Below are 144179 nucleotides of genomic sequence, written 5' to 3' on the forward strand. Positions count from 1 at the left end.
GTCCTCTGAAAGGGGAGTTCTTCTCTTTCCTTCTAATGCTAGTCTATCAGATCGCATCAACAGTCTCTGCATTGTCTTCCTCTATGGCCTGGTAAGACTGCTCCCTCATCAGGGTGTGGTTTTCAGATAGTAGGCCAATCGGTTCATGTCAGAGGCAATTGCTGTTACCATTACCATGGAAGCCCCTTGTACACTGAACTGCCATGGGCTACATCTGTGCAGGTGTTCTAGTTTATCTCTGTGCATGGTATTTCGTTGGAGTATGATCTCAGGAAAGACCATTTTGCTCAGATTTTTTGGGGCCATTGCTCTCCTTGTGGAGATCGAGTCCTCTCCAGATCTTATTTCCCCCTTCTTTCGTTAGAATACACGCACTTTGCCTAACATTTGGCCATAAGTCTCAGCATCTGCTTTGTTGGTCTTCAGGGCAGAGCCTTTCAGAGGCCCCCTGTAGCTCTTAACTTGTTCCCTGCTTTTCCCTACTTCTGATATCCATCCTCTTTGCCCTTCGGGTGGGGACTGAACATTTGAGCCAGAGTCCTCCCTCCTGATTTAAAACTTTAGGTGTATAGATTTTAGTAGGTATGTCCAATATCATACAGCTATATGAGTGAGTATACACTGTGTGTGTCTTTCTGCTTCGGGGATAGATCACTCAGGATGGTCCTTTCCAGGTCCTACCATTTACCTGCAAATTTCATGATTTTGTTGTTCTTTATTGCTGAGTAATATTCCATTGTGCAGATGTACCACAATTTCTGCATCCATTCTTCAGTTGAGGGGCATCTGGGTTGTTTCCAGGTTCCAGCTATTACAAATAAAGGTGCTACAAACAAGTTTGAGCAAATATCCTTGTTGTGTACTTGAGCCTCTTTTCAATATATGCCAAAAGGTGGATAGCTGGATCTTGAGGAAGCGCTATTCCTAGTTGTCTGGAAAAGCACCAGATTGATTTCCAGAGTGGTTGTAGAAGTTTACATTCCCACCAGCAGTGGAGAACAGTTCCACTTTGTCCGCGATCTCTCCATCATGTGTTTTCACTTGAGTTTTTGATCTTGACCATTCTGATGGGTGTAAGGTGAAATCTCACCTTTCATTTCCCTGAGTGCTAATGACACTGAGCATTTCTTTAAGTGTTTCTCTACCATTTGATATTCCTCTATTGAGAATTATCTGTTTAGCTCTGTACCCCATTTTTAAAAATTCTTTATTAATTACACTTTATTCACTTTGTATTCCCCCTGTGGTTCTCCCCCTTCTCCTGTACCAATCCTTCCCTTCTTCCACCCTTTGTATGCATGCCCCTCCCCAAGTCCACTGATAGAGGAGGTCTTTTTTTCCTTACTTCTGACCCTAGTCAATTAAGACTCATCAGGAGTGGCTGCATTGTCTTATGCTGTGCCCTGATAATGTTGCTTCCCCCTCAGGGGAAGGTAATTAAGTAACAGGCCAATCTGTTCATGTCAGAGCCAGTCCCTATTCCTATTACAACGAAACACACTTGGATACTGAACTTCCATGAGCTACATCTGTGCAGGGTTCTTAGGTTATCTCCGTTCATAGTCCTTGGTTGGAGTATCAGTCTAAGGAAAAACCCCTGCTCTCAGAATTTTTGGTTCTATTGCTCTACTTGTGGAGTTCCTGTCCTCTCCAAATCTTGCCGTTTCCCACTTATTTCCCAAGATTACATGCCCTCTGTCCAAAGGTTGCCTATATGTCTCAGCATCTGCATTGATAGTCTGCAGGGCAGAGCCTTTCAGAGGTCTTTTGTGTCAGGCTCCTGACTTGTTCTCTCTTTTTGCTGTCTGATGTCCATCCTCTTTGCCTTTCTGGATAGAAATTGAGCATTTTAGCAAGAGTCCTCCTTCTTGATTAGTTTCTTTAGGTGTATAGATTTTAGTAGGTTTATCTTATATTATATGTCTGTATGAGTGAGTATATACCATGTGCTTCTTTCTGCTTCTGGGATAGCTCACTCAGGATGATATTTTTCAGACCCCACCATTTGCCTGCAAATTTCATAATTTCCTTGTTTTTTATTGTTGAGTAATATTTCATTGCATAGATGCACCACAATTTCTTTATCCATTCTTCCACTGAGGGTGATATGGGCTGTTTCTAGCTTCTGGCTATTACAAATAAAGCTGCTACAAACATGGTTGAGCAAATGTCCTTATTGTGTACCTGAGCCACTTTTGGGTATATGTTTAGAAGTAGTATTTCTGGATCTTGAGGAACAGCTATTTCTAGTTGTCTGAGGAAGCGCCAGATTGCTTTCCAGAGTGGTTGTACAAGTTTACATTCCCACCAACAATGTAGGAGGGTTCCCAGTCTCAATAACCACTCCAGCATGGGTTGTCACTTGAGTTTTTTATCTTAGCCATTCTGATGGGTGTAAGGTGAATTCTTAGGGTAGTTTTGATTTGCATTTCCCTCATAACTAAGGATGTTGAACATTTCTTTAAGTGTTTCTCTGCCATTTGATATTCCTCTATTTAGAATTTTCTGTTTAGTTATATACTCCATTTTTTATTGGATTACTTGATTTGTTGCTGTTTAACTTATTGAGTTCTTTATATAATGGATATTAACCCTCTGTCAGATATAGGGTTGGTGAAGATCCTTTTCAAATCTGTAGGCAGTCTTTTTGTTCTGACAACAGTATCCTATGCTTTACAGAAGCTTTTCAGTTTCATGAAGTCCCACTAATTGATTGTTGCTCTTATAGCCTGTGCTGTTGGTTTTCTGTTCAGGAAGTTGTCTCCTGTGCTAAAGAGTTCAAGGATCTTCCCCACTTTTTCTTCTAAGCGGTTTAGTGTGTCTGGTTTTATATTGAGGTATACTCCATTTTTTTAATTGGATTACTTGATTTGTTGCTTTTCAACTTCTTTAATTCTTTATATATATTGGATATCAGCCCTCTGTCACATAGAGGCTTGGTGAAGATTCCTTCGCAATAAGTAGGCAGCTGTTTTGTTTTGATGACTGTGCCTTTGCTTTACAGAAGATTTTTAGTTTCATGAGGTCCCATTTACTCATTGTTGCTTGTAGAGCCTGTGCTGTTGGTGCTCTGTTCAGGAAGTTGTTTCTTGTGCCAATCAGTACAAGGCTCTTCCCCACTTTTTTTTCTAACATCTTTAATGTGTCTGGTTTTATGTTGAGGTCTTTTTTTGACTTCGTCTATAGTTTTGTGCAAGGTGATAAGTATGGATCTATTTGCATTTTTCTACATGTAAACATACAGTTCAACGGGCACCATTTGTTGAAGATGCTATCTCTTTTACATTTTATGTTTTCAGCATATTTGTCAAAACTCAGGTGTCCATGAATTTGTGGGTTTGTTTTTTGGGTCTTCTACTCAGTTCCATCGAACCACCATTCTGTTTCTATGCCAGTACCATGTAGGTTTTATTTCTGTTGCTCTATAGTATAGCTTGAAATCAGGGATGGAGATACCTCAAGAAGATCTCTTACTATAGAGGATTTTTTGTAAGCTATTTTAGGTTTCTTTTTTTTTTTCATATGAAGTTGACAATTTTTATTTTAAATTCTGTAAAGAATTGTGTTGGTTATTTGATGGAAATTGCAATGAATCTGTAGATTGCTTTTGATAAGCTGGCCATTTATTCAATGTTAAGCCTGCCAAGCCTTGAGTATGGGAGATCTTTCCCTCTTCTGATATCTTCTAATTCTTTCTTTAGAGACTTGAATTTTTTTGTACAACTCTTTGAATTGCTTGGTTAGGGTCACTTTAAGATACTTTATGTCTTTGACCGAATACAAGAACACATCAAAGGTATCATCCCTTATGACCAAACAGGCTTCACCCCAGATATGTATAGGTGGTTCAATACACAGAAATCCATCAATGTGATCTACTACATGGAATCTTAAGTAAGAAGTGGGAAATAGTAAGATCTGGAGAAGACAGAAACCCCACAAGGAGAGCAAGTTCTCAGATCCACAAAGATGCTTCCTCCTGCATCACATGGAATCACATACAGAGACCTACAATCTGATATTATGAAGAGAGAGAAAGAGAAAGTCTTTAAAACACCCATCTCTAAATGGGATTTTCCTATGAAATTTTCCTGCCCCTCAGATCTCTGCTAGGCCTGCAGGAGAGAAGGCAAGAAGAGTGTCATAAATGGGGGAAATTGAGGACACAAGGTGAAAAATGCCCTGAATCAGGCCTGAGAGGAAGATGAAACAGTCAGCCCTCATGACACCTGATTAGCTAGGCTCAGACAGAAGAGTGAGGAGGAACTAGAAAAAGGGCATAGGGATAGAGGAAGGAGGGTGAGTGGCGATGGAACGAGAAGAAGGAGGGGGCAGCAGGGGGATACAAGGTGAACAATTCATAAGAAATGACTACATAAGAAAAACTGTGAACAATGTGATGAATTATAGAGCTCCTCAGGACTGATGGCTTCTTCTTGGAGGTGGTGCCAGTGTGCAGCAAGGATGAACTCATTTTTTTAAGGGACTTGGCACTGAAACTCTGATCATGTTCCAGTGATTATATGAACTACACTTACTTCAATTAATGTATTTTAAAGAAAAAAAAATTTCTTGGGGATGGTGCCAGGGTGCAACAAGGATTAACTCAGTTTTCTTTAAGGGACTTGGCATTGAGACTCTGATCATGTTCTAATGAGTATGTGAACAGTACTTACTTCAATTGATGTCTTTTAAAGATAAAAAATTAATGTGACACATAGGTAGGAATTTGAACCTGGTGCAATGGAAAAGGTGTATAATATATAAATTTAATAAAATTCTCACATAATCAATAAAAATAATATATTGGCAACTTTTTAAAATTATACTCTTTAATTATACTATATTTACTTTGTTTCCCTCCTCTAGTTCCCTCCCTCCTCCCTTCACATACCTCTCTTCCTCCCCCTTCTCCACACTCTCCCCTCCCCCAGTCCACTGGTAGGGGAGGGTTTCTTTTTCTTCCTTCTGATCCATTGTGTAGATGTACCACAATTTCCCTGCAGCAGGACCTAGGCTGCATTGTCTTCCTCTGTGGCCTGGTAAGGCTGCTCTCCCTCAAGGGGAGGTGATCAAAGAGTAGGCCAATCAGTTCATTTCAGAAGCAGTCTCTCTTCCCATTACTATGGAACCCATTTGGACACTGAACTGCCATGGGCTACATCTGTGCAGGGGTTCTAGTTTATCTCCATGCATAGTATTTGGTTGGAGTATGAGTCTCAGGAAAGACCCCTGTGCTCAGATCTTTTGGTTCTGTTGCTCTCCTTCTAGACATCCTGTCCTCTCCAGATGTAACTATTATTTCACACTTCTTTCATAAGTCATGTAGGAATGCTAAGCTTTACTCTTAAGCAGGCTGTCTACTTGGCCCTTTTAATACTGCTTCCTGAAACTCTTCCTGGCTTTTACCTGTTTCATGACATCATTCTTCCTCTCAGCCAATTAGCACCTGAGGAAATCTTGAGAATTCCAAGGAGATGAATAAACAAACTTTACTCAGTGTCCAGTATGTTTGATCCTGTGCACTCTGACTTTTACTTATGAAAGTCAACAAGCCTTTACCTCATCCTGATCCTGAATCTTTACTACTGTTGACCTCTGTGAAAACGTCATGTAGGAACTAAAACTTTAATGTTTATTTAATCAGACAACTTACTAAGTAGGGAAGCTTTAAAGTAGCTTGGCATTAAGGGGAATATGCCTAATGACAATGTGGTCTCCTACTGGTGTCTTGAATGTGACATTTCCTAAGTTGTGACTTTGAACTGAGCAATGTTCACTTACACACTAAATGTACATTCACAATATTATTGATACAATAGGCTGGCAGTGTCCAGGGTTATCTGGGGTATTGAGTCTTTAAGAGCAGAGAAAAGAGAAGGAATCTCAACAATTCCTGGCATTGGTTTGCTGAAACAGAGAAAGATCTATGAGTGTAAAATGAGAAATGAGTGGCAAAAAACTATTTGACAACTGGTACTGTTGCACATTAGGGTTGCCAACCCTTTATGAGCATGGTTGCATTTGCTGACCTGGCTGGATGGGCAGCTGTGTCCTATTCATTGTCACTCAGGAAAACTCTTGTTCCTGGGGTTTATGTTTAAAATGGAGCCTTCAGGACAGAGAAATTGATCCATATTATATGCCTAGGACACAAGATCTACTGTGTTTCCTTCAGTCGTCCTCCAGAAAAAAAAAAAAATCTAATCTTATTTTAGTGCCAGGACTTCTTGTTCAGAAGTGCCACCTGAGCTCATGGGATCTGAAGTAGCTGGATAAGCACTAGTTCATGGCTAGGATTCTCTGCTACATAATGAGTTCCTGGAAAGCATGCCTTACGAAGTCAAACTTTGCCCTCTTTTAGTGGGATCTTTTCTCCATGTTAAATTCACTGTAAAAGTTGTCAACATATTATTTTTATTGATTATGCGGGAATTTCATACACTATACATAACACTCCTTTTCCTTTGCTCCCAGATTCAAATTCTTACTCATTTTTCAAAATTTTTTTCTATAAAATAGTCAATTGAAGTATGTGTTATATATGTACACATTGGAACATGATCAGAGTCTCAATGCCAAATCCCTTAAAGAAAACTGAGTTCATCCTTGTTGCACCCTGGCACCACTCCCAAGAAGAAGCTGCCAGTCCAGAAGAATTCTATACTTCATCACCTTGATCACAATTTTCCTTATGTATTAAGTTTTCATAATTTGTTCACTTTTTATACAGTCTGCTGCCCCCATCTTACCCTCCTTCTTGTCCTACTCACCCTCCTTCTTCAAACCCTATGCCCTTCCTCTACTTCCCTCATAGGGGAGGTCCTCTTCTCCTTTATTTCTGGCCCTAGCTTATCAGGTCTCATCAAGGCTGGCTGAATCAGCTTCCTCTGAGGCCTGATTCTAAGGGCATTGGGCATTGTTCTCTTTGTGTCCTCAATTGCCTCTACTTATGACACTCTTCCTGCTTCCTCTTCTGCAGGCTTAGCAGAGCTCTGAAGGGAGGGATTTTCATAGGAAAATCCCATTTAGTGTTGGGTGTTTTAAGGTCTGTCTGTTCATACTATTAGACTATGGGTCTCTGTATGCAATCCCGTTTGATGCAAAATGAAGCACCTCTTTGGATTCAAGAACATGACAGTGATCGATCATTTGAGGACAGAGAACAACATATTTTAATAACCAGGTCCTGGGTCGCTTGAAAATATCTGTAGGATGCCCTGGCCCAACAACTCAATTAACTGCCACCTAATCACCTCTTTGGAATATTGGTTTGGTCACAGTAGATGGCCTATTGGAACTTTATCCCCCACTATAAGGAGACCTCTTCGTAAGTGAATACATACCATATTTTCTTTCTGCATTTTAGTTGCTTCACTCAGGATTATTTTTTCTGGGTGCATCCAGTTGCCTGAAAATGTCATGATGTCATTTTCTTAGCTGAAGAATACTCTGTTATGGAAATATTCCACATTTTCTCCAAAGCATATTGCCGGTCCTGTTCTTTAAAAGTTGGAAGTTGCTGGGACTTTGTTCATTGTGTTGAATGACAAACTTTCAGGATAAAACTTTTCTTTTAGCCTAGAAGTCTCTTCATCTTCTGCTACTTCCTCATGATTTAAATTGAAATGTCCCCTAAAAGCTCATCTATTTACATGTGAAGTCCTTCGTGAGGAAATGTCTGATTCTAGTTAGGAGGTATGAATTTGTTAGTTAATGTATGTCTTATTGGAGTTATAGTATAGGAGGGTGTACTTTGAGGTTGATATGCAATGAAAGTAACCATCACAATTGAGTCTCTATCTCTTGGTCTATGCCGCTTTACATATTTGTTTCTATTGGTCTCTGTCTCTTGATTTTTGAATCTGTCTCTTTAGGTATTATCTCTCTCTGTCTCAGTCTGCCTCTTTCTGCATGACACTGTGGTTTTGTTTAAAAAGCTCTCAACTCTGCAACAAGTTTACTGCTTGCTGACATGATATCATGAATGGTCTCTGTAAAAATATAAGTAAGGTCCCATTTAAACATTCTTTGTGCAAAGTGTTGCCTTGGACAGTGAGCATTTTCACAGTAAGTAATTCACTGACTGAGGACATATTTGTGCATTTTACAAATAATAATGCAATCTGTGATAATGTGAAACTCACATCAAAGACAAGTGACTTTATTAAAGACCACTTGAAAGAAATATGTGACACTTTTCCCGAACTAAGAATCTTAGACACAGGAACTGTCATCTCTGGGTTGTGTGCTTTCATCTTCCCAGATTGAGGCATGTACGGCAGCTCAACCTTTCTGTCAAGCAGGCTGTCCACTTGGACCTTTTAATAACTGGCTTTCACCTTTTGCATGGCATCATTCTCTCTCTCAGCCAATCAGCACCTGAGAGAATCCTGGGGTTTCCATAGAGATGAATAAACAAACTTTCCTCAGTGTCCAGTATCTCTGTACCAGTAAATACTTGACTTTTTCTTGTGAAACCAATAAGCCTCTATCTCATCCCTTCATCCCATTCCCAAACCTTTACTCCTGTTTACCTCTGTTACAATCTATTATAGAAAATGAAAGTTTTATGTTTGTTTAATTGTAGTTCTTTCTAAGTATGGAAGCTTCCAAGTTATTTTGGATTAAGGGTAGTGTACTGAATGACAAGCTAGACTCCTACTGTGGTATTAGATCTGAAATTTCCTAGTTTGTGACTTTGAACAGAACAGTTACTGGTGTACTGACTAAATGGATCTTCACATTTTTATTGAAACAATAAGCTGGCAGGGTCTAAAGTTCCCTGAGTTGTTGATTCTTTAAGAGCATTGAAAAGAGAAGGTAACCTGAGAGTCCTGTGGACTAGTCTAACAGGGTCCACAGGAAAGAGGTAGTGTAAATGGGGGGACAGCGACAGGAAGAATGGAGAAGACAGATTCCTGATAAAGGCTCAGTTTACTGAACGAGCAAACAATTCTTATAAAGCAAACTTACAAGCAATTTTTTTTCACATTAGCAACACATCTGTGCCACCTGGAAAGGCATCCAGGAATTGACTCAAGGTTACACCAAGTTTGCTCTCTGGTTTTCATGTTTGAAAGAGACCTTGCTATATGCTTCTCAGGCTCAACACCTTGCTTGCAGAGACTGCCAAGGACAGTCTTTGAGACCAGGAACTTAGGTTAGACCAACAGCTGCCATGCCCAAGAGGCAGAATTCCAATTACCAAACTCCTTTTATTCTACCTTCTTTGTTTTATGGAGAGCCTCTCTTAAGTTGGGGTAATGTGCATTTTTCCTTACTTGTCATCTAGGTCTCAGATGCCATTTTCACAAGCCTCTGTCTTAGGATGGAAAAAACAAATTTTTTACTCTTACACATCACTGACTTATCTCCATAACAAATGGGGTTGTTAGAGATCTTTAATTTAAAATCATGCAACTGTACTTGCATGTATTGAAGTTGTTGAAGAAGGAACTGTAACACATGGAATGCAGGCACAGACAAACAAACACATGCCGTCAAGTGTCAGTCCCCAATTTAGCACAGAGTCAAAGGATGGAGAGTGCCTTCTGTGCCAAGTAAAAATATTCCAGGTGATATTGATCAATTCTAACCTAGGTTTCTTGGCAAAATCTAAGTCATCAATTTTATTTCTCATGGTTAACATGTTCAAAGAGATGTTTTTACTAGACCAAATACCAGCAAGGTGATTCTGAACCTAATTCTGATTAAATTCTGTTTCTTTGTACCAAGAATCAGAAATCCTAACAGGAATCATAACAAAAGCAGGTTGCTTGACAACTAATACTAAAATAGTATTATTATTAGCACTACCACAATTAGTACCATTGTAATATACACATTCAATTGAATAGGTATCATTGTTCTTAAATTGTCTTACTACAGTGTTGCCAATTAGCAGTAAATAAGGAGGATTAACATATGCCAAAACAGAAGTATACTTGATTAATTTAGCAAAGCTATTTGCATCCCCACAGAGAATGTCTATATATACCAATACAGACCACAATTTCCATACATACGTTTGCCAATTCTTATTTGAAGTCCTCCAAAATCTAGCACTAACAGGTTTTCCTAAAAAAGAGAAAGTCTGAATGCCTTTACCAGGGCTGAAGTTCTTAATACCCTTAATGATAGACCAGTCCAGTCCATTACTGTAAATGCAGGGTCATTGTCCCAGAAGTAGAATGTTGGGCCTTTCCCAGATGCATCTTGGGAATTCAGGAATATGAGTAATATCCATTTGCCAAGGAACATCAGTAGAGGACAAGTGCATTGATCCCTTTGTCACAGGGTGGGTAACTCATTGGAGATGTAAGACTGTCATTCTTAACTCCTGTAGGAAGGGACAATAATATCCCTCCAATGTTCTACTTTGCCTGGTTACAAAGGGAGGATTGAGCTGCCACCCCAACTTTAAAATAATATGCCTTCTGACCTATGACCTGGACAGGGGAGACTAGTAAGCATTCCTGATGAATACTCTCCCTGGTAAAGCAAAGATGATGACATCTTCCTATTCCCGAAAGTTAAAAGTCTGTTTTACTTGTGTTCCTTCAAAAGCAAGAAAACCCAGCACCAAGTGTTATTGACATAAACAAGGCATTTGGATCATCCCAGGAAACTGGATGTAGTAGAGGTGGATTAGGAACATACACCCAATAAACAGTCACTGTGACTAGATGGGTCTTCATTGATATCATTGTCAGGAAAAAAAAAAAAACTCCTCATCCACTTGTTGCAACAGATGTTCCCTTAGCCACCAACCTGCATAATTTTCCTGTGAAAAAACACAAACAGATCCTCATGCGCATATGAGTTCAGGGTTGGGTCCATGCCATTGATTTGTTAAAGGATCCCTTCATTTTACTTCAGCAAATTTTTTCTTAGTTAATGTATGCTAAAATCTATCTGATGCATATTTAACATGCTTACCAAATTTAAAAACTTCAGAATGAAAAGAACATGATTAAGATGATTCTTAGATGTCCAGGGGAGCAGCTCCCTTTTTTTGTTTTGTTTTGTTTTGCAAATAAATCTTAATTATTTAGTGTGCATGCTCTACCATGCCTTGTCCTTGATAATTGTAAGGTATTTTAGTTATATGAGAAACTTGATACTATTGACAAAATCTTTTAAAAGATTTGCTAGTATATCCTGTTCTATTATCAGTTTTAAATTGCTTCAGGAATGCCTAGAACATTAAAAGCTCTAGACAAGGAGCAATAACATTCTTATCAGCTTTTCCTGGTTGAGGAGTGGCAAAAATAAATCCAGAATAGCTAGCTAGGCAAACCTGTACATATTTTAATTGTTTAAATTCAGGAATATGAGTAATATCCATTTGCCAAATCTGATTCTTTAGGATTCACTCCCAAATGAGGAACAGGCTGAAACTGAGGACAAGTACTGCAAGCCTTGACTATACTATGGGGTTGTTCCTTAGTCAATCCATATTTAAGTCTCTGGATTTGACTATTAAGATGAAGCATATTATGGGCATGATGGGCTCTTTTGAATTCTGAATAATAAACTTTGCTGACTCTGTCTGCCAATGCATTTTCTTTAGACAAGGGTCCTGGCAAATTAGAATGAACCCGCAAACATCCTATAAAAAAGGGAAAGGGATTTTTTTTTTTTTTTTTTGCTACTAAAATTTTACTTTTATTGTGATGTGTTAACTAAATATATTGACAGAAACCAATTAATGATGATGGTCTCAGGACCAGAATTCTGGACAGTAGGCACCATGTACAGTATTTAATGAATGAAGGGCCTAAAACATTTAAAGTGCGTTAATACAGAAATAGTCCTGAGAATTCAACTAAAAGACACGACAAAATATTTATAGTAAGACTCTCTTAATAACAAAGACTTTTGCTTCTTGATAGTTTATTAATGTTTGAAGATTGTTATAAATGTATTCTTTTGCATTTAATATGTTTCAAACAGCAAATTAGTGAATTGTGCGTATGTTGACCTCTGTAGTCTGAAGTTAATGGTTCTTTGCAGTGCTTGTTTATGTTTTCATAACATTAAAACGGTTATTTAAGGGGGAAATCTGCACCCTGTAGTTTGTGATTACAACAAAAAGAAGAGGTTTATTTTGTCCAATCCCCATCCTGAAAGGAAAAGAGGATGGACATCAGAAGAAAAAACAAAACAGGAAACAACCTAGGAACCTGCTACAGAGTGCCTCTGAAAGCCAGAAGAAGAAAAGAGAAAACAACCTCGAAACCTGCCACAGAGGGCCTCTGAAAGCCTCTGCCATGCAGACTGTGAAAGCAGATGCTGAGCCTGATGGCGAACTGATGGGCAGAGTGAATGGAATTTTATGTAAGAAGTGGGAAATAGTAAGAAGCTGGAGAGGAAAGAGATTTTTTTTTGTTTGTTTGTTTCAAAGTTTGAATGTGTAAAAATAAAATTCCAGCAGGAGAAGATGTCTTAATTTGACCTGCAGTCTCTAACCTAGGAAAAGACTGAGCTACATATGCACTCTGTAAAAATGTTCAAAGACTGCTTATTAAAACTTGGAAACACAACCAATACTGTAGATATCTCTGCCATTTTTGGCAGATGTGGTAGTCACTTGAAAAGATATTGTTTTTCTTTTAGAAGTATAGGCAGCCAAACTAGATAATGAACCATCAGTAAATACCATTAAAGTATCAACAATTGTGGTAACTTTTGTTTTAAATTGAAAAACTGTAGCTTGCACCTATAAAAACCGAATTATTTTGTTTTTATTTTTATTTTTGTTCCTGTTTTTGTTTTTGTTTTGTGCCACAACAGTTTGGACTCTGTCATAATAAGCTTATATATGTTAAAATGACTATATCGATCAGATCTCTGGCAAGTCTGTGGACCAGTATATTTGAGTTACTCTGTTGTATATTTGAGTTACTCTGTCTATCTTCATTATCTGCTCAAAACTTCATCCTATATAACAGGATGTTATGATCTCAATTTTGGCATATTTTTAAAATATATGTTTTAGAAAACAAACTTTTTGTAGATGTATATAGGCAAACTTTATGGTTACCAATTTCAGGTTGAACCTTTAAAACAAAACTACAAAAAAAAAGAGACTAAGTAAAACTCTATCTTGTACTCAACTATAATCTTTAGCATAACTTTAAATATGCTCTTTTTAAACTAAAATCAAAGCAAAACTTTTAATTAAACATAATTTATAAAGGGGCTACTAAATCTTATTAATCCTATCATTTTGTATTAAAACTTAACATCAAAAAATTAAAGGCAAAAGTTTTATTTAACATTAAACAGAGAACTAATCTTAGCCTCTAGCCTTCAGCAAAAAATGGACTATTCTGACCAGACCAAGTCAATAGGCCAGAAAGAAACAGCATTAAATCATTTATTTAGGTACTGGCTGCCAGGCATGTATTTTATATAATGGTTAACAATGATCTGAAAATAACCCCGCATAATCCTACACTAACATGGAAATGTAGTCTTTTTTTTCCCTGTAAAAGAGCATAAGCAAACATTTTGCATTGAAGAATATTCAGTCTTTTTAAATGATAAAACATATTTTATAGTTTTTTTACATGAATATATTCTAATAACTGCAGTTTTGTTTTTGTTTTGTTTTGTTTTTAATTGTCTTAAACAGCATGGATTGGTTTTACTTTGTAAACTTAATAAAATAAATGCGAAGTTTTTTTTGTTTTTGTTTTTTTAATTTCTCCCAAAGGGTTAGGAAACTGTTTTAAGTTTTTTGTTAGACTGCCCAAGGGTTACTATTTTAAAATACCTGATACATTTTAAAATGTTTTATAAAATTTATCTCCAAGACCGAACTTAGAAGTGTTGAATCAAATTGTCTCAGGTCTAAAAATGTCCAAGTCTGCAGATAAACATACACACACACAGAGATACATAAGGAACATAGAAATCTGACATTGTCTCCTTGGAATAACCAGAATACCCAATTACCAGGACTAGACCAACCCCTACTGGACACAAGTTCCACAGATTTCAGGAATGGACTCTCATTGGGTCCACTCGACACACATAAATTCCAGGAGCAGAGCAACTAAGGCCCTTTGCACAGCTTCTAGATGGAGAGCGGGCTCCAGCAGCCCTCTTATCACATAGAATAGGGTCACAGGGACTCTCAATTCTGGTCCCAAAGGAGTGGAACATTTAGAGACCCCTTTTCTTGCAATTGGAGCTTCCTCCAGATTCCCTTGACTGGTTTGTCTGAAACAGAAAATCTGTGAGTGTAAAAGGAGAACTGAGGGGTAATAAACTATTTGACAGCTGGTTCTGTTCCACGCTAGTTTTGCCAACCCTCTGTGAGCAGGGTTGCCCTGAAAAACAGGCTGGATTTGCAGCTATGTCTTACTCAGTTGTAAGTGAGGAACCCACCTGTTCCTGGTGGTTACATTTAAAACTGTGTCATCAGAACAGTGAAAGGGGTCAGTGTTATATGCCTAGAACACAAGAGTAACTGTGTTTCTTGCTGTGGTCCTCCAGCCTAACCCTCTACATGTAGTGTTAGTGCTAGGACATATTGTTCAGATGTGCCACATGAGCTATTGGGGTCTGACATAGCTGGGTAACCACTAATTCATGGCTATGATTCTCTTCTACATAATGAGTTCCTGGAAATCAGGCCTTACACAGTTAATCTCTGCCCTCCTTTATTGGAATCATTTCTCCATATTAAAGTCATTGTAAAAGTTGTCAACATATTATATTTTTGATTATGTGGGAATTTCATATACTGTACATTACACTCCTTTTCCATTGCTCCCAGGTTCAAATTCCTACCCATGTGTCACACTATTTTTTTTCTTTAAATTATGTCAGTTCAAGTATGTGTTGTTTACATACTCATGGGAACTTGATCACAGTGTCAATGCTAATTCTCTTAAAGAAAATTGATTTAATCATTGCTACACCTAGGCATCACCCCCAAGAAGAAGCCATCAGTCCTGAAGAGCCCTTGATCAGTTTTTCCTGTCTTTATTAATTACAATTTTTTCACATTGTATTCATTTTGCTGCTGCTCCCTGCCTCTTCTCCTTCCTTTCCTACCCATCCTCCATTTTCTATTCCTATGCCCTTTTCTAGTTCCCTGATAGGGGAGGTCCTATTATATGTCTTATATATCCCTAGTTAATCAGGTCTCATCAAGGATGACTGCATTATCATCTGCTGTGTCCTGATTCTCAGGGCTTTTTTCTCCTTTTGTCCTCAATTTCCTCTACTTATGATAGCTTTCATGCCTCCTCTCTTGCAGGTTTCCCAGACCTCTGAAGGGAGGAAGAATTTCACATTGAAATCCAATTTAGTGCTGGGTGTTTTAAGGTCTCTCTCTCTGCATAATATCATACTGGCGGTGTCTGTATGCAATCCCATTTGATGCAGAAGGAAGCATCTCTGTGGATCTAAGAACTCAGCACTGACCCATCAGTTTAATAACAACAGAATCAGTTGCTTTAACATTTCAGTAGGATTCCCTGGAACCAACTCAATTAACTGCCACTCAATCACCCTAGTAGAAACACAGGTTGTTAAAAATAGATGGACTATTTATTGTAACGTTATCTGTCACTGTTAAAATACCTCAGAAGTAACTTTGTCTGCCACTGTTAGGATACCTCATAGGATACCTCATACCATATTTGTCTTTCTCCATTTAGTTGTTTCACCCAGTTTAATTTTTCTGGTTCTACCCATTTTCCTGAAAATATCATGATGCCATTTTCTTTTCTCGATAATACTTTGTTATAGAAATATTCCAAATTTTCCCCAATGGAGATTGATAGTCCTATTCTTTAGAACTTGGAAGTTGCAGGGACTTTAATCATTGTATTGAATGAAAAACTATCTGAATAACTATGTTCTTTTAGCCTAGAAGTCCCTCCACCTTCTTCCACTTCCTGGTAATTTGAATTGAAATGTCCTTGTGAAGCTTATCTGTTTACATGTTGAGTCTCTGTTGAGGAAATGTTAGGAGGTATGGCCTTGTTAGATAATATAATTCCTATTGGAATTATAATATAGGAGGGTGTGCTTTCATCATTATTGCAATAATGTGACCAGACAGAACAGAATCTCTGTCTCTCAGTAAGTGTAAGTTCCAGGACTTATTGTGCCACCTGAGCTCACTAATCTGTCAGTTGAGGGCAGAGAGCAACATATTACAATAACAACTGCATGCGTTGCTTTACAATTCCTGTACGATGCTCTGGCCCAACAAATCAATTAACTGCCACTCAGTCCCCCTAGTGAAAGTCTTCTGTGGTCACAAACGATGGCCAAAATGTACATTATCCCCCACTATTAGGAGACCTCCTAATAAGAAAATACATACCATATTTGACTTTCTGCTTTTTAGTTATTTCACCCAGAATGATTTTTCTTGGTTCCATGCATTTGCCTGAAAATATCATGATGTCATTTTCTTAGCTGAATAATACTTCGTTATGAACATATTCCACATTTTCCCCAAAGGAGGTTGTCAGTCCTGTTCTTTAGAACATGGAAGTAATTCAGTCTTTAAACATTGTATAGAATGACAAACTATCAGGATAACTACGTTCTTTTAGCCTAGAATTCATTCCATCTTCTCCCACTTCCCTGTGATGTGAATTGCAATGTCCCCTGGAATCTCATCTATTTACATATTTAGTCCCCAGTGAAGAAATGTCTGGGAAGTTTTAGGAAGTATGGCCTTGTTAGGTAATATAATTCATTTAGGAGTGATAATATTAGGAGGGTTTGCTTCCAGATTGATATGCCAATGAAAGTGACCAGACAGAATGTAGTCCCTGTTTCTCCATATCTGTCACTTTATATTTTTGTTTCTGTTAGTCTCTTTCTCTCTATTTCTGAATCTGTATCTCTAGCACTTTTTCTCTCTGACTCTCTCAGTCTCCCTCTATCTACCTGCCACTTGTGGATCAGTATGAAAGCTCTCAGTTCTGCTGAAGGACTACAACTACAATGAGTGATTGCTGAGGTGACATGCTGGATGGTCTTTGAAAAAGTATAAGCAAGGTCCCAATTAAACCCTGTTTGCTCAAAGAGTTGCCTTGGACAGGTAACTTTTTCCCAGTAAGTATTTTCATGACAAAAGACTTATCTGTGCCTTTAATAACTACTAATGGAATCTGTGATAATGTGAAAGTCACATGTCAAGGACATGTGATTTTTTAATGAACATATTGTAAATGCTGGATTAATATTTACTAATAATTATTTTTTTACTAATGCTGCTGTTAGTCCTAAACAGCTCTATACACAATTCACCACACAGAGACTGGGTTTATTTAGTTAACCTAAAGCACAATGATGGGCAATAGTTACTTCATCCTAAACCTCCAAGCCCTAATACTTTCCTAATATTTAGAGTTCCCACATTATACTTGCTTTTTGTGAAATGTTAGGTCTGGTTCATGCTCCAAGTCCTCCAAGATCTCTCACCCAGCTCCTTCTCTAAGCTCTCCTCTAGCCCCTTTTCCTCCCACTCATTTCCTGCCCTCTAGCTCCTCCCCTCTTTCATGTCCTTTGCCTCCTCCCAGCTCAACATTGTGTCTAGTTGCTTTATTTGGAAGTTTACACCAAGTTGAGACAGGATGCTTAGAATGAGTATCACAATGCAATATCCAGATTGATATATCCAGAGAATGGGGGGGTGTAGAAATCAGTATTTGAATGAACAAGGGTAAGGTATATACATTTTAAAAGGACATTATACCAACATGAACAGTTGAAAGAAATATGTGACATTTTTCTTGAATTGAGAGTCTTGGACACAGGAAATGTCTTCTGTGGGTTGGATGCTTTCAGCTGCCCAGTTTGAGGCATGTAGGGCTTCACAGCCTTGTTCTCAAGCAGGTTATCCACTTGGCCCTTTTAATTACTGGCTCCTGAAATTTTTACTGGCTTTCACCTGTTTCATGACATCATTCACCCTCCTAGTCAATTAGCACATAAGAGAATCTTGAGGTTTCCATGGAAATGAGTAAACAAACTTTCCTCAGTGTCCAGAATCTCTGATCCTGTGCATACTTGACTTTTTTTTATGAAACTCAACAAGCCTTTATCTTATCCCTTCATTCAGCTCCCACACCTTAAATGCTGTTTATCACAGTGACAATGTCAGGCATGAAATGAAACTTTAATGATTATTTAATTGAACAGCTTGTTAAGCAAGGAAACTGCAAAGTGATATGGGATTAAAGGAATGTACACAATGACTATGTGGTCTCCTACTGTGGTATTGTATCAGAAATTTCCTTGGTTGTGACTTTGAACTGAGCATTTAGTAGTGTACTCACTAAATGTACCTTCACATTCTTATTTGATATTACAGGCTGGCAGGGTCTATAGTTCTCTGGGGTATTGAGTATATAAGAACAGAGAAAAGTGAAAAACAAAAACAAAAACAAGACAATTCCTGGAACAGTTTGGGTGAAACACAGAAATTTCAGTGTATTTAAAAGGAGAGACAATAAATTCTTTGACAGCTGGTGCTAATCTACACTAGTGTTGGCAACCCTCTATGAGCAGGGTTTCCTTGGCTGAAGTGGCTGTATTGGCAGCTGTGTCCTACTCATGGGTCATTGAGTAATCCACCTGATTCTAGGATTAACAATTAACACTGGTCATTCAGAACACAGAAATGAGTCCATGTTATATGCCCCAGACACAGGAGCAAAAGCATTTCTTGATGTTGTCCTCCAGACAAACCCTTTAAAGGTACTCTTAGAGCCTCAACTGTGCTTTCAGAAGTGCCACCTGAGCTCATGGGGTCTGAAGTAACCTGGTAACCACTAGTTCATGGCTAGGATTCTCTGTTGCATGATAAGTTCCTCAAAAGCATGCCTCACACAGTCAAACCCTGCCCTCCTTTAGCAGAATTGTTTTTTTCATGTTAAAAGTCATTTTAAAAGTTGTCAACATATTATTAGTATTGATTATGCAGGAATTTTATATAATATATTTTATAATCCATTTCCATTGCTCCCAGGTATAAATTCCTACCCATGAGTCCCACTATTTTTTTTCTTAAAATACATCAGTTCTAGTATGTGTTGTTCATATACTCATTGGAACATGATCAGACTCTCAGTCCAAGTCTCTTAAAGAAAATTAGTTCATACTTGCTGCCATACCCTGACACCACCCCCCAAGAAGCCATCATTCCTTAAGAGATCTTTACTTCATCACCTTGATCACAGTTTTTCTTATGTTTTTATTTATCATGATTTGTTTACATTATATCCCCTCTGCAGCCTGGTCTCTCTTCTCATTCCAGTCTAACCCACACTCCTTCCTCTATCCGTATGCCCATTCTCTAGTTCCTTGATAGGGGAGGTCCTCCTCCCCCTTGTATCTGACTATGGCTTATGAGATCTCATGAAGGCTCTCTGCATCATCTTCCTCTGCAGCCTGGTTCTCAGAGCATTGTTCTACTTGAGTTCTCAATTCCTTCTACTAATGACACACTTCCTGCCTCCTCTCCTGCAGGCTTAGCAGAGAACTGAGGGAAGGTAGAATTTCATAGGGAAATCTCATTTAGAGCTGGATATATTAAGGTATCTCTCTGTGTAATATCAGACTGATTTCTGTATGCAAACCCATTTGATGCAGAAGGAAGCATCTTTCTAGGTATAAGAAACTTGGCACTGATCTATTAGTTGAGGGCAGAGAGCAACATATTTAATAACAACTGCCTGGGTTGCTTGACAATTTCCACGGGATGCCCAGGATCAACAATTCAATAACTGCCATCCAATCCCTCTAGTATAAGAGTGATTTGGTCACAATAGAAGGCCTATTAGAACTTAATCCCCCACTATTAGGAGACCTCCTAATAAGTAAACACATAACATATTTGTTTTTCTGCATTTTATTTACTTCACCTAGGATGAGTTTTCCTAGTACCATCAATTAGCCTGAGAATATCTCCTTGTCATTTTCTTAGCTGAATAATACTCTGTAATGGAAATATTCCATGTTTTCCCCAAAGGAGATTGTCAGTTCTTCCTATTCTTTAGTCTTTGGAGGTTGCTGGGACTTTAATCATTGTATTGAATGACAAACTTTCAGGATAAAAATGTTCTTTTAGCCTAGAATTTCCTCTATGTTCTTCTACCTCCCAGTGATTTGAATTGCAATGTGCCCTCAAAGCTCATCTATTTACAGAGAGGGGCAAGATGGCGGCGCCGGGAGGACTCTCATTCTGAGCAGCAGCACAGCAGGATCAGCACAGTGAACAGCAATCAGAACTCTCGGCCATAAAACACAGTCATTGTGTTTCCCAGGTGAGAGGATACCCCACGGTGGGGGATTCAATCAGCTTTTAACTCACCCGGCTAAACCACGGAAGAGATCCCGGTTCCGCCAGACGCTTGGCTGCCGGCCGCCAGCCCCAGCCCCAGCCCAGAGCCACAAGCCAGTGTCTCTGGTCACGGTCCCAGACTGAACCTTGGGCACCACACTATCAGAGACTGGAATTTTCAGTCGAGAGATAACCCCAGGGTACAGGAAACGATTGGGACCGGCCTTAGGTCACCCAGACATCCCCTGGAAAAGACTCGGGCGGGTTCCACGGGCACCCCAGGAGCCAGCCCGGAGCCAGAGCCGGGGACCCAGGTTCCGGCATAGAGCCCTGCCTGCCTGCGCGCCTGATTCGCCGCCAGAGATAGAAACAGCGGGTCTGATCTCAGAGCACTCAGCTCACCCCCAACCTGAAAAGGTCCCCGGAAAATTACCCACCTTAGGGAGCCACTCAGACTCCCAAAAGCCACAAAGGCAGACACAGGCAGTTTCTGCGCACCAGACAGCTGGCAGAGACTGAGCCGCCATCACACAGCTGTGCTCCAGGCACAGGCAAATTTCTGTGGCCAGCCAGCTGGCGGACACTGAGCAGTGTGCGCCAGGGCAAAAAAAGACACTAGGAGTCCGTGTCTCCAGAGAATCCACGGGGAAGGAAGGAAACTGTACTGATCTAAATCACCCAATCCTTCCCTAGAAAAAGTCTAGCAGTCTAGTGGGGCCGAGGCGCCAGCACTCAGCTGTGCTCCAGACACAAGCACAAACAGTTGAGGCGCGCCTGATGTCCAACTGGGTCACAGCAGCTGATCATTAAATTTACAACAAGAAACCCAGAAACAGGGCAGCTGCCCTCAGGACTTCCCTGGGTGAGAGGAGAACCCTCTCGACTAACAAAGACCACAGTTACCACTCAGGTCTATATCCCTGAGGTGAGTAACTCCTGAAAAAACACCAGCCATCCAGGGACTATACCCAAAAAGCTGAGAAGACATCCTTCAGGAAAATCCAGCTTTCTGCAAAGGGGATTCTCTCCCCCACAGGATCCCCAGGAACCACCAGAAAATAACCCCAAACTCCTAAGATAACACAATGGGTAGAGGCCAGCGTAAAAGCTCAAGCAACAAAAGACAGAGCAATATGGCATCTCCAGAACCCAGTTACCCAGGGGCAAGTAGCCCTGGACACCCCACCATAACTGAAATCCAAGAAGATGACCTAACAAGTATGCTCATGAAGATGATAACAGAGGAAACAAATAAGATTCGTAAAGACATAGAGGAAGATAAACTCAAACAGAATATTGCCATCCGTAAAGAAATAGAGGAAGCTGCAGCCAAACAGTTTATGGCCTTTAGAAAGGAAATGCTTAAAACACTGAATGAAATGAAAGAAACAGAGTTGAAGGAACTAAAAGAAAAACAGGAAAGTACAATCAGACAGGTGAAGGAAGTAAACAAAACAACTCAAGACCTGAAGATAGAATTGGAAAAATTAAAGAAAACACAAATGGAAGAAATAATGGAAAGGAAGAATCTAGGGAAGAAAACAGGAACTACAGAGGTAAGCATAACCAACAGACTACAAGAGATGGAAGAAAGAATCTCAGGTGTAGAAGATACAATGGAAGAAATCGATGTATCTGTCAAAGAAAATGTTAAATCTGAAAAATTCCTGACACAGACCGTCCAAGAAATGCAAGACAATATGAAAAGACAAAACCTAAGAATAATAGGTATAGAGGAAAAAGAAGACTCCCTTCTCCAAGGCCCAGAAAATATTTTCAACAAAATCATTGAAGAAAATTTCCCCAAGCTAAAGGAGAGGCCAATTAGAATACATGAGGCCTACAGAACACCCAGCAAATTTGACCAGAAAAGAAAATCCTCCCGCCACATAATAATCAAAACAGTAAGTATACAGACCAAAGAAAAAATACTAAAAGCTGCAAGGGAAAAAGGCCAAGTAACATATAATGGCAAACCCATTAGAATCACACCTGACTTTTCAACAGAGACTATGAAAGCCAGAAGGGCCTGGACAGATATCATGCACTAAGAGAACACAAATGTCAGCCCAGGCTACTATACCCAGCAAAACTCTGAGTCCTCATAGATGGAGAAAACAAGATATTCAATGACAAAAACAAATTTCAACAATACCTACAAACAAATCCAGCATTACAGAAGACACTGGAAGGGAAAATACAACCCAAGAAAGCTAGCTACATTCAAGAAAACACAGGAAATAAATAACCTCACTTCAGTAAAACAAAAAGCAACCAAACACACAACCTGATGACCACAGCCAACATCAAAATCAAGAGATCTAACAGCCACTGGTCATTAATCTCTCTCAACATCAATGGACTCAACTCTCCAATAAAAAGACACAGATTAACAGAATGGATACGTAAACAAAACCCAGCAATCTGTTGCATACAAGAAACACACCTAAGACACAAAGATAGACATTACCTGAGGGTGAAGGGTTGGAAGACGACTTTCCAAGCAAACGGACCCAAGAAGCAAGCAGGAGTAGCCATTCTAATATCTGATAAAATAGACTTTCAACCAAAATTAATCAAAAGAGATGGGGAAGGACACTTCATACTCATCAAGGGAAAATTCCACCAGGAAGACATCACAATCCTGAACATATATGCCCCAAATACAAGGGCACCCACATTTGTGAAAGAAACATTGATAAAATTTGAAGCACATATAGATCCACACACATTAATAGTGGGAGACTTCAACACCCCACTCTCAACAAAGGACAGGTCAACCAAACAGAAATTAAACAAAGAAACAATGTCTCTGACAGAGGTCATGAATCAAATGGACCTAACAGACATTTACAGAACTTTACACCCAAACAAAAAAGAATTTACCTTCTTCTCAGCACCTCATGGAACCTTCTCCAAAATAGACAACATAGTGGGTCACAAAGCAAGCCTCAACAAATACAAGAAGATTGAAATAATCCCATGTATCTTGTCTGATCACCATGGAATAAAGCTGGACCTCAACAATAACAGAAATAACAAAAAGCCTACACACACATGGAAACTGAACAACTTGTTACTAAATGACAGCTGGGTCAGGGAGGAAATAAAGAAAGAAATTAAAGTCTTTCTAGAAATCAATGAAAATGAAGACACAACATACCCGAACGTATGGGACACAATGAAAGCAGTGCTAAGAGGAAAGTTCATAGCACTAAGTGCCTTCAAAAAGAAATTCGAGACAGCTCATTCAAGCACCCTAATGGCTCACTTAAAAACCCTAGAAAAAGAAGAAGCAGACACACCAAGAAGGAGTAGACGGCTGGAAATAATCAAACTCAGGGCTGAAATCAATCAATTGGAAACAAATAAAACAATTCAAAGAATCAATGAAACCAAGAGCTGGTTCTTTGAGAAAATCAACAAGATCGACAAACCCTTAGCTAGGCTAACTAAAAGGCAGAGAGACACCACCCAAATCAACAAAATCAGAAATGAAAAGGGGGATATAACTACAGACAATGAGGAAATCCAAACAATCATTAGGACTTACTTCAAAAGTCTATATGCCACAAAATTTGAAAATCTAAATGAAATGGACAATTTTCTTGATCGATTTGACTTACCAAAGCTGAACCAGGACCAGGTAAATCAACGAAATAGACCTATATCCCCCAAAGAAATAGAGGCGGTCATCAAAAGTCTCCCATCCAAAAAAAGCCCAGGACCAGATGGCTTCAGCGCAGAATTCTATCAGACCTTCAAAGAAGAGCTAACACCAATTCTCTTCAAACTATTCCACAAAATAGAAACAGAAGGAATATTACCAAATTCATTCTATGAAGCCACAGTCACCTTGGTACCTAAACCTCACAAAGACTCAACAAAGAAAGAGAATTTCCGGCCAATCTCCCTTATGAACATTGATGCAAAAATACTTAATAAAATACTTGCAAACCGAATCCAAGAACACATCAAAGATATTATCCACTATGACCAAGTAGGCTTCATCCCAGGTATGCAGGGGTGGTTCAATATACAGAAATCCATCAATGTGATCCACCATATTAACAAACTGAAAGAAAAAAACCACATGATAATCTCCCTAGATGCTGAAAAAGCCTTTGACAAAATCCAACATCCATTCATGTTCAAAGTATTGGAGAGATCAGGGATACAAGGCACATATCTAAACATAGTAAAGGCGATATACAGCAAGCCTATAGCCAACATCAAACTGAATGGAGAGAAACTTGAAGCAATCCCACTGAAATCAGGGACAAGACAAGGCTGCCCACTCTCTCCATATCTCTTCAACATAGTGTTGGAAGTCCTTGCTAGAGCAATAAGACAGTTGAAGGAGATCAAGGGGATACAAATTGGAAAGGAAGAAGTCAAATTATCACTATTTGCAGATGATATGATAGTATACGTGAGTGACCCCAAAAACTCTACCAGGGAACTCCTACAGCTGATAAACACCTTCAGCAAAGTGGCAGGATACAAAATTAACTCAAAAAAATCAGTAGCCCTCCTGTATACAAAAGACAAAAGGGCTGAGAAAGAAATTAAGGAAACAACACCCTTCACAATAGCCACAAATGACATAAGGTACCTCGGAGTAACCCTAACCAAGGAAATCAAAGACTTGTATGAAAAAAATTTCAAATCTCTGAAGAAAGAATTAGAAGAAGATATGAGAAGATGGAAAGATCTCCCATGCTCATGGCTTGGTAGGATTAACATAGTAAAAATGGCCATCTTACCAAAAGCAATCTACAGATTCAATGCAATGCCCATCAAATTACCAACACAATTCTTTACAGACCTGGAAAGGAAAATTCTCAACTTCATATGGAATAACAAGAAACCCAGAATTGCTAAAACAATCCTCTACAATAAAAGATCTTCTGGAGGTATCTCCATCCCTGATCTTAAGTTGTACTATAGAGCAACAGTTTTAAAAACTGCATGGTACTGGCATAGAAACAGAATGGTGGATCAATGGAACCGAACAGAGGACCCAGAAATAAACCCACACACTTATGGACACCTGATCTTTGACAAAGACGCCAAAACCATACAATGGAAAAAAGATAGCATCTTCAACAAATGGTGCTGGTCTAACTGGATGTCTACATGTAGAAAAATGAAAATAGATCCATACTTGTCACCCTGCACAAAACTGAAGTCCAAGTGGATCAAAGACCTCAACATAAAACCAGACACATTAAATCGGCTTGAAAAAAAAGTGGGAAATACCCTAGAACTCATTGGTACAGGGGGAAACTTCCTGAACAGAACACCAACAGCACAGACTCTAAGAGCAACAACCAATAAATGGGACCTCATGAAACTGAAAAGCTTCTGTAAAGCAAAGGACACCGTCATCAAAACAAAGCGACCACCTACAGATTGGGAAAGAATCTTCACCAACCCTTTATCTGACAGAGGACTCATATCCAGTATATATAAAGAACTAAAGAAGCTGAAAAGCAGCAAACCAAGTAATCCACTTAAAAAATGAGGAACAGAGCTAAACAGAGAATTCTCTGTAGAGGAATACCGAATGGCAGAGAAGCACTTAAAAAAATGCTCAACCTCATTAGCCATTAGGGAAATGCAAATCAAAACAACCCTGAGATTTCACCTTACACCCATGAGAATGGCCAAGATCAAAAACTCAAGTGACAACACATGCTGGAGAGGTTGTGGAGAAAGGGGAACCCTTCTCCACTGCTGGTGGGAATGTAAACTTGTACAACCACTCTGGAAATCAATCTGGTGCTTTCTCAGACAACTAGGAATAGCGCTTCCTCAAGATCCAGCCATACCACTACTGGGCATATATCCAAAAGAGGCTCAAGTACACAAAAAGGACATTTGCTCAACCATGTTTGTAGCAGCTTTATTTGTAATAGCCAGAAGCTGGAAACAACCCAGATGCCCCTCAACTGAAGAATGGATGCAGAAATTGTGGTACATCTACACAATGGAATATTACTCAGCAATGAAAAATAAGGAAATCATGAAATTCGCAGGTAAATGGTGGGATCTGGAAAGGATCATCCTGAGTGAGTTGTCCCAGAAGCAAAAAGACACACAAGGTATATACTCACTCATATAGACATACAACATAGGAAAAACCCACTAAAACCTGTGCATCTAAAAAAACTAAGCAAGAGAGAGGACCCTAACTAAAACGTCCAATCCCGATCCAGAAAGGCAAAGAGGATGGACATCAGAAGAAGAAGAAAACAGGAAACAACCTAGGAACCTACCACAGAGGGCCTCTGAAAGCCTCTGCCCTTCAGACTATCAAAGCAGATGCTGAGCCTGACGGGCAACTGTTGGGCAGAGTGAACGGAATTTTATGTAAGAACTGGGAAATAGTAAGAGCTGGAGAGGACAGGGTCTCCACAAGGAGAGCAACAGAACAAGAAAATTTGAACATAGGGAACTTCCCAGTGACTCATACTCCAACCAAGGACTATTCATGGAGATAACCTAGAACCCCTGCACAGATGTAGCCCAGGGCAGTTCAGAGTCCAATTGGGTTACATAGTAATGTGAAGAGGGACTGCCTCTGACATAATCTGATTGGCCTGCTCTTTGATCACCTCCCTCTGGGGGGGGGGGGTTTGCAGCCTTACCAGGCCACAGTAGAGGACAATACAGCCACTTTTGATGTGAACTGACAGACTAAGATCAGAAAGGAGAGGAGAACTTCCCCTATTAGTGGACTTGGGGAGTGGCATGCAAGCAGAGGGAGGAGGGAGGGTGGGATTGGGATGGGAGGAGGGAGGGGCATATAGGGGGATGCAGAATGAATAAAGTGTAATTGATGAAAAATTTAAGAAAAAAAGGGAAAAAAATAATTTAAGAACCTTAAATGACTTTCAAAATGGGAGGAAAACATGGAGTTAGTCAATTGGCATGGAGCACGTCTCGCCCCTGGGGGCAATGGTCTCCTTAACCTACTCAGACCTCGGACACCACCACTGCTAGTTCTAGAACTGACGCAGGATGTTCCAACGAGGGGTTAAGGCTTCTCATAATATTTCCTATAAGCCCACACCTGTTTGTCTATATCCCCCATTTTTATTCATTATTAGCCAGATAGAGCCAAGTAATTGTGGTAATGATACTCGCTTTTTTTTAAACCCCAATGCTAGTAAAGTTAGGTATGCCCTGGTTACTCGCATGCCTCACTGGGTGCCTGTGCCCATTGATGCCCCTCACGCTATGACTCTCTTCAGACAGAAAAGGGATCTTGGAACTACAGCCACCATTGTTACTACCATCTCATTGACGGCTGTTGGAGCTACCACCAGGGCATTAGCCATGAGTCATACTGGGCAGACTGCTCAGACCCTGAATAATTATTTAGCCAATGTAGCTCATGCCTTAGTTGTACATAAAGGAATTTATGCTCAACTAAAAGGAAGCTTGATGGTGTTCAATCAGAGGATTGACCTCTTGCAGGAGCAAATTGATACCCTATGGCAAATCGCTCAACCTGGCTGTCAATGAAAGTATGCTGGACTTTGTGTCACTAGCATACAACATGAGAATTTTTCCTGTGCTGCAAATCTGTCTAAACAATTGTCGAGCTATATTTTAGGTAATTGGACTGGAGAATTCGATACTACGATGGAGCAGCTGAGAGTGGCCATTGTCACAGTAAATTCTACCGGAGTGGACGCAGGACTAGCCACAGGATTATCAACATGGATTGCTGCAGCCATGAATCATCTGAAGGAATGGGCGGGCATGGGAGTGTTAGCAGGCCTTCTGGTGTTGGTCTCCTTGGTTTGCCTGTGGTATATATGCAAGATTAGAGTCTCACAACAGTGTGATGCAGCCATGATCATTCAGGCCTTTACAGCCATTGAAGCAAGACATTCTCCCCAAGCATGGTTGGATACCATAAAAAGCTAAAATGATACGCTCAGGATGCGAGGCTAAGCACTGCACTCAGGGTCAGCCGCTTTGGACCCAGAGAAGAGCATGTCTGATTGCATGCGGGTTGATGCCCCAGGTCCTGCCTCTGAGAAAAAGGTATCGGACGGGTCCGATGCTCTTTGGGTGGATGACACCTAAATGAACATCTGTACAAAGTCCCAATTTATTTCTAATATCAGAGATCAGACCTCTACTCTTGCCTGATGCGTCTAAAACAAAAAGGGGGAACTGTAGAGAGCTGCAGAATGCTATGCCTTAAAGATGGAGCTGGTTTCCGCCTTCCACCTTCCCGATGGTGAGTGCTCTCTGTCAGGAACAACTCCACATTTGGCTAAGGCCGAGGATCTGGCTTGCTTCCATGTATGTGGACCTATCTGCATTGCCCCCGTGGCATGCCTGGGTTGGCTACCCAGAGGCTATTTAAGCTGTGGGCTGGCTTTCCCCGGGGTCCGAGGATTGTTCAATGTTCCTGAATAAACTGCATTGAAAAAAAAAAAAAAAAAAGGCCAAAATACCCTTTGTATAAGCTAAATACCAAAAAAAAAAAAAAAAAAAAAAAAAAAAAAAGCTCATCTATTTACATTACATGTGGAGTCCCAGTGAGGAAATGTCTGCTTATTGTTAGGAGTTATGGCCTTTTTAGATAATATAATTCCTTTTGTTTCCATAATTTTTTTCTCAGTTCTCTTATCTTTTTTTTTTAATTTTAATTTTTTATTTTAGTTACGTTTTATTAACTCTGTGTCCCAGCTGTATCCCACTCCCTCATTCCCTTCCCAACCGCACAGTCCCTCCCTGGTCCTCTTATCTTTTGTATAGAGGAGGGCTACTGATTTTTTTTTAGTTAATCTTGAATCCAGCCACTTTGTTGAAGGTGTTTATCAGCTGTAGGAGTTCCCTAGTATGATTTTTGGTGTCAGTGAGATATACTATCATATCAAATGCAAATAGTGATTGACTTATTCCTTTCCAATTTGTATTCTTTTGATCTCCTTGAATTGTCTTATTGCTCTATCATGGACTTCCAGAACTATATGAAGACATATGGAGAGATTGGGTAGCCTTGCATTGTTCCTGATTTCAATAGGATTACTTTAAGTATCTCTCAGTTTAGTTTGATGTTGTCTATAGGCTTGCTGTATATTGCCTTCCCTATGTTTAGATATTTGCCTTATATCACTGATCGCTCCAATACTTTAAACATGAAGGGATATTGGATTCAGTCAAATGCTTTTTCAGCATCTAAGGAGATTATCAACTTTTTTTTCTGTCTTTTTTTTTAATATGACACATCACATTGATGGATTTCCGTATATTGAACCACCCTTGCATAACTTGGATGAAACCCATTTAGTCATAGTGGATATGATATCTTTGATGTGTTCTTGTATTTGGTCAAAGACATAAAGAACCTTGGTGTGACCCTAACCAAGCAAGTCATAGAATTGTATGAAAAAAAATTACATCTCTGAAGAAAGAATGAGAAGAAGATATCAGAAAATGGAAAGATCTCTCATGCCCATAGCTTGGCAGGCTTGACACTGTAAAAATTGCCATCTTATCAAAAGCAATCTACAGATTCAATGCAGTTCCCATCAAATTACCAACACAATTCTTATGAACTTGAACAAAAAATTCTCATCTTCATATGGAAAAACAGGAATCCCAGAATTGCTAAAACAATTAACACAATAAAATATCTTCCGGAGGTATCTCTGTCCTTGATCTCAACCTGTAGTAAAGAGCAACAGAAATAAAAACTGCATGGTACTGGTATAGAAACAGAATGGTGGAGCAATGGAACAATAGAGAAGACCCAGAAATAAACCCACATAGTTATGTACACCTGAGTTTTGACAAAGATGCCAAAATCATACAATGGAAAATCAAATGGTGCTGGTCTAACTCGATATCTACATGTAGAAAAAGGCAGTTAGATCCATACTTATCACCCTACACAAAACTAAAGTCCAAGTGGATCAAAGACCTCTACACAAAAACAGACGTATTAGATTGGATACAAGAAAAATTGGGTAAGAGCCTTGAACTCATTGTCACAGGAGACAACTTCCTTAACAGAACACCAACAGCACAGGCTCTAAGAGTAACAATCAGTAAATGGGACCTTGTGAAACTGAAAAGCTTCTGTAAAGTAAAGGACACTGTCATCAAAACAAAACGAATGCCTACTCATTGGTAAAGCATCTTCACCAAGTCTCTATGTGACACAGGGCTAATATGCAGCATATATAAAGAACTAAAGAAAGTGAAAAGCAAGAAATCAAGTAATCCAATTAAAAAATGGGGAACAGATCTGAACAGAGAATTCTGGATACAGGAATATCGAATGGCAGGTAAATGTTTAAAGAAATGTTCAACATCATTATTCATCAAGGAAATACAAATCAAAACAACCCAAGGATTTTACCTTCAACAGGCCAAGATCAAAACCTCAAGTGACAACACATGATGGAGACATTGTGGAGAAACATTCCTCCACTGCTGGTGGGAATGTAACCTTGTACCACTGCTGGAAATGTAAATTTGTACAACCCCTCTGGAAATCAGTCTTGCACTTTATCAGACAACTAGGAACAGCACTTCCTCAAGATCCAGTTATACCACTTCTAGGTATATATCCAAAAGAGACTCAAATACACAATAAGGAAATTTTCTCAACCATATTTGTAGAAGCTTTATTTGTAATAGCTAAACCTGAAAACAATCCAGATGCCCCAATGAAGAATGGATACAGAAATTATCATACAGAAATGGATACATCTACACAATGGAATATTACTCAGCAATAAAAAAGAAGGAATTATGAAATGTTCAGGTAAATAGTGGGAACTGGAAGTGAGCTATCCCAGAAGAAGAAAGACACTCAGGGTATATACTCACTCATATTGACATATAGTATAGGATATACCTACTAAAATCTGTACACCTAAAGAAAATAATCAAGAAGGGGGACTCTGGCTAAAATGCTCAATCCCCATACCAAAAGGCAAAGAGGACGGACATCAGAAGAAGGAGAAAACAGGGAACAAGTTAGGTGCCTGCTACAGAGGACTTCTGAAAGGCTCTGCCCTGAAGATTATCAAAGCAGATGCTGAGACTTATGACCAAGTATTGGCATAAAAAAATATGAGCACAAGGGTCTTTCATGAGACTCATACTTCAACCAAGAACCATGCATGGAAATGACCTAGAACCCCTGCACAGATGAAGCCCATGGCATCTCAGTGTCCAAGGGGGTTCATAGTAATCAAAACAGGGACTGCCTCTGACATGAACTAATTGGCCTGCTCTTTGATCACCACACCATGATGGAGGAACAGCCTTAACAGGCCACAAAGAAGGTGTATGCATCCACTCCTGATGAAAGCTGATTGACTAGGATCAAAAGGAAGGAGAGGAAGTCCTAACCATGAGTGTACTTGGGGAGAGGCATGGGTGGACACTTGGGAGAGATGATGGAATTGGGAGCGGAGAAGGTAGGGTTTTATGGATGTATACAATGTGAATAAAGTGCAATTGATAAAAATTAAAATAAAAATATTTAAAAATATAACTCCTTTTGGTATTATATTAGAAGAGGTTGGGCTTAGAGGTTGATATGCCAATAAAAATGAACAGACAGAATGCAGTTTTCTGTCTCTTGGTCTCTGTCAACTTATATCTTTGTTTCTTTCGGTTTTGGTGTTAATATTACTGAATCTGTTTTTCTAGCTTTTTCTCTCTCTGTCACCCTTTCTCTGCCTGCTGCTTGTTGCTAAGTATAAAAAACACTCAATTTTATTGAAGGACTACAACAAGATGACTGCTTGCCAACATAACATCCTGGATGTTCTCTGTAAAAATACGAACAAGGTCCCAGTTAACAGATTTAATGTGTCTGGTTGTATGTTGAGGTCTTTAATCCACCTGGACTTTAGTTTTGTGCAGAGTGATAAGTATGTATCTATTTGCATTTTTCTACATGTAGACTTTCTGTTAGAACACCACCATTTGTTGAAGAGACTATCTTTTTATTGTATGCTTTTGGTATCTTTGTCAAAAGTCAGGTGTCCATAACTGTGTGGGTTTATTGTTGGGTCTTCGTTTGGGTTCCATTGATACACCACTCTGATTCTATGCTAGTATCTTGCAGTTTTTATTTCTGTTTCTCTACAGTACAGCTTGACATCAGGGATGGAGATACCCCCAAAAGATCTTTTATTGTAGAGGATTGTTTAGGAATAATGGATTCTTTGATTTTCCATATGAAGTTGAGAATTTCTCTTTCAAGGTCTGTAAATAATTTTGTTGGTAATTTGATGGGAATTTCATTCTATCTGTAGATTGCTATTGGTAAGATGGACATTTTTATTATGTTTCTCCTGCCAAGCCATGAGCATTGGTGATCTTTCCATTTTCTTATAACTTCTTCCAATTCTTTCTTCAGAGATTTGAAATTATTTATACCAATTTTTGACTTGCTTGCTTAGTGTCACACCAAGTTACTTTATACTTTTGACTGAATACCACAACACATCAATGATATCATCCACTATGACCAACTAGACTTCATTCCATGTATGCTGGTGTGGTTAAATATACAGAAATCCATCAATCTTATCCACCATATTAAAAAAAAATGAAAGAAAAAAACATATAATAATCTCCTTAGATGCTAAAAAAGCATTTTATGAAATCCAATATCCATATCCCTTCATGTTTAAAGTATTGGAGCGATCAGGGATACAAGGCACATATCTAAACATAGTAAAGGCAATATACAACAAGCCTATAGTCAACATCAAACTAAAAGGAGAGAAACTTAAAGCAATAACACTAAAATCAGGGACAAGGCAGGGCTGTCCCTTCTCTCTGTATCTCTTCAACATAGTTTGGGAAATCCTTGCTAGAGCAATAATACAATTGAAGGAGATCAAGGGAATACAAATCAGAAAAGAAGTTAAAGTATCACTATTTGCAGATGATATGATAGTATATCTGAATGACCCCAAAAATTCTACCAGGGAACTCCTACAGATGTACCTTCAGCACATTGGCTTGATACAAAATTAACTAATATATATATATATATATATATTAGTTATATATATATATATATATATATATCCGTAGCTCTCCTGTATATAAAAATCCAAAGGGCTGAGAAAGAAATTACAGAAATTAAAGGAATTATATTATATAATTCCTTTTATATATTATATTATATATTATATAATTCCTATTATATATTATATAATTCTAACATGGCCATACCTACTAACTCTAACCAGCCATTTCCTCATTGGGCACTCCACATGTAAATAGATTGGCTCCAGGGGACATTGCAATTCAAGTCACCAGGAAGTAGAAGAAGAAGGAGGGAATTATAGGTTAAAAGAACATTGTTATCTGATAGTTTGTCATTCAATACAATGATTAATGTCCCAGCAACTTCCATTCGCAATCTCCTTTGCGGAAAACATGTAATATTTCCATAATGGAGTATTATTCAGCTAAGAAAATGACAACACAAGATATTTTCAGGCAAATGGATGGAACCAGAAAAAATCATCCTTGATGAAGTAACTCAATGGTGAAAGACAAATATGGTATGTTTTCACTTAATAGGAGGTCTCCTAATTAATGGTGGGGGATTAAGTTCCAATAGGGCATGTATTGTGTCCAAACCAGTCTTCTACTAGAGGAGTTGGGTGGCAGTTTATTGAGTTGTTGGGCCAGGGCATCCTATGGAAATTGTCAAGCATCCCAGGCTATTGTTACTAAAATATGTTCCTTTCTGTCCTCAAGTAATAGGTCAGTACCATGTTCTTGGAAACACAAAGATGCTTCCTTCTGTATCAAATGGGATTGCATACAGAGAACCACATTCCAATATGCAGAGAGAGACCTTAAAACACCCAGCTCTGAATGGGATTTCCCTATGAAATTCTACCTCCCTTCAGTAATCTGCTAAACCTGCAGGAGAGGAGGGAGGAAGAAAGTCATAAGTAGAGGGAATTGAGCACACAAAGAGATCAATGCCCTGAGAATCAGGCCTCAGAGTAAGATGATGCAGACAACCTTGGTGAGACCTGATGAGCTAGGGCCAGATAGAAGGCAGAGGAGGACCTTCCCTATCAGGGAACTACAAAAAAGGGCATAGGGATAGAAGAAGGGGTGTGGGTGGGACTGGAAGGAAAAAAGGGAGGGGTCAGCAAAGGGGATACAAATTGACCAAATCGTAATAAATAAATACATCAGAAAATCCATGAAGAAGATGATGAATTATAGAGCTCTTCAGGACTGATGGTTTTTTCTTGGGGGTGCTGTCAGTGTGCAGCATGGATATAATCAGTGTTTTATGGGACTTGGCACTGAAACTCTGATCATGTTCCAGTGAGTATATGAACTACACTTACTTCAATTGATGTATTTTAAGGAAAAAAATTAGTGTGACACATAGGTAGGAATTTGAACCTGGGAACAATAGAAAAAGAGTATAATATATATAATGTGAAATTCCAACATAATCAATAAAAATAATATTTTAACTTTTATAATGCATTTTAACATGGAGAAAATATCCTGCTAAAGGAGGGCAGAGTTAGACTTTTGAAGGCATGCCCTCCAGGAACTCATTATGTAGCAGAGTAACCTAGCCATGAACTTGTGTTTAACAAACTACATCAGACCCCATGAGCACAGGTGCCCCTCTCAACAAGCAGTCCTGACACTAAACAGTATGTTTAGATTGTTTTTCTGTAGGTCCCCAGCAGGAAACACAGCTGCTCTTGAGTAATAGTCATAAAACATGGACCCATTTCTCTGTCCTGAAGTCCCAGTACTAATTGTAAAACCCCAGGACCAGGAGGATTGCTCACTGACTACAGAGTAGTAGACAGCTGCAGATCCATCCAAGTCAGCCAAGGCAACCGTGATCATAGAAGTTTGGTTACACTAGTGTGGAACAGGACCAGCTGTCAAATAGTTTATTGTCCCTCAGTTCTCAATTTACATACACAAATCTTTTGCTGTTTCAGCCAAACATGGCCCAGGAATTGTCTGGTTTCCTTCTCTTTTCCTTGCTTCTAAGGACTCAATAACTCAGAGAACCCTAGACCCTCCCAGCTTATTATATTAATAAGAATGTGAAGGTACATTTAGTGATTACATGAGTAAATGCTCAGTTGAAAGAAACAACCTAGGAAATTTCAGATCCAAGAACACAGTAGGAGACCACCTTGTCATTCCACACATTCCCCTTAATCTCTCATCACTTTGAAGCTTCCCTACTGAGGGAGCTGTAAAATAAATAAACATTAAAGTTTCATTTTCTACCTGACATTGTCAGAGACGTAAATAGGAATAAAGGTGTGGGATATGGATAAAAGGATAATGTAAAAGCTTGTTGGTTTTCACAAGAAAAAAGTCAGGTATTCACAGGTTCAGAGATACAGGACACTGAGGAAAGTTTGTTTACTTTCTTGAGTTTGGAAATCTCAAGATTCTCTCTGGTGCTGACTGGCTGAGAGGGAGAATGATGTCATGCAACAGGTCAAAGCCAGTAAGAGTTTTAGGAGCCAGTTACTAAAACAGTCAAGTGGGCAGCCTTCTTGAGAGAAAGGCTGAGAACCTAAATGCCTCTATCTGGGCAGCAGAAAGCACACAACCCAGAGATGTCAGTTCCTGTGTCCAAGACTCTTTTTTTTTTTTTTTTTTTTTAAATTTTTTCAATGCAGTTTATTCAGGAACCTTGAACAATCGTCTGACCCTGGGTAAAGCCAGCCCACAGCTTAAATAGCCTCTGGGTAGCCAACCCCATTGTGCCATGTGGGCAATGCAGATAGGTCCACATACATGGAAGCAAGCCAGATCCTCAGCCTTAGCCAAATGTGGAGTTGTTGTGACAGAGAGCACTCACCATCGGGAAGGTGGAAGGCGGAAACCAGCTCCATCTTTAAGGCGCAGCATTACGCAGCTCTCTACAGTTCTCCCTTTTTGTTTTAGACGCATCAGGCAAGAGTAGAGGTCTGATCTCTGATATTAGAAATAAATTGGGACTTTGTACTGATGTTCATTTAGGTGTAATCCACCCAAAGAGCATCAGACCCGTCTGATACCTTTTTCTCAGAGGCGGGACCTGGGGCATCAAGCCGCATGCAATCAGACGTGCTCTTCTCTGGGTCGAAAGCGGCTGATCCTGAGTGCAGTGCTTAGCCTCGCATCCTGAGCGTAACATTTTAGCTTTTTATGGTAGCCAACCATGCTTAGGGAGACTGTCCTGCTTCAATTAAGACTCTTAACTCAGGAAAAGTGTCACATATTTCTTTCAAGTGGTCATTAATAAAGTCACTTGTCCTTGACATGTGATTTTCACATTATCACAGATTTCATTATTATTTGTTAAATGCACAATATGTCTTCAGTCAGTGAATTAATTACTGTGAAATTGCTCCCTTAAAAAGGCAACTATTTGAACAAAAATGGTTTAATTGGGACCTTGCTTATATTTTTAGGAAGACCATCTCTGATGTCACATCAGCAAGCAACATGTAGCTTTCAGCATTTTCATACTGAACAACAAGTGGCAGAAAGAGAAAGGGAGACTGAGAGAGACATGGAGAGAAAAATCTAGAGGAACAGATTCAGAAATAGAGAGGCCAACACCAACAGGATCAATGGTATAAAGTGAGAGAGACTAAGAGATAGAGACTCCATGCAAAGTGTTCACTATCATTTGTATATTAACCTCAATTAACCCTCCTACAATATAACTACAATAGGAATTATATCATCTAACAAGGCCACTTCCTCACACTTCCCAGCTATTTCCTTACTAGGGACTCCACATGGAAATAGATGAGCTTCAAGGGGACATTATAATTCAAATCACCAGGAAGTAGAAGAAGATGGTGAGACTTCTAGGCTAAAAGAATATAATTTTCATGATAGTCATTCAATACAATGATTAGAGTACCAACAACTTAAACAGCTAAAGAACAGGACTGACAATCTCCATTGGAGAAATTGTGGAATATTTCCATAACGAAGTATTTTTCATCTAAGAAAATGACATCATGATATATTCAGGCAAATGGATGGGACCAGGAAAAATCATCCTTGGTGAAGTAACTAAATTGCGGACAGGTAAATATGGTATGTATTCACTTAAAAGGTATCATAATAGTGGGTTTAAAGTTCCAATAGGCCATCTATTGTGACCAAACCAGGCTTCCAGTAGTATAACTGGGTGGCAGTTAATTGAGTTTTGGCCTAGGGCATTTTATGAAGATTGTCAAGCAACCCAGTCTGTGTTTATTAAAATACATTGCTCTCTGTCCTCATATGATAGATCAGTGCAATGTTCTTGTATTTATTGAGATACTTCCTTTTCCATCAAATGGGATTGCATACAGAGACTGACAGCCCAATAATATGCAGAGAGAGACCTTAAAACATCCAGTTCTAAATGGGATTTCCCTATGAAATTCTCCCTCCACTCATGGTTATGGGAAACATGGAGGAGAGGAGGCAGGCAGAGTGTCATAAGTAGTGGGAATTGAGAACACAAGGGGAACAAAGCCCTGAGAATAAGGCCACAGTGGAAGATGATGCAGCCAGTCATGGTGAAACTTGATGAGGAAGGGTCAGATAGAAGGGTGAGGAGGATCTCTGGAATCAGGGAATTATAGAAAGGGCATAAGGGTATAAAAAGGAGGGTGAGTGGTTCTGGAAGGAAAAGGAGGGGGCAGCAATGTAGATAAGAAGCAAACAAATTATAATAAATATATACATAAAAACTGTGATCAATGTGATGAAGTAGAGAGCTCTTCAGGACTGATGGCTTCTTCTTGGAGCTTGCATCAGGGTGAGGCAAGGATGAACTCAGTTTTTTTTAAGGGACAGGACACTGAGACTGTGCTCATGTTCCAATGAGTCTATGAACAACACATGCTTCAGCTGATGTGTTTTAAAGAAAAAAGAATTTAGTGTGACACATGGGTAGGAATTTGGACCTGGAAGCAATGGAACAGTAGTATAATATATATTGTATGATATTTCAACATAATCAATAAAAATAATATGTTGACAGATTTTACAATGATTTTAACAAGAAGACAAGATTCCACTAAAAGATTCCACACTATTTGACTATATAAGGCATGCTTTCCAGGAACTCATTATGTGGCAGAGAGTCCTAGCCATGAACTAGTGGTTAACCAGCTACCTCAGACCCCATGAGTTCAGGTGGCAACTGTGAAAAAACAGCCTGGCACTATCACTATGATTAGAGTGTTTGTCTGAAGGACCACAGCAGGAAACACAGCTGCTTTTGTGTCCTAGGCATATAACAAGGACCCATTTCACTGTCCCGAAGGCCCAGTTTTAACTGCAACCCCAGGACAGGGAGGGTTCCTCTTTGGCAACTGATTATAACACAGCTGCCAATCCAGCCAAATCAGACAAGGCAGCCCTGCTTTTAGAGGGTTGGCAACACTACTGCGGAACATTACCAGCTATCAAATAATATCTAGCCATTCAGTTCTCCTTTAATTCTCACTGACCTTTTACTGTTTCAACAAACAAGTCCCAGAAACTCTCTGGTTTCCTCTTATCCCTGTTCTTAAAGACTCAATACTCCAGGGAACCCTATCTCTGCCAGCCTATTATATCAATAAGAATGTGAAGGTACATTTAGTGAGTACACATGTAACTGTTCAGTTCAAAGTCACTACCTGGGAAATTTCAGATTCAAGACCACAGGACACTACATTGTCATTCTGTATATTCACCTTATCCCACTTCACTTTGAAGCTTCCCTACTTAGGATGCTGTTCAATTAAATAAACATTAAAGTTTGATTTCTTACCTGACATTGTCACAGATGTAAACATGAGTAAAGGTGTGGGATCTGGATAAATGTATGAGATACAGGCTTGTTTGGATTCACAAGAAAAAGTCACATGTGCCCAGGACCAGAGATACTGGTCACTGATGAAAGTTTGCTTACTCATCACTGTGGAAATCTCAAGATTCTCTCACGGGCTGATTGGCTGAGAGGGAGAATGATGTCACGCCACACATGAATGTCAGTAAGTGTTTCAGGAGCCACTTATTAAAAGGGCCAAATGGACAGTCTGCATGAGAGAAAGGCTGAGAATACCTACATGCCTCTATCTGGGCAGCTGAAAGCATGCATCCCAGAGATGTCAGTTCCTGTGTCCAAGTTCAGGAAAAGTGTCACATATTACTTTCAAGTGGTCATTAATAAAGTCACTTGTCCTTAACATGTAACTTTCACATTATCACATATTCCATTATTATTGGTTAAATTACAGATATGTCTCAGGCAGTGAATTACTTACTGTGAAAACACTCCCTGACTAAGGCAAATATTTGCACAAAAAGCATTTAATTGCAACCAAGCTTTTATTTTCACAGTTTATCCCTGATGTCACGTCAGCAAGCATTCATCTTGTTGGAGTACATCAGCAGAATTGAGAGTTTTTCATACTGACAAGTGGCAGCCTAAGAGAGGGAGACAGAGAGCATGGGAAAGAAAGAGCTAGAGAAACACATTCAGAAATATTGACCCAAGATCAACAGAAACAGGATATAAATTGACAGAGATAGAGACTCAGAGACTCCATTCTGTTTGGTCACTTTCATTGACATAACAACCTCCAAGCATACCCTCCTATAATATAATTCCAAAAAGAATTATTTTTTAAAAAATATTTTTTATGTTTTAATATTTATTAATTATACTTTATTCCCTTAGTATCACTTCATAAAACCCACCCTCCTTCCCTTCTTTTACCACCTTCTGTTCCTGCTATCGACCCATGCTCCTCCCCAAGTCTACTGAAAGGGGAGGTCTTCCTTTTCTTCCTTCTGATCCTAGTATATCAGATATCATCAGGGTTGGTTGCATTGTCTTCCTCTTTTGCCTGTCAAGGCTGCTCCCCCATAAGGGTTTAGGTGATCATAGAGGAGGCTAATTGGTTCATGTCACAGGCAGTCCCTGTTACCCCTATTATGGAAGCCCCTTGGAGACTGAACTGCCATGGGCTTCATCTGTGCAGGGTTCTAGGATGGAGTATGAGTCTCAGGAACAACCCCTTTGCTCAGGTATTTTTGTTCTGTTTCTCTCCTTGTGGAGCTCATGTCTTCTCCAGATCTTACTATTTCTCACTTTTTTTCTTAGATTCCATGAAGTCTGCCCAACAGTTGGCCATAAGTCTCAGTATTTGCTTTGATAGTCTGAAGGCCAGAGCCTTTCAGAGGCCCTCTGTGGCAGGCTCCTAACTTGTTCCCTGTTTTCTCCTATTTCTGATATGCATCCTTTTTTTCCTTTTGGGTGGGGACTGAACACTGGAGCCAGAGTCCTCCCTCCTGATTAAAAACTTTAGGTGTATAGATTTTAGTAGGTATGTCCGATACCATATAGCTGTATGAGTGAATATATACCACGCATGTCTTTCTGTTTCTGGGATAGATCACTCAGGATGGTCCTTTCCAAGGCCTACCATTTACCTGAAAATTTCATTATTTTGTTATTCTTTATTGCTGGGTAATATTCTGTTGTGCAGATGTATCACAATTTCTGGATCCATTCTTCAGTTGGGGTGCATCTGGGTTGTTTCCAGGTTCTGGCTACTAAAAATAAAGGTGCTACAAACATGGTTGAGCAAATGTCCTTGTTGTGTACTTGAGCCTCTTTTGGATATATGCCTAGGAGTGGTATGGCTGGATCTTGGGGAAGCACTATTCCTAGTTGTCTGAGAAAGGCCAGGTTGATTTCCAGAGTGGTTTGACAAGTTTACATTCCCAAAAGCATTGGAGGAGGGTTCACCTTGGTAAACAATCTCTCCATCATGTGTTTTCACTTGAGTTTTTGATCTTGACCATTCTGATGGGTGAAATCTCAGTGTCTTTTTTATTTGCATTTCCCAGATGGCTAATGATGTTGAACATTTCTTTAAGTGCTTCTCTGCCATTGGATATTCTTCTATTGAGACTTCTCTGTTTAGCTCTCTTCCCCATTTTTTAATTGGATTACTTGTTTTTTTGCTTTTCACCTTCTTTTTTTTTCTTTTTTAAATAAATTATTATTTTTTATTTTTTAACTTTTATTAATTACATTTTATTCACTTTGTATCTCCCATAAGCTCCTCCCTCCTCCCTACCAGATACCACACTCCATTTCCCATCATCATGCATGCCCCTGCCCAAGTACACTGATAGGTGATGTCCTCCTCTCCTTTCTTCTGATCCTACTTAATTAGGTCTTAGCAGGAGTGGCTGCATTGTCATCTTCTGTGGCCTGGCAAGGTTGCTCCCCACTCAGGGGGAGTTGATCAAAGAGCAGGCCAAACAGATTATGTCAAAGGCAGTTCCTCTTCCCATTACTATGGAACCCACTTGGACACTAAAATGCCATGGGCTACATCTGTTCAGGGTTTCTAGGTTATCTCCATGCAAGGTACTTGGTTGGAGAATCAGTCTCAGGGAAGACCACTGTGTTCAAATGTTCTGGTTCTGTTGCTCTCCTTGTAGAGTTCCTGTCCTCTCCAGATCTTACTATTTCCCACTTCTAACATAAGATTCCATTCACTCTGCCCAACAGCTGGCCATAAGTCTCAGAGTTTGCTTTGATAGTCTGCATGGCAGAACCTTGCAGAGGCCCTCTGTGGCAGATTCCTAGTTTTTTTTACCTGTTTTCTTCTTCTGATGTCCATCCTCTTTGCCTTTCAGGATGGGGATTGAGAATTTTATTCAGGGTCCTCTCTCTTGATTAGTTTCTTAAGATGTACAAATTTTATTAGGTTTATCCAATATTATATGTCTATATGAGTGAATATACACCATGTGTGTCTTTTTGCCTCTGGGACAGCTCACTCAGGATGATCCTTTCCAATGCCCACCATTTCCCTTTAAATTTCATGATTTCCTTATTTTTCATTGCAGAGTAATATTCCATTATGTAGATGTACCACAATTTCTGCATCCATTCTTCAGTTGAAGGTCATCTGGGCTGTTTCCAGCTTCTGGCTATTACAAATAAAGCTGTTACAAAAATGGTTGAGCAAAAAGTCCTCATTGTGTACTTGAAACTCTTGGATATATGTCTAGCAGTGGTTTGGATGGATGTTGAGGAAGTGCTATTTCTAGTTGTCTGAGAAAGCATGAGATTGATTTCCAGAGTGGTTGTACAATTTTCCATTCCCACCCGCAGTGGAGGAGTGTTCCCCTTTCTCCATAACCTTTCCATCATGTGTTGTCACTTGAGTTTTTAATCTTGACCATTCTGATGAGTGTAAGGTGAAATCTCAGGGTCATTTTGATTTGCATATCCCTAATGAAGTTGAGCATTTCTTTAAGTGTTTCTTTGTCATTCAATATTCCTCTACAGAGAATTCTGTTTAGATTTGTTCCCCATTTTTTAATTGGATTGTTTGGTTTGCTGCTTTTCAGGTTTTTTAGTTCTTTATATGTACTGGATTTTAGCCCTCTCTCAGATAGAGGGTTGGTGAAGATTTTTCCCAATTTGTAGGTAGTCATTTTGTTTTGATGGATGACAGTGTTCTTTGCTCTACAGAAACTTTTCAGTTTCATGAGGTCCTATTTAAGATAAAACAAGACATATTAAATTGGTTAGAAGAAAAAGTGGGAAAAAGCCTTGAACTCATTGGCACAGGAGACAACTTCCTGAACAGAGCATCAAGAGCAATAATCAATAAATGGGACCTCATGAAACTGAAAAGCTTCTGTAAAGCAAAAGACACTCTTCTCAGAATGAAACGACAGCCTATAGACTGGGAAAAAGATCTTCACCAACTATATATCTGATAAGGACTGATATCCAGAATATATAAATAACTAAAGTAGTTTAAAAGCAATAAATCAAGTAATCTAATTTAAAAAAAGGGAGCTAAACAAAGAATTCTCTTATGAGGAATATAGAATGGCCTAGAAACATGTAAAAAGATGCTCAACATCCTTAGCCATCTGGAAGATGTAAATCAAAACGACCCTGAGATTTCATCTTACACCCATCAAAATGGCGAAAATCAAAAACTTAAATGACAACATATGGTGGAGAGGTTGTGGAGAAAGGGGAAACCTATTCCATTACTGGTGGAAATGTAAACTGGTAAAACCACTTTGGAAGTCAATCTGGGCTTTCTCAAAAAATTAGGAAGAGTGCTTCCTCAAAATCCAGCTATATCACTCCTAGTTATATACCGAAAATTTGCTCAAGTACACAACAAGGACATTTGCTCAACCATGTTTGTAGCAGTTTTATTTGTTATAGCCAGGACCTGGAAACAACCCAGATGTCTATCAACAGAGGAATGGATACAAAAATTTATAGTATTTTTACACCATGGAATACTACTCAGCAATCAAAAATGAGGAAATCATGAAATTTGCAGTCAAATGTTGGGATCTAGAAAAGATCATTCTGAGTGAGGTATCCCAGAAGGAGAAAGACACACATGGTATATACTCACTTACATAGACCTATAAAATATGATAAACATAATGAAATCAATAAACCTAAAGAAGATATACAAGAAAGAGGACCTGGGGTAAGAAGATCAATCCTCATTTAGAATGACAAATGGAATGTGCATTGTACTTAGGAGAAAGCAAGTAACTTGACAGGAGCCTACTGCAGAGGGCCTCTGAAAGACTCTGCCTAGCAGTGTATTAAAGCAGATATTAAGACTCATAAACAAACCTTCAGGAGAGTGCAGGGAATCATATGAAAGAATGGGGAGTTAGTATGATGTGGAAAGAATAGGAGCTCCACAAGGACCAAATACATATGGGCACAAGGGTCTTTTTGAGACTGATACTCCACCAAGGACCATGTATGGATATCACCTATAATATAATACGTTGGCAGGGTCTAGGGTTCCAAGGGGTATTGATTTTTTAAGAGCACGGAAAAGAGAGGAGATTATAATTCCTGAGACTGGTTTGGCCTAAACAGAGGAAGAATATTGAGTATAAAAAGAGAACTGAGGGGGAATAAACTATTTGACAGATATTGCTGCTAATAAGTGAATGCATGTCATATTTTCCATCTGCATTTTAGTTTCTTCACCCAGGATGATTATTCTTGATTTCACCCATTTGCCTGAAAATATCATGATATCATTTTCTTAGCTGAATGATACTACTTTATGGAACTATTCTAAATTTTCCTCAAAGAAGATTGTCAGTCCTGTTTTTTTATTATTTTTATTATTAATTACACTTTATTCATTTTGTATCCTACCATAAGCCCCTCCCTCCTCCCCTCCTGACCCCACCCTTCCTCCTCTTTCTGCATACATGCCTCTCCCCAAGTCCACTGATGGGGTAGGTCTTCCTCTCCTTTTTGATCTTAGACTATCAGTTCTCATCAGAAGTAGCTGCATTGTCATCTTCTGTGGCCTGTTAAGGCAGCTCCCCCCTCAGGGGGAGGTGATCAAAGAGCAGACCAATCAGATTATGTCAGAGGCAGTCCCTCTTCCCATTACTATGTAACCCACTTGGACACTGAACTGCCATGGGCTACATCAGTGCAGGGGTTGTAGGTTACCTCCATGAATAGTCCTTGGTTGGAGTATGAGTCTCTGGGAAGCTCCCTGTGTTCAAATTTTCTTGTTCTGTTGCTATCCTTGTGGAGTTCCTATGCTCTCCAGATCTTGCTATTTCCCACTTCTTATAAAAAATTCCATTCACTCTGCCCAACAATTGGCAATCAGGCTCAGCATCTGCTTTGGTAGTCTGCAGGGCAGAGGCTTTCAGAGGCCCTCTGTGGCAGGTTCCTAGGTTGTTTCCTGTTTTCTTCTTCTTCTGATGCCCTTCCTCTTCGCCATTCAGGATGGGGATTGAGCATTTTAGTTAGGGTCCTCTCTTTTGCTTGGTTTGCTTAGATGTACAGATTTTAGTGGGTTTATCCTATATTATATGTCTATATGAGTGAGTATATGCCCTGTGTGTCTTTTTGCTTCTGAGACAACTCACTCAGAATGATCCTTTCCAGGACCCACCATTTACTTGCAAATTTCATGATATCCTTAATTTTCCTTGCTGAGTAATACTCCATTGTATAGATTTACCACAATTTCTGCATCCATTCTTCAGTTGAGGGACATCTGGGTTGTTTCCAGCTTCTGGCCATTACAAATAAAGCTGCTACAAACATGGTTGAGCAAATGTCCTTTTTGTGTACTTGAGCCTCTTTTGGATATATGCCTAGGAGTGGTATGGCTGGATCTTGAGGAAGCATTATTCCTAGTTGTCTAAGAAAGCGCCAGATTGATTTCCAGAGTGGTTGTACAAGTTTACATTCCCACCAGAAAGGTTCCCCTTTCTCCACAAGCTCTCAAACATGTTTTGTTACTTGAGTTTTTGATGTTGGCCATTCTCATGGGTGTAAGGTGAAATCTCAGGGTTGTTTGGATTTGCATTTCCCTAATAGCTAATGAGGTTGAACATTTCTTGAAATGCTTCTCTACCATTCAATATTCCTCTTCAGAGAGTTCTCTGTTTAGTTCTGTTCCCCATTTTTAAATGGATTACTTGCTTTGCTACTTTTCAGCTTCTTTAGTTCTTTATATATACTGGATATGAGTCCTCTGTCAGATAAAGGGTTGGTGACGATCCTTTCCCAATCTGTAGGCAGTTGCTTTGTTTTGATGACAGTGTCCTTTGCTTTACAGAAGCTTTTCAGTTTCATGAGGTCCCATTTATTCATTGTTGCTCTTAGAGCCTGTGCTGTTGGTGTTCTCTTCAGGAAGCTTTCTCCTGTACCAATAAGTTCTAGGGTATTCCCAACTTTTTTTCGAGATGATTTAATGTGTCTGGTTTTATGTTGAGTTCTTTGACCCACTTGGACTTCAATTTTGTGCAAGGTGATAAGTATAGATCTATTTTCATTTTTCTACATGTACACATGTAGTTGGACCAGAACCATTTGTTGAATATGCTATCTTTTTGCCATTGTATGGTTTTAGCATCTTTGTCAAAAATCAGGTGTCCATAAGTGTGTGGGTTTATTTCTGGGTCTTCTGTTCAGTTCCATTGATCCACCATTCTATTTTTATGCCAGTACCATGCAATTTTTACAACTGTTGCTCTATAGTACAGCTTGAGATCAGGGATGGAGATACCTCCGGAAGATCTTTTATTGTAGAGGATTGTTTTAGCAATTCTGGTTTTCTTGTTATTCCATATGAAGTTGAGAATTTTTCTTTCCAGGTCTGTAAGAATTGTGTTGGCAATTTGATGGGAATTGCATTAAATCTGTAGATTGCTTTTGGTAGGATGGCCATTTTTACTATGTCAATCCTGCCAAGCTATGAGCATGGGAGATCTTTCCATCTTCTCATATCTTCTTCTAATTCTTTCTTCAGAGAGGTTGAAATTTTTTTCATATATGTCTTTGACTTGCTTGTTTAGGGTTACACCAAGGTACTTTATGTCATTTGTGGCTATTGTGAAGGGTTTTGTTTTCCTAATTTTTTTCTCAGCCCTTTTGTTGTTTGTATACAGGAGTGCTACTGATTTTTTTGAGTTAATTTTGCATCCGGCCACATTGCTGAAGGTGTTTATAAGCTGTAAGAGTTCCCTGGTAAAGTTTTTGGGGTCACTCATGTACACTATCATATCATCTGCAAATAGTGATAATTTGACTTCTTCCCTTCCAATCTGTATCCCCTTGATCTCCTTCAACTGTCTTATTGCTTTAGCAAGGATTTCCAGCATTATATTGAAGAGATATGGAGAGAGTGGGCAGCCTTGTCTTCTCCCTAATTTCAGTGGGATTTCTTTAAGTTTCTCTCCATTCAGTTTGATGTTGGCTATAGGCTTGCTGTATTCTGCATTTACTATGTTTAGGTATGTGCCTTCTATCCCTGATCTCTCCAATACTTTAAACTTGAATAGATGTTGGATTTTGCCAAATGCTTTTTCAGCATCTAGGAAGATTTTCATATGTTTTTTTTTCTTTCAGTTTGTTAATATGATGGATCACATTGGTGGATTTTCGTATATTGAACCACCCCTGCATACCTGGGATGAAGCCTACTTGGTCATAGTGGATAATACCTTTGATGTGTTCTTTGATTCGGTTTGCAAGTATTTTATTAAGTATTTTTGCATCAATGTTCATAAGAGAGATTGGCCGGAAATTCTCTTTCTTTGTTGAGTCTTTGTGAGGTTTAGGTACCAAGGTGACTGTGGCTTCATAGAATGAGCTTGGTAATAAACCTTCTGTTTCTATTTAGTGGAATAGTTTGAAGAGAATCGGTGTTAGCTCTTCTTTGAAGGTCTGGGAGAATTCTGCACTGAAGCCATCTGGTCCTGATCTTTTTTTGGATGGGAGATTTTTGATGACTGCTTCTATTTCTTTGGCGGATATAGCACTATTTATTTGATTTACTTGGTCTTGGTTTAGCTTTGGTAAGTCAAATTGATCAAGAAAATTGTCCATTTCATTTAGATTTTCAAATTTTGTGGCATGTAGACTTTTTAAGTAAGTCGTAATGATTATTTGGATTTCCTCAGTGTCTGTAGTTATGTCCCCCTTTTCATTTCTGTTTTTGTTGATTTGGGTGGTGTTTCTCTGCCTTTTACTTAGCATATCTAAGGGGTTGTCTATCTTGTTGATTTTCTCAAAGAACTAGCTCTTGGTTTCATGGATTCTCTGAACTGTTTTATTTGTTTCCAATTGATTGATTTCAGCCCTGAGTTAGATTTTTTCCAGCCATCTACTCCTTCTTGGTGGGTCTGCTTCTTCTTTTTCTAGGGTTTTTAAGTGTGCCATTAATTTGCTTGAATGAGTTGTCTTGAATTTCTTCTTGAGGGCACTTAGTGCTATGATCTCCTCTTAGCACTGCTTTTATTGTGTCCCACAAGTTTGGGTATGTTGTGTCTTCATTTTCATTGATTTCTAGGAAGACTTTAATTTTTTTCTTTATTTCTTCCCTGACCCAGCTGTTATTTAGTAAAAATTTGTTCAGTTTCCATATGTGTGTAGGCTTTTTGCTATTTCTGTTATTGTTGAGGTCCAGCTTTATTCCATGGTGTTCAGACAAGATACAACGGATTATTTCAATCTTCTTGTAACTGTTGAGGCTTGCTTTGTGACCAACTATATGGTCTATTTTGGAAAAGGTTCCATGAGGTGCTGAGAAGAAGGTAAATTCTTTTGTGTTTGAGTGTAAGTTTCTGTAAATGTCTATTAAGTCCATTTGATTCATGACCTTTGTTAGAGACATTGTTCCTTTGTGTAATTTCTGCCTTGTTGACCTGTCCTTTGTTGAGAGTGGGGTGTTGAATTCTCCCAGTATTAATGTGTGGGATCTCTATATGGTTTAAATTTTATCAGTGTTTCTTTAACAAATGTGAAAGCTTTTCTATTTGGGGCAGAGCTGTTCAGGATTGTGATGTCTTCCTGATGGAATTTTACTTTGATGAGTATGAAGTGTCCTTCCCCATCTCGTTTTATTAATTTTGATTGACAGTCTATTGTATAAAATGTTAGAATGGCTCTGCTTGCTTCTTGTGTCCATTTGCTTGGAAAGTTGTCTTCCAACCATTTACCCTCAGGTAATGTCTATCTTTGTGACTTAGGTGTGTTTCTTGTATGCAACAGATTGCTGTGTTTTGTTTGAGTATCCATTCTGTTAATCTGTTTCTTTTTATTGGAGAGTTGAGTCCATTGATGTTGAGAGAGATTAATGACCAGTAGCTGTTAGATCCTTTGAATTTGATGTTGGCTGTTGTCATATGGTTGTGTGCTTGGTTGCTTTTTGTTTTACTGTAATAAGGTTAATTATTTCCTGTGTTTTCTTGAAAGAAGCTAGCTTTCTTGGGATGTATTTTCCCTTCTAGTGTCTTCTGTAATGCTGGATTTGTGTGTAGATATTGTTGAAATTTGTTTTTGTCATTGAATATCTTGTTTTCTCTGTCTATGAGTACTGAGAGTTTTGCAGGGTATAGTAGACTGGGCTGACATCTGTGTTCTCTTAGGCTCTACATAATATCCGTCCAGGCACTTCTGGCTTTTCATAGTGTCTGTTGAACAGTTAGGTGTGATTCTAAAGTGTTTGCCATTCTATGTTACTCGGCCTTTTCCCCTTGCAGCTTTTAATATTTTTTCTTTGTTTTGTATATTTACAGTTTTGATTATTATGTGGCAGGAGGATTTTCTTTTCTGATCTAATTTATTGGGTCTTCTATAGGCCTCTTGTATTCTTATTGGCCTCTCCTTTAACTTGGGGAAATTTTCTTCAATAATTTTGTTGAAAATATTTTCTGGGCCTTGATTCAGGGAATCTTCTTTTTCCTCTATTCCTATTATTCTTAGGTTTTGTCTTTTTATGTTGTCTTCAATTTCTTGGACAGTCTGTGTCAGGAATATTTTGGATTCTAAATTTTCTTTGACAGATACATCTATTTCTTCTATTCTATCTTCCACACCTGAGATTCTTTCTTCCATCTCTTGTAGTCTGTTGGTTATGCTTACCTCTGTAGTTCCTGTTTTCTTCCCTAGATTATTCCTCTCCATTATTTCCTCCATTTGTGTTTTTTTTTTTAATTTTTCCAGTTCTATCTTCAGGTCTTGAGTTGATTTGTTTACTTCCTTCACCTGTCTGATTGTACTTTCCTGTTTTTCTTTTAGCTCCTTCAACTCTTTCTTTTATTTCATTCAGTGCTTTAAGCATTTCTTTTCTAAAGGCCATAAAATGTTTGGCTGCAATCTCCTCCTGTTTGAGCTTTTCTTCCTCTATGTCTTTACAAATCTTATTTGTTTCCTCTGTTATCATCTTTATGAACATAGTTGTTATGTCATCTTCTTGGATTTCAGTTATGCTGGGGTGTCCAGGGCTACTTGCCCCTTGGTGACTGGGTTCTGGAGATGCCATATTGCTCTGTCTTTTGTTGCTTGAGCTTTTACACTGGCCTCTACTCATTGGGCTATCTTAGGTGTTTGGGATTATTTTCTGGTGGTTCCTGGGGATCCTGTGGTGGAGAGAATCCCCTTTGCAGAAAGCTGGTTTTTCTTGAAGGAAGTCTTCTCAGCTTTTTGAGTATAGTCCCTGGATGGCTGGCGTTTTTTCAGGAGTTGCTGCTGCTCACCTCAGGGATATAGACCTGAGTGGTAACTGTGGTCTTTGTTAGTCGAGAGGGTTCTCCTCTCACCCAGGGAAGTCCTGAAGACAGCTGCCCTGTTTCTGGGTTTCTTGCTGTAAATTTAGTGATCAGCTGCTGTGACCCGGTTGGACATCTGGCGCGCAGCAACTGTTTATACCTGTGTCTGGAGCACAGCTGAGTGATGGCGGCTAGGCCCTGCTGGTCTGTGAGTCTTTTTCCAAGGAAGGATTGGGTGGTTTAAGTCAGTACATTTTCCTTTCTTCCTTGTGGATTCTCTGGAGACAGGGACTCCCCGTCTCTTTTTGACCTGGGGTGTACCACTCAATCTCTGCTGGCTAGCTGGAGCACAGAAACTGCCTGTGTCTGGAGCACAGCTCAATGATGGCAGCTGGGCCTTGCCGGTCTGAGAGACTTTTTCCAGGGAAGGACTGGGTGATTTAAGTCAGTACAGTTTCCTTCCTTCCCTCTGGATTCTCTGGAGACAGGGACTCCCAGTTTTTTGCCCTGGAGCGCAACGCTCAGTCTCTGCCACCTACCTGGCACACAGAAACTGCCTGAGTCTGCCTTTCTGGCCTTTGGGAGCCTGGGTGTCTGCCTAAACTCGGTAATTTTCCTGAGACTTTTTTGGGGTGGGTGTGTCAGCTGAGTGCTCTGAGATCAGACCAGCTGTTTCCCTCCCTGTGGGTTTGCACCTGCCAGTGAAACTCAGTCCCTCATACCCTGGGGCCCACAGTTCTATCTGAGGCATCGAATCAGGCTCACAGGCAGGGCTCTTTGCTGGAGCCTTGGTCTCTAGCTCTGGCTCTGGGCTTCCTCCAGGCTGACTCCTGGGGTGCTGGCAGACCCCAAGTCTTTTCCAGTGGATGTCTAGGTGACCTAAGGTCAGTCCCAATCCTTTCCTGCACCATGGGGTTATCTCTGGACTGGAAATTTCAGTCTCTGATGTTGTGATGTATAGTCACAACAGTCTGGGAGCATGACCAGAGCACACTGGTGTGGCTCTGGGCTGGCGGCCAAGCGTCTGGTGGAACCGGGATCTCTCCCGAGGTGAGTTAAAAGCTGATTGAATCCACCAAAGTGGGGTATCCTCTCACGTGAGAAATACAATCGCTTGTGGTTAATGGCCATGAGTTCTGATTGCTGGTCACTGTGCCAATCCTGCTGTGCTGCTGCTCAGAATGAGAGTCCTCATGGCGCTGCCATCTTGCCCCTGTCAGTCCTGTTCTTTAGAACTTGGAAGTTTCTTGGACTTTAATCATTGTATTGTATGACAAACTATCAGGATAACAATGTTCTTTTAGCCTAGAAGTCCCTCCATCTTCTTCCACTTCCTGGTGGTTTGAATTGTATTGTCCTCTTGAAGCTCATCTATTTTTACATGTTTAGCCACCAGTGAGGAAAAGTCTGGGAAATGTGAGGAGGTATGGCCTTGTTAGATAGTATAATTCATATTGGAGTTATATTGTAGGAGGGTGTGCTGTGAGGTTGATATGCCAATGAATGTGACCAGACCCAATGGAGTCTCTGTCTCTCAGTCTCTGTTAATTTATATCTTTGTTTTTGTTGGTCTTGGTCTTAATATTTCTGAATCTATTTCTCTAGCTCTTTCTCTCTCTGTCACCCTCTCTCTGCCTGCTGCTTGTGGGGAAGTATGAAAAGCTCTCAGTTCTACTGAGGAATTACAATAAGATGATTGCTTGCCAATGAGATATCCTGGATGGTCTCTGTACAAATATAAGCAAGATTCCAATTAAATGCTTTTTTTTCAAAGAGTTGGTATTTTCAGAGAACATTTTTACAGTAACTAATGCACTGACTGAGGAAAAATCTGTGCATTTAACAAATATTAATGGAATCTGTGATAATGGGAAACTCATATATCAAGAACACATGACTTTATTAATGACCACTTGAAAGAAATATGTGACATTTTCCCAAACTAAGACATCTTGGACACAGGAACTATCATTTATGTGTTGTATGCTTTCATCTGCCCAGATTGAGGCATGTATGGCTGCTCAGCCTGTCTGTCAACCAGGCTGTGCATTTGGCCCTTTTAATAACTGACTCCTGAAACACCTATTGGCTTTCACCTTTTGCAGGGCATCCTTTTCCCTCTCAGCCAGCTAGCACCTGAGAGAGTCTTAAGGTATCCATGTAGGTTGGTAAACAAACTTTCCTCAATTTCTAGTATCTCTGATTCTAGATACACCTGACACTTTCTTGTGATACCCAACAAGCCTTTATCTCATCACTTTATCCAAATCCCACACCTTTACTCCTGTTTGCCTCTGTGACAATGTCAGAAAGGAAATGAATCATTAAGAGGATAAAGGGAAATGTACCAAATGACAAGGTGGTCTCCTACTATGGTCATTGATCTGAAATTTCCTACGCTGTGACTTTAAACTAAGCAGTTACTGACATACTGACTAAATTATCGTTCACATTCTTATTCATATAATAGACTGGCAGGGTCTATAGTTCCCTGCAATATTGAGAGTTTCCCTGCTCTTTAAGAGCATGGAAAAGAAAAGATAACCTTAATATCCTGCAGGCTTGTCTAACAGGATTCCACCTGAAAGAAGTAGTGGAAATGGGGGCAGAAACAGGAAGAATGGAGACAGGACAGATTCCTACTGAAGTCTCAGTTTACTGAATGAGCAAACAAGACGTATAAAGCTAAGGGTACAAGCAAATTTTTTTTTCACAGTAGCAATATGCCTGTGCCACCAGGCAAGGCATCCAGGAATTCACTCGAGGTTACAACAAGTTTTTTCACTGGTTCCCAAGGTTGCAGGGAACTTGCTATCTACTTCTCAGGCTCAAATCACCTATCTTCCTGAGAAAGCCAAGGACAGTCCCTGAAACATGGAACTTGGATAAGTCCCCTATCTTTCATGGTAATAAGGCAGAATGCCAGTTACCAGACTCCTTTATTTCTCCCTTTGTTTCATGGAGAGCCTGTCTTGGGTTGATTAAAGGTACATTTTTTCAATTGTCATCAATGTCTTGGATGTGATTTTTATGAGCCTCTGTCTTAAGTTGGAAAAACCTCAATTTTACTCTTACACATCATTGATTTACCTCAGATAAAATGGGGTTGTTAGAGATCTTGAATTTGAATTCATGCAACTGCACCTGCATGCTCAGTTAAAGTTTTTGAAGAAGGAACTGTTATGTAACACACAAGGAGGGCAGGCAAAGGCCAACAATCCTATACCAGCCATGCTTACAATTGTCAGTCCCCACTTAAGCACAGAGCCAAACAATGGAAAGCAGCTCCTGAGTTTACTAACTCTATACCAGGCTGTACTGGCCAATCATAACCTAGGTATTTTGGCAAATTTTTTTGTCGTGGATCTTATATCTCATCGTTAACATGTCCGATGAGAAGTTTTTGCTAGACCAAATAACAGCAAAGTGATTCTGAACCTGAGTCCAATTGAATCCTGTTTCATCATACCAAGAATCAGAAACCCTAACAGGAATCATAACAAAATCAGGTTGCTTAACAACTAATACTGAAATAGCATTATTATCAGCACTAACACAATTAGTAAGATTGTAAAATTCACATTCAATTGAATAGGTATCATTGTTCTTAAAATATTATACTACAATGTTTCCAATTAACAGTAAATAAGAAGGGTTAACACATGCCAAAACAGAAGTATACCTGATTAATTTAGCAAAGCTACTTGCATTCCCAGAGTGAATCCTTATATATCCCAAGGCAGCCCCAATTTCCATACATAGGTTTTTCAATTTTTATTTGAAGTCCTCCAAAGTCCAGCACTAACAGCTTTTTCTAAAACAAAAGATTTTTAACTCCCTTTACCAGAAGCCAAGTTCCTAATACCCTTAATGATAACCAGTCCAGTCCATGACTTTAAATGCAGGGTCACTATCCCAGGAGTAGGGGTTTTCATAGATGCATATTGTCTGAGGAATCATCAGTAGAGGACAAGTTTGTCCCTTCCTCACAGGGTGGGTAACTCATTAGAGATGTAAGACTGCCATTCTTAACTTCCGAAGGAAGGGACAATAATATTCATCCAATGTTCCACTTTACCTGTTTACAAAGGGAGGCTTGAGCTGCCACCACAACTTAAAATAGTAGGCATTCCGACCTATGACCTGGACAGGGGAGACTGGTAAGCTGTCCTGATGAATACTCTGTCTGGTAAAGCAAAGAGGATGACCTCTTCCTATTCCTAAAAGTTAAGGGTCTGTTTTACTTGTGTTCCTTCAAAACCAAGAAAACCCAGAATCCAAGTGTTGTTGACATAAACAAGGACTTCTGGATCCCAGAAAACTGTATATAGTAGAGGTGAATTAGGAACATACACCCAATAAACAGTCATTTTGACTGGAGGGGTCTTTGTTAACATTATAATCATTGTCAGAAGAAAATTCCTCATCCATGTGTCACACCAGACGTTTCAGTTGCCATGAAGCTGCACCATTTTCTTGCACAAAAACAGAGAGATCTCCTCATCCCCATATGAGTACAGGGTCAGGCCCATGCCATTGATTTTCTAATGGATCCCTCCATTTTACTTTAGCAATTTTTTCTTGGTTTCTGCATGCCAAAATCTATATGCTGAAGATTTACCATGCTTATCCAAATTTAAAATACTCAGAATGAAAAGAACATGATTAAGGTGTTCAGGAATGCAGACCCCTTCTTTGTTTTTTTTTGCAAATAAATCTTAATTGTTTAGTGGGCATGCCCATGCCTTGTCCTTGAGGACTGTAAGGTATTTTAGTTATATGAGAAACTTGAAACTTGAAACTTTTGACAGTCTTTAAAAATAATCTCACTACTAGTGGGAATGTCAACTTGTACCACTGCTGGTAGGAATGTAACCTTATACAACCACTCTGAAAATCCATCTGATACTTTATCAAACAACTAGGATAGTGCTTTCTCAAGATCCACTTCTACCACTCCTTGGCATATATCCAAAAGAAGCTCAAGTTCACAATAAGATTTGCTCAAACATGATGTATAGCAGCTTTATTTGTACTAGCCAGAACCTAGAAACAACCCAGATGCCCCCCACAACTGAAGAATGGATACAGAAATTGAGGAACATCTACTCAATGGAATATTATTCAGCCATAAAAAAGGAAATCATGAAATTTGCAGGTAAATGGTGGGAACAGGAAATGATCATCCTGAGTGAGCAATCCCAGATGGAGAAAGACAAAAATGGTATATACTCACTCATATAGAAATAATATAGGATTAACCTACTAAAATATGTGTACTAAAGAAACTAATCAAGAGGAAGGCCTCTGACTAAAATGCTCAATCCTCATTCTGAAAAGTAAAGAGTATGAACATCAGAAGGAGAAAACAGGGAACAAGTTGCCTGCCACAGAGATATTCTGAAAGATTCTTTTCTGTAGACAATCAAGAAATTATGATATCATCATAATATTGTTGTGTCATTATACCCTTTTGATGTCATAATAGCACTGTGATATATTAAAGCATTATAAAGTAATCACAGTATTATACTGTCATCTTAGTATTGTGATATCATATTATTGTAATGTCTTAATACCATTGTGAAGTCATCTATTTGTGAAATCATAATAGCTTTGTGATATCATTTTAGCATTGTGATGTTATGATAGCATTTTGAAAATATAATAGCATTGGGATGTCATAATACCACTGTGATATATTTATAGCATTGTAATGTCATAATAGCATTGTGATGTCATTATAGCATTGTGATACCATCATTGATTTGTAATTTCATAATGCCATTGTGATGTCATAACAGCATTGTGATGTCAAAATGCCATTGTGATGTCATAATAGCACTGTGATATCAGAATACCTTTTTGATATAAGAATACCATTGTGAACTCATAATACCATTGGGATATCATACAATTGTGATGTCATAATACCACTGAGATATCATAATAGCATTGGAATATCATCATAGTATCGTGATGTCATAATTCCATTATGATATTATACCATATGATGTAATTACTGCATTGTGATGTCAAATAGCATAGTGATATTATAGTACTTTTATGATGTCATAATTCCATTGTGATGGCATTATAATATTTTCATGTCAGAACACCATTGTGAATTCTTAATACCATTGTGTTGTCAAAAGCATTTTGATGATAACATTGTGATGTCATTAAATCATTGTGATGTCATAATTCATTGTGATATTATCTGATACTGTATTTTCATAATAGCATGGTGATATCAAAAAAGCATTGTGATATCCTCATAACATTGAGAGGTCCTAATATTGTAAAGTCATACCATTGTGAAGTCATAATAGCATTGTAATGTCATCATAACATTGTGATGTCATAATATCACTGTGAGTTCTTGACACAGTTTTGAAGTCATTATCTCATTGTGATGTCTTAATATCATTGCTATGTCATAACACCACTGTGATGTCATCATATTATGATTATGAACTAATATTATGAACTAATAATAACATTGTGATGTCATAACATCATGATTGCATATCATTGTGATGTCATAACAGCACTTACATGTCATACCATTTTGATAACATAATCGCATTGTGATGCCATAATAACATTTTGAGGTCAAAATAGCATTATGATGTCATAATAAAATTTTGATGTCATATCATTGTGATATTATCAAAGCATTTAAGTGTCATACCATTGTGATGTCATATTACCTTTTTGAAGTCATAAGAGTATTGTGGTGTCATAATACATTTGTGATGTCACAATAGCCTTGTGATGTTGTAATAGCATTTCTGTGTCATATTGTCATTGGGATGTTAAAATTCCATTGTGATATCTTAACATAATCATATCATAATAGCATTGTGATGTCTCAATAGCATTGGGATATCATGATACCATTTTAATATCATAATATCATTGTGATGTCATCATAACATTGTGATGCCCTAAAATTTTTGTGAGGTCATACAATATGAAGTCATAATAGCATTTTGATGTCATAAATTCATTGTGATACCATACCACAATCATGTTTTAATACCTATGTGATGTCATGGAAGTATGGTAATGTCATAATATTGTGATGTCATCACGGCATTTTTGAGTTTGTAACCCCATTGTTCATGTCATAATAGTATTGTGATGTCATAGCATTGTGATGTCATACTTCGATTGTGAGGTTATAGCACAATCATATCGTAATAGCATTCTGATGTCATCATAACATGGTGTGGTCATCATAGAATTGTGATTTCATAAAAGCATTGTGATGTCACAATAGCATTGCAATTTATATTACAATTGTGATGTCATAATAGCATTGTAATTTCATGATAGCGTTTTGAAGTCATAATAGCATTGAGATATCATATCTTTGTGATGTCATAAAAACATTTTGATGTCATTTCCATTTGATATATAGCATTGTGATTTATTACCATTATGATGTTATAATATGATTGTGATGTCATAATAGTATTGTGATGTCATAAAACCATTGTGATATCATAACATTGTGAGGTCATAAATATCATTTTGGTGACTTGCCATCATGATGTAATTATAGCATTTTTGATGTTATAATACCGCTGTAATGTTATAATACCATTGTGTAATTTTGTCAAAACAGCATTGTGATCTCTTAATAACACTGTGATATGATAATACTCATGTGATGTTTTAATTACATTATGATATCATACTATATGATGTCATAATAGCACTGTGATGTCCTAACAACATTGTGAAGTCAAATTAGCACTGAGATGTCATGACACCATTGAGATGACATAACACCGATATGTCATAAAATATTGTAATGTCATAATACAATCGTGATAGCATAATATAATTGAGATGTCATAAAAGTATTGTAATGTCATACCTTAGTGTTTTCATGGTACCCTTATATGTCATAACATTGTCATGTCATAATAGCATTGTGATATCCTATTATCATTGTGATGTCACATTAGCATTGTGATATTATAATAGCTTTGTGATGTCATACCATTGTGTTGTTAAAATAGCTTTGAAATGTCACAAATGTGAAGTCATAACACCATTATGATGTCAAACCAAAATCATGCTATAATAGCATTGGAATGTCACAATACATTTATTAAGTCATAATAGCAATTTGAGTCATAATGCCATTATGATGTCCAAATTCCATTGTGACGTTATACAACAATCATGTCAGAAAAGTGTTTTGATGTCATACTACTGAAATGTCATAATAGAATTGTGTTGTCATAATAACATTGTAATATCATAATAACATTGTGAAGTCAAAATACCATTGTGATGTCATAAGAGCACAATGAGATACCTTTGTGATGTCATATCATTGTCATGTCATTGTATCATTATGATGTCATAATAGCATTTATATATCATATGAGCATTGTAATGTCATAATACCATTGTTAAATAAAATGCCTTTGTGATGTCATACCATTGTGATGTCATTATATCATTGTTATGCCTAATAGTATTGTTATATCATAATAGCATAAATGCATTGTGATGTTATATGAGCAATACTATTTTTCAGATCATAATGTCATTGTGATATCAAAGTTTCATTGTGATGTTACTCCACAATCCTATGGGAATAACATTATATCATAATACAATTTTGATGTCATACTATCATTGCGATATCAAATTTCCACTGTGATGTCATAATGACAATGTGACATCATGATAGAAGTGTGATGTTATAATACCATTGGATATGATGACACTATTGTGATGTCATAATACCATTGTAATGTCCTAATAGCACTGAGATATCATGACACCATTGTGAGGACATAATACCATTTAGATGTCATAATAAAGTTGTGATGTTACAATAGCATTGTGATGTCCTAATAGCAATGTGATGTCATAATAACATTGTGATCTCATAATATTGTGAAGTCATAATAGCATTGTGAATTAATAATGCCATGCTGATGTAACAATAGCATCTTGAAGTTATAATATCCATGTGATATCATAAACCTTATTGAAGTTATAACCCCATTGTGATGTCATAATATCATTGTGATGTGATCATAGCAGTGTGATTTGTCAAAACATTGTTGGTATAATGTTTTTTTTAAATATATACACCTTACCCTTGTTAATTCAAATACTGATTTCTACCTCCCACTCTATGGTTTCAATCTAGATATTACATTGTGATACTTATTCTAAGCATCCTATCTCAACTGTGTAAACAGGCCAGTATAAAGCAACTAGCCACAATGTTGAGCAATAAGAGGGGCAAAGGGGCAGGAAATGAGTGGGAGGAGAGAGGACAAGGGAGCAGAGTTGGAGAGCAGAGAGGGAGGAGAGATCTTGGAACAGCATGGAGATAATAATGAACCAGATCTAAGACTTCACAAAAATCAGGTGTAATGGGTAAAATCTAAATATTTGCAAACTATGAGGGCTTGAAGGTTTAGGAGGGAGTAACTATTGACCAGCATTGTGTTCTAAGTTAACTGAATAAACCCAGGCTGTGTGTGGTGAATTGGTTATACAGCTATTTGAATTAACAGCAAGCATTAATAAAAGATAAAACAATAGTAAATGTTAATCAACACCTACAACATATAATTGTGAAGCAATTATACCATTGTGATGTCATAACCCTATTGTGATGTCATATCATTGTGAAGATATAATAGCATTGTGATGTCATATTATCATTTTGATGTCATAATAGCATTGGGATTTTATAATACATTAGGATGTCATATACCATTGAGATATCATGACAACATTGTTATGTCATCATACCATGGTGGTGACACAATAGCTTTGGGATGGTACCATAGCATGGTGATGTCATAATATTGTGATGTCATAACACCATTGTGATATCATGATTCATTGTGATGTCATAAAAACATTGTGATGATAAAATGCAATTTTGAGATTATAATGCCACTGTGAAATGAAAATCCATTTTGATGTCATACCACAATGATGTCATAACAGCACTGTGATTTCAAAACATTGTGGTATGATAAAAATAATATGATATCATGATAGCATTGTGATGTCATAATTGCTTTATGTTATATTATTATTGTGATGTTAAAATTACATTGTGATATCATATGATATAAGGTCATAATAGCATTGTGATATCATAATAGCATTCTGATGTCATTATTCCATTGTGATGTCATCATAGTATTGCGATGTATAATAGTGTATAAAGTATAATAGTACTTTAGTGATGGCAAATTCCATTTTGCTGTCATACCATGCGATTATATTAACAACCGCTTGAAAGAAATATATGACACTATTCCTGAAATAAGAGTCTTGAACAGGAACGGTCATCTATGGGTTGTGTGTTATCAGTTGCCCAGATTGACGTATGTAGAGCTGTTCAGTCTTTCTCTAAAGCAAGCTCTGTCCTTCTCAGTGGTCAGTGAGGAACCCTCCTGGTCCTGAGGTTTACAGTTATACCTAGACATTCAGGACAGAGAAATGTGTCTATGCTACATGCCTTGGACACAATAGCAGCTATGTTTCCTTCAGTGCTACTCCAGACAAACCCTCTAAACATAGCTTTAGAGCCAGGACTGCTTCTTCAGCAGAATCTTTTCTCCATTTTCAGTCATTGTATAAGTTGTCGACATATTATTTTTACTGATTAGGTGGGAATTACATATAAATACAATACACTCATTTTCCATTGCTCCCAGGTTCAAATTCATAACCATTTGTCTCACACACACACACACACACACACACAAAGTTTAAAATACACCAATTCAAGTATGTGTTGTTCATATATTCATGGAACATAATCAGAGTCTCAATCTAAGTCCCTTAAAAAACTGAGTTCATCCTTCCTGCTCCCTGCAAACACCACCAAGAAGAAGCCAAAAGTCCTGAAGAGCTCTATACTTCATCACCTTAATTACAGTTTATCTTGTGCATTTATTTATTATGATTCATTCACTTGGTATCACCTGTGCTGCCTGCTCCCTCTTCTCCTTCCAGTCCCACCCATCTTCTGCATTCTAACCCTAAGCCCTTTCTCTACCTCCCTGATGGGAAGGGCCTAGTCCTCTTTCTATATCACCCTAGCTTATCAGGTTTCATTAAGGCTGGCTACATCATCTTCCTCTGTGGCCTGATTCTTCTTGTGTCCTCAATTCCCTCTACTTAGGAAATTTTCCTGCCTCATCTCCTGCAGGCTTCCCAGTGCTCTGAGGGGAGGGAGAATTTCATGGAGAAATTTCACTTAAACCTGGATGTTTTAATGTCTCTCTCTACATAATAGCTGACTGTGGGTCTCTGTATACAATTGCATTTGATGCAGAAGGAAACATCTCTGTGGATGAAAGAACATGAGACTGATCTTTCAGTTGAGGGCAGAGAGCAACATATTTTAATAACAACAGCTTGGGTTGCTTGAAATTTTCCATGTGATTCCCTGGCCCCACAATTCAAGTAACTGCCACCCAATTTCCCTAGTGGAAGACTGGTTTTGTTACAATAGATATCCTATTGGAATTTAATCCCCCACTATTAGGACCCCTCTTAATAAGAGAACACATACTATATTTTTCTTTCAGCATTTTAGTTACTTCACCTAGGATGATTTTTTTCCTGGTTCCATCAATTTGCCTGAAAATATCATGATGTCATATTCTTATCTGAATAATATTCCATTATGGAAATAATACACATTTTTCACAAAGAAGATTGTCAGTCTGGTTATTTAGAACTTTGATTTTGCTGGGATTTTAATCATTGTATTGAATGACAAACTATCAGGATAACTAGGTCCTTTTAGACTAAAAGTCCCTCAATCTTCTTCCACTTCCTGGTGACTTGAATTGCAATGACTCCTTGAAGCTCTTCTATTTACAAGATTAGTCCACAATGAGAAAATGTCTGGGAAAGGTTAGAGGGTGTTGCCTTGTTAAATAATGTAATTCCTATTGGAGTTATAATATGGGATGTTGTGTTTTGAAGTTGATATGGTGATGAAAGTGACCAAACACCATGGAGTCTCTGTCTCTCAGTCTCTGTCACTTTATATCATTTTTTCTGTCTTTCTCAGTCTCTCTATTTCTGAATATGTCTGTCTAGCTATTTCTCTCTCAGTTTCCCTCTCTCTGCCTGCCTCTTATGGTTCAGTATAAAAAGCTCTCAATTCTGTTGAAGGACTACAACCAGATGATTACTTGCTGATATGACATCCTGGCTGGTCTCTATAAAAATGTAAGCATGGTCACAATTTACTGCATTTTGTTTAAAGAGTTGCCTTTATCATGCAGCATTTTCCCAGTAATTAATTCACTGACTGAGGACACATATGTGCATTTAACAAATAATAATGGAATCTGTGATAACAAGAAAGTCACATGTGAAAGACAGGTGATATTATTAATGACCACTTGAAAGAAATATGTGATGTTTTTTCTGAACTAAGAGTCTTGAACACAGAAAATGTCATCTCTGGTTGTGTGCTTTAGCTGTCCAGATTGAGAAGACTGTCCACCCGTTCACTCTAGTACACTGTCCATTCAGTCTCTTTAATAACTGGCTCATGAAACTCTTACTGGCTTTCACCTGTTTCATGACATCATTCTCCCTCTCAGCCAACCAGCACCTGAGAAAACCTTGAGTTTTTCATGTTGACGAGAAAACAAATTTTCCAAAGTGTCCTATATCTATTAGCACATATGACTTTTTCTTGTAAAAACCAGCAAGCCTTTACCTCATCCATTTATCCAGATCTCACACCTTTATTCCTGTTTACCTCTGTGACAATGTCATATAGGAAACAAAACTTTAATGCTTAATTAGACAGCTTCCTAAGTAAGGAACTTCGAAGTGATATGGGATTAAGGTGAGTGTACCTAATAACAATATGGTCTCTTACCATGGTCTTAGATCTGAAATTTCCTATGTTGAGACTTTGAATTGAGCAGTTACTCACATCCTCACTAAATGTACCTTCACATTCTTATTAATATATTAGGCTGGCAGGGTCTAGGGTTCCCTGGGTTATTGAGTCTTTATGAGCAGTGAAAAGACAAGGAGACCAGACAATTGCTGGACCTGGTCTGGCTGAAATAGACAAAGATTGTTGAGTGTAAAGAGAGAATTAAAGTGGAATAAAATATTTCATAGATGGTGAAGACATACCATATTTGTTTTTATGCATTTTAGTTACTTCATCCAGGATGATTTTTTGTAGTTATATTGATTTGCCTGAAAATATCATGATGTCAATTTCTTAGGTGAATGATACTCTCTTATGGAAATAGTCTACATTTTTCCCAAAGGAGATTGACAGGCCTGTTCTTTAGAGTGTGGAAGTTGTTGGGCCTTTAATCAATGTATTGAATGACAAACTTTCAGGATAACTATGTTCTTTTAGCCTAGAAGTCCCTCCATCTTCTTCCACTTACTGTTTGTTTGAATTGTAATGTCCCCTTGAAGCACATCTATTTCCATATGGAGTCCCCAGTGAGGAAATGTCTAGGAAGTGTTAGGAGTTAAGGCAAGGTTAGATAATATAATTTCATTTGTTTCTCTAATGTCTTTTTCAGCCCTAATGGTTTTCTATACAAGAGGGCTACTGATTTTTTTGAGTTAATTTCGTATCTGGGCACTGTGCTGAAGGTGATTATAAGCTGTAGGAGTTCCCTGGTAGTAATTTTGAGGTCACTCAGTATACTATCATATCATCTGCAAAGAGTCATACTTTGACTTCTTCCTTTCTGGTTTCTATCCCCTTGATCTTCTTCTGCTGTTTTATTGCTCTAGCAAGAACTTCTAAAATTATGTTGAATAGATAAAATAAAAGTGGGCAACCTGGCCTTGTCTCTGATTACAGGGGGATTGATTTAAGTTTATCTCTGTTGATTCTGATGTTGGCTAAAGGGTTGCTGTATATTGCCTTTACTATATATCTAAATATATTTATATTTATATCTAAATATATTTATATTTATATATATATATTTACTATATTTAGATATATATTATATCACTGATCTCTCCAATACTATAAACATGAATGGATGTTGGATGTTGTCACATACCTTTTCAGCATCTAAGTAGATTATCATGCAGATTTTTTCTTTCAGTTTGTTAGTATGGTGGATCACATTGATAGATTTCCATATATTGAAACACCCCTGCATACCTGGGATGAAGCCTACTTGGTCATAGTGGATGATATCTTTAATATGTTCTGGTATTTGGTCAGAGACATAAAGCATCTTGGTGTGACCCTAACCAAGCAAGTCAAAGACTTGAAAAAAAAATTCAAGTATCAACAAAGAATTAGAAGAAGATATCAGAAGATGGAAAGATCTTCCATGCTCATGGCCTGGCATGATTAAAACATTGTAAAAATGGCCTTCTTACCAAAAGCAAACTATAGACTCAATGCAATCCACATCAAATTACCAACACGATTCTTTTCAGAACTTGAAGAAAAAATTCTCAACTTCATGTTTTAAAACAAGAAACACAGAATTGCTAACACAATCGTCTTACAATAAAAGATCTTCCAGAGCTATCTCCATGCCCGATCACAAACTTTACTGTAGCACAACAGTAATAAAATCTGCATGGTCCTGACATAGAAACAAAATGGTGGACCAATGGAACCAAATGGAAGACCCAGAAATAAACTCGCACATTTATGTACACCTGAGTTTTGACAAAGATGCTAAAATCATGCAATGGAAAAAAATGGTGCTGGTCTAAATGGGTATCTACATGTAGAAAAAGGCAAATAGAACCATACTTATCACCCTGCACAAAACTAAAGTCCAAGTGGATCAAAGATCTCAAAAAAATAATAAAGACACATTAAATCATATACAAGAAAAATTGGGTAAGAGCCTTGAACTCATTGGCACAGGAGACAACTTCTTGAACAGAATACCAACAGCACAGTAAATGGGACCTCATGAAACTGAAAACCTTCTGTAAAGCAAAGGACTCTCTCATCAAAACAGATAGGGAAAGTATCTTCACCAAGCATCTATGTGGCAGAGGAATAATGTTCAGTGTGTAAAAAGAACTAAAAAAGTTGAAAAGTAGAAATCAAGTAATCCAATTAAATAATGGGGAACAAAGCTAAACAGAGAATACTCCATAGAGGATATCAAATGGTAGAGAAACACTTAAGGATATGCTCAATGTTGTTAGCCATCAGCGAAATGCAAAGCAAAATGACCCTGAGATTTTACCTTACACCCATCAGAAAGGCCAAGATCAAAAACTCAAGTGAAAACACATGCTGAAGAGGTTGTGGACAAAGGGAACCATCCTCCACTGCTGGTGGGAATGTAAACTTATACAACCACTCTGGAAATCAATCTGATGCTTTCTCAGACACTTAGGAATAGGCTTCCTCAAGATCCAGCTTTACCACTCCTAGGCATATATCCAAAATAGGTTCAAATACACATTAAGGACATTTAGCCAACCATGTTTTTAGCAGCTTTATTTGTAATAGCCAGAACCTGGAAACAACCCAGATGAGACCAATTTAAAAATGGATACAGAAATTGTGGTACATCTACACATTGGAATATTACTCAGCAATAAAAAATGAGGAAAGCATGAAATTTTTAGATAAATATTGAGAAATGGAGTGAGCTATCCCAGAAGCAGAAATATATAGACAGTATGTACTCACTCATATAGACATATAACATAGGATAAACCCAGTAAAAGCTGTACAACAAAAGAAACTAATCAAGAAGGAGGACACTGGCTAAAATGCTCAATACCCATCCTGAAAGACAAAGAGTATGGGCATCAGAAGAAGGAAAAAACAGGGAATAAATTAGGAGCCTGTCACAGAGGGCCTCTGAAATGCTCTGCCGTGCAGACTAACAAAACAGATGCTGAGGCTTATAGCCAACTATAGGGCATAGTGAATGGAATCTAATGAAAGAAGTGGAAAATAGTAAGATCTGGAGAGGACACTTGCTCCACAAGAAGAGCAAAAGAAACAAAAATTCTGAGCACAGAAAAATTTCCTAAGATTAATACTCCACACATGTACCATGTATGGAGATACCCTAGAACTCCTGTACAGATGTACCCCGTGGAAGTTCAGTGTCCAATAGGTTTTTCCATACTAATGGGAACAGGGACTGCCTCTGACATGAACTAATTGGCCTGTGCTTTGATCACCTCACCTGATGGGGGAGCAGCCATACCAGGCCACAGAGGAAGACAAGGCATCCACTCCTGAAGTGATCTGAATAACTAGGATCAGAAGGAATGAGAGGAAGACCAAAACTATCAGTGGAATTGTGAAGGGCCATATGTGGACAAGGGGAAATAGGTGAGACTGCAAAGAGAAGGGGTTAAAAGGGGATACAAAATAAATAAATTTTAACGAATAAAAATTTAAATTAAAAATATTAAAACATTATACTTCCTTTTGGAGTTATATTATAAGAGGGTATGCTTTGAGGTTGGTATGCCAATGAATGTGACCAGACATAATGGAGTCTCTGTCTCTCAGTCTCTGTCACATTATATCTTTCTTTCTATTTGTCTTGGTCTCTCTATTTCTGAATCAGTCTCTCAGGCTCTTTCTCTCTCTGTCTCTCTCTCTTTGCCTGAGACTTTGGTTCAGTACAAAAAGTTGTCAGTTCTGCTAAAGAACTACAACATGTTGTCTGCTTGCTGATGTGGCATCATGAATGGTCTCTGTAAAAATATAAGCAAGTTCCCAATTAAACACTTTATGTTCAAAGGTTTTCATGGTCAGGGAGCATTTAAATAGCAAGTAATTGACTGACTGAGGACATATCTTTGCATTTAGCAAATAATAATGGGATCTGTGATAATGGAAAACTCACATATCAAGGACACATTACTTTATTAATGACCACTTGAAAGAAATATGTCACACTTTTGCTGAACCTATAGTCTTGGACACAGGAACTGGTACCTCTGGATTATATGCTTTCTGGTGCCTAGATTGAGGCATGTAAGACTGCTCAGCCTTTCTCTTAAGCAGGCTGTCCACTTGGCACTTTTACTAACTGGCTCCTGAAACTCTTACTGGCTTTCACCTGTTTAATGACATCATTCTTCCTCTCGGCCAATCAGCACCTAAGAGATTATTGAGATTTTCATAAAGATGAGTAAACAAACTTTCCTCACTGTCCAGCATCACTGATCGTGTGCACAAGTGACTTTTTTTGTGAAACCCAACAAGCCTTTATCTCATCCCTTTATCCAGATCCCACTGTTTAACTCTCTGACAATATCAGGTAAAAAATGAAACTTTAATGTTTATTTAATTGGACAGCATCCTAAGTAGGGAAGCTTCAAAATGATGTGGGATTAAGGTGAATTTACCCAATGACAAGGAGATCCTCTATTGTCATCTTGGATCTGAAATTTCCTAGGTTGTGACTTTGAACTGTGCTGTTACTCTTGTACTCAAAAAATATATAATCACATTCTTATTTATAAAATAGGATGGCAGGGTCTAGAGTTTCCTGGATTATTGAGTCTTTAAGAGCTGGAAAAGTGAGGGAAACCATACAATTCCTGGAACTGTTTGGGGTGAAACAGAGAAAGCTTGGTGTATTTGAAACAACTGTGAGGCAATAAACTCTTTGACAGCAGGTGCTGTTCTATACGAGTATTGGAAACCCACTATGAGCAGGTTTGCCTTGGCTGTCCAGGCTGGGTCAGCAGCTGTGTCCTACTCTTGGGTTAGGAAGGAACCATCCTTGTCTTGGGGTTCACAGCAAAACTTGGAATCAGGACAGAGAAATGGGTTTCTGTTATATGCCTATGACAAAAGAGTAGCTGTGTGTTCCTGCATATGTCCTCCAGACAAACATTCTAAACTTATTTTTAGTGCCAGGACTACTTGTTTGAGGTGCAACCTGAGCTAATGGGGTCAGAAGTAGTTGGGTAAATAGTTCATGGCTAGGATTCTCTGCTGGAAAGCATGCCATACAAAAATCAAACTCTGCCCTCCATTAGCAGAATATTTTCTCTATGTTAAAAGTCATTGCAGTAGTTGTCAACATATTATTTTTATTGATTATATGGGAATTTCATACAATATATATTACACTCCTTTTCCATTGCTCCCAGGTTCAAATTCCTACCCATGTGTCACAGTGAAATTTTATTTTGTTAAAATACATTAATTAAAGAACATGTTGTTCATACACTCATTGAAACATGATCAGAGTCTCAGTGCCATGTCTCTTAAAGAAAACTGAGTTCATCCTTGCCACACCCTAACACCACCCTCAAGAAGAAGCCATCAGTCATGAAGAACTCTATACTTTATCAACTTGATCTCAATTTTTCTTATGTATTTATTTATTATGATTTGTTCACTTTGTTTCCCCTCTGCTGCCCCTCCCTCTTCTCCTGCCAGTCCCACCCACAGTCCTTATCCTACCATTAGGCCTTTTCTTTAGTTCCATGATAGGGGAGTCCTCCTCCCCCTTCTATTTGCCCTAGCTTATCAGGTGTCATCATGGCTGGCTGCATCATCTTCCTCTAGGGTCTGATTCTCAGAGCAATGTTCTCTTTCTGTCCTCAATTCCCTCTACTCATAACACTCTTACTGCCTCCTGGAGGGAGAATTTCATAGGGTAACCCATTTAGAGCTGGGGGTTTTAAGGTCTCTCTCTGCATAATATCAGATTGTGAGTCTCTGTATGCAATTCAATTTGATGCAGAAGGGAGCATCTCTGTGGAAGCAAGAACATGGCACTAACTATCAGTTGAGTGCAGAGAGCAACATATTTTAAAAACAACAGCTTCTCTTTCTTGAAAATTTCTTTAGGATGCCCTGGCCCTGAATTCATTTAACTACCACCCAATTCCCCTATTGGAAATTTGTCCCTCACTATTAAGAGATTTCTGAGTAAGTGAATAAATACCATATTTGTCTTACTTCATTGTATTTACTTCATCAAGAATGATTTTTCCTGATTCCTTCCATTTGCCTGAAAATATCATGATGTCGTTTTCTTAACTGAATAATACTCCATTAGACAAATATTCCACATTTTTATCAAAGAAGATGGCCAGTCCTATTCTTTAGTCCTTGGAAGTTGCTTTAATCATTGTATTGAATGACAAAATATGATCATAACTATGTTCTTTTAGCCTACAAGTACCCTGCATCTTCTTTCACCTCCTTATGTTCGAAGTGCAATGTCTCTTTGATGCTTAATAATTTACATGTTGAGTCCCCAGTGAGTAAATGTTTTCAAAATGTTAGGAGGTATGCCCTTGTTAGATAATGTTAATGTTAGATAACATTAATAATAACATTAATAATGATAATGTTAGATAACTCCTTTTGGAGCTATATTTTAGGAGGGTGTGCTTTGAGGTTGATATGCCAGTGAAAGTGACCAGATAGTGTGGATTTTCTGTCTCTAGGTCTCTGTCATTTTATATATTTGTTCCTCTTGGTCTTGGTCTCTCTATTTCTGAACCTGTCTCTCTATCTCCTTCCCCTTCTGCCTGCCACTTGTGGTTCAGTATGAATAGCTCTCAGATCTGCTGGAAGACTACAACAATATGACTGCTTGCTGACGTGACATCATGGATTGTCTCTGTAAAAATATAAGAAAACTCCTAATTAAAGGCTTTTTGTTTAAAGAGTTGCCTTTTTCAAGGAGCATTTTTCCCAGTAAGTAATTCACTGACTGAGGATATATCTGTGCACTTAAAAAATAATAATTCGATCTGTGATAATGTGAAAGTCACATGTCAAGTACAGGTGATTTTATTAATGACCACTTGAAAGCAATATGTGACATTTTTCCTGAACTAAGAGTCTTAGACACAGGAACTGTTATCTCTGTTTTGTGTGCTCTAATCTGCCCAGATTGAAGCTTTAGGAATGCTCAGACTTTCTCTCAAGGAGGCTGTCAACTTGGCCCTTATAACAACTGGCTCCTGAAATTCTTACTGGCATTCACCAGTTTCAGGACATCATTCTCCCTGAAGATAAGTAAACAAACTTTCCTCAGAGTCCAGTACCTCTAATCCTGTGCACATGTGTCATTTTATTCTGAAACACAAAAAGCCTTTATCTCATGCCTTTATCCAGATCCCACACCTTACTCCTGTATAACTTTCTGACAAAGTCAGGGAAGAAATGAAACTTTAATGTTTATTTAATTGGACAGCTTCCTAAGTAGGGAAGCTTCTAAATTATGTGGGATTTAGGGGGATTACTGAATAAGAAATTGGTCTCCTACTGTGGTATTGGATTTGAAATTTCCTAGGTAAATTCCAACTGGGCAGTTACTCGTGAACTCACTAAATGTACTTCACATTCTTATTGATAGGTTGGCAGGCTCTAGCATTCCCTTGTATATTGAGTCTTTAAGAGCACGCAAAAGAGAAGGAAAACAGACAATGTTTGTGACTGGTTTGTGTAAAGATCTATGTATGTTAAATAAAAATAAGGCTCACTATACTCCTTGACAGATTGTGCTGCTCAAAACTATTGCTGCCAATCCTCTATGAGCAGGGAAGCCTTGGGCTGACCTGGCTGGAATGGCAACTGTGTCCTCCTCCATAGTCAGTGAGAAATACTCCTGTTCCTGGGTTTTACAGTTAAAAAATGAGCCATCAGGACAGCAAAATATGTCGGTGTTACATGCCTAGGACACAAGAGGAGCTGTGTATCCTCCTGTGGTCCTCCAGACAAACCCACAAAACATAGTGTTAGTTCCAGGACTGTTTGTTCAGAGATGCTACCTGAGCTCATAGGATCTGAGGTATGTGGGTAACCACTAGTTCATAGCTAGGATTCTTTGCAACATAAATGAGTTCCTGGAAAGCATGCATTATAAAGTCAAACTCTCTCCTACTTTAGCAGAATCTTTTCTCCATGTTAAAAGTCATTATAAAAGTTGTCAACATATTAGTTTTATTGATTATGTGGGAATATCATATAACATACATTATACTCTTTTTCCATTGCTCCCAGGTTCAAATTCCTGCCCATGTGTCACACTAAAAATTTGTTTTTCTGCAAAATACTTCAACTGAAGTATGTGTGGTTCATGTTCTCATTGGAATTCAGTCAGATTCTCAGTACCAAAGACCTTAAAGAAAACTGAGTTCATCATTACAACAGCTGGCACCACCCCTCAGAATAAAACATCAATCCTGAAGAGTTCTATACTTCATTCCCTTAATCACAGTTTTCCTTATGTATTTATTTATTATTATATGTTCACTTTGTATCTCTTCTGCTGCAGTAACCCATTCTCCTTCCAGTGCCCACCCTACCTCCTCCTTCTACTGATATGCCCTTTCTCTAGCTCCACCTTCTATCTGATTCTATCTTAAAAGGTATCACCAAGCCTGGATGCATCATTTTCCTCTGTGGCCTGATTTTCAGGGCATTGTTCTCCTTGTGTATTCAATTGCCTCTACTTATGATACTATACTCTTCTTGCCTTCTCTCCTGAAGGCTTCCCAGAGCTCTGAGGAGAGGGAAAATTTCATAGGGAAATCCCATTTAGAGGTGGGTGTTTTAAGGTCTCACTCTGTATAATATCAGACAGTGGGTCTATGTATACAATCTCATTTGATGCAGAAGTAAGCATCTCTGGATCCAAGAACAAGGCACTGATGTATCAGTTGAGGGGAGAGAGCAACATATTACACTAATAACAGCCTGGGTACATATAAATTTCTTAAGATGCCCTGGCTCAAAAAATCAATTAATTGCCACACAATCCCCCTAGTGGAAGACTGGTTTGTTCACAGTAGATGGACTATTGGAACTTTGTACCCCACCATAAGGAAGACATTAGTAAGTGAACAAGTAGAATGTTTGTCCTTCTGTTTTTTAATTGCTTCACACAGGATTATTTTTCTTTGGATCATCCATTTACCTGAAAATATGAAGTCATTTTCTTAGCTGAAGAATACTCTGTTATGGAAATATTCCATATTTTCCTCAAAAGAGATTTTCAGTTCTGTTTTTTAGACTTGGGAGTTGCTGGGACTTTTATTTATTTATTTATTTATTTAATTATTAATTTTATTTTTTTCTTATCAGTTGTATTTTATTAACTCTGTATCCCAGCTGTATCCCGCTCTCTCATTCCTTCCCAATCCCACCATCCCTCCCTCATCTCCACCTTGCCCCTTTCCAAGTCCACTGATGGGGGGAGGAACTTTTCCCCTTTCATCTGATCCTGTTTTATCAGGTATCTTCAGTACTTGCTGCAACATCCTCCTCTGTGGCCTAAAAGGACTACTCCTCCCTTGGGGGGTGGGGAGGTCAAAGAGCCAGCCATTGAGTTCCTGTTAGAAATACTCCTTGTTCCCCTTACTATGGGAAACCAATTGGTTACTGAGCTACCACTGGCTACATCCCAGCAGAGGGTCTAGGTTATATCTATATATGGTCGTTGGTTGAATGTCTCAGAAAAGACCTGTGCCATGATATATTTGGTCCTTTTGGAGCTCCTATCCTTTCCCCATCATACTGACTCCCCTTATTTCATATGATTCCCTGTACTCTGACAAAGGTTTTGTTATGAGTCTTTGTATCTGCTTTGAAAACACTGCTAATTAGTGTTTCAGATGCCTTCAGTAGACTCCTGTCATATGTTCAAGGCACATCCCATCTGTCTTTCTAAAGAAGGATTAATCATCTTACTCCGTGTCCGCTCTATTGATTATCTTTTTTAGGTATATAGATTTCATTATGTTTATCATATCTTATAGGTCTATGTAAGTGAGTATATACCATATTAATCTTTCTCCTTCTGGGATATTTCACTCAGAATGATCTTTTCTAAATCCCACCATTGGCCTGCAAATTTCATGATTTCCTCCTTTTTGATTGCTGAGCAGTATTCCATTGTGTAAAAATACCACAATTTCTGTATCCATTCCTCTCTTGATGGACATCTGGGTTGTTTCCAAGTTCTGGCTATTACAAATAAAGCTGCTATAAACATGGTTGAGCTAGTATCCCTTTTGTGTACTTGAGCAAAATTTGGGTATGTACCTAGCAGTGGTATAGCTGGGTCTTGAGGAAGCACTATTCATAATTGTCTGAGAAAGCGCCAGATAGATTTTCAAAGTGGTTGTACCAGTTTACATTCCCACCAGAAGGGGAAGAGGGTTCCCCTTTCTCCACAACCTCTCCAGCATGTGTTGTCCCTTGAGCTTTTCATCTTGGATATTCTGATGGGTGTAAGGTGAAATCTCAGAGTCCTTTTGATTTACATTTCCCTGATGGCTAATGAGGTTGAGCATTTCTTTCACGGTTTCTCTGCCATTTGATATTCCTCTGTCCAGAATTCTCTGTTTAGCTCTGTTCCTCATTTTTTAATGGAATTACATGGTTTGCTGCTTTTCAGCATCTTTAGTTCTTTGTATATACTGGATATTAGCCCTCTGTCAGATAAAGGGTTAGTGAAGATTCTTTCCCAAATGTAAGCAGTCGTTTTGTTTTGATGATGGTGTCCTTTGCTTTACAGAAGCTTTTCAGTTTCATGGGGTCCCATGTTCTGATTGTTGCTCTTAGAGCCTGTGCTGTTGGTGTTCTGTTCAGGAAGTTGTCTCCTGTGCCAATGAGTTCAAGGCTGTTCCCCACTTGTATTTCTAACAGATTTAGAGTATCTGGTTTTATGTTGAGGTCTCTGATCCACTTGGACTTTAGTTTTGTGTAGGGTGATAAATATAGATCTATTTTCATTTTTCTGCATGTAGACATTCAATTGGACCAGCATCATTTGTTCAAGATGCTGTCTTTTTTCCTTTGAATGGTTTTGGCTTCTTTGTCAAAAATTGAGTATTCATAGGAGTGTGGGTTTATTTCTGGGTGTTTTATTCGGTTCCATTGATCCTCTTTTCTGTTTTTATGCCAATACCATGCAGTTTTTTATTACTACTGCTCTGTAGTACAGCTTGAGATCGGGGATGGCAATACTTCCACATGATCTGTTGTTGTACATGATTGTTTTGGAGATTCTGGGTTTTTTTTTTCTCCATATGAAGCTGAGAATCTTTTTTTCAAGGTCTGTAAAGAATTGAGTTGGTATTTTGAAGGTAACTGCATTGAATCTGTAGATTGCTTTTGGCAGTATGGCCATTTTCACAATGTTAATCCTACCAATCCATGAGCACGGGAGATCTTTCCATCTTCTGATATCTTCTTCAATTTCTTTCTTCAGAGACTTGAAGTTTTTCTCAAACAGGTCTTTCACTTGCTTGGTTAGTGTCACCAGAAGGTACTTTATGTTATTAGTGGCTATTGTGAAGGGTGTTGTTTCCCTAATTTCTTACTTGGCCCTTTTGTCTTTGGTATACAGGAGGGCTTCTGTTGTTTTTTTGTTGTTGTTTGTTTGTTTGTTTTTGTTTTTTTTTCAGTTGATTTTGTATTCTGCCTTTGTGCTGAAGGCATTTATCAGCTGGAGGAGTTCTCTGGTTGAATTTTTGGGGTGGCTCATATATACTATCATATCATCTGCAAATAGTGACTCTTTGACCTCTTCCTTTCCGATTTGTATCCTCTTGATCTTCTTAGTTGTCTTATTGCTCTGGCTAGGATTCCAAGTACTATGTTGAAGAGGTATGAAGAGAGTGGGCAGCCTTGTCTTGTCCCTGATTTCAGAGGAATTAATTTAAGTTTCTCTCCATTGAGTTTGATGTTGGCTATAGGCTTGCTGTATATTGTCTTTACTATGTTTAAGTATGTGCCTTGTATCCCTGATCTCTCCAAGACTTTAAACATTAATGGGTGTTGGACTTTGTCAAATGCTTTTTCAGCATCTAAGGAGATAAGCATGTGGTTTTTCTCCTTCAGTTTGTTTATGTGGTGGATTACATTGATGGATTTCCATCTCTTGAACCACCCTTGCTTCCTTGGATGAAGCCTACTTGATCATGGTGGATGACATCTTTGATGTGTTCTTGGATTCCGTTTGCAAGTATTTTATTGAGTATTTTTGCATCAATGTTCATAAGAGAGATAGGTCTGAAGTTCTCTTTTTTAGTTGGGTCTTTGTGTGGTTTAGGTATCAGGGTGACTGTCACTTCATAGAATGAGTTAGGTAATGTACCTTCTGTTTCTATTTTGTGGAATAGTTTGAGGAGAATTGGTGTTAGCTCTTCTTTGAAGGTCTGTTAGAATTGCGTGCTGAAACCATCTGGCCCAGGGCTTCTTTTGGAGGGGAGACTGTTAATGATGGCTTCAATTTCCTTTGGGGGAAATAGGACTGTTCATTCTTTCTATCTGACCTCGACTTAATGTTGGAAGATGGAATCTATTAAGAAAATTGTCCATTTCATTTACTTTTTCAAATTTTGTGCCATATATGCTTTTGTAGTATGACCTACTGATTTTTTGAATTTCCTCAGTGTCTGTAGTTATGTCACCCTTTTCATTTCTGATTTTACTGATTTGGATAGATTCTCTCTGCTTTTTAGTTAGTTTGGCTAAGGGTTTGTCTATCTTGTTGATTTTCTCAAAGAACCAGCTTTTTGTTTTCATTGATTCTTTGAATAGTTTTATTTGTTTCTAATTGATTTATTTCAGCCCTGAGTTTGATTATTTCAGCCATCTGCTCCTCTTGGGTATATTTGCTTCTTTTTGTTCTAGGCTTTTCAGTTGGGCAATTAAGGTGCTTGTTTGTGATGATACAGATGCACTTAGTGCTATAGAATTTTCTCTGAGCACTGCTTTTAATGTGTCCCATAAATTTGGGTATGCTGTGCCTTCATTTTCATTGAATTCTAGGAAGTCTTTAATTTCTTTATTTCTTCCTTAACCCAGCTGTCATTGAGTAACAAGTTGTTCAGTTTCCATGTGCGTGTCAGCTTTTTTTTTTTTTTTTTAATTTCTGCTGTTGTTGATGTCGAGTTTTAGTCCATTCTGGTCAGATAGAATACAAGGGATTATTTCAATCTTTTTGTATCTGTTGAGGCTTGCTTTATGACCAACTATATGGTCTATTTTGGAGAATGTTCCATGTGGTGTTGAAAAGAAGGTATACTCTGTGTCTTTTTATTGGAGAGTTGAGTTTGTTGATGTTGGTAGATACTAGTGACCAACAATTGTTACTTACTTTTGATGTGGGGTTGGTGCTGTCACTGAGCTTTATTGCTTGTATTCATTTGGTTTTCTGTTGTGTAGTTATCTATTTTCTTTGTTTGCTTAGATGTAGTTGTTTCCTTTGGTCTGGAGTTTCCCTTCTAATAACTTCTATAGAGCTGGGTTACTATGTAGATATTGTTTAAATTTGGTTTTGTTATGGAATATTTTAAATTCTCCATCTATGTTGATTAAAAGTTTTGCTGGGTATAGTAGTCTGGGTTGGATCTGTGGTCCCTTAAGGACTGTATGATTTCTGTCCAGGCCCTTCTGGCTTTCATAGTTTCTGATGAGATATCTGATGTGATTCTGATAGGTCTACCATCATATGTTACTTGGTCTTTTTCCCTTGCTGCATTTAGAATTTTTTTCTTTGTTCTACAGATTCACTGTTTTGACTATGATGTCATGTGAAAAATTTATTTTCTGTTCTAGTCTACTTGTTGTTCTGTAGGCCTCTTGTATGTTTATGGACATCTCTTTCTTTAAGTTGGGAAATTTTTCTTCTATAATTTTCTTGAAAATATTTTCTGGACCTTTGAACCTGATGACTTCTTTTTCTTCTACTCCTATTATTCTTAGATTTTGTCTTTTCTTGGTGTCCTTGATTTCTTGGATGTTTTGTGTTTTGCACTTTTCTGATTTTATTTTTTCTTTGTCAATATCCACAAGTGTATCTTCGGCTCCTGAGATTTTCTTCCATCTCTTGTATTTTATGGGTGATGCTTACCTGTGTAGTTCCTGATCATTTCTCTATGTTCTCCAGCTCCAAGTTTTTCTCTATTTGTGTTTTCTTTATTGATTCTAATTTTGTTTTCATGTCTTGAACTATTTCCTTCATCTGTTTGAATGTGGAGTCCTGCTTTTCAATTACTGTTTCTATTTTTTTATCCATTTCCTCTCTATGTATCACTAATTGTGCCTCTACTTCTTTGGCTATAATTGCCTGTATTTCTATGAGAGCTTTGTTTATTTCTTCTTTATTTGCCTTCATTTGTGTGAACATTTTTTTGAGAACTTTGTTCATTTCTTCTTTGTTTGCCTCAATTTTCTTGGTCATTTCTCTGAGAGCTCTATTTGTTTCCTCTTTGTTTGTCTCAATTTCTTTGGCTATTTCTCTGAGGGCTTTGTTCATTTATCTTTATGGGCCTCTAATACCTGGAGAAACATAGTTTTGAGTTAATTTTCTTGTATATCTAGTGAATTGAAGTGTCTATTGTTTTGTGGGGTTACTGGTGAGGTCATTATGTCCTGATTTTTGTTGGGAGTGTTCTTACATTTGCCTCTAGCCATCTGGTTACTTATAACCCTCACTGTTTGTTCTTGGAGTTTGTAGTTTGTGCTATGATCGTCTCTTTCTGTTTTCTGGACTGTTTTTTCTGGAAGATGAGAGAGGTTCACTGGTTTGGGAGTGTGCATTGTGGTTTCAGTTTTGCCTAAGTAAGGAATGTGATGCTGGTGCTATTCGAATGCACTTTTAGCAAGCGCAGTGTGCATGCGCGAAGTCTCTGACTATTACAGTGGCCTGCAGGCCACTATTATGCAGTTCTGTCTTAGATCCAGTGATTGTAGGCTTGGATTACACTGGTGGACTCACAATGCAGAGGTTTCAATGTTGGGGTTACTATCCCAAGAATCCCTATGATGCCCACACCAGTCTGGTTGCTTCTGTGGAGAGGCCCTGGGTCTGGAGCAAATTCTCCCTAGATGGCTCACTCACTCTCTTGCAGCAGCAGTTGAAATGCACAGGGGTTCCCCTTGCTCTCTACTCTCTGATTTGGTCCTGCTGTGGAAAATGCATGGATAGGCTAACAGTCAGCTCTCTGGCACTGTGGCCTCAGGACTCGTTTCATTTGATAAATGCACAGATATGTCCTCTGTCATGGAAATATTTACTGGGAAAATCCTCCCTGACCAAGGCAGCTTTTGAACATAAGGCATATTATTTGGACCTTGCTTATAGTTTTACACAGAGCATTCAGAATGTCATGTCAGCAAGTAATCATCTTGTCATAGTCCATCAGCAGAACTATGAGCTGTTCATCCTGAATCATAGGTGGCAGACAAAGAACGGGAGACTAAAAGACAGAGAGAGAGAGAGAGAGAGAGAGAGAGAGAGAAAGCTAGAAAGACAGATTCAGAAATAAAGAGAACAAGACCAACAAAAACAAAGACACAAACTGATAGAGACTAAGAGACAGAGACTCCATCTCTTTGGTTACTTTCATTGCCATATCAATCTCAAAGTATGGCCTCCTATAATAGAAATCCAAAAGCAATTATGTATTTTTAATAATTTTTAATTTTAATTTTTATCAATTACACTTTATTCACCTTGTATACCACAATAACCCATCTTCCATCCAATTCTCACATTCACTCCCACTTTTCCATGCATGCCCCTTCCCAAGTCCACTTGTAGGGGAGGTCTTTCTCTCTTTCCTTCTGGTCCTAGGCTATCAGATCTTATCAGGAGGGGCTGCATTGCCTTCCTTTGTTGCCTGGTAAAGCTGCTCCCCTATCAGGGTGAGCTGATCAAAGAGCAGATCAATCAATTCATGTCAGAGGCAGTCCCTCTTCCCATTGCTATGGAATCTGCTTAGATACTGAACTGCCAAAAGCCACATCTTTTCAGGGGTTCTGGATTATCTTCATGCATGGTGCATTGTTAGAGTATGACTCTCAGAAAAGACCTCTGTGCACATATCTTTCCTTTGTGAAGCTCCAGGCCTCTCCAGATCTATTTCCCACTTCTTTCATTAGATTCCATTCCCTCCACCCAATACTTGGCCATAAGTCTTAATATTTGCTTTGATGGTCTGTAGGGCAGAGCCTTTCCAAGGCCCTCTGTGGCAGGCTCCTAACTTATTCCCTGTTTTCTCCTTCTTCTGATTTCCATCCTCTTTGACATTTGGGATAGGATTTGAGCATTTTAGCCAGAGTCCTCCCTATTGAGTTGTTTCTTTAGGTGCACAGATTTTAGTAGGTTTACCCTATATTATATGTCTATATGAGTGAGTATTATATCATGTGTGTTTTTCTGCTTCTGGGTAGCTTTCTCAGGATGATCTTTTTCAGGTCACACCACTGACTTGCATATTTAATGATTTCCTTGTTTTTTTATTGCTGAGTATATTCCATTTTGTGGATGTACCACAATTTCTGTATCCATTTTTCAGTTGGTGGGTATGTGCATTTTTTCCAGTTTCTGTATATTACAAATAAAGCTGCTAAAAACATGGTTGAGAAAATGTCCTTATTGTGTAATTGAGTCTTGTTTGGGTATATGCCTAGGAGTAGTAGAGCTGGATCTTGAAGAAAAGCTTTTTCTAGTTGTCTAAAAGAGGAACAGATTGATTTCCAGTGTGGTTGTACAAGTTTGCATTCTAGTCAGCAGTGGAGGAGGATTCCTCTTTCTCCACAACCTCTCCAGCATGTTTTGTCACTTTAGTTTTTGATATTGGCCTTTCTGATGGATGTAAGGTGAAATTTCTGTGTTGTTTTGAATTGCTTTTCCCTGATGGCTAATGATGTTGAGCATTTCTTTAAGTTTTTCTCTGTCATTGGATATTGCTCTCTCAAGAATTCTCTGTTTAGTTATGTTCTCCATTTTTTTTCTTGGATTACTTGATTTGTTGCTTTTCAACTTCTTTAGTTCTTTATATATACTTGATATAAGCCCTTAGTCACATAGACTTCATGAAGATTCTTTCCCAATCTGTAGGCAGTGAGGTGGCTCTCCCCTCAGGGCATTACTAACTTCTATACCGCACCTACTCTGGTCTTAACAATCGCTGCTACTTAATCTTTTGGTCTCTCAAGAGACCAAAAAGATTAAAAATTAGCAGCTATTATTAAGGGCTGAACTATGTGGGTGGAGAAGTCTAGTAATGCCCTGAGGGGAAGGACCACCTTACTGCATTCTTTCCCCACCTACTAGAGATAACAGTTGCCAGGAAACTGGCCCATCCCTCTAGGGAGGGACACCAGGTCATTATGGTCTGGGGACCTTCCTATAGCCAATCAATTCAAAATGTACAATTTTGACCAATAGATGTTTGCCAGGCATGAATCTCCCCTTCCTTGGGCATGCTGGGAGGGACCAGAATCTATATATCACCCAAGTAACCTGGGTGCAGCACACTCAGCTCCCACCACTTTGGTGGGGGGTGTTGTGGGCCCAAGCTGCAGCTTGTAATTTACAATAAAAAGACCCTCATGTGTTTTGCAATGGAGTCGATTCTTGTAGATCTTTTGGGGGCTCTCAAACTGGGTATAACAGTATTCATCCAAATAATTAGGTTAATAATGGCTAAAATCCAAAGCTCTCTGGCTGCAAGATACTTGTCAGCTCTTTCTGGTAATGGTCTGTCAATTCACTAAAACATCAACAAAAAATAACCTACTGGGCTTTGTTTGTTACAGTGTAAATTGGCACAACTGATTCCAAACTTAAAAATTTCTTGTCTGTTTGATTTTCATTGAAAGGCTTTGAGTTACAAATATACTGATTTGAAACTATATATATATATATATATGAACAAGTTGGTCAAGGCACACGCCTTTCTTCCCAAGACAAAGTAAAAAGAAACAGGTAGATAGATCTCTGAGTTCTGGATCAAGCTTATTTACATAATAAAAGCCAGGATGGCAACTCCTGCTGTTTAGCCATTTTCAGAGATAGTCTAAGATTCAAAATGACAAAGTTTTCCTTAAGGTTACCATGTAAATTCTTTTTTCTTAATAATAGATGTTATGTCCTTTCTGCTCTAAAGGTTGGATTCATATCATTTTTAGGTTTATGTAAAGAGAGATAAGGTAACACTGCTCTGAAAACTGCCTATCCTTTTAAACGTGAAACATTTTCACAGGGGAATATGTTGGTTGTGCCTATGTAAAAAAGACAGAAGAGGCTTAAAGATGGCAAAATACATGCCAACCTAGTTTAGATCTAAAACCTCAAAACTTGTATTCATACGTTTAAAAAACAAAACTCTCCATCTCACAACAAAAAGAGGGCAAGCCAAAGAATAGCCAAAACCAATGTAAAAACCCAGGCACAAGATGTCTAGGATATACTTAAATGCTGAGAGTAATTGAGTTTATATACTAATGCTAAGAGAATTTATATAAAGTTTGGCTATAAAGGCATAACTGTCCAGTCTGTGTATAAAAAAGGGTCAAGCCAAAAAATAGGTACTATCAATGGAATGCCCAGGTACAAAATGCCTAGGATATGCTTAAATGCTAAAGGGGAGTGTAAAGCCCAGGTAAAAGATGCTTAGGATAGGCTTATCAATGTAAAGCCCAGGTTTAAGATGCCTACGGTATGCATAAATGCTAAAGGTAAGAGGGAGTTTAAATAAAGTTTGGCTATAAAGGCATAACTGTCCATTCTATATATAAATGGGGATAGGACAAATAGCTACAACATATATAAAAAGCTAGGACTAAACCTCAGAACATATACAAGATACATATAATATGCTTATATTCTAAATTGAAAAGGAGTTTATATAAAGTTCACTTAAAACATGTTTTTCTATTGCTTAAGTCAACCAGCTTGTCTCACTATTGAGAGGCTTCTCTAGGGAAATAGGTAGCAGTTTGTCCTAATATAATAGGCACACTAGAGCCCAAAGAAATTTTAATCTATCCAACTTTATTTTGATTTCAATATAATAATGATTGTATGTTCAAAAATATGGTACCTTATATTGCTGATCCCTTTACATGGGAACAACTAAGAAACTGACTAAGAGATTTAAAAAAAATATGTTTTCAGCCAAAACCTTCAACAATACTTGGCCAATTAATCCTTGGCTATAATATTCTCAAAATGTATTATACTGAACTTTTAATTTGCATAAATAAAATTGGCTTACAGTTTAGTTTCTTCCTGTACATCTCATACATTTATAATTTTAGAACTCTACAATGATTGTGAGAAATTGTGTTTGCAAAACAAAAGAACTGGATATCAGAGATGCTGGATCAAACCAGAAGAATTCATTCTTCAGCATGCTGAGACATTGACACATCTGTTCCAACATCTTGCATGTTCCAGCATTCTGCTTGTTCCTGCCTCAACTGCTTTAATTTCTGTTTTCTCATCAAAGCGTGCTCCCAAAAGAACTTTGAAGAAAGCTACTAATTTTAACTGGTGTACTATTTTAGATTGTTCCAAAAAGGACTTTTATTAAGCTGGAAATTTCTCAACATTCAAATGTTAGTAAACCACAAATGTTATTGCTTGCTTAATTAACCATTTTTATTTGGGCCCCCTACAGGATTTCTGTATGTCCAAAATGTCAGCTAGAAGGAACTCATGAGAACAGTGTCCAATTTCCTTTAAAGAGGGTAGCGTATGTTTTTGGTTGTTTGCTGTGGCTACTAAATTTTATTGTCATTGGGAGATGTTTGTTATTAATTGTCAAATTCAAAGTAAAACAAGAAATATACAGGGGTATTTTATAGAAATAGAAAAAAGGGTAGATTATTGAATCTACTCAACTTAAGGTTTTATTTGTTATTCCCAAATAAGGTTAATTTGAACTCCGGTATAGGATTTTGCATATTGATGCAAAAATAAGTATTTTTAATCCATTGGTATGAGCTTTAGTATATTGATAGAAAGTCAAGGTTACTTCCAATACTTTAAACTGTGATTAAAAGGTGGTTAGGGTATTAGGTATGCAAGTTAATTGTTAGTTACTCAACTCATAGTCATGTCAGACACTAGTCTAATTTATCACAGGAGTATACATCCTATGTTTAACAGATAGATATAGTTTTGTATACAAATCGATTACATAAAGATAGGTAGTCTTCAAAAACTTCAGAGACTTACAGAATATGGCATTTAAAATGTTCTTATTATTTTAAAGATTCTTTGACAATGAGACAAGTCATTTCCACCTACCTGAAAGAAGATAGTGAACATCAAAGAAGCTCCATAAGGATATGGTTTCAAATGTGGCAAACAAGCCACTCAGGTAAATAAAATACCCTCGCTTCACAACAGACAAATTCTGCCTAAAATGGGCAAGCTTAAATGCAGGAACTGGTCGACTGCTGAACTCTGCCAAGACAGGATAAGCAAGTACTAAATAGTTTCTCCTTCATGTGTATGCCTGTCAAACATTCTGAGTCAGAAGGCTGATGATGATGCTCCAATGTTATCGAGAGTTATGGGTGAATGTTCAGCAGCAAACTGTCTCTGTCAATTTTTATTTTTTGGAACCTAACATGCACTTCCTATTTACTCTCATAACTAATTTTATTCCTTCTCAAGTCTCTAATGGGGTTGAAGACAAAACAGTTACATTACCACATTTAAGCTTAAGTTGTTTAGAAGTTAAGAAATCTTTTCATATAGGTAATACCAATAAGGATAAAAGTTAATTTAGGTATAGAACTTTAAACTTCTCAAGATATAAAGGATAATCAGATACTTTCTCCTAAGATACACTCTCCATGTGCTAAATACACATGGCCTGGACATTGCACATGTAGATTTTACTTAACAGTTTTCATAATTTCATAATTATTAAAGAAAAAGAGCCTTTTATTGGACTTAAAGGGGGAAATGTTGGTATTTTTTTTTAATGTATACACCTTTCCCTTGTTCATTTAAATACTGATTTCTCCCCCACCCCACCCTCAACTCTGGTTTCAATCCAGATATTGCATTGGGATACTCATTCTAAGCATCCTGTCTCAATTCTTGTGTAAACAGGACAAAATAAAGCAATTAGACACAATGTTGAGCAGGGAGGAGCCAGAGGACAGGAAAGATGGGAGGAACCAGAAGTCAGTAGATAAGTGGGAGGAGGAGTGGTGAGAGGAGAACTAGGAGAGCACTGCTGGAGGAGAGATCTTGGAGGACATGGAGCATGTAGCAGACCTAAGATTTCATAAAAAGCAAGAATAATATGGCAAATCTAAACGTTAGGAAACTGAGGACTTGGACTTTTAGGAGGGAGTAAATATTTCTCAACATTGTGTTCTATTTGGTTATTCAGCTGTTTAAGATTAGCAGCAAGCTTTACTAGAAAATAAACCAATAGTAAATATTAATAACTTCCTACAACACAGGACTGACAATCTACTTTGGGGAAAATGTGGAATATTTCCAGAACAGATTATTATTCAGCTAAGAAAATTACATCATGATATTTTCAGCCAAATAAATGGAACCAGAAAAAATCATCCTGAGTGAAGTAATTAAAATGCAAAAACAAAAAAACAAACAATAAACAAATAAGGTATTGTTGGGAGCTGTGCCTCTGGCTGATGCTTTGATATTTAAAACTCAGCAGAGAGACTGCTTTTTACCAGACCTTCACTAATTCAGGGAAGAATTTGCAAGTCCATCTCCTTTTGTTTGTGACAGCAAGTGAAGTAGCTTGTGAAGATCACAGCTCTTATTTCACCTCCTTTTGTGAATTTAACCCATTGTTCCTCGATGTTTTTACTCTGGCTTAAAAACTCTTTACAATAAAAAAAGAAGTCAGATTTGCTGCTTGGGGCTGCTTGCTGCTTGTGGCTGCTGTTGCTAAGGCCACTGCTTGCAGCTTGCTGCTGTGGTTGTTGAGTCGGGAACCTAGGAACCTGCCACAGAGGGCCTCCGAAAGCCTCTGCCAGGCAGACTGTGAAAGCAGATACTGAGCCTGATGGCCAACTGACAGGCAGAGTGAATGGAATTGTATGTTAGAAGTGGGAAATAGTAAGAGCTGGAGAGGACAGGAACTCCACAAGGAAAGCAACAGAACAAGAAAATTTGAACACAGGGAACTTCCCAGGGACTCATACTCCAACCAAGGACTATTCATGGAGATAACGTAGAACCCTGACAATGCAGCCATTTCTGATGAGAACTGATAGACTAAGATCAGAAAGAAGGAGAGGAGGACCTCCCCTATCAGTGGACTTGGGGAGGGGAATGCATGCAGAAAGGGGGGAGGGTGGTACTGGGAGAGGAGGAGGGAGGGTCTTATGGGGGGATACAAAATGAATAAAATGTAATTAATAAAAGTTAAAAAAAGTCTCCTATGTGCTCTGTCTGTTTTTTTTTTTTTTAATTAATTTTATTCCTCATTCCCAACTCAAGAACTGTTTGACTCTGCTGGTGGGCTCAGGCAGATTGGTGCCCAATGTGGGGTTTGAGATACAGGAAATCAGTGAAGGACACCATGGTTATTGGCAAGCTCACATTAAGTAGAAAGGGCGCGGTGAGTAAATAAAAAAATAAAAATGGGACAAGGCTTTAGCCTAGTGTTTTCTCCATGGAAATTAATTAAAGGTAGTCTGTATAAGCAGCGGGAAATTGAGAAAGTTAAACTTTCAGGCTCAGAGAGAAAGAATTAGAAAAGGGCAGGCTTTAAGAGATAATTATATTATACCATCACTCCTCCAGAGGAGTTATATTTCCCTTCTTATGACAGTAATTTCTTGCCAGAAGGAGACTTTGAGGAAGACTTACATCCAAATGAGGTTACAGAGTTGGAGGAAGAACCAGATCAGTATTATTATAATTATCAGTAGTATTATTCTGAGAGATACCTTCCAATTCAGGCTATGCATGTTAAAAAGTGTAAGCCTTAGCAAAAAGAAATTAAACGACAGGAGTGTGTCTTGGAGAAAATAAACAAATTTGGAGAATTAACTATTAGGAAAAATGAAGCTCAATCTCCCACTCCAATCCCAACATTGGTTGCAGGTTTGGACCCTTGTCCTGGGAGTGCTACAGCTGCAGTGGCCCAAAAGACAGGGGGATCTTGTCCTTTGTCCACTGGATGGACAACTCTATCCCCTTTGCAAGCTCCTTTACAAGAAGTTAGGCAAAATGGAAAAGATGTAACTGAGTTTTATGGTTTTCCAGTTCTAGAGCAACCTGATGAATGGGGTAATATGGAGACAGTGCATGCTCCTATACCTTTTAAACAAATAAGAGAATTAAAATCTGCATGCTCCCAGTAAGCTCCTACAAAAACTTTCACTCAGGCTATGTTGGACTCCTTGTCTACTGAGGCCCTCTGCCCAGGGGACTGGGAACAGTTAGCATGGGCATGCTGATCAGGAGGAGATAATTTATTATAGAAGTCAAAATTTGCAGAGCATTGTCAAGCTACAGCTGAACTTAATCAAGTTCAGGAAATTCCTACAACTTATGACATGCTTTCTGGAGAAGGAATCTATAAGAAAATAGGACAGCAATTGGATACTATTCCTCTTGTTCCTCAAGATTGTAAAATATTTGCTTTTAGCATGCCATCAGTAAATTTTAAAGAACCTATGAAGAGGTATCATTGGCTTCTATTACCTAAAGATATGGTAAACAATCCGACTTTATGTCAAAAATTTGTGGCTCAAGCTGTTTTTAAAACTAGAGAGGCATATTTTTCTGTGTATATTATTCATTATATGGAAGACATTTTACTGACTCATAAAATGAAGGAATTTTATTAAGTGCTTTTACACACTTACAACAAGCTCTAAAAGATCTAGGTTTAGTGGTTCTACCAGAAAAGGTGAAGACTAAACCACCCTATTTATATTTGGAACATAAATTATATCCTCAGACCATTATGTCTCAAAAAATTCAATTAAGAAAAGACAACCTGACACTAGGGGCAGAGCCAAGATGGGAACTAGCACACACAGTTTCTGAGCGGTGGGATACTTGAACTTCTGAGTTGGTGAATGGAAGGACCTCTAACCCAGGAAAACCAAGGTGAGGCTTTCTAAACAACAGGGAACATCACAGGAGGTGAAAACTTTGGTCTCAGGTCACCTGGGGACTTGTTTGGGGAAGGAGAGAACTGATCCTTTGATCTTGCAGCTCTCCCTTTCGCCAGAACTCCTTCCTCCTCAGCACAGAGGCACAGCGGACTCATCTTTCTCAGCGCAGACCTAACTGCTGGGGTATACAGCCACTGTGGCAGAGCCCCAAGTGCTTTAGCGGCAGGCAAAAGCCAGCAGTACGTGTCCCGGAGTCCCAGATTTGCGTGGAGGCTGCACCATCCTCCCAGGGCACAAATCTGCTAGATGACATACTAGCTCCACAGGATTGCCATCACTGAAGGTACAGCCCGCCCAATCCCACAGTGACAGAGAATACTCTATATACTCACCAAAACCAGGCAGAAACATCATACAACCTGGACACACCAGGCGCTGGGCCTCCCAAGCTTGTAGAGCACAGTAAAGAGACCCCAGGACTTCCCAGAAAGCATATGGACTCTCGACCCAGTCTCCAGTTACAGTGGGACTTGGCGACGGAGTAGCACTGAGCTGGCAGGGCACAACAGCCCTCCAGTTTAAGACTAACCAGGGCCAAACCGGAGAACAGAGAGCCTGGTTACCCCATCCCTGCTGACGTGACCACCCTGAAATCTCCAGCTGCAGCAAGAATCAGAACGTGGCACTGACAGCAGCACAGAACTGGTGGAGCACATCAAAGAAGCAGGGCCAAACCAGAGAGCAAAGAGCCCCGGATACCACTATCTCTGCCAAGTGACCTGCCTGTAAGTGAGTGCACCCTTGAGAATCTGCAGATCCCCAGATCCTGGGTCCTTCTAAAACAGAAGCCAGGCATCGAACCCCCTCCCACCCACATACCCACTTTGGGAAACAGAGGGGCACTAGGGACATTGAAGTTCCTGCTCTGTGGGTCTAATTGAGGAGTTAAAGCAGTTAATGCCAGAAATCACGCTGCGATCATTAACGCCTGAGACATATACAGTGCAGAGCCCCTCCCACACACTCAAAGTTTCAACATTAGCCATCACTCTGTCCCTCGAGACCCACATCCATGCACACTTACACACACACACACACACACACACACACACACACAGACACACATGCGCATGCGCACACACACGCTTGCATTTTCCCCATTTGAGGCTGCATACTTTCCTCCCACAGGTACAGCTAGTCCTCAGCACACACTGAGAGTTCTCAGCTTCCTGAAGAACTCTCCAGACACCAGAGAGAGACAGCACCAGTCTGATCTGCAGAATCCAAAAACAAACAGGGAAGGTTTCAGATAAGCCAATGGCCAGGGGTAGGAGAAAGAACACTTCCAACATAAATCAGGACATCATGACTTCATCAGCAAACCCCAAAATCGATGGATACTCCAATTCAGCAGAAGCACAGGAAAATGATTTTAAAGCCATGCTTGCCCAATTATTTGAGGCTTATAAGGAGGAAATGAACAAGTCTTTCAAAGAGATGGCCAGTCAATTGGAGGCAAAGAAAGAAGAAATAGACAATATCCTTAAAGAAACACAGGCAAACATAGACAAACAAATAGATACACAAGTAGAGGAAAAATTAGTGGCATATAAAAAGGAAATGAAAAAAGAAATAGAGGCCATCGTAGAGAGACAGGAATCCAAATTCAAACACATGAAAGAAATGGTGCAAGGCATGAAAACAGAATTAGAATCAATAAAGAAAACAAAAAATGAGAAAATCCTTGAGCTGGAGAACTTGGAGAAAAGATCAGGAACCACAAAAGTAAGCATCACCAACAGAATACAAGAGATGGAAGAGAGAATCTCTGCAGCTGAAGACACACTTACAGAAATGGATACTTCTCTCAAAGAAAAAAATAAAATCAGAAAATCACAAAATATCCAAGAAATCAAGGATGCTATGAAAAGACAAAATCTAAGAATAATAGGAATTCACGAAAAAGAAGACTCCAGACTCCAAGGTCCAGAAAATATTTTCAAGAAAATCATAGAAGAAAATTTTCCCAATTTAAAGAAAGAGATGTCCATAAATATACAAGAGGCCTACAGAACTCCAAATAGACTAGACCAGAAAAGAAACACATCACGTCACATCATAGTCAAAACACTAAATCTACAGAACAAAAAAAAGATATTAAAAGCAGCAAGGGAAAAAGGCCAAGTAACATATGAAGGTAGACCTATCAGAATCACACCGGACTTCTCATCAGAAACTATGAAAGCCAGAAGGGCCTGGGCAAGTATCATGGAGACTCTAAGAGATCACAAATGTCAACCCAGACTACTATACCCTGCAAAGTTTTCAATCAACATAGATGGAGAAAACAAAATAGTCCATGACAAAACTAAATTTACACAATATCTACACAGCAAACCAACCCTACAGAAGATGCTAGTAGGAAAACTCCAATCCAATGAAAACAAATTCACCCAAGAAAACATGGCATACAGATAATATCCAACAAAAATGAAAAGAAAACAAGCAATGAAACAGGGTTAGATCACCGACTCCATTACAAAAGGAATTAACATGCATTGGTCACTATTATCTATCAATATCAATGGACTCAACTCACCAATAAAATGATACAGGCTAACAGAATGGTTATGGAAACAGGATCCAACATTCTGTTGCATCCAAGAAACACACCTATGAAACAAAGACAAACACTACCTGAGAGTAAAGGGCTGGAAAACTGTTTTTCAAGCAAATGGTTCCAGAAAACAAGCTATAGTACCCATCCTAATATCTAATAAAATAGACTTTCAACCGAAGTTAATCAAAAAAGATAAGGAGGGTGACTATATTCTCATCAAAGGAAAAATCCACCAAGAGGACATCACAATCTTGAATATCTATGCCCCAAATAGAAGAGCACCAACATTTGTAAATGAAACATTATTAAAGCTTAAATCATACATTGATCCTAATACCGTAATAATGGGAGACTTCAACACTCCACTCTCCCCAAGGGACAGATTATCTAGACAGACATCAAATAGGGAAATAAAAGCACTCACAGAATTTCTAAATCAAATGGACCTAATAGACGTCTACAGATTGTTTCACCCAAACTCAAAAGAGTACACCTTCTTTTCAGCACTGCATGGAACCTTTTCCAAAATAGACCATATAGTGGGTCACAAAGCAAGCCTCAACAGATACAAAAGGATTGAAATATTCCCTTGTATACTATCTGACCACCATGGACTAAAGCTAGATATCAACAACAGCAGAAACAACAAAAAGCCGACACACACATGCAAACTGAACAACTTACTACTCAATGACAGATGCATTAAGGAAGAAATAAAAAAAGAAATTAAAGACTTCCTAGAATTCAATGAAAAGGAAAGCACAACATACCCAAATTTATGGGACACATTGAAAGCAGTGCTCAGAGGAAAATTAATAGCACTAAGTGCCTGCAAGAAGAAATTCGTAACATCACATACAAACAACTTAATGGTCCAAATGAAAAACCTAGAAAAAAAAGAAGCAGATACACCCAAGAGGAGCAGACAGATGGAAATAATCAAACTCAGGGCTGAAATCAATCAATTAGAAACAAATAAAACTATCCAAAGAATCAATGAAACAAAAAGCTGGTTCTTTGAGAAAATCAACAAGATAGACAAACCCTTAGCCAAACTAACTAAAAAGCAGAGAGAAACTATCCAGATCAGCAAAATCAGAAATGAAAATGGGGACATAACCACAGACATTGAGGAAATCCAAACAATTATTAGGTCATACTACAAAAGCCTATATGCCACAAAATTTGAAAATCTAAATGAAATGGATAATTTTCTTGAAAGATTCCATCTACCAAAACTAAGTCAAGATCAGGTAGAAAGACTGAATAGCCCTATATCTCCCAAGGAAATCGAAGCAGTCATTAACAGCCTCCCCTCCAAAAAAAGCCCTGGGCCAGATGGCTTCAGCGCAGAATTCTACAAGACCTTCAAAGAAGTGCTAACTCTAATTCTCCCCAAGCTATTCCACAAAATAGAAACAGAAGGAACACTACCAAACTCATTCTATGAAGCATAGTCAACTTGATAGCTAACCCACACAAAGACCCAACAAAAAAAGAACTTCAGGCCTATCTCTCTTATGAACATTGATGCAAAAATACTCAATAAAATACTTACAAACCGAATCCAAGAACATATCAAAGATATCATCCACCATGACCAAGTAGGCATCCCAGGCATGCAAGGGTGGTTCAACATACGAAAATCCATCAATGTAATCCACTACATAAATAAACTGAAGGAGAAAAACCACATGCTTATCTCCTTAGATGCTGAAAAGGCATTTGACAAAGTCCAACACCCATTCATGTTTAAAGTCTTGGAGAGATCAGAGATACAAGGCACATACCTAAAGATAGTAAAGGCAATATACAGCAAGCCTATAACTAACATCAAACTCAATGGAGAGAAACTTAAATCAATACCACTGAAATCAGGGACAAGACAAGATATTGTCCCGATATCTCTTCAACACAGTACTTTAAGTCCTAGCAAGAGCAATAAGACAACTAAAGGAGATCAAATCAGAAAAGAAGAGGTCAAAGTGTCACTATTTGTAGATGATATAATAGTATATATGAGCGACCCCAAAAATTCAACCAGAGAACTCCTCCAGCTGATAAACACCTTCAGCAAAGTGGCAGAATACAAAATCAACTCAAAAAAATCAGAAGCCGTCTTCTACACCAAAGACAAAAAGGCTGAGAAAGAAATTATGGAAACAACACCCTTCACAATAGCCACTAATAACATAAACTACCTTGGTGTGACTCTATCCAAGCAAGTGAAAGACCTGTTTGAGAAAAACTTCAAGTCTCTGAAGAAAGAAATCGAAGAAGATATCAGAAGATGGAAAGATCTCCCGTGCTCATGGATTGGTAGGATTAGCATTGTGAAAATGGCCATACTGCCAAAAGCAATCTACAGATTCAATGGAATTCCTATCAAAATACCAACTCAATTCTTTACAGACCTTGAAAAAAAGATTCTCAGCTTCAAATGGAGAAAGAAAAAACCCAGAATCTCCAAAACTTTCCTGTACAACAACAGATCATCTGGAGGTATCTCCATCCCAGATCTCAAGCTGTATTACAGGGCAACAGTAATAAAAACTGCATAAAAATTGGCATAGAAACAGAAAAGAGGATCAATGGAACCAGATAGAAGCCCCAGAAATAAACCCAGACACCTATGAATACTCGATATTTGACAAAGAAGCCAAATCCATTCAATGAAAAAAAAGACAGCATCTTCAACAAATGGTGCTGGTCCAATAGGATGACATGCAGAAAAATGAAAATAGATCCATATTTATCACCCTGCACAAAACTAAAGTCAAAGTGGATCAAGGACCTCAACATAAAACCAGATATTTTAATTCAATTGGAAAAAAATGTGGGGAACAGTCTAGAACTCATTGGCACAGGAGACAACTTCCTGAACAGAACACCAACAGCACAGGCTCTAAGAGCAACAATCAATAAATGGGACCTCATGAAACTGAAAAACTTCTGTAAAGCAAAGGACACCATCAACAGAACAAAAGGACTGCCTACAGATTGTGAAAGAATTTTCACTAATCCTTTATCTGACAGAGGACTAATATCCAGTATATACAAAGAACTAAAGAAGCTGAAAAGCAGCAAACCAAATAATCCACTTAAAAAATGGGGAAGAGAGCTAAACAGAGAATTCTCGACAGAGGAATATCGAATGGCAGAGAAACACTTAAAGAAATGCTCGCCCTCATTGACCATCAGAGAAATGCAAATCAAAAAGACCATGAGATTTCACCTCATACCAATCAGAATGGCCAAGCGACAACACATGCTGGAGAGGTTGTGGAGAAAGGGGAACCCTCCTCCACTTCTGGTGGGAATGTAAACTGGTAAAACCACTCTGGAAAGTTATCTGGCGATTTCTAAGACAATTAGGAATAGTGCTTCCTCAAGACCCAGCTATACCACTGCTAGGTATATACCCAAAGTTCACTCAAGAACACAAAAGGTATACTTGCTCAACCATGTTTATAGCAGCTTCATTTGTAATAGCCAGAACCTGGAAACAACCCAGATGTCCATCAACAGAGGAATGGGTACAGAAATTGTGGTATTTTTACACAATGGAATACTACTCAGCAATCAAAAACGAGGAAATCATGAAATTTGCAGGCAAATGGTGGGATCTAGAAAAGATCATTCTGAGTGAAATATCCCAGAAGGAGAAAGACAAACACAGTATATACTCACTTACATAGACCTATAAGATATGATAAACATAATGAAATCTATACATCTAAAAAAGATAACCAAGAGAGTGGACATAGGGTAAGATGATCAATCCTCATTTAGAAAGACAGATGGGATGTGCATTGAATGTATGACAGGAGTCTACTGAGCACATCTGAAAGACTCTAACTAGCAGTGTTTTCAAAGCAAAGACTCATGACCAAACCTTTGGCAGAGTACAGGGAATCATAAGAAAGAAGGGGAGTTAGTCTGATGGGGAAAGGTAGAGCTCCACACGGACCAAATATATCTGGGCGCAGGGTCTTTTCTGAGACTGGCATTCAACCAAGGACCATGTATGGATATAACCTAGAACCTCCACTCAGATGTACCCTGTGGTAGCACAGTAACCATTTGGTTTCCCAAAGTGAGGGGAACAAGGACTATTTCTAACAGGAATTCAATGACTGGCTCTTTGGTCTCCCCACCCCCGAAGGGAGGAGTCCTGTTAGGCCACAGAGGAGGGCTTTGCAGCCAGTCCTGAAGATACCTGATAAAACAGGATCAGATGAATGGGGAGGAGGTTCCCCCACATCACTGGACTTGGAAAGGGGCACAGTGGAGATGAGGAAGGAAGGGAGGGACTGGGAGGGAATGAGGGATCGGGACACAGCTGGGATACAGAGATAATAAAATGTAACTGATAAAAAAATAAAAAAATAATAATAATAAAAAGAAACTTCCACAGTAGCACATAAAAACCTTCTACTGGAAAGGACATTAAACTAGCTTGGTTGCTAAAAAAAAAAAAAAAAAAAAAAAAAAACAAAAAACACCTGCAAAACTCTCAGTCCTCACAGTCGGAGAAAACAAGATATTCAATGACAAAAACAAATTTCAACAATACCTACAAACAAAGCCAGCATTACAGAAGACACTGGAAGGGAAAATACATCCCAAGAAAGCTAGCTACATTCAAGAAAACACAGGAAATAAATAACCTCACTTCAGTAAAACAAAAAGCAATCAAAGACAATACCGTATGACCACAGCCAACATCAAAGTCAAAGGATTTAACAGCCACTGGTCATTACTCTCTCTCAATATCAATGGACTTAATTCTCCAATAAAAAGACACAGACTAACAGAATGGATGTGTAAACAAAACCCAGCAATCTGTTGTGTACAAGAAACACACCTAAGTCACAAAGATAGACATTACCTGAGGGTAAAGGGATGGAAGACAGCTTTTCAAGCAAATGGACCCAAGAAGCAAGCAGGAGTAGCCATTCTAATATCTGATAAAATAGTCTTTCAACCAAAATTAATCAAAAGAGATGGGGAAGGACACTTCATACTCATCAAGGGAAAATTCCACCAAGAAGACATCACAATCCTGAACATCTATGCCCCAAACACAAGGGCAACCACATTCGTGAAAGAAACATTGATAAAACTTAAACCACATATAGATCCCCACACACTAATAATAGGAGACTTCAACAACCCATTCTCAACAAAGGACAGGTCAACTAAACAGAAATTAAACAAAGAAACAATATCTCTAACACAGGTCATGAATCAAATGGACCTAACAGACATTTATAGAACCTTACACCGAAACACAAAAGAATTTACCTTCTTCTCAGCACCTCATGGAACCTTCTCCAAAATAGACCACATAGTTGGTCACAAAGCAAGCCTCAACAAATACAGGAAGATTGAAATAATCCCTTGTATCCTGTTGGATTACCATGGAATAAAGCTGGACCTCAGTAACAACAGAAATAGCAAAAAGCCTACACATACATGGAAACTGAACAACTTGCTACTAAAAGACAGCTGGGTCAGGGAAGAAATAAATAAAGAAATTAAAATCTTCCTAGAACTCAATGAAAATAAAGACACAACATACCCAAACTTGTGGGACACAATGAAAGCAGTGCTAAGAGGAAAGTTCATAGCACTAAGTGCCTTCAAGAAGAAATTTGAGACAGCGCATTCAAGCAACTTAATGGCTCACTTAAAAACCGTAGAAAAAGAAGAAGCAGACACACCAAGAAGGAGCAGGTGGCTGGAAATAATCAAACTCAGAGCTGAAATCAATCAATTAGAAACAAATAAAATAATTCAAAGAATCAATGAAACCAAGAGCTGGTTCTTTGAGAAAATCAACAAGATAGACAAACCCTTGGCCAAGGTAACTAAAAGGCAGTGAGACACCATCCAAATCAACAAAATCAGAAATGAAAAGGGGGACATAACGACAGACACTGAGGAAATCCAAGCAATCATTAGGACTTACTTCAAAAGTCTATACGGAACAAAATTTGAAAGTTTAAATAAAATGGACAATTTTCTTGATCGATTCCACTTACCAAAGCTAAATCAGGACCAAGTAAATCAATTAAATAGTCCTATATCCCCCAAGGAAATAGAAGCAGTCATCAAAAGTCTCCCATCCAGAAAAAGCCCAGGACCTGATGGTTTCAGCGCAGAATTCTACCAGACATTCAAAGAAGAGCTAACACCAATTCCCTTCAAACTATTACACACACTAGAAACAGAAGGAACACTACCAAACTCATTCTATGAAGCCACAGTCACCTTGGTACGTAAACCTCACAAAGACTCAACAAAGAAAGAGAACTTCAGGCCAATCTCCCTTATGAACATTGATGCAAAAATACTCAACAAAATACTCGCAAACCGAATACAAGAACACATCAAAGATATCATCCACCATGACCAAGTAGGCTTCATCCCAGGTATGCAGGGATGGTTCGATATATAGAATTCCATCAATGTGATCCACCATATTCACAAATTGAAAGAAAAAAACCACATGATAATCTCCCTAGATGCTGAAAAAGCCTTTCACAAAATTCAACATCCATTCATGTTTAAAGTATTGGAGAGATCAGGGATACAAGGCACATATCTAAACACAGTAAAGGCGATATATAGCAAACCTATAGCCAACATCAAACTGAATGGAGAGAAACTTAAAGCAATCCCACTGAAATCAGGGACAAGACAAGGCTGCCCACTCTCTCCATATCTCTTCAACATAGTTCTGGAAGTCCTTGCTAGAGCAATAAGACAGTTGAAGGAGATCAAGGGGATACAAATTGGAAAGGAAGAAGTCAAATTATCACTATTTGCAGATGATATGATAGTATATGTGAGTGACCCCAAAAACTCTACCAGGGAACTCCTACAGCTGATAAACACCTTCAGCAAAGTGGCAGGATACAAAATTAACTCAAAAAAATCAGTAGCCCTCCTGTATACAAAAGACAAAAGGGCCTAGAAAGAAATTAGGGAAACAACACCCTTCACAATAGCAAGAAATGACATAAGGTACCTCGGAGTAACTCTAACCAAGGAAGTCAAAGACTTGTATGAAAAAAATTTCAAATCTCTGAAGAAAGAACTAGAAGAAGATATGAGAAGATGGAAAGATCTCCCATGCTCATGGCTTGGTAGGAATAACATAGTATAAATGGCCATCTTACCAAAAGCAATCTACAGATTCAATGCAATGCCCATCAAATTACCAACACAATTCTTTACAGACCTGGAAAGGAAAATTCTCCACTTCACATGGAATAACAAGAAAACCAGAATTGCTAAAACAATCCTCTTCAATAATAGATCTTCTAGAGGTATCTCCATCCCTGATCTTAAGTTGTACTATAGAGCAAAAGTTTTAAAAACTGCAGGGAACTGGCATAGAAACAGAATGGTGGATCAATGGAACCGAACAGAGGACCCAGAAATAAACGCACACACTTATGGACACCTGATATTTGATAAAGACGCCAAAACCATACAATGGAACCATCTTCAACAAATGGTGCTGGTCCAACTAGATGTCTACATGTAGAAAAATGAAAATAGATCCATACTTATCACCCTGCACAAAACTGAAGTCCAAGTGGATCAAAGACCTCAACATAAAACCAGACACATTAAATCGGCTTGAAATAAAAGTGGGGAATAGCCTAGAACTCATTGTTACAGGGGAAAACTTCCTGAACAGAACTCCAACAGCACAGGCTCTAAGAGCAACAATCAATAAATGGGACCTCATGAAACTGAAAAGCTTCTGCAAAGCAAAGGACACCGTCATCCAAACAAAGCGACCTCCTACAGATTGGGAAAGAATCTTCACCAACCCTTTATCTGACAGAGCACTCATATCAATTATATATAAAGAACTAAAGAAGCTGCAAAGCAGCAAACCAAGTAACCCACTTAAAAAATGGGGAACAGAGCTAAACAGAGAATTCTTTGTAGAGGAATAGCAAATGTCAGAGAAGCACTTAAAGAAATGCTCAACCTCACTAGCCATTTCGGAAATGCAAATCAAAACAACCTTGAGATTTCACCTTACACCCATGAGAATGGCCAAGTTCAAAAACTCAAGTGACAACACATGCTGGAGAGGTTGTGGAGAAAGAGGAACCCTTCTCCACTGCTGGTGGGAATGTAAACTGGTACAACCACTCTGGAAATCAATCTGGCGTTTTCTCAGATAACTAGGAATAGTGCTATCCCAAGATCCAGCCATTCCACTCCTAGGCATATATCCAAAAGAGGCTCAAGCACCCAAAAAGGAAATTTGCTCAACCATGTTTGTAGCAGCTTTATTTGTAATAGCCAGAAGCTGGAAATAACCCAGATGCCCCTCAACTGAAGAATGGATGCAGAAAATGTGGTACATCTACACAATGGAATATTACTCAGCAATGAAAAATAAGGAAATCATGAAATTTGCAGGTAAATGGTGGGATCTGGAAAGGATCATCCTGAGTGAGTTGTCCCAGAAGCAAAAAGACACACATGGTATATACTCACTCATATAGACATACAACATAGGACAAACCCACTAAAACCTGTGCATCTAAAGAAACTAAGCAAGAGAGAGGACCCTAACTAAAATGTCCAATCCCTATCCGGAAAGGCAAAGAGGATGGACATCTGAAGAAGAAGAAAACAGGAAACAACCTAGGAACCTACCACAGAGGGCCTCTGAAATCCTCTGCCCTACAGACCATCAAAGCAGATGCTGAGCCTGATGGGCAACTGTTGGGCAGAGTGAATGGAATTTTATGTAAAAACTGGGAAATAGTAAGAGCTGGAGAGGACAGGGTCTCCACAAGGAGAGCAACAGAACAAGAAAATTTGAACACATGGAACTTCCCAGAGACTCATACTCCAACCAAGGACTATTCATAGAGATAACCCAGAACCCCTGCACAGATGTAGCCCAGGGCAGTTCAGAATCCAATTGGGCTACATAGTAATGTGAAGAGGGACTGCCTCTGACATGACCTGACTGGCTTGCTCTTTACTCACCTCCTCCTGAGGGGGAGCAGCCTTACCAGGCCATAGTAGAGGACAATGCAGCCACTTTTGATGTGAACTGATGGAGTAAGATCAGAAAGGAGAGGAGAACCTCCCCTATCAGTGGACTTGGGGAGTGGCATGCACGCAGAGAGAGGAGGCAGGGTGGGATTGGGAGGGGAGGGAGGGTCTTATGGGGGGATGCAGAATGAATAAAGTGTAATTGATGAAAAATTTTTAAAAAAAGGGAAAAAATAATTTAGGAACCTTAAATAACTTTCAAAAGTGGAGGAAAACATGGAGTTAGTCAATTTACATGGAGCACGTCTCGCCCCTGGGGGCAACGGTCTCCAGAACCATACTCTGACCTTGGACACCACCACTTCTAGTTCTAGAACTGATGCATGATGTTCCAACGAGGGGGTTAAGGCTTCTCATAATATTTCCTATAAGCCCACACCTGTTTGTTTATATCCCCCATTTTTATTCATTATTAGCCAGATAGAGCCAATTAATTGTGGTGATGATACTTGCTTTTTTGCCCAATGCTGGAATGCTAGTAAATTTACTAGCTGGTTTCTCGCATGCCTCACTGGGTGCCTATGCCCGTTGATGCCCTCATGCTATGACTCTCTTCAGACAGAAAAAGGATCCTGGAATTACAGCTGCCATTGTTACTGCCATCTCATTGGCGGCTGTTGGAGCTACCACCACGGCATTAGCCGTGAGTCATACTGGGCAGACTGCTCAGACCCTGAATAACCTTTTAGCCAATATAGCTCATGCCTTAGATGTACAAAAAGGAATTAATGCTCAACTAAAAGGAGGTTTGATGGTGTTCAATCAGAGGATTGACCTCGTACAGGAGCAAATTAATACCCTATGGCAAATCTCTCAACTTGGCTGTCAATGAAAGTATGCTGGACTTTGAGTCACTAGCATACAACATGAGAATTTTCCCTGTGCTGCAAATCTGTCTAAACAATTGTCTAGCTATATTTTAGGTAATTGGACTGGAGAATTCGATACTATGATGGAGCAGCTGAGAGTGGCCATTGTCATGGTAAATTCTACCAGAGTGGACGCAGGACTAGCCACAGGATTATCATCATGGATTGCTGCAGCCATGAATCATCTGAAGGAATGGTTGGGCATGGGAGTGTTAGCAGGCCTTCTGGCGTTGGTCACCTTGGTTTGTCTGTGGTATATATGCAAGATTAGAATCTCACAACAGCGTAATGCAGCCATGACCATTCAGTCCTTTACAGCCATTGAAGCAGGACAGTCTCCCCAAGCACGTTTGGCTACCATAAAAAGCCAAAATGTTATGTTCAGGATGCGAGGCTAAGCACTGCACTCAGGGTCAGCCGCTTTGGACCCAGAGAAGAGCATGTCTGATTGCATGTGGATTGATGCCCCAGGTCCCACCTCTGAGAAAAAGGTATCGGATGGGTCTGATGCTCTTTCGGTGGATGACACCTAACTGAACATCAGTACAAAGTCCCAATTTATTTCTAATATCAGAGATCAGACCTCTACTCTTGCCTGATGCGTCCAAAACAAAAAGGGGGAACTGTAGAGAGCTGCGTAATGCCGCGCCTTAAAGATGGAGCTGGTTTCTGCCTTCCACCTTCCCGATGGTGAGTGCTTTCTGTCACAAACAACTCCACATTTGGCTAAGGCTGAGGATCTGGCTTGCTTCCATGTATGTGGATCTATATGCATTGCCCACGTGGCATGCTGAGGTTGGCAACCCAGAGGCTATTTAAAGTGGGCTGGCTTTCCCCAGGGTCAGATGATTGTTCAAGGTTCCTGAATAAACTGCATTGAAAAAAAAAAAAAAAAAGAAAAGAAAGAAAAGACAACCTAAAAATTTTAAATGATTTTTAAAAGTTGTTAGGTGATATTAATTGGCTAAGATCCTATTTAAAATTAACTACAGGAGAGCTAAAACCACTTTTGACATTTTAAAAGGAAAGGCTAATCCCTTTGTAAAAATGGGAACTTACCAAAGGAGCTCGTGATTCTTTATAAAAGATAGAATTAGCTATTGAAAAGCAACATGTTCAATACATTGATTATTCAAAAGAATGGGGTGCATATATTTTGGCTACTCTTCATTCTCCATCTGCTGTATTGTGGCAAGAAGGACCATCATTATGGTTGCACTTGCCTGTGTATTCTGATCAAGTTCTGACACCATATTATGAAGCAGTGCCTAGTTTAGTTCAAATGGCTCTCACAAAATCTCACAAGTATTTTGGTAGAGAGCCCACCTTAATTGGAGTCCCTTTTACCAATCAGCAAGTAGATTGGTTATTTCAAAATGCAGATTGTTGGGCCAGAGCTTTTGCTAATTATTTAGGACATATTGATAATCATTATCCAAAAGATAAATTTCTTAAATTTGCCAATGAGCATGCTTTTGTATTTCCTAAAATAATTAAACAAAAGCCATTACCTCAAGTTCCAACAGTATTCACAGATGAATCTTCAAATGGAAAAGCTGTGTATGTACTACAGGGACAAGCTTTTGTTTTGCAAACATTGCCAGCCTCAGCTCAAGTTGTAGAATTATGAGCTGTTGCTGCAGTCTTTAAAAATTTTGCTTCTACCTCTTTCAACTTGTACACTAATAGCCATTATATAGCTAAAGCTTTACAAGTCCTAGTGACTGTAACATATGTTAATACAGATAATAAACAAATACAAGATCTATTTAGAGAGATTCAAGAAAGTATTTGGAGCCATGTGCAGCCTTGTTATGTTGGACATATTAGGGCTCCTTCAGGGCTTCCTGGACCTTTAATATTAGGAAATAATTTAGTAGATCAAGAGACACATTTGGTTGGATTAACTTAACAAGAATTGGATCAAAATTCTCATACATTACATCATCAAAATAGCAAGAGCTTTAAAAAATTAATACTGTCAGAGAATACACCAAACAAATTGTAAGATCATGTTTCTCTTGTCCTGAACATTTTAATGTACCTCATTATGGTGTCAATCCTAAAGGCTTGACTCCCAATCATTTATGACAGATGGATGTAACTCATGTCCCAAAATTTGGGAAACTAAAATATGTTCCTGTAACTATTGACACTTTTTCAGGATTGATCATGGCAACTCCCTTAACAGGAGAAGCCACCAAACATGTTATAACTCATTGCTTAAAGTGTTTTGCTGCAATTGGTATTCCTTCCATTATAAAAAGTGATAATGGCTCAGGATATATGACTCTAGCTTTTCAACGTTTTTGTGCATAAATGAGTATAAGTCATGAAACAGGCATTCCATATAATCCCCAGGGCATAGAAATTATGAAATGAGCCCAAAGGTCTCTTCAAAACCAATTGCAAAAAATAAAAAGGAGGGAGCTATATCCACAAACACCACAGAATTATATTAATCATGCTCTCTTTATTTTAAAATTTTTGAATGTGGATATACAAGGCCTTTCTGAGGCGGATTGATTGTGGCATCCTAATATCAAAGATAATTATGTCCAAGTAAAATGGAAAGATCACTGGAATATGACAGGGCTCTAACCCCATATTAATATGGGAAAGAGGGCATGTTAGTGTTTTTCCACAGGATGAAAAAGGAGCCAGGTGGATCCCAGAAAGGCTGGTACAGTTTGTAGTTGTTCCCCAGAAGGAGGATGTTCCCGCTGCAATTGCAAATTCTGCCCTGACTGAGATCGAAAAGCTGCATTGGAATTAAACTCCTGACCTGCTTTTTGTTTCTTTCTGCTCCTGGGAGAAGACATCATGAAGAGAAACCTCTTATACAATGGACTGGACTTGTTCTGTTAATAAGGACAATTCTTAACAAAATCAGAAAGAATAAAAAAGAGGTCTAACTGTAAAACTTTGGTCTGACTCTGGTTTTCAGCAGACCAAAACAAGCTTGCTTCAGAAAAATTGTTGGGAGGCCCTGTAACTGCCTATGTAAATTCTCCTTTTGTTTTGTTGTTTGGAAATGTTAACAAGATTCAAACTTTAATGTTTCTTGACTTCAATGTAAACTAACAAACTGTATTTGTAAACTTTCAAATGGTTCTGATTGTTCGACAACCTTTTACTATGGTTCCTGTGAATGTTTCTCATAGTTGGTAATTTAAACAAGGCATTACCTTCTTAGGCACCATTATGGAGTGTTATTTTGGACTTGGCTTGTGATAGGAGATGTGCTCCTCTTGGTGGCAACTAAAACCTGCCTGGAGGTCTTTTATTATGTCAAATCTGCGCTGATCTGCATAAGATAATACCGCAGTGTCTACCCTAGCAGAGGTTGGTAGTCAATGACAGGTAAAGTTTCTCTGGGATTATTTCCATCCAAAATGGGGCATGAATGATGAAATTCATGTACAAATAAAATATATATTTGTCGAGAGAAACAACCTAAGACAGGCACAATCTTCTGCTCCATAACTCTTAAGTTATGGCCAATTTTAAAAATATAAAAAAGGGGGACATGTCGGGAGCTGTGACTTCAGTGGACTGCTTTGATATTTAAATCTCGGCGGAGAGATGGGTTTTAGGAGGCCTTTACTAATGGCAGAGGAGAACTTGCAAATCCATCTTCTTTTGTTTGTGACAGCAGGTGGGATAGCTTGTGAGGGTCACACCTCTTTCTCAGGCTCCTTGTGCAAATTAACCTATTGTTCTGACATGTTTTACTGTCTGAAAGTAACTCCTCAAAAAATAAAGTGGTTAGAAGACTGGAGGCAGAGGAGGAGGCAGAGACTTAAGACTTGCTGCTGGCACTGCTTGCTGCAGCATCCTGCCTTTTTCTGTGGCTATCAAGTCTGGAACTTTAAAAAGTTTCCTGTGTGCTGTGTGTTTATTTTATTAATATTAATCCTCACTCCCGACTCGAGAACCATTCGACTGTGCTGGCTGGAGTCTTGTCAGGAGCTGTGCCTCTGGCAGATGCTTTGATATTTAAATCTCAGCAGAGAGACTGCTTTTACCTGGCCTTCAATAGGTCAGGGAAGAATTTGCAAGTCCATCTCCTTTTGTTTGTGACACCAGGTGGGGTAGCTTGTGAAGATCACACCTCTCATTTCACCTCCTTGTGTGAATTTAACCCATTGTTCTGAGATATTTCTACTCTGGCTTAAAAACTTTTTACAATAAAAAAGATTTTCTGCTTGGGGCTGCTTACAGCTTGCTGCTGTGGCTGTTGAGTCTGGAACCTCTTAAAATGTCTCCTGTGTGTGTATGTGTGTGTGTGTGTGTGTGTGTGTGTGTGTGTGTGTTTATTAATTTTATTCCTCACTCCCAACTCAAGAACCATTCAACTCTGCAGGCAGGCTGTGGCATGGTATGTATTCCCTTATTAGGAGGTCTCCTAATATTGGGGGATATAGTTCTAATAGGTAATCTATTGTGACCAAACCAGTCTCCCACTAGGGGGATTGGACAGCAGTTAATTGGTTTGTTGGGCCAGGTCATCCTGGAAATTTTCAAGTAACCCAGGCTGTTGTTAATGAAATCTATTGCTCTCTGCCCTCAACTGATAAATCGGTGCCATATTCTTGTATCCACAGAGATGCTTCCTTCTTCATCACCTGGGATTGCATACACAGACCCACAGTCTGATATTATGCAGAGAGAGAGACTTTATTACACACCCAGTACTGAAAGGAATTTCCCAAGGAAATTTTCCTTTCTTACAGAGCTCTGGGAAACATTCAGGAGAGGAGGCAGGAAGAGTGTCATAAGTAGAGTTATTTGAGAACACAATAAAACCTTGAGAATAAAAATAAAAATAAAAATAAAAACTTGAGAATAAAACCACAGAGGAACATGATGCAGCCAGCCTTGATGAGACCTGATGAGCTGGGGTCAGATAGAAGGGGGAGGAGGTCCTTTCCTATCAGTTAACTAGAGAAAGGGAATAGTGGTAGAAGAAGGTTGGTGGGTGTCACTGGAAGGAGAAGGAGAGGGGGCAGCAGAAGGGATACAAATCGAACAAATTGTAATAAGGAAATACAATAGAAAAACTGTTATTAAGAAGATAAAGTATAGAGATCTTCAGGACTGATAGGTTCTTCTTGGGGGGTGGTTCCAGAGTGAGTCCACAATGAACTCAGTTTTCTTTAAGGGACTTGGCACTTCATGTTCCAATGAGTATATGAACAACACATAGTTGAATGGAAGTATTGCAAAGCAAATGTTTAGTGTGACATATGGGTAGTAATTTGAACCTGGAAACAATGGAAAATGTGTATATATGATTTCCACATAAGCAATAAAATTATCATGTTCATAACTTTTACAAAGACATTAATCATAGACAAAAGATTCTGCTTAAGGAGGACAGAGTTCCTCTTTGGAAGCCTTGCTTTCCAGGGCCACATTATGTAGCAGAGAATCCTAGCCTTAAACCCCATGAATTCAGGTGGCATGTCTGAACAAGAAGTCTTGGCACAAACACAACTTTAGAGAGTTTGTCTGGAGGATCATAGAAGTAAACACAGCTCCTCTTATGTCCTAGGTATATATCATGGACACATGTCTCTCTCCTGAATGTCCAGTTTTAACTGAAAACCCCAGGACCATGAGGATTGCTGAGTGACCACTGAGTATGACATAGCTACCAATCTATCCAGGATAGCAAAGGTAACCCTGCTTTTAGAGATTTGGCACCACTAGTGTGGAACATCTTTAACTGTGAAAAATTTATTGTCCCTCAGTTTTCCTTTTACATTCACAGATCTATCTCTGTTTAAGCCAAACTAGTCCCAGAAATTGTCAGGTTTTATTCCCTTTTTCCTGCTCTTAAAGACTCAATACTCCAGGAAACCATAGAAACTGGCAGGATTTTATATCAATAAGAATGTGAAGGTACATTTACTGAGTACTCCAGTAACTGCTCAGTTCAAAATCACAACCTAGGAAATTTCAGATCCAAAAACACAGTAGGAAACCACCTTGTCATTCAGTACATTCTCCTTAATCCCACATCACTTTGAAGCTTCCCTACTTAGGAAGCTGTCCAATTGAATAAACATTAATGTTTCATTTCCTACCTGACATTGTCACAGAGGTAAACAGGAGTAAATGTATGTGATCTGTATAAAGGGATGAGATAAAGGCTTGTTGGATCCAAAGAATCAATGAAACAAAAAGCTGGTTCTTTGAGAAAATCAACAAGATAGACAAACCGCCAAACTAACTAAAAAGCAGAGAGAAACTATCCAGATCAGCAAAATCAGAAATGAAAATGGGGACATAACCACAGACATTGAGGAAATTCAAACAATTATTAGGTCATACTACAAAAGCCTATATGCCACAAAATTTGAGAATCTAAATGAAATGGATAATTTTCTTGAAAGATTCCATCTACCAAAACTAAGTCAAGATCAGGTAGAAAGACTGAATAGCCCTATATCTCCCAAGGAAATCGAAGCAGTCATTAACAGCCTCCCCTCCAAAAAAAGCCCTGGACCAGATGGCTTCAGCGCAGAATTCTACAAGACCTTCAAAGAAGTGCTAACTCCAATTCTCCTCAAGCTATTCCACAAAATAGAAACAGAAGGAACACTACCAAACTCATTCTATGAAGCCACAGTCACCTTAATACCTAAACCACACAAAGACCCAACAAAAGAAGAGAACTTTAGGCCTATCTCTCCTATGAACATTGACGCAAAAATACTCAATAAAATACTTGCAAACCGAATCCAAGAACACATCAAAGATATCATCCACCATGACCAAGTAGGCTTCATCCCAGGCATGCAAGGGTGGTTCAACATACGGAAATCCATCAATGTAATCCACTACATAAACAAACTGAAGGAGAAAAACCACATGATCTTCTCCTTAGACGCCGAAAAAGCATTTGACAAAGTCCAACACCCATTCATGTTTAAAGTCTTGGAGAGATCAGGGATACAAGGCACATACCTAAACATAGTAAAGGCAATATATAGCAAGCCTATAGCTAACATCAAACTCAATGGAGAGAAACTTAAATCAATTCCACTGAAATCAGGGACAAGACAAGGCTGTCCATTGTCCCCATATCTCTTCAACATAGTACTTGAAGTCCTAGCCAGAGCAATAAGACAACTAAAGGAGATCAAGGGGATACAAATCGGAAAGGAAGAGGTCAAAGTGTCACTATTTGCAGATGATATGATAGTATACATGAGCGACCCCAAAAATTCAACCAGAGAACTCCTTCAGCTGATAAACACCTTCAGCAAAGTGGCAGGATACAAAATCAACTCAAAAAAAATCAGAAGCCCTCCTATATACCAAAGACAAAAAGGCTGAGAAAGAAATTAGGGAAACAACACCCTTCACAATAGCCACTAATAACATAAAGTACCTTGGTGTGACCCTAACCAAGCAAGTGAAAGACCTGTTTGAGAAAAACTTCAAGTCTCTGAAAAAAGAAATTGAAGAAGATATCAGAAGATGGAAAGATCTCCCGTGCTCATGGATTGGTAGGATTAACATTGTGAAAATGGCCATACTGCCAAAAGCAATCTACAGATTCAATGCAATTCCCATCAAAATACCATCTCAATTCTTTACAGACCTTGAAAAAAAGATTCTCAGCTTCATATGGAGAAACAAAAAACCCAGAATCTCCAAAACGATCCTGTACAACAACAGATCATCTGGAGGTATCTCCATTCCTGATCTCAAGCTGTACTACAGGGCAACAGTAATAAAAACTGCATGGTACTGGCATAGAAACAGAAAGGAGGATCAATGGAACCGCATAGAAGACCCAGAAATAAATCCACACACCTATGAATACTCAATATTTGAGAAAGAAGCCAATTCCATTCAATGGAAAAAAGACAGCATCTTCAACAAATGGTGCTGGACCAACTGGATGTCTACATGCAGAAAAATGAAAATAGATCCATATTTATCACCCTGCACAAAACTAAAGTCAAAGTGGATCAAGGACCTCAACATAAAACCAGATACCCTAAATCAATTGGAAAAAAAAGTGGGGAACAGCCTAGAACTCATTGGCACAGGAGACAACTTCCTGAACAGAACACCAACAGCACAGGCTCTAAGAGCAACAATCAATAAATGGGACCTCATGAAACTGAAAAGTTTCTGTAAAGCAAAGGATACCGTCATCAAAACAAAACGACTGCCTACAGATTGGGAAAGAATCTTCACTAACCCTTTATCTGACAGAGGACTAATATCCAGTATATACAAAGAACTAAAGAAGCTGAAAAGCAGCAATCCAAGTAATCCAATTAAAAAATGGGGAACAGAGCTAAACAGAGAATTCTCGACAGAGGAATATCGAATGGCAGAAAAACACTTAAAGAAATGCTCATCCTCATTAGCCATCAGGGAAATGCAAATCAAAACGACCCTGAGATATCACCTTACACCCATCAGAATAGCCAAGATGAAAAACTCAAGCGATAACACATGCTGGAGAGGTTGTGGAGAAAGGGGAACCCTGCTCCACTGCTGGTGGGAATGTAAACTGGTACAACCACTCTGGAAAGCTATCTGGCGCTTTCTAAGACAAATAGGAATAGCGCTTCCTACAGACCCAGCTATACCACTGCTAGGTATATACCCAAAGTTTGTTCAAGTACACAAAAAGGACACTTGCTCAACCATGTTTATAGCAGCTCTATTTGTAATAGCCAGAACCTGGAAACAACCCAGATGTCCATCAACGGTGGAATGGGTACAGAAATTGTGGTATTTTTATACAATGGAATACTACTCAGCAATCAAAAAGGAGGAAATCATGAAATTTGCAGGCAAATGGTGGGATCTAGAAAAGATCATTCTGAGTGAAATATCCCAGAAGGAGAAAGACAAACATGGGATATACTCACTTATATAGACCTATAAGATATGATAAACATAATGAAATCTATACACCTAAAAAAGATAATCAATTGAGCGGACATGGGGTAAGATGATCAATCCTCATTTAGAAAGACAGATGGGATGTGCATTGAACGTATGACAGGAGTCTACTGAGCGCATTTGAAAGACTCTAACTAGCAGTGTTTTCAAAGCAAAGACTCATGACCAAACCTTTGGCAGAGTACAGGGAATCATAAGAAAGAAGGGGAGTTAGTCTGATGGGGAAAGGATAGGAGCTCCATAAGGACCAAATATATCTGGGCACAGGGTCTTTTCTGAGATTGACATCCAACCAAGGACCATGTATGGACATAACCTAGAACCTCCACTCAGATGTAGCCTGTGGTAGCTCAGTAACCAATTGGTTTCCCAAAGTGAGGGGAACAGGGACTATTTCTAACAGGAACTCGATGACTGGCTCTTTGGTCTCCCCACCCCCGAAGGGAGGAGCAGTCCTGTTAGGCCACAGAGGAGGGCTTTGCAGCCAGTCCTGAAGACACCTGATAAAACAGGATCAGATGAATGGGGAGGAGGTCCCCCCCATCAGTGGACTTGGAAAGGGGCACGGTGGAGATGAGGGAGGGAGGGAGGGAGGGACTGGGAGGGAATGAGGGATCGGGACACGGCTGGGATACAGAATTAATAAAATGTAACTGATAAAAAAAAAAAAAAAAAAAAAAGGCTTGTTGGGTTCCACAAGAAAAGTCAGGTGTGCACAGGATCAGAGATATTGGACACTGAGGAAAGTTGGTTTACTCATCTCCATGGAAACCTCAAGATTCTCTCAGATGCTGAATGGCTGAGAGGGACAATGATGTCATGAAACAGATGAGAGCCAGTAAGAGTTTCAGGAGCCAGTTATTAAAATGGTCAAGTGGACAGCATGCTTGAGAGAAAGGCTGAGCAGCTCTACATGCCTCAGTCTGGGAAGATGAAAGCACCCAGCACAGAGATGATAGTTCCTGTGTCCAAGACTCTTCATTCAGGAAAAATGTCAGATATTTCTTTCAAGTGGTCATTAATAAATTCATGTCTTATTGACATGTGACTTCCAGATTATAACAGATTCTATTATTAGTTGTTAAATGCACAGCTATGTCCTAAGTCAGTGAATTTCTTACTGGGACAATGCTCACTGACCAAGGCAACTCTTTGAACAAAAAGTATTTAATTGGGACTCTGCTTATATTATTTACAGAGACTATCTAGGATATAAGTCAGCAAGCAGTCATCTTGTTGAAGTCCTTCAGCAGAACTGAGAGATTTTTATAGTTACCCGCAAGAGGCAGCAGAGAGAGGGAGACTGAGAGACACAGAGAAAATGCTAGAAACACATATTCTGAAGAGAAACAAAGAAATAAAATGACAGAGACCTAGAGACAGAGACTCCATTCTGTCTACTCCTTTCATTGGCATATCAACCTCAAAGCACACACTTATGTAATATAACTCCAAGAGGAATTATAATATCTAACAAAGCCATTCTTTCTATCCCTTCCTGGACATTTCCTCACTAGGGTCTAAACAAGAAAATAATGAGCTTTAAGTGGAAATTTTAATTCAAATTCCCATGAAGCGGAAGATGAAGGGACTTCTAGGCTAAAAGAATTTTGTTATCCTGATGCTTTCTCATCCAATTCAAAGACTAAATTCCCAACATCTTCCAATTTCTAAAGAACAAGATAGACAGTCTCCTTTGGAGAAGATGTGGAAAATTTCTTTAAATGAGTATTATTCAACTAAGAAAATAATATCATGATATTTTCAAGCAAATGGATGGAACCAGGAAAAATCATCCTGGGTAAAGTAACTGAAATGCAGAAAGACAAATATGCTATGTATTCAATTATTAGGACATCTAATTGTGGGGGATAAAGTTCCCATAGCCCATCTATTGTGAACAAACCAATTTTCCACTAGAGAGATTTGGTGGCAGTTAATTGAGTTGTTGGGCCAGGGAATCCTATAGAAATTTTCAAACAACCCAGGGTGATGTTAAAAATTATGGTGCTCTCTGCCTTTAAGTGATATATCAGAGCCATGTTCTTGTATCTACAGAGATGGTTCCTTCTTCCTCAAATGAGATTCCTTGTAGAGACCATGTCGTTATGTGACTGTTAATATTTACTTTTGATTTATCTTCCGGTAAAGCTGCTGTTAATCCTAAACAGCTGTATACCTAAATCACCACAAAGAGATGGGGTTTGTTTAGTTAACCTAGAACACAATGCTGGGCAATTTTATTCCATCCTAAACCTCAAACCCTCATAGTTTCCTAACATTTAGATCTCACCACATTATACTTTTAGTGATATATTAGGTCCAGTCCACCTCTCCATGTTGTTGATTGGAGAACTATCCTCCAGCTGTCTCTCCTAGCTCTCCTCTTGTCCCTTCTCTTCCCACTCATTTCCTGCCCTATGGCTCCTGCCTTCTTTCCTGTCCTCTGGCCCCTCCATTTGCACAACATTGCGGCTAGTTGTTTTATTTTGGCTGGTTTACACACAGTTGAGACAGGATGCTTAGAATAAGTATCACAATGAAATATCTGGATTGAAACCAGAGAGTGGGGTGGAGAAAATAGGATTTGAATAAACAAGGGTAAGGTGTATATATTTCAAAAGAACATTATACCAACATTTCCTCCTTTAAGTCCAATAAAAGGCTCATTTTTCTTTAAATACAGTAACAATTATGAAAACTGTTAGTTAAAACCTACATGAGCAATGTTTAGTCCACGTGTATTTAGCAACTTAGGAAAAAGGATCTGATCATTTTATCTATTTTGACAAGGTAAAAGTTCTACACCTAAATTAACTTTTATCCTTATTGGTATTAATTATAAGAAATGGTTTCTTAACTTCTAAACAACTTCAATTTAATTGGCAGAGTTTCTTAACTTCTAAACAACTTCAATTTAATTGGCAGAGTTCAGCAGTCGATTTCTCCTGTAAATAAGCTTGCCCATTTTTAGCAAAATTTGTCTGGCATGAGGAAGGGTATTTCCTTACCCGAGTGGCTTGTTTGCCACATGTGTAGCCATCTCCATATAGAGAATCTTTAATGCTCATTATCTTCTTTGATGTAGGTGGGGTGTTGTCAGAAGATGATTTGTCTCATTATCAAAGAATCTTTAAACTAATAAAAATATTTTTAAATGCCATATGCTGTAGGTTTCTGAAGTTTTTGAATACTTTCTAACTTTATATTATTGGTCTGTCTACAAAATCATATCTATCTGTTAAACCTAGGATGTATATACTCCTGTGATAAATTATATTAGTGTCTGCCATGACTATGAGTTGAATTACTAGCACTTAACTTGCATACCTAATATCCTAACCAGTTTTTAATAGCAGTTTTAAGTATTGGAAGTAACCTTGATCTCTGTCAATATACTAATGCTCATACCACTGTATCAAAAATGCTTATTCCGCATCAATATACAAATCCTATATCATCAATATACAAATCCTATACCAGAGTATTTTAAATTAACCTTATTTGAGAATAAGAAATAAACCCAAAGTTGAGTATATTCAATAATCTACCATTTTTCCCTATTCCTATAAGATATCCTTGTATATTCCTTGTTTCACTTTGAATAAGAACATTAATAGTAAACATCTCCCAATGACAATAAAATTTCAGAGCCATAGCAAATAACCAAACAAATTCACACCTCCCTTTAAGGAAAATTGGACATTGTTCTTATGGATTTCTTCTAGCTGACATTTTGAACATGTAGAAATCCTATAGGGGGCCCAAATAAAATTGGAAAAAATTGGTTCATTAAGCAAGCAATAACATTTGTGGTCCAGTCTTTGAATGTTGAGCAATTTCAGGCTTAATAAAAGTCCTCTTTGGAACAGTCTAAAGTGCTGGACCAATTAAGATTAGTAGCTTTCTTCAATTTCTTTTGGGAGCAGGCTTTGAAGAGAAACAGCAATTGAAGCAGATGAGGCAGGAAAAAACAGAATGCCAGAACATACAAGATGCTGGAACAGATTTATCAATTTCTCAGCATGTTGAAGTATGATTCTGTTAGGTTTAATCCAGCATCCCTGGTGTCCATTTCTTTTATTCTGCAAACATATAACTTCTCACAAGCATTATAGTGTTCTAAAATTATGAATGTATGAGATGTTCAGGATAAAACTAAACTGTAAGCCAATTTCATCTATCAAATTAAAAGATTAGCATAATACATTTTGAGAATATTATAGCCAAGGATTTATTGGTCAAGTAATGTTGGGGTTCTGGAGACATATTTTCTGTCTTAGTTTTAGAGTTATTCCCATGTAAAGGGATCAGAGCAATGTAAATTACCATTTTTATTGAAAATAAAATAATTATCATGTTGAAATCAAAACAAGGTTGGATAGATTAAAATATCTTTTTGGGCTCTTGTATTAGGTCAAGCTGCTACCTCTTTTTCTAAAGAAGCCTCCCACTAGAGAGACAAGCTGGTTGCCATGAGCAATAGAAAACACAAGTTTTAAGTAAAGTTTATATAAACTCCTTTTTAATTTAGAATATAAGCACACCATAGGTATCTTGTACCTATTTTGAGGTTTAGCCTTATATTATTATATATGTTGTAACTATTTGTCCTACCCCCTTTTTTTTTAATAAAGAATGAACAGTTATGCCTTTATAGCCAAACTTTATTTATATTCCCTCTTATCTTTACCATTTAAGCATATCCTAGGCCTTTTATACCTGGGCTTTGTAGTAATATTAGCTATTTTTTGGCTTGCCCCTTTTTTAGACTGGATGGGCAGTTATGCCTTCATAGCTGATATTTATGTAAACTCTCTTAGCATTAGCATTTAAGTATATCCCTAGGCATCTTGTACTTCAGTTTTTTACTTTGGTTTTGGCTATTTTTGGCTTGACCCCCCTTTTTGATATGGAATGGACAGTTTTGTTTTTTTAAACATATGAATATAATTTTAGAGCTTTTAGGAATAAATTAGGTTGGCATGTACTTTGCAATCTTTATGTCTCTTGTGTCTTTTTTACATAGGCATGACCAACATTTTCCCCCATGAAAATATCTCAGGTTAAAAAGGATAAGGCAGTTTCCAGAACAGTGCAACATTATCTCTCTTTACATAAACCTAAAAATGATGTAAATCCAGCCTTTAGACCATTAAGGACATAACATCTATTATTTAAAAAAAAGAATGTATATGGTAACTTTAAGGTTTCCATTTGAATCTTAGACTATCTCTGTAAGTGGCTAAACATGAGGAGATAATATTCTGGATTTTATTGTATAAATTAGCTTGATCCTGAACTCAGAGACATTCCTGTTTGTTTATTTATTTATTTATGTTTACTTTGTGTTGGAAAGAAAGGCATGTGCCTTCACCAACTTGTTCATATATATATTCAAGTCAGTATTGTTGTAATTCAAATCCATTCAATGAAAATAAAGCAAAAAGACAAAAAAATTTTAAGTTTGGGGTCAGTTGTGCCGATTACGATTTCACAAACAAAGCCCAGTACTCTTGCCAGACAGAGCTGACAAATATTTTGAAGCCAGAGAGCTTTGAAATTTAGCTGTTATTAATCTAATTCCTAGGAAGAGTGCCCTTTCTCTTGTCTGTAACCCAGTATTCCAATCCTTGTTTTTTTGTTTTTCTCCATTTTCTCCTTCAACTTTCTTGGAGAAGGCCTTGAGAAGAACCAACATCATTAAACATATTGCAACCAGATCCATAAATATGACAGCCAAAATGAAGCCAAAAGGGATTAAAACACCCCCTACCATGGCAATTTTTTTTTTATTTTAGATGCAGTTTAGGCCAAACTCTGACTAGAGGTTTGTATGTCTCCAGTTCCTTTCTTCCCTGCCATGCTCTGGAGCCACGCCAATTGAACCAGCCACAGTGTAAAGGAGACATGCTTGTTTACCCCTTAGTTAAAATGCAGCAACAGCAAGTTTTGTGAAGTTTCAGGTCTGCCCACAGGAAGCTGTATTTTGCTCCTGGGCTTAAGGGTCAGCCGCTTTCGACCCAGAGAAGAGCATGTCTGATTGCATGCCGGTTGATGCCCCAGGTCCCGCCTCTGAGAAAAAGGTATCAGATGGGTCTGATGCTCTTTGGATGAATAACACCTAAATAAACATCAGTACAAAGTCCCAATTTATTTCTAATATCAGAGATCAGACCTCTACTCTTGCCTGATGTGTCTAAAACAAAAAGGGGGAACTGCAGAGAGCTGTGTAATGCCACGCCTTATCGATCGAGCTGGTTTCCACCTTTCACCTTCCCGATGGTGAGTGCTCTCTGTCACGAACAACTCCACATTTGGCTAAGGCCAAGGATCTGGCTTGCTTCCATGTATGTGGACCTATCTGCATTTCCCACATGGCACACTGGGGTTGGCTACCGAGAGGCTATTTAAGCTGTGGGCTGGCTTTCCCCAGGGTCAGATGATTGTTCAAGGTTCCTGAATAAACTGCATTGAAAAAAAAAAGTCTCTCTTGAAAAGACTGAGAGGTTTTAGGTTTTATTACTGGGAGCTTATTCCTCTCAACAAATTATGATTACATATGATTGAAGGAGTGTAGATACTTAGATTAGTTGGATGCCGTTTGTTGTAGGTGATGATTAATATTTCTAATAATTATAATTTACTAATGCTGCTGTTAATACTAAAGAGCTGTATACCCAAATCACCACACAGATATGGGGTTTATTTATAAACCTAGAACACAATGCTGGGCAAAAGTTACTCAATCCTAAACCTCCAAGCCCTCATACTTTCATATCATTTAGATTTCACCACATTATACTTGCTTTTAGTGATATATTAGGTCAAGTCCATCTCTCCACGTTGTCTTTCCAAGATCTGTCCTCCAGCTCTCTCTCCTAGCTGTTCTCTTCTCCCTTCTCCTCCCACTCATTTCCTGCCCTCTGGCTTCTGCCCTTTTCCTGTCCTCTGGCTCCTCCCTTTGCACAACATTGTAGCTAGTTGTTTTATTTTTTCTGTTTACACAAAGTTGAGACATGATGCTTAGAATAAGTATCACAATGCAATAATTAAATTGAAACCAGAGAGTGGGGGTGGAGAAATCAGCATTGGAATAAACAAGGGTAAGGTGTATACATTTTAAAAGAACATTATACCAACAAAACCCACAGTCTGATATTACCCAGTTCTATATGGGATTTCCCTATGAAATTCTCCTCAGTGCTCTGTGAAGCCTGCAGGAGAAGAGACAGGAGTCATAAGTAGAGGGAATTGAGGGCACAAGGGAACAATGCCCTAAGAATCAGGCTCCAAAGAAAAATGATGCAGCTCGCCTTGATGAGACAGGATAAGCTAAGGTCAGTTAGAAGGGGGAGGAGTACCTCACTCATTGGGGAATTTTAGAAATTGCTTAGGAGTAGAAGAAGGAGGGTGGGAGGAGAAGATGAAGGGGGCAGCAGAGGGTATACAAAGTGAACACTTCGTAATAAATAAATATATAACAAAACTGTGATCAAGGTGATGATGTATAGAGTTCTTTAGGACTGATGACTTCTTGGGTGTAGTTCCAAGGAATGGCAAAGATGAACTCAGTTTTCTTTAAAGGACTTGGCACTGAGCCTCTGATGATGTTCAGCAATTGTATAAACAACACATACTTCAATTGATGTATTTTAATGGAAAAAGAAATGTTAATGTGACACATGGGTAGCAATTTGAACCTGGGAGCAATGGAAAAGAAGTGTAATCTACCTTATATGAAATTCTCACAAAATCAGTAAGAATATTATGTTGACAACTTTTACAATGACTTTTAACTTGGAGTAAAGATTCCTTGAAAGGACGGCAGAGTTTGACTCTATATGGCCTGATTCCAGGAACTCATTATGAAGCAGAGAATTCTACCTATGTCCTAGTGGTTGTGCAACTACCTCAGATCCCATGATCTCAGGTAGCAGCTCTCTACAAGCAGTCCTGACACTAACACTATGTTTAGAGGGTTTGTCTAAAGACCATAACAGGAAACAATGTTGCTCTTGTGTCCTAGGCATATAACACATACACATTTCTTTGTGCTGAAGGCTCAGTGTGAACTGGAAACCTCAGGACCAGGAGGGTTCCTCACTGACCCAAGAGTAGGACACAAGTGCTAATCCAGCCAGGTCAGCCTAGGTAACCCTGCTCATAGAGGGTTGGCAACACTAGTGTGGTACAGCACCAGCTTTGAAATACTTTATTGCCCCTAAGTTCTTTTACACTCACTGATTTTGTTGTTTAAACCAAACCAGTCACAGGAATTGTCTAGTTTCCTAACATTTTCCCTTTTTAAAGACCCTACCATCCTATTATATCAATAAGAATGTGAAGGCACATTTAGTGAGTATGACAGTAACTGCTCAGTTCAAACTCAGAGCCTAGGAAATTTCAGATCCAAGCCCACAGTAGGAGACCCCTTTGTCTTTCAATACATCCCCCTTAATCCCACATCACTTTGAAGCTTCCCTACTTAGGAAGCTGTCCAATTAAATAAACATTAATATTTCCTTTCTTACCTGACATTGTCACAGAGGTAAACAGGAGTTAATGTGTGGGGTCTGCATAAAGGTATAAGATAAAGCCTTGTTGGGTTTCACAAGAAAAAGTCATGAGTGCACAGGATCAGAGATACTGGACACTGAGGACAGTTTGTTTAGTGTTACTCATCTCCATGGAAACCTCTAGATCCTCTCAGGTGCTGAATGGCCGAGAGGCAGCATGATATCATGAAACACGTGAAAGCCAGTAAGTTTCAGGAGGCAGTTATTATAAGGGCCAAGACAAAAGCTTGCTTGAGAGAAAGGCTGAACAGTACTACATGCTTCATACTGGGCAGTTTAAAAAACATCTCATAAATAACAGTTCCTGTGTCCAAGACTCTTAGTTCCTCACTGACCCAGAGTAGGACACAGCTGCCAATCCAGCCATGTTAGACAAGGCAACCCTACTCATAGCGGGTTGCCAAAACTATTGTGGAATAGCAGCAGCTGTTAAATAATGTATTGCCCCTCAGTTCCCTTTTACATACATGATCTTTCTCTTCTTCAGGCAAATGAATCCCAGGAATTATCTGGTTTCATTCTCTTTTCCCTGCTCTTAAATTCTCAATACCCATGGAATGTTAGACTTGGCCAGCATATTATATCAACAAGAATGTGAAGGTACATTTAGTGAATATGCGAATAACTGCTCAGTTCAACGTCACAACCTAGGAAATTTCAGAACCAAGACAACAGTAGGAGACTACCTTGTCTTTTGGTACATTCCCCTTAATCCTACATCACTTTGAACCTTGCCTACTAAGGAAGCTGTCCAATTTAATAAACATTAATGTTTCATTTTCTACTTGACATTGTCACAGAGTTAAACAGGAGTTAATGTGTGGATTCTGCATAAAGGTATGAGATAAAGGCTTTTTGGGTTTCACAAGAAAGTCATGAGTACATAGGATCAGAGATATTGGACACTAAGGAAATTTTGTTTATTCATCTCCATGGTGAAAGACAGAGTTTCAGGAGCCAGTTTTTAAAAGTTCCAAGTGGACAACAAGCTTAAGAGAAAGGGTGAGCAGCCTTGCATTCCTCAGTCTGGGGATCTGATACCATACAACCCAGTGATAACATTTCCTGTCCAAGACTCCTAGTTCAGGAATAATGTCAATATTTCTATCAAGAGGTCATTAATAAATTCACCTGGTATGACAGCAAAATAGCATTTTAACATCACAATAGTAATATGATGTCACCATGCTATCATGCAGTATGCTATTATGACATCACATTGATATTATGTCATCACAATGGAATCATAACATCACAATAAAAATATAACATAAAATGCAATTATGACATCACAGTGCTATCATGACATCACATTATTATCATATCACAATCATATAATGACATCACAATGCTATTACAACATCATTGTGGTATGACATCACAATGAAATTCTTACTTCACAATGTCATTATGACCTCAAAATACTATTATACTTTCACAATGTTTTTATGACATCACAATGATATCATGATATATGATATCACAATGGTATGACAACAAAATGCTATGATGACATCCCAATGTTATTATCACATCACCATAGTATGATGACATAACAATGTTGACATGATATCCCAATGTTATATGACATCCCAATGTATTATAAAATGAAAATGCTATTATGACATCACAATGCTATTATATCTTCACAATGATATGACATCACAATGGTGTTATGACATTACATAAGTATAATGGTATGTTGTAGGTGATGATTATTATTTATCATCAGTTTTTATTTTAATAATGCTTGTTGTATAAACAGTTGTATAAACAATTCACCACAAAGAGACTGGGTTCAATTAGTTAACATAGAACAAAATGTTGGTCAATCAGTTACTGTCATCAAAAATCTTCAAGCCCTGTTAGTTTCCTAACATTTAGATTTTACCCATTTTACTTGCATTTGTGAAGTCTTAGGTCTGGTTCATTCTCTCCATGCTGTTCCAAGATCTGTCCTCCCTTTCTCCTCTCGAAGCTCTGCTTCATTGCCTTCTTTCCTCCCACTCATTTTCTGACCCCTGGCTCTTGCTATTGCTCAACATTGTGGCAAGTTGCTTTATTCAGGCCTGTTTACACAAAGTGGAGACAGGTTGCATAGAATAAGTATCACAATGAACTATCCAGATTGAAATCAGAGATTGGGGGGTAGTAATCAGCATTTGAATGAACAAGGGTAAATTGTATACATTTCAAAAACAACAATGTTATGACAAATCACAATACTATGATAACACAATGATATTATGACATCACAATGGGGTTATGACCTCAATATGCCATTATGACATCACATGGATATTATAACATCAAAATGTTATTGTGACATCACAATGGTATTATTAATTCTCATTGCTCTTATGACTTCACAATCGTGTTATGAGATCTCAATGCTATTGTGACATCACATTGATATTATGACATCACAATGACATTTGGACATCACAACTTTATTATGACATCTCAATGGTATTATGTCAGCACAATGGTATTATGACATAACAATGGTGTCATGATATCACAATGGTAATATGACATCAGTATTCTATTCTGATTTCACATTGTCATTATGACATCACAGTGGAATTTTGAAATAACAATTTCATTATGACCTAAAAAATGCTATTATGATATCACAATGTCATTTTGACATCACAAGGAAAATATGATATCACAATTGTATAATTACATCACAATGCTATTCTCATATGATTGTGAAGTGACATCACAATGGATTTTGACATTATTACAAAGGCATTATGACCTGAAAAATAGTATTATGTCATCACATTGCCCATAGGACATCCAAATGTGATTGTGCTATTATGACATAACAATGCTATTATGACATCACAATGATACAATGACATGATAATGGTATGACATCACAAAGGTATTATTTCACAATGTTATTATAATATCACATTGCTCATATGACATATCAATGCTATTATGACATCACAATATTTTGACTTCAAAATGTTATTATGATATCACAATATTATGACATCACAGTTCTATTATGACATTACAATAGTATAACAATGAAATGCTATTTCCACATGATTGTGGTATGACATCATAATGGAATTTTGACATTAAAATAGCATTATGACATCAAAATGTTTTTATGATGTCACAAACTTATTATGACATGACAATACTATCACATGACTGTGTTATGACATCATAATGTTATTATGACTTCACAATTGTGTGACATCACAAAGCTATTATGAAATAGTAATGCTAATATGACATCTCAATTGTATTATAACATCACAATGGTTTTATATCATCACAAAGGTATGGCATTACAATGCTAATATGATATCACAATGCTAACATGATATATCAATGCTATTATGACTTCACAATCGTATGATATATCAAAGGTATAATGATAACCCAATGATATGACATCACAATGATTTTATGACATCTCATTTATATATGCTATCACAACTGTATTAAAACATCACCATTTTTTATGACATCATAATGGTGTTACATCATCTCAATTGTGTCATGATATCTCAGTGCTATTATGACTTCACAGTGTTATTAGGATATCACACTGCTATTGTGACATCATATGGTATGATATCACAATGGAATTATAACATCACAAAAAATATAATACAATATGACAATGCAATTTTGACATCTCAATGCTATCCTGACATCAAATGAGTCTTATAATATGACAATGGAATTTTGACATTGCAATGCTGTTTGACAACATCATAATGGTATTATAATATCATAGTGGTATTATGTCAAAAATGCTATAATGACATCATGATGGTATGTCAACTCAATGGTATTATGACATCACAATGTATGACATCACAATGGTTTTATACTTCACAATTATATGACATCACAATGGTACTATGATATCACGATTCTATAATCCCATCACAAAGATATGACATCATAATACTATTATGACATCAGAATGTTATGACATCACAATGCTATGATTATACCACAGTGGTATTATATCATCACAATGGTAATATGACATCAGATTCTATAATTACATCACAAACATATGACATGTGATGCTATTATGACATCACAAAGATATGACATCACTAAGCTCTTATGACATCCCAATGTTAAGACATCCCAGTGGCAGTATGAATTCAGAAAGGTCTTATGACATCACAATGCCATTATGACATCACAGTGGTATTATGTCATCACTGTGCTATGATGACTTCACAATGGTATTAGGACATTACTATGGTATTTTGACATCATACTGATACTGTGATGTCACAATGCTATTATGCCTTCATAAAGGTCTGACTTTCCAATGGTATTAGGATATTATTTCTTCACAATCCTATTATGACATGAGAATGCTTTTATGACATCACAATGGTATTATAGATTCACTATTAGATTATGACATCACAATGCTATAATGACATCATACCTCCTAACCTCTCCCAGACATCATACCTCCTAACCCCTCCCAGACATTTACTCACTGTGGAGTAACCATATAAATAGATGAACTTCAAGGGGATATTGCAATGCATATCAACATGAAGTGGAAGAAGATGGAGAGACTTCTAGCCTAAAAGAAGATAGTTACCCTGAGAATTTCTCATTCAATACAATGATTAAAGTCCTAGCAAATTTCAAGGGCTAAAGAACAGGACTGACAATTTTCTTTGGGGAAATGTGGGATATTTTTATAATGGAGTATTATTCAGCTAAGAAAATGACATTATGATATTTAGGCAAATGGATGGAAGCAGGAAAATAATCCTGGGTGAGTCACTAAAATGTAGAAATAGAAATATGGTATGTATTTACTTATTAGAAGGTCTCCTAATACTGGAGAATAAAGTTCAAATAAGCCCTTTGGAATAGTCTTCCCAGACTTCCACTAGAAGGAATGGGTGACACTGAAAAGAGCTTGTTGGGTCAGGGCATGTGACAGAAATGGTCTAGCAACCCAGGCTGTTGTTATTAAAACATGTTGCTCTTGGCCCTCAACTGATAGATCAGTGCCATGTTTTTTTGATCCAGAGATACTTATTTCTCCATCAAATGGGATTGCATACAGAGAACCACAGTCTAATATTATGCAGAGAGACTTTAAAACACCCAGCTCTAAATAGAGTTTCCCTATGAAATTCTTTCTCCCCTCAGAGCTCTGGGAAGCCTGCAGGAGAGAAGGGAGGAAGAGTGTTATAAGTAGAGGGAATTGAGGACATAATAAAAACATTGCCCTGAGAATGAGGCCACAGAGGAAGATGATGCAGCCAGCCTCGTTGAGACCTGGTAAATTAGGGTCAGAGAGAAAGTGGGGGACAACTGCCCCAATCAGGGAAATAGAGAAATGGTATGGAGCTAGAAGAAGGAGGCTTGGTACAACTGGAAGGGGAAAAGGGAGGGGCCAGCAGTATGAATACAAGACAAAATCGTAATAAATAAATATATAAGAAAACCTGTATTCATGGTGATAAAATATAGAGATCTTTGATACTGATGGCTTCTTCTTGGGTGGTTGTGCCATGTTGAGGAAAGGATGAACTCAGTTTTCTTTAAAGGACTTGGTACTGAGACTCTGATCGTGTTCCAATGAGTATATAAAAAACAAATACTTCATTTGATGTAAATAAAGAAAAGAAAAAAAAATAGTGAACCTGGGAGCAATGGAAAGGGAGTGTAATGTATGTTACATGAAATTCCTACATAATCAATAAAAATTGATTGAAAACTTTTGAAACTTTTACACAGACTTTTTTTTAAACTTTTATTAATTACACTGTATTCATTTTGTATCCCCCCATAACCCTCTCCCTCCTCCCCTCCCAATCTCACCCTCCCTCCCCTTTCTGCATGCATGCCACTCCCCAAGTTCACTGATAGGGGAGGTCCTCCTACAATGACTTTTAACATGGAGAAAGATTCCACTAACAAAGGACAAAGTTTAACTTTGCAAGGCATGCTTTCCAGGAACTCATTACGTAGCAGAGAATCCTAGCCATGAACTAGTGATTAACCAGCTACCTCAGACACAATGAACTCAGGTGGTACCTCTGAACAAGCAGTCCTGGCACTAATACTACATTTTGAGGGTTTGTCTGGAGGATACAGCTGCTCCTGTGTCCTAGGCCTATAACAAGGACCCATTTCTCTTTTCTGAAGTCCCAGTTTCAACTGTAAACACCAGTACGAAGAGGGTTCCTCACTGAACACTGCTAGGACACAGCTGCTGATCCAGGCAGGTCAACCAAGGCAACCCTGCTAATAGAGGGTTGGTAACACTAGTGTTTAACAGCACCAGCTATGAAAAAAATATCTTGCCCTCAATTCTCCTTTTATACTCACCAATCTATTTCTGTTTCAGCCAGTCCCAGGAATTGTCTGGTTTCCTTCTCTTTTCCCTATTCTTAAAGACTCTTTGTCAAATTCAGGTGTCTGTAAGTGTGTGGTTTTATTTCTTGGTCTCCTCTTCAGGTCCATTGATCCACCATTCTGTTTCTATGCCAGTACCATGCAGTTTTTATTACTGTTTCTCTATAGTACAGTTTGAGATCTGGGATGGAGATATTTCCATAAAATCTTTTATTGTAGGGGATTGTTTTAGCAATTCTGGGTTTCTTGTTTTTCCATGTTAAGTTGAGAATTTTTCTTTCAAGTTCTATAAAGAATTGTGTTGGTAATTTGATGGGAAATGAATTGTTCTATAGATTACCTATGGTAAAATGGCCATTTTTACTGTTAATCCTGCCAAGCTATGATCATGGGAGATCTTTCTGTCTTCTGATATCTTCTAATTCTTTATTAAGAAAATTGAAATTTTTATGATACAAGTCTTTGACTTTCTTGGTTAGGGTCATACCAAGGTACTTTATATTTGAACGAATATAAGAACACATTAAAAATATCAGCCACTATGACCAAGTAGGCTTCATCCAGGTATGCAGGGGTGGTTCAATATATGTATATCCCACAATGTGTTCCAACATATTAAAAAATGAATAAAAAAATAACACACAATAATATCCTTAGATGCTGAAAAAGCATTTGTCAAAATCCAAACTCCATTCATGTTTAAAGTATTGGAGAGATCACGGATATAAGGCACATATCTAAATATAGTAAAGGCAATAGAGCAAGCCTATAGCCAACATTAAACTAAATGGAGAGAAACATGAAGCAATCCCACTGAAATCAGGGACAAGGCAAGGCTGTCCTTTCCATTTTTCTTCAACATAGATCTGGAAGTCCTTCCTAAAGCAATAAGACAATTTAAGGAGATCAAGGGGATAAAAATTGCAAAGGAAGAAGTCAAAGTATCACTATTTGCATATCATATGATACTATACCTGAGTGACCCCAAATTTTGACCAGGGAACACCTACAGCTGATAAACACCTTCAAAACTTTGGCTGGATACAAAGTTAACTCTAAAAAAATCAGTAGCCTTCCTGTATACAAAAGAAAAAAAAACGCTGAGAAAGAAATTAGGGAAACAAAAGGAATTATATTAGGCCATAGCTCCTAACACTTCTCGGACATTTCCTCACAGAGGACTCCACATGTAAATAGACAGGCTTCAAGGGAACAGCGCAATTAAAATCACCAGAAAGTATAAGAAGATTGAGGGATTTCTAGGCTAAAAGTAAATCATTATCCTTAAAGTTTGTCATTCAATACAATAATTAAAATCTCAGCAAATTCCAAAGACTAAAGAACAGGACTGACAATCTCCTTCAGGGAAAACATGGAATATTTCCATAATGCAGTATTATTCAGCTAAGAAAATGACATCATGATATTTTCAGGCAAATGGATAGAATCAGGAAAAATTATCTTGGAAGAAGTAACTAAAATGCAAAAAGTCAAGTCTCTTATTAGGAGATCTCCTAATAGTGGGGAATAAAATTCCAATTGGCCATCTATTGTGACCATACCAGTTTACCACTAGGGGAAATGGGTAGCAGTTAATTGAGTTGAGAGCCCAGGGCATCCTAAGAAAAAATTCAAGCAACCCAGGCTGTTGTTATTAAAATATGTTGCTCTCTACACTTAAATGTTAGATCAGTGCCATCTTTTGGATCCACAGAGATGTTTTCTTGTGCATCAAATGGGATTGCATATTGAGATCCACAGAAAAATAATATTCAGAGAGAGACCTTAAAACAGCTAGCTATAAATGGATTTCCCTATGAAATGCTTCTCCCCTCAAAGCTCTGGGAATCCTTCATGAGGGGAGGCAAAAAGAGTGTCATAGAGGGAATTGAGGAAACAAGGACAGCAATACCCTGAGAATCAGAATGCAGAGGTAGATGATTCTGCCTTCCTTGATGACACATGATAAATTAGGATCAGTTAGAATGGTGAGGAGGACCTCCACTATGAACAGAATTTTAGAAGGGGCATAAAGGTAGAGGAAGGAGGGTGGGTGGGAATGGAAGGAAAAGAGACAGAGGGAATACAATGTGAACAATTCATGATCAATAAATACATTAAAAAACTGTGATCAAGGAGATGAAATATAGAGCTTTTCAGGACCAGTGGCTTCCTTTTGGTGGTAGTCTCATATTGTGGCAAAGATGAGCTCAGTTTTCTTTAGGGGACTTGGCACTGAGACTCTAATCATTTTCCAATATGATTTTGAAAAACATGTATTTGAATTGATGTATTTTAAACAACAACAAAAAACATTTTTAGAGTTACACATAGGTATGAACTTGAATCCGGGAGCAATGGAAAAGTAGTGTATTGTATATTATATCAAATTCCAACATAAGTAGAATGATGCTATAAAGATCTTCAACAACTTCAGAGACCTAAAGAATATGGCATTTAAAAATATTTTTTATTATTTTGAAGATCCAAGACCACAGTAAGAGACCACCTTGTCATTCGGTACATTTCCCTTAATCATACATCACTTTGAAGCATCCCTACTTAGGAAGTTATCCAATTAAATAACTATTAAAGTTTCATTTCCTACCTGATATTGTCATAGAGGTAAACAGGAGTAAAGGAGTGGCATCTGGATACAGGGATGAGATAAAGGCTTGTTTCACAAGAAAAAGGCAAGTGTGCACAGGATCAGAGATACAGGACACTGAGAAGTTTGTTTACTCATCTCCATGAAAACATCAAGATTCTCTCAGGTGCTGATTGGCTGAGAGACAGAATGTTGTCATGCAACAGGTGAAATCCAGTAAGAGTTTCAGAAGCCAGTAATTAAAAGGGCCAAGTGGACAGCTTGCTTGAGAAAAAGTTGCAGCAGCCCTACACTCCTCAGTCTGGACTGCTGAGAGCCCACAACCCAGAGATGAAAGATCCCGAATCCAAGTTTCTTAGTTCAGGATCAGTGTCACATATTTCTGTCAAGTGTTCCATAAAAAGTCACATGTACTTGACCTGTGAGTTTCACCTTATCACAGATTCCATTAATATGTGATAATGCACACATATGTCCTCAGTCTGTGAATTAATTACTGGAAAAATGTTCTCTTATCATGGCAACTCTCTGAATGAAAAATGTATAATTGGCAACATGCTTACATTTTTACAGCTACATCCAGGACTTCACATCAGGAAGCAGTCTTCTTGCTGTAGTCTTTCAGCAGAACTGATAACTTTTCTTACTGAACCATAAGCGGTAGACAAGAGAGGGACACGGAGAGAGACAGAGAAAAAGGTACAGACACAGATTCAGAAATAGGGAGACCAAGACCAACTAAACAAAGATATAAATTGGCAGAGACTGAGAGATAGAGACTCCATTCTTTCTGGTCAATTTCATTGGCATATCAACCTCAAAGCACAGCCTCTGAAAATATAGCTCCAGTAGTAATTACATTATTTAACAAGGACAAACCTGCTAACATTTCCAAGACATTTCCTCACTGGGGAGTAAACATGAAAATAGATGAGCATCAAGAAGACATTTCAATTCAAATTACCAATAAGTGGAATAGATGGAGGGAATTCTAGGCTAAAAGAACATAGTTATACTGATAATTTGTTATTCAATACAATGATTAAAATCCTAGCAACTTCCAAGTTCTAAAGAACAGGACTGACAATCTACTTTGGGGAAAACATGGAATATTTCCATAATAGAGTATTATTAAGCTAAGAAAAAATGAAATGATATTTTTAGGTAAATGGATGGAACTAGGACAGATCATCCTGGGTGAAGTAACTAAAATGCAGAAAGACAATATGGTATGTTTTCATTTATTAGGAGGTCCCCTAATAGTGGGGCATAAAATTCCATTAGGCCATCTTTTGAGAACAAAGCAGTCTTTCACTAGGGGGATTGGGTGGCAATGAATTGAGTTGTTGGGCCACAGAATCCTTTGGAAAATTTCAAGCAACACATGCTCTTGTTATTCAAATACGTAGATCTCTCGCCTCAACTGATAGATCTGTGCCATGTTCTTTTATCCACTGTGATGCATCAAATGAGATTGCATACAGAAACCCATAGTCTGATATTATGCACAGAGAGACTTTCAAGCATCCAGATCTAAATGGGCTTTCCCTATTAAATTCTCCTGTTCTTAAGAGCTCTGGGAAACCTGCAGTAAAGAAGACAGGAAGAGTGTCATAAGTTGAGGGAATTGAAGACACAAGGAGAATAATGCCTTGAGAATCAGGCCAGAGAATATGATGATACAGCCAGCCTTGTTTGATACCTAATGAGTTAGGGTCATATAGAAGGGGGAGGAGGACCTCCACTATCAGGGAAATAGAGAAAGGGCCTATGGGTAGAAGAAGGAGGGTTGCTGGGACTGGGTGGAGAAGAGGGAGGAGGCAGAAGAGGGTAAACAAAGTGAACAAATCATAATAAGTAAATACATAAGAAAAACTGTGATCAAGGTGATGAAGTATACAGCTCTTCAGGATTGATGGCTTCTTCTTTGGCCATTGTGCATGGGGTGACAAGGATGAATTCAGTGTTCTTTCAGGGAATTGGCACTGAGACTGCTCACGTTCTAATCAATATATCAAAGACAAATACTTCAACTGATGTCTTTTAGAAAAACAATTTCAGTTTGTCACATGGGTCGGTATTGAATGTTGGAGCAATAGAAGGGGCAGCCCTACCAGGCCACAGAAGAGGACAATGCAGCCACTTTTGATGAGAACTGATAGACTAAGGTCAGAAAAGAGAGGAGAACCTCCCATATCAGTGGACTTGGGGAGGGGCATGCATGCAGAAATGGGAGGGAGGGTGGGATGGGGAGGGGAGAAGGGAGAGGCTTATGGGGAGATACAAAATTAATAAAGTGTAATTAATAAAAAAACCTAAAAAAGAGTGTAATGTATATTAAACGAAATTACCACATAATCAATAAAAAATTATATATTGACAACTTTTACAATGACCTTTAACATGGAGAAAAGTTTCTGCTAAAGAGGGAAGAGTTTGATTCTATAAGGCATGCTTTCCTGCAGCACATTATTTAGCAGAGAATCCTAGCCATGAACTAGTGTTACCCAGCTTCCTCAAACCACATAAGCTCAGGTGGCTCCTCAGAACAAGCAGTACTGAAACTAACACTATGTTTAAAGGGTTTGTATGGAGGATACATATAGGAAACACAGCTGCTCTTGTTTTTTAGTCATATGACACGGACCAATTTGGCTGTGCTGAAGGCCTACTTTTAACTGTAAACCCAGGATCATGAGGGTTCCTCACTGACCACTGGGTAGGACAGTGCTGCCGATTCACTCAGATGAGCTAAGGCAACCCTGCTCATAAAGTTAGCAATCCTAGTGTGGAAGAGAACCAGCTGACAAAATGTTTTGTGTTTTTTGTTTTTTTTTTTCAGTGCAGTTTATTCAGGAACCTTGAACAATCATCTGACCCTGGGTAAAGCCAGCCCACAGCTTAAATAGCCTCTGGGTAGCCAGCCCCAGCATGCCACGTGGGCAATGCAGATAGGTCCACATACATGGAAGCAAGCCAGATCCTCAGCCTTAACCAAATGTGGAGTTGTTCATGACAGAGCACTCACCATCAGGAAGGTGGAAGGTGGAAACCAGCTCCATCTTTAAGGCGCGGCATTATGCAGCTCTCTCCAGTTCCTCTTTTTGTTTTAGACACATCAGGCAAGAGTAGAAGTCTGATCTCTAATATTAGAAATAAATTGGAACTTTGTACCGATGTTCATTTAGGTGTCATCCACCCAAAGAGCATCAGACCCGTCTGATACCTTTTTTCTCAGAGGCTGGACCTGGGGCATCAACCGGCATGCAATCAGACATGCTCTTCTCTGGGTCCAAAGCAGCTAACCCTGAGTGCAGTGCTTAGCCTCGCATCCTGAGCATAACATTTTAGCTTTTTATGGTAGCCAACCATGCTTGGGGAGACTGTCCTACTTCAATGGCTGTAAAGGCCTGAATGGTCATGGCTGCATTACGCTGTTGTGAGACTCTAATCTTGCATATATACCACAGGCAAACCAAGGAGACAAACAACAGAAGGCCTGTTAACGCTCCCATGCCCACCCATTCCTTCAGATGATTCATGGATGCAGCAATCCATGGTGATAATCCTGTGGCTAGTCCTGCATCCACTCTGGTAGAAATTACCGTGACAATGGCCACTCTCAGCTTCTCCATCATAGTATCGAATTCTCCAGTCCAATTACCTAAAATATAGCTAGACAATTGTTTAGACAGATTTGCAGCACAGGGAAAATTCTCATGTTGTATGCTAGTGACTCAAAGTCCAGCATACTTTCATTGACAGCCAAGTTGAGAGATTTGCCATAGGGTATTAATTTGCTCCTGTACGAGGTCAATCCTCTGATTGAACACCATCAAGCTTCCTTTTAGTTGAGCATTAATTCCTTTTTGTACATCTAAGGCATGAGCTTAGATGCTTACATTGGCTAAAAGGTTATTCAGGGTCTGAGCAGTCTGCACAGTATGACTCATGGTGGTAGCTCCAACAGCCGCCAATGAGATGGCAGTAACAATGGCAGCTGTATTTCCAAGATCCCTTTTCTGTCTAAGGAGAGTCATAGCGTGAGGGGCATCAATTGGCACAGGCACCCAGCGAGGTATGCGAGTAACCAGCTAGTAAATATACTAGCATTCCAGCATTGGGCAAAAAAGCAAGTATCATTACCACAATTACTTGGCTCTAGCTGGCTAATAATGAATAGAAATGGGGGATATAAACAAACAGGTGTGGGCTTATAGGAAATATTATGAGAAGCCTTAACCCCCTCATTGGAACATCCTACATCAGTTCTAGAACTAGCAGTGGTGGTGTCTGAGGTCTGAGTAGGTTCAGGAGACCATTACCCCCAGGGGCGAGACGTGCTCCATGTAAATTGACTTAATCCATGTTTTCCTCCAATTTTGAATGTCATTTAAGGTTCTTAAATTATTTTTCTCTTTTTTTAATTTTTCATCAATTACACTTTATTCATTCTGCATCCCCCCATAAGCCCCTCCCTCCTCCCTTCCCAATCCCACCGTCCCTCCTCCCTCTGCATGCATGCCACTCCCCAAGTCCACCGATAGGGGAGGTTCTCCTCTCCTTTCTGATCTTAGTCCATCAGTTCACATCAAAAGTGGCTGCATTGTCCTCTACTATGGCCTGGTAAGGCTGATCCCCCTCAGGAGGAGGTGACTAAAGAGCAGGCCAGTCAGTTCATGTCAGAGGCAGTCCCTCTTCACATTACTATGTAACCCAATTTGACTCTGAACTGCCCTGGGCTACATCTGTGCAGGGGTTCTGGGTTATCTCTATGAATAGTCCTTGGTTGGAGTATGAGTCTCTGGGAAGTTTCCTGTGTACAAATTTTCTTGTTCTGTTGCTCTCCTTGTGGAGACCCTGTCCTCTCCAGCTCTTACTATTTCCCAGTTCTTACATAAAATTCCATTCACTCTGCCCAACAGTTGCCCATCAGGCTCTGCATCTATTTTAATAATCTGTAGGGCAGAGGCTTTCAGAGGCTGTCTGTGGTAGGTTCCTAGGTTGTTTCCTGTTTTCTTCTTGTTCTGATGTCCATCCTCTTTGCCTTTCTGGATGGGGATTGGACATTTTAGTTAGGGTCCTCTCTCTTGCTTAGTTTTTTTAGATGCACAGGTTTTAGTGGGTTTGTCCTATGTTGTATGTCTATATGAGTGAGTATATACCATGTGTGTCTTTTTGCTTCTGGGACAACTCACTCAGGATGATCCTTTCCAGATCCCACCATTTGGCTGCAAATTTCATGATTTCCTTATTTTTCATTGCTGAGTAATATTCCATTGTGTAGATGTAACACATTTTCTGCATCCATTCTTCATTTGAGGGGCATCTGGGTTGTTTCCAGCTTCTGACTATTACAAATAAAGCTGCTACAAACATAGTTGGGCAAATTTCCTTTTTGTGTGCTTGAGCCTCTTTTGGATATATGCCTAGGAGTGGTATGGCTGTATCTTGGAGAAGCAGTATTCATAGTTGTCTGAGAAAATGCCAAATTGATTTCCATAGTGGTTATACAAGTTTAAATTCCCACCAGCAGTGGAGAAGGGCTCCTCTTTCTCCACAACCTCTCCAGCATGCGTTGACACTTGAGTTTTTGAACTTGGCCATTCTCATGGGAGTAAGGTGAAATCTCAGGGTTGTTTTCATTTGCATTTCCCTAATGGCTAGTGAGGTTGAGCATTTCTTTAAGTGCTTCTCTGCCATTCGGTATTCCTCTACAGAGAATTCTCTGTTTAGTTCTGTTCCCCATTTTTTAAGTGGGTTACTTGGTTTGCTGCTTTTCAGCTTCTTTAGTTCTTCATATATACTTGATTTGAGTCCTCTGTCAGATATAGGGTTGGTGAAGATTCTTTCCCAATCTGTAGGAGGTCTCTTTGTTTTGATGACGGTGTCCTTTGCTTTGCAGAATCTTTTCAGTTTCATGAGGTCCCATTTATTGATTGTTGCTCTTAGAGCCTGTGCTGTTGGTGTTCTGTTCAGGAAGTTTTCTCCTGTACCAATGAGTTCTAGGGTATCCCCCACCTTTTGTTTTCAAGCCGATTTAATGTGTCTGGTTTTATGTTGAGGTCTTTGATCCACTTGGACTTCAGTTTTGTGTAGGGTGATAAGTATGGATCTATTTTCATTTTTTTACATGTAGACATCCAGTTGTACCAGCACCATTTGTTGAAGATGCTATCTTTTTTACATTGTATGGTTTTGGCGTCTTTGTCAAAGATCAGGTTTCCATAAGTGTGTGGGTTTATTTCTGGGTCCTCTGTTCGGTTCCATTGATCCACCAATCTGTTTCTATGCAAGTACCATGCATTTTTTAAAAGTGTTGCTCTATACTATAACTTAAGATCAGGGATGGAGATACCATCAGAAAATCTTTTATTGTAGAGGATTGTTTTAGCAATTCTGGGTTTCTTGTTATTCCATATGAAGTTGAGAATTTTTCTTTCCAGGTCTTTAAAGAATTGTGTTGGTAATTTGATGGATATTGCATTGAATCTGTAGATTGCTTTTGGTAAGATGGCCATTTTTACTATGTTAATTCTGCCAAGCCATGAACATGGGAGATATTTTTCCAAATTCTCATATCTTCTTCTAGTTCTTTCTTCAGAGATTTGAAATTTTTTTCATACAAGTCTTTGACTTCCTTGGTTAGGGTTACTCCGAGGTACCTTATGTCATTTGTGGCTATTGTGAAGGGTGTTGTTTCCCTAATTTCTTTCTCGGCCCTTTTGTCTTTTGTATACAGGAGGACTATTGATTTTTTTGAGTTAATTTTGTATCTGGCCACTTTGCTGAAGGTGTTTATCAGCTGTAGGAGTTCTCTGGTAGAGTTTTTGGGTTAAGTCATGTATACTATCATATCATCTGCAAATAGTGATAATTTGACTTCTTCCTTTCCAATTTGTATCCCCTTGATCTGCTTCAACTGTCTTATTGCTCTAGCAAGGACTTCCAGAACTATGTTGAAGAGATATGGAAAGAGTGGGCAGCCTTGTCTTGTCCCTGATTTCAGTGGGATTGCTTTAAGTTTCTCTCCGTTCAGTTTGATGTTGGCTATAGGTTTGATGTATATTGCCTTTACTATGTTTAGACATGTGCCTTGTATCCATGATCTCTCCAATACGTTAAACATGAATGGATGTTGGATTTTGTGAAAGACTTTTTCAGCATCTAGGGAGATTATCATGTGTTTTTTTTCTTTCAATTTGTGAATATGGTGGATCACATTGATGGATTTCCGTATATTGAACCACCCCTGTATACCTGGGATGAAGCCTACTTGGTCATGGTGGATGATATCTTTGATGTGTTCTTGTATTCGGTTTGTGAGTATTTTGTTGAGTATTTTTGCATCAATGTTCATAAGGGAGAGTGGCCTGAAGTTCCCTTTTTTGGTTGGGTCTTTGTGAGGTTTAGGTACCAAGGTGACTGTGGCTTCATAGAATGAGTTTGGTAATGTTGCTGCTGTTTTGATTTTATGGAATATTTTGAAGAGAACTGGAGTTAGCTCTATATTGAAAGTCTGGTAGAATTCTGCACTGAAACAATCAGGTCCTGGGCTTTTTTTTTGGATGGGAGACTTTCGATGACTGCTTCTATTTCCTTGGGAGATATAAGACTATTTAATTGATTTACCTGGTCCTGATTTAGCTTTGGTAAGTGGAATCGATCAAGAAAATTGTCCATTTCATTTAAATTTTCAAATTTTGTTCCGTATAGACTTTTGAAGTAAGTCCTAATGATTGCTTGGAATTCCTCAGTGTCTGTAGTTATGTCCCCCTTTTCATTTCTGATTTTGTTGATTTGGATGGTGTCTCACTGCCTTTTATTTACCTTGGCTAAGGGTTTGTCTATCTTGTTGATTTTCTCAAAGAACCAGCTCTTGGTTTCATTGATTCTTTGAATAGTTTTATTTGTTTCTAATTGATTGATTTCAGCCCCGAGTTTGATTATTTCCAGCCATCTGCTCCTTCTTGGTGTGTCTGCTTCTTCTTTTTCTAGTGTTTTTAAGTGAGCCATTAAGTTGCTTGAATGCACTGTCTCAAATTTCTTCTTGAAGGCACTTAGTGCTATGAACTTTCCTCTTAGCACTGCTTTCATTGTGTCCCACAAGTTTGGATATGTTGTGTCTTCATTTTCATTGAGTTCTAGGAAGATTTTAATTTCTTTCTTTATTTCTTCCCTGACCCAGCTGTCTTTTAGTAGGAAGTTGTTCAGTTTCCATGTATGTGTAGGCTTTTTGCTATTTCTGTTGTTACTGAGGTCCAGCTTTATTCCATGGTGATCCAACAGGATACAAGGGAGTATTTCAATCTTCCTGTATTTGTTGAGGCTTGCTTTGTGACCAACTATGTGGTCTATTTTGGAGAAGGTTCCATGAGGTGTTGAGAAGAAGGTAAATTCTTTTGTGTTTGGGTGTAAGGTTCTGTAAATGTCTGTTAGGTCCATTTGATTCATGACCTGTGTTAGAGATATTGTTTCTTTGTTTAATTTCTGTTTTGTTGACCTGTCCTTTGTTGAGAGTGGGGTGTTGAATTCTCCCACTATAAGTATGTGGGGATCTATATGTGGTTTAAGTTTTATCAATGTTTCTTTCACAAATGTGGGTGCCCTTGTATTTTGGGCATAGATGTTCAGGATTGTGATGTCTTCTTGGTTGAAATTTTCTGCAATGATTTTTTTGAAAATATTTTCTGGTCGTTGGTGCAGGGAACCTTCTTTTTCCTCTGTTCCTATTATTCTTAGGTTTTGTCTTTTTATGTTGTCTTGAATTTCTTGGACGGTCTGCGTCAGGAATTTTTTAGATTTAACATTTTCTTTGACAGATACATCTATTTCTTCCATTGTATCTTCCACACCTGAGATTCTTTCTTCCATTTCTTGTAGCCTATTGGTTATGCTAACCTCTGTAGCTCCTGCTTTCTTCCCTAAGTTCTTTCTGTCCACAATTTTTTCCATTTGTGTTCTTTTTAATTTTTCCAATTCTATCTTCAGGTCTTGAGCTATTTTGTTGGTTTCCTTCCCCTGTCTGACTGCATTTTCATGTTTTTCCGTTAATTCCTTCAGCTGTTTGTTTGAACAATCCAATGTTTCTTTTATTTCATTCAGTGATTTAATCATTTCCTCTTTAAAGGCCACATACTGTTTGGCTTCAGCTTCTTCTATTTCTTTTCGTATTTTATTTCTTTCCTCTGTTATCATCTTCTTGAGCATAGATGTTAGGTCGTCTCCTTGAATTTCATTTATGCTGGGGTGTCTAGGGCTATTTGCCCCTAGATAACTGGGTTCTGGAGATGCCATAATGCTCTGGCTTTTGTTGTGTGAACTTTTATGCTGTCATTTACCCATTGGGCTATCTTTGTTGTGTGAATTTAGTTTCTGGTTGTTCCTGGATTCTTGTAGTGGAGAGAATCCCTTTGGCAGGAAGATGGTTTTTCTTCAAGGAAGCCTTCCCAGCTTTTTGGGTATAGTCCCTGGATGTCTGGTGTTTTTCAGGAGTTGCTACAGCTCACCTCAGGCATAGAGACCTGGGTGGTAACTGTGGTCCTGATTAGTCAAGAGGGCTCTCCTCTCACTGGGAGAAGTCCTGGAGACAACTGCCCTCCTTCTGGGTTTCTTGCTGTAAATTTAGTGATCAGCTATGGTAATCTGTGGCGGGTGAGTACTGCTCTGGTGTCTTGGGGCACTCAGTTCTGTCTGTTTGCAATCTGAAGTCTCCTAGACTTTCCCTAGGTGACCCCAGCAGCATAGTTTCTTTCTTCTCTGTGGGGTCCTCTCCAAACAGAGGTTCCCATTCCCTGATGTACTGGGGCTTGAAACTTATCTGTACCGCTGAGCTGAGCGCAAAGCTCTCTGTTTGTGGCAGGAGCTTGGCTGTGATGGTGGCAGAGACCTCCCAGGGAAAAACTGGGTGACCTGCGATCAGACCTGCAACCCTGCTTCCCTGTGGGGTCCCCCTGTGACTGGGACTCCCAGTCTCAGGTACCCTTGTGCCCACAGATCAGCCTGGGAAAGTGGCTGGGCCATGCCCGCTTGTGGCTCCAGTTCGCAGACCCAAAGCCTGCGTTACCCGGGATTTCTTCAGGGTTCTGGCTGGGTAGCTGTGAGTGGACCCGACCGATTCCCACACTGTGAGAGCCACCCCTCACCTGGGAAACAGGATCCATGTTTTTTCATGGCCCCGAGTTCAGTCTCTTGGTCTCTGCAGGGAAAGTGCTGTCCTGCTTCTCAGAAGTGCTGTTTTCCTGGCGCCACCATCTTGGCCTGACAAAATGTTAATTGCCCCTCAGTTCTCCTTTTGCATACACTGATCTTTTACTGTTTCAGCCAAACAATCCCAGGAATTGTCTGGTTTCATTGTCTTTCACCTTTTCTTACAGAATCAATTCCTCAGGGATCCCTAGACCCTGCCAGCCAATTATATCAAAAAGAATTTGAAGGTACATTTAGTGAGCACAGCAGAAACTGGTTAGTTCAAAGTCAAAACATAGAGAATTTCAGATCCAAGACCACAGTAGGAGACCACCTTGTCATTCTGTACATAACCCTTATTCCAAAATAACTGTGAAGCTTCCCTACTTAAGAAACTGTCCAATTAAATAAACATTAAAGTTTCATTTTCTACCTAACATATTCACAGACGTAAACAGGAGTAAAGGTGTGGGATCTGGATAAAGGGATGAGAAAAAGGCTTCTTGTGTTTCACAAGAAAAAATGCGCTTGTGTACAGGATCAGAGATACAGTACACAGAGGAAAGTTTGTTTACTCATCTACAAGGAAACCTCAAGCTTCTCTCAGGTACTGATTGGCTGAGAGGCAGAATGATTTCATGAAACAGATGAAAGCCAGTTATTAAAAGGGCCAAGTGGACAACCTGCTTGAGAGAAAGGTTGAGCAGCCTTATATGCCTCTTTCAGGGAAGCTGAAAGCACACAACCCAGAGATTTCAATTCCCGTGTCCAAGTTTCTTAGTTCAGGAAAAGCATCACATATTTCTGTCAAGTATTCATTAATAAAATCACGTGCTCTTGCCCTCTGAGTTCTATATTAACACTGATTCCATTATAATTTGTTAAAAGCACAGATATGTCCTCAGTCAGTGAATTATTTACTGTGAAAATGCTGCCTTACAAAGTCAAATCTTTGAACAAAAAGCATTTAATTGGGTCCTTCCTTATATTTATACAAAGACTATTCCTGATGTCATTTCAGTAAGTATTCATCTTCTTGTAGTCTTTCAGTAGAACTGAAAGCTTTTCTTACTGAAACACAAGTTGCAGACAGAAGAAGAGAGACCAGGAGAGACAGGGAGAAACATCTAGAGCAAAATGTTCAGAAATTGTGAGACCAAGACCAACAGAAACAAAGATAGAAAGTGACAGAGACTAAGAGACACAGACTCCATTTTGTCTGGTCACTTTCATTGGCATATCAACCTCAAAGTACACCCTCCTATAATATAATTCCAATAGGAATTACATTATCTGACAAGGCCATATCTCCTAACACTTCCCAAACTTTTCCTCACTGGGGATTCCACATGTAAATAGAAGAGCTTCAAAGGGATATTGCAGTTCAAGTTGCCAGGAAGTGGAAGAAGATGAAGGAACTTCTAGGCTAAAAGAATATTTGTTTGTCATTCAATACAATAATTATTGTCCCAGCAACTTCCAAATTCTAAAGAACAGGACTGACAATCTCCTTTGGGATAAAATGGGTAATATTTCCATAATGGAGTATTATTTAGCTAAGAAAATGACATCATATTATTTTCAGGCAAATGGATGCACCCAGGAAATATCATCTTAGGTGAAGTAACTAAAATGCAGAAAGACAAATATGGTATGTATTCACTTTATAGAAGGATTCCTAGTAGTGGGGATAAAGTTCCAGTAAGCCATCTATTGTGAACAAACCAGTCTTAAACTAGGGGATTTGGGTGGCTGTTAATTGAGTTGTGGGGTCAGGGCATCCTCTGGAAATTTTCAAGCAAACCCAGCTGCTGTTATTAAGATATGTTGCTCTCTCCCTTCAACTGACACATCACTGCCATGTTCTTTTATCCACAGAGATATCTGTGTATCTCTGTATCTATTGGGATCACATTCAGAGATCCACAGTCAAATATTATGCACAGAGAAACCTTAAAACACCCAGCTCTAAATGGGATTTCCCTATGAAAGTCTTTCTTCTCTCATGGCTCTGAGAAGCCTGTAGGAGATGAGGCATAAAGAGTGTCTTAAGTAGAGGTAATTAAGGACATAAGGAAAACAATATCCTGAGAATCAGGTTTCAGAAGATGATGATGAAGCCAGCATTGATGAGCCATGATAAGCTAGGTTCAGATAGAAGGGGGTGTAGGACAATCCCTATCTCAGTAATTAGAGAAAGGCCTAGGTGTAGAAAAAGGATGGTTGTTGAGACTGCAAGGGGAAGACTGAGGGGGTAGCAGAGGAAATACAAAGTGAACAAATTATAATACATAAGAAAAATTATAAATACATAAGAAAAACTGTGATCAAAGTGATGGAGTATATAGCTCTTCAAGATTTATGGCTTCTTTGTGGGGGGTGGTGTCAGGGTGTGGCAATGATGAACTCATTTTTTTAAGGCACTTGGCACTGAGAATCTGATTATGTTCCGCACACCATAGCTTGCCTGAAGAAAGGCTGAGCAGCCCTACATTCCTCAATCAGGGCAGCTGGTAGCCTATAACACAGAGATGACAGTTCCTGTGTTCAAGACTCTTTCAGTAATATTGTCATATATTTCTTTCAAGAGGTCATTAGTAAAGTCATCTGGTATGACAGATGAATTGAATTTTGACATCACAATGCTATCATGACATCACATTATTGTTATCATATCACAATCATATTATGACATCATAATTCTATTATGGCATTATTGTGATGTGATATCACAATGGAATATTGACTTTACAGTAGCATTATGACCTCAAAAATTCTATTATATTATCACAATGCTTTTGTGACATCCCAATGATATCATGATACCACAATGTTATTATGACATCACAATAGTGTGACATCACAATGCTATGGTGATATCACAATGCTATTATAACATCACCATGGTATGATGACATAACATTGTTATCATTATATCCCAAGGGTATTATGACATCCAATGCTATTATGGCATCACAATTATATTCTATCTTCACAATTATATGACATCACAATGTTGTTTTGCCATCACAATGGTATAATGGCTTCACAATGATATGTTATAGGTGATTATTAATATTTACTATTGATTTATCTTCTTTTAATGTTTGCTGTTAATCATAAACAGCTGTATAACCAATTAACCACACAGAGACTGGGTTCGTTTAGTTAACTTAGAACACAAGGGTGGTCAATAGTTGCTCCCTCCTAAAACTTCAAGCTCTCATAGTTTCCTAACATTTAGATTTTACCCGTTAGACATACTTTTTGTGAAATTTTAGATCTGGATCATTCTCTCCATCCTGTTCCAAGATCTCTCCTCCCACTCTACTCTTCAGTCTCTGCTCCCTCACCCTCTCTCCTCCCACTCATTTCCTGCCCTTTGACTCCTCCCATTGATCAACATTATGGATGTTGCTTTATTCAGGCCTGTTTACACAAAGTTGCGACAAGATACTTAGAATAAGTATTACAATGCAATATTTGGATTGAGAAAAGAAAGTGAGGTGTAACAATAAGCATTTGAATGAACAAGCATAAGGTGTATACATTTCAAAATAACATTATAACAAAAATGGTATGACAACATCACAATGCTATTATGACATAACAATGGATTTATGACCTCAATATGCTATTAAAATATTACATTGATATTATGACATCAAAATTTTATTATATCACAATGATATTATTAATTCACAATGCTATTGTGACTTAACAATGATATTATGAAATCTCAATGCTATTAAGACATCACAATACTATAATGACATCTCAATGATATTATGACATCACAAGTACATTATGATGTCACAACTTCATGATATCCCAATTGTATCATGTCAAACAGTTATGTCATGAAATTTCAGTGCTTAACTAAAATATATTTTAATGATAAATAATAATAACTATCAACAAATGTCACCCAGCTAATCTAAGTGTACAATAAATGACCACCAACTAATCTAAGTATCCATACCCTTTAAATCACACTTTAACATAATTTGGAGAGGTGAATAAGCTTGCAGTAATACAACCCCTGTAACAAAAACTTAAAACCTAACAACTCCCAGGTCAATTACTGTTTCTTTAAGAGAGACTCTTAAACACCCTACTGTGGACAGACCTGAGACTTAACATAACAAAACTGGCTGCTGCTACAGTTATAACAGGAGAATATACAAGCATTTCTCCCTTAAACTGTGGCTGGCTCAGCTCAGCAAATCTCAGCAGCCGTGTCTGGAAAGAAAGAAATAGAGGCACACAGACCTCTAGACAGAACTTGGCCTAAAACTGCATCCAATAAATAAATAAATAAATAAATAAATAAATAAATAAAAGCGATGGCAATCCACTTTGACTTTGTTTTGGTTGTCATAGTCATGGATTTGGTTGAAATATGTTTAATGGTTGTGGCTTTTCTGGAGGACGCCCCCAAGTAAGTGCAAGGAGGAAATGGGAAAAATAACCAAGGAATGGAATATTAAGTTACAGACAATAGAAAGGGCATTCTTTCCAATAAAAATTAGATTAATAATGGCTAAAATTCAAAGCTGTCTGGCTGCAAGATACTTGTCAGTTTTTTCTGGAAAGTATCTACCAATTCACTAAAACATCAACTAAATTCCAAAACTGGGCATTGCTTGTTACAGCATAACAACTGACCCAGAACTTAAAATTTTCTTGTCTCTTTGCTTAATTTTAATTTAAAAGCTTTGAGTTACAATTATGTTGATTTAAAAAAAAATTGAACAAGTTGACGAAGGTACATGCCTTTAATCCTAACACAAAGTAAAAAGAAATAGGCAAATCTGTAAGTCCCTGATCAGCCTAATTTACATAATAAAAGCCAGGATGGCAACTCCTGCTGTTTAACCACTTGCAGAGATAGTCTAAGATTCAAAATAACAAAATTTTCCTTAAGGTTGCCATGTAAGGTCTTTTTTCTTAATGATAGATGTTATGTCCTTACTGTTTTAAAGATTGAATTCACATCCATTTTAGGAGAGATGAGGAGAAATCATGTCACAATGCTTTAAGAAGGCCATCTAATCTCAGAAGGTGGGACTTCCACAGAAGAACTGGTGCCAAAGGTCATTTTGGCTTAAGAGATATGCTCTGTTGGTCAATGTCAGAACCTAAAATCAGGCTGGGAGACAAACATGCAAACTGCACCCCTGACTTAACAAAAAACTTTTAAATGCTGAATAAATTAATATGTCATACTGCTCTGGAAGCTGACATATCTTTTCAATATGAGATATTTTCATGGGGGATAAATATTGGTCATGCCTAATGCAAAATAGACATAGGAGGTTTACAGCTGGCAAAGTTCACACCAGCCTAGTTAAGTACTAAAACCTTAAAAAATTATACTTCATATGTTTAAAAAAAAACAACTGTCCATCCAATATCGAAATGGGAAAAAAAACAAAAGAAAACCAAAACAAATATCAAAACCCAGGTACAGGATGTGTAACCTTAAGGCTAAACCTAACCCCTAACCCTAACACTATGCTATGCTGATATTACAATGGTATAAAGGTTTCAAAATGGTATTATGACATCACAATGGAATTTTGACATCACAGGGCTTTGATGATATCACAAAAGTTTCATGATATCCCAATGCTATTATGACATCACATTGTTATTATGACACCAAAATGCTATTACAACATGATTGTCATATGACATCACATTGCAATTTTGACATAACAAAGCTATTATGACAGCACAGTGCTATTATGACATCGCAATTCTTTTATGACAATAATAGTTGTATGCCATATCAATGAAATTTTGACATCAGAATTTCATTATAACCTCAAAATGCTATTATGATATTACAATTGTATTTCGATATCATAATGTCAAGACGTAAGTGCTTTTATGATATCACAGTGGTATTATGAAATAAAAACAGTGTCATGAAATCCCAATGGGATTCTGATGTCACACTGCTTTTATGATATCACAATAGTATGGCATTCAAATGCTATTATAAGATCAAATGGCATTATTCCATGACAGTGCTATTATGACATCTAATGAAATTATTACATCACAATGGTAAGACATCTCAATACTCTAATATCCTCACAATGATGTGATATCACAACAGTATTGCAACATCACAATAGTGTTATGACTTCACAATGTTATTATGATATCACAATTCTATTAAGAAAGCACAATGCTATTATGACATCTCAATGCTATTATCTCAATACCTCAAAATGCTGTTATAATATTTCAAAGGTATTGTAACTTCACAATGGTCTTATGACATATCAATGCAATCTTGAAAGCACCATGATATAACAACTAAATGCTATTATGGTATCACAATGTTATGATGACATCACAATGGTATTATGGCATCAAAATTTTATTGTGACATCAAAGAGGTATTATTATGACATCACAATGGTGTTATGAGTTCACAATGCTCTGATGCAATAACAATGATACTATTAATTCACAAGGCTATTATATGTCAATGCTGTTTGGACATCACAATGATATGAAATCAGTGCTATTACAAAATCACAAAAGTATTATGACATCACAATGTTATGAAATCCCAATGATATTATGATTTTGCAATGTTATTAAGACATCATAATGCTACTATGACATCACAAGGCTTTTATGTTATCGTAATAACGTTATGACATCACAATTCTATTCTGACAATACAATGATATTATGACCTCATAATAGATTTTGACAAAATTAATTATGACATAACCTCACTTTCTTGACATTACAATGCTATTATGACATAACAATCCTATTATGAATTTAAAACCGGATAACTTCACAATGGTATTAGGACTTCACAATGCTATGATGACATCACAATGCTATGATGACATCATATTGAGTTTATTACTCAATATGCTATGATAATATCACAATGCTATATTGACATCAAATTGCTATTATGATATCACTATGCTATTATGACATCCCACTGCTATTATGACACCACAATGATATTACAATGCAAATTTGGTATGACATCACAATGGAATTTTAACATCAAAAACTATTATGGCTTCAGAATGGTAAGAATTTACAATGATATTAGGACATCAAATGCTATGATGACATCTCAATGCTATTATGATGTCACAGTGGATTGGTGCTGCTTGGCTTATAGGGAGAATGAAGTCATGAAACAGGTGAAAGCCAGTAAGAGTTTCTGGAGCCAAAAGGGCCAAGTGGGTGTTGTGGATTTACCTCAATGGTAGAGTGCTTGCCCACTAAGGCAAAGCCCTCGGTTCAGTCCTCAGCTCTGGAAAAAAAGGGGGGAAAAAGATAAAATAACAAAAAGACAAAAAAACAACAACAACAACAACAACAAAAACAAGGTAACTAAAAGGGCCAAGTGGACAGCCTGCTTAACAGAAAGTCTGAGCAGACCTATATGCCTCAATCTTGGCAGCTGAAAGCATACAACTCAGAGATGAGAGTTCCTGTGTCTAAGACTCTCAGTTCAGTTAATCTGTCACATATTTCTTTCCAATGGTCATTAATAAAAGC

This window comes from Meriones unguiculatus (assembly GCF_030254825.1).
Source record: "Meriones unguiculatus strain TT.TT164.6M chromosome Y unlocalized genomic scaffold, Bangor_MerUng_6.1 ChrY_unordered_Scaffold_32, whole genome shotgun sequence".
NCBI lineage: Eukaryota > Metazoa > Chordata > Mammalia > Rodentia > Muridae > Meriones > Meriones unguiculatus.